Consider the following 121,896-nt stretch of genomic DNA (forward strand, 5'->3'; position numbering starts at 1 on the left):
CTTCTTCATGTCCTGGGCAGAAGAGCGGTGAATGTGTGTGGAGTTGTAGCCCTTCGTGTTCTGGCCGGGGTGGGATCAGTGGTGGTGCTGGGTTATTCCTGGGGCTGTGGGGGAAGCTGGGTGCTGCTCCTCACTGCCACAAGTGGAATGTGCCTCTGAGCTGACCAGTAGTTCTCTTATGGCAGCAAAGTCCTCCTGTTCTCTTCTGGATGCTCTCTGGAGCTCTCCCTTTGGATGTTTTCTGATCTTGGTGTCCTTGCAAGAGCTCCTAGAAAGACTCAGCTGCAGCAAAGCATTTATTAGCTAGAGAATATGGGGGAAACAGCCTTGGATGCCAGTTTTGATCTAAATGAGGTCTTTTTTGGACTATTCTTGTAAGCTTCTGTTAAAATATTTTTTTAAATCTGCACCTTTAATAATTTCTGTAATTTATAAAGCTTTGCCAGATGGGGGGATAGACTAAAGATAACACTTTAACAAAGCACTTCCAGCAGTTTCTGGGACAGCATCCAACTCACTGATGCTGCTCAGGTGTTTCTGTCAAACCTCGGCTCTGGAGAGGACAACACACCCACTGCAGGAGGGGCTAGCTTCTTGGAACCAAACCATTAACCAGTTCCAGAAGAGCAGCTGCTGACTTTTGGTGCTCTCTTAGTAGGATTCAGCCAATAGACCTGGGTCACCATCCCTTGATTCGTAAACTTCTCGAATCTCTTGCAGATGTTACCATACAGTTTCTTCTTGCTTCACGTCTGCTTGTGCCGCCAGGGTGTGAAGGAAAGGACGTGGGCTGGGCTGCACTTAGTAAATTGTTGGTGCTGGCTTTTACGTCAGAGCAACATCTTAAGTGTCTGTATTGGCTGGGGACAGAGGCGAGGGTTTGCTGCCTTTGGCTGAGCCTGCCTGGTGCGGATAGTATTGATGGGACCTCCAGGAAGACCTTCAGCTGAAGAATTGTGCCATAGTGTCTAGTAGACATGCATTTCAAGTATGTTTGTAAGATCTAGTCTGCCTTTGAGTGCCCGGGCTGCCATTACTGTGGAAAAAATGATTTTTTAAAAATCTATCTCCTGTAGCAGGGATAAGGTCTCTACTTTGCCTGTTCTATTGGACACCTTTTAACAACCATCAGCAAGGGTGTCGTGGGGCAGCCTGCTTTGAGCTGTGCCTTTTGATTTCTTGGGGAACAAAGTGAGTGTGATTACTTGATGTTGGATCAAACTCTTATTTTGGGAAGTAGGATAATGGTAGCATTTTGGAGTTGGCCCTGGATTTTCTGAGTCCCAGGCTGTGAGACAGAGGAGAGAGCAAGCTTTGAGTGGAAAGAGGCGATCTGGAGTTCTTCAGAAGTGAGGGATTAAGAGCTGGCAGGAAGATGTTTGGCGTGGGAGGGATCCCTGATTGCGAAATGTGCTTTTACACCTTTGTTAACCAGAGCCAAGACTGAAAAGCTGCTCAAACATGCTCTGAGATGTCGTCCTCTTGCTGGCTTAAATCAAGGTAGGGATAAAAACTATGCAAGCAAACACCCCTTTGATCAAGGGAGGCTCCTGCAGGGACCTGTGTTGTTGTTGTTCCTCGAGCCAGTGTGACATTTTCTCAACAAGCTGCGCAGACCCATGTGTCAGACATTTTATACATCGTATGCTGGTGGTCAGCTCATAGATAGGATTTGCTGAGCTCTCTGTCTCACCTCTACAGAAGCAACAACACTTCATATCTGTAAAACAGTAATTAGGAAAAGGCAGCTGAGAGTCAACAGTGTCTCTTTCCCACTTGTGGTGAAAAAAGCTTCCTTTAGAAAATATTTACATGAGTTATATAAGTGTCTTAATTATCTTCCAAAAAGGTTCTAGAGAAAGCAGTGTAAGTACAGAATTATATAGTTGTTGAGGTTTTTTGGTTTTTTTTTTTTTGTTTTTTTTTTGTTTTTTTTTTTTTTTCCCCCCAGGTATTTTAAATCTGAAGGTACTTTATTCCTGTTAGGCTTTACAAATTAATGAATTAACAACTTCTGAGTGAGCAAGCTTGTTGGCCTGGGGTGCTGACAGGTCTTGTCTGGTGAACTGTGCTGGAATGGCTTTTAACATCACTACGCCAGAAGTGTCTGCCCTTCCTCCCTGATGAGGACGGAGATTTGTGATGTCTCACCTGCTTTGCATCCCCATCCTGGCTATCAGTTCAAACAACCAGTGAAGATGAGGGGGCTGTTCTGTGATAGCTGAGGAATGGGTATTCTCCCCCAGGAGCCCTCTCCTGAGGTGTGGTTACCATGCCATAATAGCGATTGGCAGCATCTGTCTCTTAAGAGTTTACAAGCTTTGCAGATTTTTTCAGTGTCATTTTCTGGGTGATTCCCTGAAAGTAATCCTTTCACAAACTATGGACCTCATATCCCAGACAAGTGTGGGTGGACGACAGGTCCAAATACAAGGAGATAATCATGTAACGTATAGAGTAGTTAACATTTGAAAGAAGGGTTGGCTGTAGTTTGTGATGGTGCTTGTGATCTCTCTTTTGCTGCTCACAGCATTGTTCAGGAGGTGAGAAGAGTCCAAACAGTGTGTGGGTCCCTGAGTAACTTTGCCAAGGGCTTGAAGACTGTGAAGGCAGTCGCCTGGATTATATTGCAGGTGAGACTGGAGGAGTGGACGATGCTTGGGCAGCTGGGTGCTGCAGTTGAACTGGAGAGTTGGACTCAGATTGTCACAGATGTTAGTAAGTCAGGTGCAAAACACCTGAATTGGCAAAGCAGGGAGATGTTTACTCTTTCAAATATTCCTTGATGTGGTTTTGGCCTGTTTGAGTGAACTGTGCAGTGAATTGTGTTGGAGGTGATGCACCACCACACTGAGTTACGGTGCTATACCCCTTGCTTCCCATCCTCTTGCCATGACTCTTGCAGCAAGCAGATTATGTGTAGTGGAATAACCTCAGCAACCTCTGAGTGTGCCTGCACATCAGCATCCCTTCAAGGGCTTGGAAGAGGCAGTGAACCTGCAGGAGAGCCTGCCGAGCTCTAGAGGCAAACAGCGTCCCTGTGCTGGTGGCATGATACGCTGCAGGGAAGGAGCCTGTTCTCTGGAGAGGCGTGTTGGTTGTGTGGGTTCCGATCCCCCTGGGGCAGAACAGGGGTTTGGGTACAGGTATTTCATAATCAGAGCAAGTTGCTGCTACTGGTTGCGGCAGCCCGGCTCCTCCAGCTTGTGAATGGTGTCTGAGTCAGCCTCATCCAACTGGGTTTCAGTAAAAATGGCTGTCATGGAACAAGCCTGTGATTTAACTGGAATGAGCAGACCAACACTTTTTGTACATAATTCTGGGATAGATTAACCTCTGGTTAATTTCTGGTTTCATTGTAGGTTTTGTTTTCTTGGTCTGTCTGGGGCTTTTTTGATTGTTTTAATCTAGCCCATCCAGTCGTGTGGAACAATCCATAGATCCTAATGGGTAAATTACTGCAATAAAATGCAGCTGTCAAGCCAAAATTAGTTGGACTCTGTTCTAGCTCCTGCTTTGTGTAACAAGGCACTTTACATAGCCATAAAAACTGCTGTTCTGCCAAGTCCTTTGCCTGTGTATACGTACACACACTCCGTGTTAGTGCTACTGCCCTGACTATTTGCCAGCTGTCTTCTACATTGCACTCCCTCTTGTACAGGAAAAATGTCCTTTTGATATTTAGATGTGCATATTAAAATTAGTCTGAGATTGTCAGATGCAAACATAGTAAATAAATTTAGGCTCAACTCTCTGGAGTGATTGAACTTGTGTTTTACACTATGCAGTTTGCTTCTAACCCTAGTGGGAGAGCTCTGAGCACTAACATAAAAGTTTGGAAATACCATCTTGTTAAGAAAGAGCTGTGTTTTGTGCAGAGAGGGGCATTGCTCTAGTAATAGAGGAATGCTGTGATGAGACAACTCTCATGAAGGCACATTCTGAAATGAAGATGAGCAGTAGAAAAATCCAGTTGTGGAAGGGAGGGTATAGATTGAGATTAGGGCAGTTGATGAAATATCTGAGGGAGGCTGCAAAACTGTAATTGCTTAGAGGAAAAAAGAATAGGGCGAGATCAGCTATGAACCAGCTCAGGACTGGAGGCTTTTCCTCTAACATCTTCTAGCTAAATGATTTCATTGTTGTATAGACAGAGACAAGATCCAGCTTGGTAATGCTTCCTCACGTTGGTTTGGATATCCTGTGTGTCATCCCTGTGCAGCGGCAATAAGGCATGAAAATTGCTTCTTTTCAGGAAATGTGTCCAGTTACTGGTAACCCTAATAAAAAGGCATGCAGTGGGAGTCACAGACAAAGACAGATTAGTGTGAGTCACGAGGAGACTCACTTGTGTTTATAAAAAACTCTCAATAAAGGTGCTCTTTAAGTAGTCTCTCTATTGTGCTGCTCGTGTGTGGCTGTAGTTTGGGGAGTTTTAGCCATTCATTCATTTATTTTAATGACTTTGGGATCACTGCTTATACTTTCCACATGATTCTTTTATTCTACTTTTCCTATTAGAGTTGATAGTCTGATGCAGCATAGCACATCCCTAGCCGCTGGCTGCTGTTGGCATTACAGCTCCACACTTATTTCTTGGCCAAAATTATCATCTGTGGGTTTTCATCTGTGCAAGCTGTTTGTTTATGCTCTGAAGGTGTATGTTCTCATGTGGGCTTCTAGCAGGCATCTTTGCTGGCCTAATTTGGTGTAGATCTGCATCTTTCTTGCCCACTGCTGTGATGATATATTGATCACTGAAAACGTTGCTGTGATTTTGGGCACATCCTATTTAGGAAAGCTGAGGAATTGGATATACTGGAAAACGATATTGAGCTGACAAATATTTGATACTCTTGCAGAGAGATCAAATGAAGAATGATTATACGGTCATGAAGTCAGCAAGGGGGAGGGGGAAGGAGGGAAGAAAAGCCTAGGCAGCAGAATTTGGGTCTTTTGAGGGCTGGGGAAGATGATACTTTGTTTTGACCCATGTAGGAATGCTTTGCTTATTTCAAAATGTTGAAAATTTCTGTCCTTTGCTTTCAGCTCAGGATGTGTATTTGTTTTGATTTCAAACTAGTCACGTGCTTAAGGCTGTGCTTAAGTTTAATCCTCATGATTTAAAATTAGAGCCATGTGCCAGCGTGTGGTGGAGGAGTGCTGGCTGTTGGTGGTCCTCATCTCTGTCCTGCCAGGTTGGCTGTGCTGTCCCAGGTATGGGGAAAGGTGCAGTGATAACTGTTTGACCAGAAAGTTAGAATCAGACTTTTCAGTAATACTTATAAACTTGGGAGTATGGCAATTACCATGTGCAAGAAATAAATGTCTTTTGTCCGTAGTTGTTAATTATTTGGTTTAAGCTATTAACGCTTCATATCTGGATGACTTATAAACCTCAGAAAAATGATGACCAACATGGTCAAAGGTACTCTGTGCACTAAGTGTTGTAAATATAAACAGGAGAACCCCAAAAGAATCCAGAAGTATGGCAAATAGAACTCTGGGCTAGGTTGGAAGTAGTTGTTTCACTTTCTCTTCTGGACACTACTTCCTCCTGAAGAATGAGGAAGAGCAGCACTGGCTGCTTGCTTGGCCTTGCTCTCTTCCCCACCCCATGGACATTGCCCCTGCAATTGTCCCCTGTGTGCTTGGAAGGTCATTGTACAGGCAATCCCTGGGCTACACCACAGTCTTTTTTACTTCCTCGGGAAAATCCACCTTGAAAACCTCTGCAAAAGCATTTCTAAGGCAGAAACATGGACATAAGGTGTGCGAGCCATTGGAAGAGACAGCAGAATTCATTGTAGGCTCTCAGGTCAGAGAATTGTCCTGTCACTTAAAAGCTGTAGGAAAGTTACTCAGTGATCAGGTACTCACTGAGTAACATACTCAAATGGTATTTGAGGGTTGGTAAGCTTATGGTTAAAAGTATGTGCTGCAATTTGGCAAGCCTCATGGTGTTTGAGATTTTCATTTTAAACCTTAGATCCTGGAGGCAAATAGGTAAGGCAGTTTCAAGGACTTGCTAAGTCTTTTGACTCCAAGATTGTGTAGAAAAGCTAGAAGGGCTGAAAAAGGCTCAAGACCAATAAAATTTAGATAAACATATGATGGGGTATGTCTTTGAGTACTCTATTCTGCCCCGCACCCCCTTAGCAGTGGGATTTTTGATGCCTGGCGCTGGCAAACCTGGAGCCGCAATGTTTCCAGTTGCAGGGACCAACCAGTCTGACTGCTCGGTCCCAAGGGCTTTTGCAAAGCATTGCAGTGAAAGTCAGGCCCTGCAAACCGTGAGATTCCTGTAAAAATGAGGAGGTTTTTAAACCTCTCTTCAATAGAACAGATGGCTTCTGTGTGAAATCGAGTCACTAATGCAATAAGCTGCTTTCAGCAGCTGCCATGACTGAAGTTTTGAGCTGGGTGGGTATGGTTGTTGAGGGTCCCTGGTGTGCTTGTGTGCCATTAGAGGGCTCTGCTGATCAAGGGTTCCCATGGTGTGTTCTGTCCTGCTCCCCACAGCCCCACCAGGTCCCCTGCATGTCTGATAAGGATGTCCCACATTCTTATCATCCCTGCACGAGCAGCAGCTGGTATGAACCAGACTGGTGCTCGAGGGATGCTGAGCAGTTGGACAGAGCCTGAGGCATCCTGCAGATGTGTGTGAGCCAGCTGTTCTCCTACACCTTCCTGACATGCTGCCTGATAATTGGAATGGCTTCAGGGGCTCCCTCAGGGTGCTGCTCTGCTGGGTTCGCCAGTAAATCTTTTTTTCATTGAGGTTAATGAGCAGGAGGATTCCCAACCTAGCATATGGGCAGAGCTTTGTCATGCAGCCCTATGCGATGTCCCACTCAAGGCAGAGATGTCTTTGAACTGAACTTGGGGTACCTTTATTTCTAGATCTCTCACTGTTTATTATATGCATGATTTTTTTTTTCTCATGTACACTAAAAGCACAAGTGCTGTAGATGCTGTGATTCTGTCTTCCATACACTGAAATAAGGAATAGAGAACAATGAAAACAAGCAGCAGAAAACTTACTGTCTGTCCTGGCCTCAGATTTTCACCTGGGGCTGGGGTATGATTTGACTTCACTGAAAACCTGACTTATTTCAGCCAGGGCTGGCCTCAATATTTGCTAAGCATCCAACTGAAGTTAATAATAGTCTTCTTGAATGTCCAGTCAGTGCTCTCTGGTGTCTTATATTGTGTGTGTATTTTTAGAAGTCAGTCAGGTTTGAGTATTTTTTTTTTTATAAACTGCTACCTGTAAAATAAAAGATTATTCAACAAGCAGTTTATTCAGTGGCTCCAGTATTTCCTGTGAGAGCTGCTCCTGCATCTGGCAGTACTTGAGGATAGGCTGAAATCTGTGAAGTATTTCCCAAAAGCTGTGAATCAATGATGGTTGTGTCAGAGATGGAGAGGAGGTGTCCAAGCACACACAGTCTGTTTCAGGCCACAGATGCCTCCTGTGCTGGTGAGGGGCACTGCACAGACATCCTGTACCTTCAGGGAATGAGCTGTGGAGGCTGGGAGATGGCCATGACTGCACCTAAAAATACCTGTTGGTATGTGCTTTTGGGATTGCTGGAATACCTCATCTGGCCTGCAGTAATTGTTGAGCTATACCCAGAAATTCACCTGTTACCATTGTCTGTGAATAAAGTTGAAGCTTGTTTTTGTTTGGCTGCTGAATAAACTTCCTGAATTGAGTCGTGACTTGATGGGTGCCTGCAGAAATGAAGCAGGCTGTGTGATAACAAGCTGAAAACAAAAGTCAGGAGAACAAAAATTTGAAAGGAAGAGCTGAGCTACTTTTTAAATGTGAAATAAATGACACTGGTGAGGGTAAATTGGAGCAGAACTGATTCTGCACAAATTCCCTGTATACCTCTCCTGAGCACATGCAGCAAGCATATTTTTATGTTGCCTGTGCTGGAAGAGAGGAGGCATTTTCTATACACCAGAGGCTTCTGAGAAGTGGATGCTAACATTCCTTGGGAAACTGTGACATCTGTGGGGCTGTGTGGAGAGCCTGTTGTTACTCATACATGCTAATAACAAAACACCTGTATTCTATATATTTTTTTCTTTCTTAGCCTCCTTTACAATCTCTCTTCGTAAAGCAGACAACACCACAGTTACGATAAAACCGAGACCTGGTCTTTCACCAAACTGTCGAATCCGCGTGAAAACTGTCACCTGGTCTGAACTCAAGATAAAGCCTGGGCAGAATGTGACTTTTAGTTTTACCTGTAGTACTCCAGAGAAGTATTTCATCACAGAAATTCAGAAAAATATTGGTAAGATACAGATTTTTAATTTTTCCCAAGTGGTAATTTTTCCTCTGGTAAAACCACATGCTTTTTTTCCTGCTGCTGTGTTAGGCATAATGCATGCCATAATCTTAGGTAAGAAGAAATCTTTGAGCACTGATAAATAACCTTGAATGACTGCAACTGCTGTGCAAGCTGAGGAAGTCTGTATTGCAGCTGGCAGAATTAATGTTGACTTGGCTGTATTGGAAACAGCTAGAAGGCAGTTTGCTGCATCAATTCCTTGCTGCCTTTTCTTTTCCCACAATTTATAAACCCATCAAAGAATCTTCTTGTTCCTGTCAAAAACCTCTGAACACTTAAAATAATATATTATGTATTTGATGAACAGCTTGGTTGTGTCTATAAGGACAACAGAAACATTGAAGGCCTGCACATGTTTCTTTATATTTAATGAATGTTATTGAAGTGAAGAAACTGTAAATTCAGAAGTGTAACTAAAGCCTCTTCTGCTTTGAATGTTATCCCTGGTGTATGTACTCTTCAATGGCATGAACATGTGCTACTTCTCAGCTAGATCCCAAACTTCATTGGGTATTCAGTCTTTAGTAACGTCTTCATTATTTTTGGGGTGATGTTCAAGGATAATTCTCTTCATGTTTTGGAATTTTATTTGTATGAATCATGCAGATAGTAACGCTTGCTGTATCTCATATATTTGCAAGACACACTTGATATTTCTCTTTTTAAGTTGAAGCCTAGACAGACATGGATTAAAGTGTACTTATTTTGAGTGTCAATCAGTTGTTGGATTTTTCAGATAAAAGTATTCTGGGTTCCCCCCAGAATCCTGCAGTGGCAGTTGTTGCTGTTCATCTGGGCACCAAGGGAACAAAAATACAGTTCATGGCAAGCAATAAAAAGTTTGAAGATTAATGATTTGCCAGGAACTCTCTGGATGACATAGGATAAAATGCATTCTCTAGATCTGTGATTTCCAGGTCTCTTGACACTGCATTTCTCCCTTTTGCCCATTCAGACTCTGGCCTATTCACTAAATACCTTCTAAATTCTTCTGCAAACAAGGTGGAATACTAGGGACAATGAATCCCTCCTATTAGTCAGCCTGACTAAAGCAGGTTTATCCTGTCCATTCTGTGGGCTGGGAGTCCTGTTTGGAGACAACCTGTGACCGTGTTAGAGAAGTGTCTTTTAGTGCTGAAGAGAAAAAGATGAGTGCAACCTAAAAAATGTGATAATAGCAAGGAAGGGGAAGTATCAAACTCCCCATTTAATGGAATGCTTTCAGAGTGTATCACAGCTTTTTTCTCTCTGCTTTTAGACTGTGTGTCAGGCCCATGTCCCTTTGGAGATGTTCATCTTTACCCACCGGGGCTACCTCGCCTTAACAGGACTTACACCTGGGACGTGAAGGCAAGTACAAAGGCTGGACTTGAACTAAAATTTACTACCTCGTGGCTAAGACAGATTGAACCAGGAGAGACATGCCCAGACTCCATTAGCTACAACATCAACAGCTCTATTGATCAGGCCACTGTCAACATTGGCACCTTCTGCAGGAATGGCTCTGTGTCTCGTGTCAAGTTGCTGGGAGGAGTTGTCATGTCCCTGCACCTCCCGTGGCACTCGCCTCTCACCACCTCAGGCTTCAACATAGCCAACAGGGCTTCCATAAAACGTGAGTACAGAGTAGTGCAGCTGCCTCCTGCAGATTGCAGCAGGATCTGTTTCAACCTTTCTTCACAGCTAACCTTCCAGTTTTGGTGCTGCTATCCCTAACTCCCTTCCACTTCATCTTTTCTGGAAATTATTGTTGTATGATTTTTACTTTGGTTAGATGGTGCTCTTCTGGGGTCAAAGTATCCTACTTTAGGCCATTGTTAATTATGGAAACTGTTCTGTTGCTGGTTTTGGTGTACATTAATAATTTTAAATCTCTTTAAACTTCCTAAAACTTAAACATACCTGCTTTCTTGTTTTTGTGCACTCAGCTAGGTGAGACTAGGTAGTTTAATTAGAATGAGCCAGAGAGTTTTTTGCTGGGTGCAGTGTGTAGTTGGGCTTGTTTTGTTTTTAAAAAAGTCTCTTTAACTCTTGGAACCTCAAACCAATGCCTCTCTTCAGGAGAGGGATGTGGGAAAAGGTGAAGCAATGCCTGGAAGGCACAGGAGGCTGGATAGATACATTTATCTGTTTCAACTTGCACAGTAACATAAACTGTTGTGTAATAATCCTCCTAAAATACCTGGAATATTATACAGCAATCAGTGGGTTATTTTGTGATCTCATGACAAATCTTGCTCTGTACTTGAATTTAAGTGTTGTTGCTATCAGTTATAAAAGAAAGCTGGTCCAGGTTTGAGCTTCCAGAACACGAGTGTTTTGTAATACCTGGCACTCCTCACAGTTGCACATCATCACTGGAGTCCTAGAGTGGGACCATAATCTCTGTGTACCCAACTTCACACTGCCAAGAGTCATCCAAGGATAAAGCATCTTACACAGCCTGCACAGTTGACATTTGTGTTTTATTATACCTCTTTGAGGCTCTTTGCTGGTGTGGTTTTGTTAAATTTAGGAGGTTTTTGTGAAGGGATGCTGCTATAAAAGCTTGCATCTTTTGTTTCCCAAAACCCAGGGAAGCAGAAGCAGTTATCAGGTTGTGTGTTTGCTTATGCAAAGCCAAAGGTAGAAGTAGGAATTATGATCTTTCTTTTGCCAGTAATAAAGGCTTGTCTGTCCATGTGCTTGAAAGGTTAACCTGCTAAACTGAAAATGCAGTATTAATACATTCCTTATCTTTTCTGAAATTGAAGACGTAAGAATTAATTCAAGTATATTTTTTAGTCTGAGCGTTTTGTAATAACCTAACGTGAAGCTGGAGTGGGTGATCTCACTGTCAAAGACTGCTTCTGGGGTGCTAGATATGCCAGTGTGTCTTCAGTAACTGGAACTTGTTCTATATCTCATGATTCCCTCCCTGTTTTAGGGTTATGCATCATTGAATCCATTTTGAAGGGGGAGTCTTCAATCACCCTGATGTCCCCTAACTATCCGCTGGGCTTTCCAGAAGACGAGCTCATGACGTGGCAGTTTGTGATTCCTCCCAACATGAGAGCAAGCGTGTTCTTCCACAACTACAGCCTCTCCAACTGTGAAAGGAAGGAGGAGAGGGTGGAGTACTACATCCCTGGCTCCCCCAGCAACCCAGAGGTGTTCAAGCTGAGCGACAGCCAGCCTGCCAATATTGCTGGCTGTTTCAACATGTCCCTGCAGGGCTGTGATCAGGATGCCCAGAACCCAGGCGTTCTTCGCCTGCTCTTCCAAGTCGTCGTTCAGCACCCACAGGTTGATGAGAGTAAGTAGCTGCCTGCCCCTTCTGTGTTGGTTTTGCTTACAGGTGTCTGGACTGAGCACCACAAGGAAGAGAAATACTCTTTCTTGTTATTTTCCTCGAACTTTGGTCCCTCTATGAGTTTAAAGAGGTTGCCAAGCAATGCTGAGGCCTGTTTTATTGCCCAGGGTACCACCGGTGACCAGTACAGCAAGGCGAGCAGTGATGCTGAAATTTGCAATGGAGTATTTAGTGCTGCTGTATTTTTTACACTGTAACATATAAATGGAGGCTCCTTTCCCTTTCCAGCACCTGAATCATGTAATTGAAAAAATGGCTTTAGCAGTTTTGCTTTCAGACATGAGAGTCAATATTTTAAAGATCATTCTTAAAGTGTGAACCCAGTTTTTTGTTCCCTACATGAGCAGTTGCACTTAACAAGATGGAACCCGCTGTCATGGTAGGTGGCAAGATCTGTGGCATTAAGCGGTGAAATGAGAGATGTAAAATTGTCTCTGTATTGCTAATGGCATCAGTATGCATCTTCCCTTTCTTTCTTCCTTGGAGTTTTATTTTGCTTCCTAGAGGAGGTTAAACATCAACAAGTGTGAACAAGTCACATTAAACACAAAAGCTGTCAGTAAGATATTCCATTAATAATATCCTCTACATATTTGGATGTCCTTTACATTTTTTTTCTCTATACTGAGAGAATATTTTTTTGTTTTGTTTTCTGGCCCCAAATTCAGATTGATTTACACAATGACTTGTAATACCAGAGCATTTCTCTAAAAAAGAAATAAAAGGCCTGTCGAGGTATTGAGCCATGGAGTTAGTGATTTAGCCTCTGACTTCACAGCTCTGACCTCAGTTCAAGGTGGAGGTTTATAATCAAGGTGCACTCACTGCAGAAGAGCAGGTGGAGGAAAGTCTGCACTTGACTGCCATTGTGTCAGGAACTACTTAGAGGCTTTCTAAGTAATTTTAGAGAGAGTAAGGTTTGAATGGCTTGTGCCCTGAAGTCCCATATCCAGAAAGGATCTGTAGCATCTCACAGTTACAATTCTTTGTTCTTTGCCTGTCTAGCCTGGCTCCGTTTATGAACAGCAAATCCTCGCAGAATTGTTGTTAACAAAATCGTGTTTGCTAACATTTATTGTGTGTTGCATCTTGGCAGCTAGACAGAATGAAAACGTTATATTCAGTTAATCAGCTTTATCTCCCTTTTTCTCTGGAAAGCAGAAAGTATTTTAATATATATCTGGCCAGTAGACAAGACAATAATTATGTAAAAAAATTAAAAACAGGTTGTCATTCCGTGAATGAAATGCAAGTAATAAACCACTTGGATTTAAGAGACAACAGTGGTTTCTCTAGGGATTTTATAGGATTTCATGATTGATTTTGTAGTTATATAAGTTCCATCAAAGATTCAAATTCAGCCCTCAGGTTGCCATCTGCAACATTGCTCTTATTAAAAATGCATTCGTATCTGCATATTCTCAAAGCTTCCATTTGGGTATTCCACAGCTGTCTGTGGTGCTTGTCATTAAATAAGAAGAAAATATAGCTCTTTCCAGTCACAATAACTTCTTGATCTAACTCTTCCTGTGTTTAGCTGCTGCAGGAAAAAACATTCTGAAAAATGATAACCTTGTGATAGGAGTCCTAGGTTATGTGCTTGCTTGTGCCAATGACGTGGATAATTCCATTTGACCACCTTTTGCCTTTTTGTCTGTCTGATTTCCCACACAGAAGAAAGCTATTTTATTCACCTTTTGTGTATGACTTTGAGATCTGTAGCTAAAGCTAAAACCAGAAAATGAAGAGTAGTAATAGAGTATGTGTGTGTATATAAGTACACTATTTTTCCCCCCTGTCCTTGGTAGAATCATTTCATGGTTTGGGTTGGAAAGTGCCTTAAAGATCATTCAGTTCTAAACTGCCCTGCCATGGGCAGGGACACTTGCACTAGGCCAGCTTGCTTTCTTTGACATCAGAGAGAGGTGCCTTATTAACAGCACCAGGATGATGCGTGGATCCAAAATCTATCGTTCCACATGATAGTCAATCTTTATGAGCTACACTTGCATTTTTTTTTCCTCTTTCTTTCTGTTTTCTCCTTCCAGATGTTCCAAGTATTTGCTGTAACAGCTGCTCATATAATGGGCTGAGAAGAGGTGAAGGAAGTTCTGCTTCTCACTGTGCTTCTTGCCTGTAATTGCTCTGGGGTGTTTTTCGTTGCAGATGTCACCCATTTGGTCGACCTGAGCAAGGAGAAGAACATGACTGTGACAATACACTCGGAAGGGTGGCCCAACCACATCCCCCTCATGTCTGAACCCATATGCCTGATCTGCAAGGATCCTCGCACCTGTGACCGTGTCTTGACTTTAACTTCTGGTGCTGTCTACAGGATCTCCTTTCTGTGCAAGGACTTGTCCCGGCTGAGGATCACGGCTGAAAAAGGCATAGGTACCACAAAAGTGGCTTAATGCTGTTCCTTAGGGAATGCTTTTGCATGTTTTTCCCCAGGGATCAGCTAAACCTTGCTTTGGCTTTAAATGGATTGAGGTTGGAAACCAGCTGTTGGCCAGCTGGGAGATGGGTACAATGAATCTGGAGGTGACCTTGTTCAGTACATTGTTCTGCCTTCAAGAATAGAAACTGCATAGCTGTTCCTAGAGGGGAAGAGATAGAAGCCACCTAAGTCACTGCAGATTATGGAAACATAGCCAGAGAGCCATGAATCTGCTCATGAAAATGCAGGACCAAGGTTGCCATCAGAAGCGCGTCTTGTTCTGCATGCATGTCTCCCCTTGATGTATGATTTTCCCAAATGCTTTCAACTACAGGTAGAAAAGAGATTTAAAGTATCAGTACCTTGACTAGTCTACAGCAGTGTCCCAGTCAGCAGGTATATCTTGAGTAAGGGCTTTTGAATATGTTTCTGTTTGTTTCTTTGGTGTTCTGCACCTGTTAAGGAAAGCTCTTTAAATACAAACAATACACGTTTGGATAAAGGTTACTAAGAGATATTTTCTTAGGTAGATGCTTATCTGGCTCAGTAATGCCAACCTGAAAGTACTCTGCATGTGCCCGGGTATTTCCTCTGCAAGAAATACCCAACCCTTGGGATTTTGTTTTTGTTTTTGCAGGCTGTATGGATATTCGTTGGTGTCAGGGGAAGATCTATTCCCTTTCAGTGCCCAAGGCTATTACCCGATTGCCAATTCGACTGTATAAGTTTATTTGGAAGCTCTTGGCTACTGATCTGATCAACATAGAAATTACGTCTCCGTCCTTGAAACTTCAGCAACACGTCCCAGAGCAGAGGTGCAACACAAGCTACAGTTACAGCATTGTTAGTGCCACCCCAGAGACAGAGCTGAATGTTGGTGTATTCTGTCCTGGTGGATCTATTGAAAAGATTCAGATGAGGAATAATATCACCATATCCTTAAAAACATTTGGTAAAGGATTCATCAATGAGTCTATCTCTCAGGATCTCAAAATGTCTTTTGTGCCACATATTAAAGGTAAGGTGGTGGGTTTTGTACTACTTTGTTGTACAGTGATAGATCTCGCAATAGGCTTATTAAAGCACATGGATAAACAAAAATTAAGAGTTCAATCCTTTATGGATTAAAATGGCTCTAGGACTAGACTCTAGAATCAGTCTTTTTCTGAACCAGTGATGCAGTTTTTTTGGGAAGAGGGAAGTAGCTTTGTATTCCAGGTAGTTGATTGTGGCAAATTCTGCAGGTATGTCTGTCTTTACTGTGATAACACTGATGTGGGAAAGGACGATAATTATCAAAACGAAGTTTTCTTCTTTCCCTTTGCTACAGATGAGTGCATATTCACTGTGAGTCCAAATCCGAAAGCTAAAGTTTACCTGCAGACTCCCAACTGGCCTTACGGTTTGCCTCCTTACGTTTCTGTGTCCTGGTTCATCGTTGTTCCCAGCAGGCAGACTGCCCGCCTAGGGTTCTCCAAGGACCGCATGGGCATTGCCTGTGAGACGGGCCGTGCCTACGTCAACATAAAGGAGGAGATTCTGGGAGCAGAGGAGATCGTGCGCCGCGAGGACGAGCTCCTGCCCCAGCCCCGAAACATGCACCACAACTTCTGGGTGAACGTCTCCAACTGTAAACCTGTGGATAAGACACAGCTGACCTTGCAGTTCTGGGTGACTTTTGCTGACAAGCAGATAGGTGAGCCCTGGAAAGGTGTGGTGGCTTGTTTTCTGCTTGTTTCCTTGCTTTCCCTCGGGGTAACAGTACTGGGTGGTGGGAAGTTGGATGTGGGCAGTTTGTGAGATGCCTGCCTTTGAAAATGGCTGTCCCTCAAAAACTTCCAAGAGTTTCAGCTCTAGGTACTTCTAGGAGCTGGGGAGGGAAGGAGGGGTTTTAATGTGGTATGTTTTTTGGGGGGCAGGAGGTGTGTTTCTGGGTTTTCTTTTATTGACACAAGAAATGGCTAGGATCGAGGTAGTAAGGCTAGATTTCATTTAAAAAAAAAATTAACTTAGCTATTTAAATTGGAGGTAACAGACAGAATGTGTAATAAGATCAAGTGATGTTCTTCCCTTCCAGGGTCACAGACCTGGTGAACAGCTTGGGATTTGATTATGCAAACTTGTTCATCCAAGTAGTTCTCACTTCATGTTAGCAGTTCAATTAGTCTCAGTGTTCACATGAGCAAGAAATCCTCTGTAGGACAGGTCTGACCATTTAAGGGAGATTGGGCCCTGACTGCTAGCAGCAAATTCTGTGTTCTTGTTCTCTTTCATCTCCCTGAAACATAAACACTTTTTAAAAAAAAAGATGAGGGGGCATTTTTAGGGTAGGCTTTGCTTATGTAAATTTCCTTCATATTTGCAATTTCTAATTTTTTGATCTTTTTATTATTCTTTTTTAAAAAAATGTATACTTCTTTTAAAACATGCAGCATTTTTCTTTGCTCATGCATGGACTTTCCTAATCAATTTTATGACTCCTAGAAAACCCCAGGTCAACACAACCTGTGTATTTCAGAGGAAGGCATGGTTTTGAGGGGAAGCTGTGGAAATGTCACTATTTCTTCTTTTGAGTCCTTCTCTGTTTCTTTCTTTGCTTTCATCTCTTCCTTGCCTTGCCTATTCAGCCAGAGATGTGTGAGGTGCTGTGGGTAAGTTTAGCAGTGCATGAGTTGTATCAAAAACTCTTGGAGGTGGGTGGGTTGGTTGAGTTTTTTGGTTGTCTTCCACTGCCAGCAGGAAGAGTTTGTTGTTGCTTGGCCTCCAATGGCCTGTGGCCAGCATGGCTTAGGAGCTCCTGCTCTGCTGGCAGCTTCTATGCTTAGAAGCTTTTGAAGAGGTTCAAATCCAGACAGATTTTAGGAGAAAGCTGGGTGTTCCTTCTTTTGCTCAGCGTCCTTGTTCCGTGTCTGTTTGCAGACCTTGGAATCATACTTGCTGTGGTGGCCGGGGCTGGAGTTCTCACAGTGATTGGACTGACCGTGTTCTGTGTTAAGAAGAAGTAAGTTCGTAATTCAGCATGTGAAACTTAGCAGTTTAAGAAGGCATTTTGGGAGAGCTGCTGGGCCCTCTGTCTCATGTGCTGATATCCTTTGAACCAGGATCTAAAGCATGAGGAAGGCATGGTGGAAGTAGCATGACCCTGGGAATGCTTCTTTACTCTAAACTGACAAACTTCAAGAGCAGAGCAGCAGTCCTGGAGTCACATTACTTCAACCTGCAGAGCACTGCTTACCCTGGTGTTAAGTGCAGGCTCGTGGATGTACTGTAAATCGGGTGTTGGTTGGACCTCCTCAGCAGTCCCAGCAACATGAAATCCCAATGAATGTGGCTGTGGCATGCATGACTCCACTCACATCTTTGTTCAAACAAGCTGTGAACTGACGCAGATGTACTCAGAGCTTTCATTCATCCGCACAGCCTCCAGCAACTTCTGGAGCTTGCACATCAAGTGGGAGCAATTTTCTGTGAGATGAGCCCTTGGGGAGAGAAGTGGGTTGTGCAAAACTTACATGCATGGCGTTACTCATATGAGCAGAGTCTGAAGTCATTGATAGCCCGGGCTTTTTGATACATGTATGCTCAGTGCTGTCAAGGTGGTTGGGTCCCGAAGCTGTCGAGCTGGAATGAATTTATGCAATAGGATGACTAGTGCAGTTAGGAGCACATTTTCCTGCCACACAGGAAAGATTTTACAAATACAGGCTTAAAAGTCTTCAGTTCAGCTTTGGTTCTTTCCAATTTAAGGACAGTCACTCAGGAAAGCATAATTAAGAAAAATTCATTTGACTTTCATTTTGACCCACGACCTTGTCCTCAGTAACACAGCCTTGTTTTTGTGGGGATCTAATGGTCTCTGGGTCTTATTAATGCCAGTGGGTGTTGTGGGACTTGGTACAGTGCACGGCCAGGACCCCAGTGCTTGGGAGACCATTGGAGTTAATTCTTGCAAACTTCAGGGTCAGCAGAGCAGCAATGGCTAACCAAAGAGTGTGAAGTTGTTTTCTGCTCTGTTAAAAAAGAATGTCTAGTCTCAAAATTACAAGCAAAACCTTTAATCCAGTTAGGCTGCCTGACACTGTGGGGTTGGGATGAGTGAACAGAAGCTGTTATTGAATTCCAACACACCAGACATGGTTTTTTTTGACCTGTTAACAATTTCACCTCTGTAACAGGAAGAAGAAAACCCAGAATCCCATGGTGGGAGTGTACAATGCTAACGTGAATACCCAGATGCCTGGAAAAAAAGGCTTATTTGGAAAAGGGCGGCAGAACAATGAGTCTCATGTCTATGCAGTCATTGATGATGCTGTGGTCTATGGACACTTGCTGAAGGAGTCCAATGGCTCAGTTGCTCCAGAAGTCGATGTGTACCGGCCTTTTGATGGACCCATGGGTAGCTTGCCACCTTCTCCACCTCCATTCTCGTTCAGAAAAGACATTAAACGCTCTTCTAACACCGAGGAGGAACCTTTGCCCCTGACGGACACAGACCAAGACACTTACACATTTGCTCATCAGAAATCAGGGCAGTCAGAGGACAATGGAGATGCAAATATAAAGGATAAGGGAGATACAAGTGTGCCCTTGCTGGAAAATAAGGAACAGGATGGTTTAGTGGAGTAATTATATGCCAGGTATAGCAGTTCCCTGTGGAAACACAGGTGTAAGGACAGTGGCCTAGGAGAAAAACATACTGAAGAGGAGTGTTATTTTTAAATATGTTTTTATGTTGTTTTGTTTCCTGTGTGTGTTTTCAATTGTTTTTTGTCTTTTTTTTTTTAACTTCAGCTGTTGATAGCTTTCAGTTTTAAAGTGAACACCTAGCAAACTCAACACCAGTCAGGACTCTCCAGGACTGGCTGTGAAACAAGTGCCAAAGGTGTGTTTCTTCTTTTTACTATAAGAGCATCAGGAAAGTTAATTCCTAACCACCAGCTTTAAACTGGCCAAAGATACTGGGGAGAGTGTTCTGTCCAGTATTTCCTCCTCTCACAAGCCATTATTTGCCTCAGTGATGGTTGGTGACTCCTAGAAGATGCAGACTGCATCACTGTCTCAAGGCAGCTCCAGGTAGCACATGTCCAGGTGACCTGCTAATACCTGACCAAAGGTGGGGACAGCATCCTTTCCATCACTTGCAGCTTGAAAATCCATTAGATTTAACACGCCAATGGCTATGTCAGTGTAGTGAAAAACCTTATATGCTGCCTGGAAGAGCTCTGTGCCTGTAAATCAATGTCATCACTTGAGCTTGGGCTCTTCTCCTTCAGGAGATAAGTTACGGGTTTTCTCTGATTTTAGACTGATGTTGTTACACTTGGATTGCACCGTGTGAGCTTACAGCAAAGACTATTTTATTTTCTCTTTGACAAAAACAGTTTCAAAAGTCTAAACCAATTTGTGGTTCTGTTCTGGTGCCTGTGACATTCACTCTTTACTAATACCTTGCACTTTTGGTTCAAGTGAGAGTAAGGATTCAATAAAGAAATAATGATGTGGTCATTCAGCTGTTTACTAGTGCTTTTCAATTCACCTGTTACTAAGGTTTAAAATACAGGGTAAAGAAAATTGTTTACAGCAGCTGGTGTCTCTGAAATGCAAAAGAATAAATCCATAAGAAAAGCTTAGATGTTTTAATTTTTTTTTGTGTGTGTGTGTATCAGTATAAATTTAGCAACCATGTTATGATGGTGGGGACAGTTCTTGACTTCTGGCAGAACTTACACTTCAGTTGTCTAGCTGCCCCTGAAAGGTATCTGTTGAAATCAGGTCTCATTAAGTGCTGTAGTTAGCATGCCCCTCAGTTTCTATGCCTTTGACAGCACGAAGGTCAGATTCCTTGTGGGAGTGGAGTTGTCTTTTATATACAAACATCTGCCTTGTCCAGGTGTGCAGCCTACTGAGGGTGTTTGTAATTTTGTGTGCAACACTAGACTCAATGACTGGACAATTTCTCTCCAAATACCTTACCATGACTGTTTCTGGCTTAGTGATACACAGAGGTGACATGAAACTTTTAGACAAGTGTTGCATGCAATGATGCTAAACATATAATAGTATTTAAAGTTAAAATGCCTTTATTAGAAACCTTACTGTTTGCATTAAGTGAAAATGTGGATTTCTTCCTGTGTTAACTATGCTGGCATTGCTCATTGACTATTTGTTCAAGTGTGTGTATTTAACAGTGTGTTAATACTGCTTGGACCACTACACAATTCAGTATAAAGTCATACCTGACACAGTTTTCTGTAGCATATATCAAAACACATGCCAGCTAAAAGTGCCTTTAATTATTGCAGGTATCTTCCTGCTCATTTTTATCACTTTCAATACAGAAATGTGTATTCCTAGATGTCTGGCTGCTCACTGGGATTTCACAGTGTACTGGATCATTCTGATGTCATTTGACAACTTAAAAAGATTGCTGCAATACTGGTATCAGTTTTTCTCAGGTAACTGAATTGCCAAAAATGTTTTTTATCAGAGTAGTCCAGTTGTGCAGTTGTCTGGTCAACGTTCCTCACTTCTGTTTTATTGAAAAGTTTGTAAAAAATTCAAGGCTTTCTCATTCCTGTTGCTCAACTTCTGCAATTCCTTAGATGAAATTTTTACTTCATGTTCCTTGTAACCAACGTGAAGAAAACATAATGGAGGTTGGGCTCTTGTTCACAACCTCTTGATCCTTGAGAATATGATTCTTGTTGACTGATACGTTTATGTGTCCTATTTTAACTCAGCTTTTCATGTGGTAATATGAGCCTTAGTTTACTGATGTCCCCAGTCTAAGGTTGACTTTCAGTGTGCTTATTTGGTGTGTTTAAAGAAAGAGTTCAGGCACAGATTTCCGTTTGCTTTTCATTAAGAGAAAGTTGTGACTTAATTTTTTTTTTATTATTATTAAGTAAATAAATTATAATGCTACTGCCAACTAGAGTAACTAATGTATCTCTTTTTTATGTGTGTGTGTGTCTGTGTGTGAACTCAGGCTGAAGTATTTTGATTTGAGTGTTTTGTCTGCCTTTTGGTAGCTGTGCCATCACCCTGGACAATAGGAAGGGGCTTCTAGGGAACCTGGTTTCCTGGGATAATAAACTGCTCTCTGTGCATGTCCTTATTCTTAAATAGCTGGTGATATGCTGTTAATGACTGTTTTTAAAGGCATGTGTTCAGATCACTGAGGAGAAGGGCTATAAAATCTTTGTAGATTTCATATAAAAATAAACAGTTCAGCAGCTTCTCAATAGGGTCGAGATGTTTGTAATTTATTCATGCCCAACTGACACATACAATTGAATTCAAAATTCATTTCTTTTCAGGGATAATAGCACATTTTATGAACAGTCCTTCAGCCCAGCAGTGACCCTTATGGAAATGTGTGAAGCCTATATTGTTCTAAATATAAGCTCATGGAATCAGTGCATACTGATTGCTCTTTTGGGGTATTTATTTATTCTGGGGCAAGTTTAGCACACATAGGAAATGATATTTGAAATCCTTACTACTGAGGATCCCAGTAATTGCTGGAGATTGATCCTAGGCTTAATAAATGAGGTCTCCTCTTGGAAGGCTTGGGAAACGTGGCAAGGACCATCCAGTCCCTAGGCCTTCTCCAAAACTGCCACTTAATACAACTGTAGATGCAAGTGCTTACCATTTGTATTTTTTACTGCAATTGTGCCATCCTGGAGTAATTCCCTGGAAGTGGTATTTATCTAAAAATAAAAATTTCTAAGTCTACTTATGTGTTAATTGAAAGGTGGGTGTCCATAGGAGGACAGCAGCTGCAGAACTCCTGGCCCAAAAGTAGTTTGCTTGTGAAGAGCAAAGAGAAGCTCAGGGTTCTGTTGCCCAAACCAGCAAAGCTGAAAAGATACCTCTTGCTTCTTGGGTTTGAATTTGTAAGGTTTGGACAATCCTGAGCTCTCAAAATACTCAGTAATTGCTTTATTTTTATGCATCTTTCTGAACAGTCTAGTTAAATTTCCAGATAGATCAAAAGCCAAGTTACTATTTTGTTGCATTAGAGCAAAATTTGTAGAGCACCAGTAGGAAATGAGAAAGTAGTTTTTATTGTTGACACCAGACTAACAGAGAGACTTCAACTCTTTGACCCTTGGGGGGGAAAAATCACATAACTCTGAAGAAACCATGCTGGGATACTTCTGAGTGTTCAAAGAAAACATATCTTTGAATGTTTTGGGGGGAGGAAGGAGAAAGCAAAACACCGAATATCACTCATCCATGTGCATGCACATCTTCACCAGCCAGCATCTAACTGCAGACTGTGAAACACACAAAGGTGGGAGCCAATCTGCCTCCCCAAAAACGTTGAAGGTGGAAACAAAAACACAAACAAATAAACCCCCAAATGAAACAACAACAAAAAAAAAACCCCACAAAAAACCAACGAAACAACAACAAAAAAACCCGGAGGATCTATTCCTTAAGTATAAACAGCTTTCTACATCCAACTTAGTGATCTTCTTTAAAACTGAGGAATTGTGGCTTAGAGAACTAATTCAGCCTGGAGGAAGGAACAGTCCTTTTACAAGGACTTTGAAACAACATGCCAGAAGTTTCTTCGACATAAATGAAGCATGGCAAATTGTTTCAATTAGCAACACTTAACACATAAAGGTGGTTTTTGTGGTTTGGGCTGTATCCGTTTCTTGTCGTAAAGAATTGCTACACTTCCGCACAACAAACGGAGCTTTATGCTTCTGGGCAAGATGAATCTTCAAAGACCCAAGGAACTGCTTTGTTCTCTGCTCCATTTGTGAGTGCATTTTGTATACAGATATGTTCCTTTTTCCTGGTACAACTGCTGCAGTCACTCATAGCTGTAGAAAGACTGCTATGATGCATCCTGTCAAAGGTACTTCAACAGAGCAGCACTCAGCACGCAGCACTTTTTTTAGATGTGAGGTTAGAAAAAATGACCTCACTTTCAGAAAAGTGCTTTCTCAGAAGAAAATGAGAGAAAATGTTTTGGCAGTATCCTATCATCTTTGCAACAGAACTATTTTTATTTTTTTTAACTGGAGACTATTTCATTTGAGAAAGTATTATTTAGAACCAACTAATTGTTTCATGTGCTCCTCCTTTTATTTATTTATTAACTTTTAAATAAAATTTTGAAATTCAGATGTTTTTATTTCAAATTGCATGTATTTAATACTTAGTTCCCTTTAATATTTAATGTACTTAACTGATTTTGTTTATTTATTTATTTATTTAAATTTCAGTTGTTGATTGCTCTTGTTGGTTGCCATTTCTTTTGGAGGCTGCATCATTTGGTGGGTTGGTTTGGGTAAATATGGGCAGCACTTCCCTTTCACCTCCTTAAATTAAATGGAGACAGGCTTGTGTATTCCTCAGGAACCCTGGGAATGGTTTTGCCTGAAGGTGATATAACCTTTGCCACTTGCTATTTTGGGAAAAATATTCCATATTGGTCGTTACCTTAAGGGCCAAAAATGACAGACAGAGCCCATATGGACACCTCCCTTCATGCATGAGATTAATGGTGGCAAAGCAGCTGCTAATTTTGTGCATAAATCTAGTTTTCTGCACAGAAGAACCTGTCCTTAAATGAGATTTACCATTTGGTCTCAGGAGTATGAACTGCAGGCTCTTAATCCAGATTGTTTTAGCATCTGCTTCAAGTTCATCATCGCCAATGCTTTTTATTTAAAAGGTGGTGTGTGGTTTTTTAAAATAAAGGAGAAGCAAACTAGTGGTGTGTTTTTCCTCTCAGAATGCTGCTTTTATTTGATTGCTGGCTTCTGGAAAAAGTAACCCAGGAACAAATGCTTGTTTGTAATCTGTTGTTGTAATATGTGTTGCAAAGGTGTTGTTTTATGGTTTTAAAGGTGTTGTAATATGGGGTTAACTACAAAGGGAAAAAAACCCCAAACTATTGCTCTATAGCTTAAGCTGGTAAGTAGACTTTTGCTCACACTAAATTCTGTATGTGCACTGTGGGCCATGACAGTCTGAAGCTTTCAACTTTGAAGACCTGGACATCCACTGGCAGCTTCTCCTGAGGCAGAAACTATCAGTTAGGCTACTTGGAGAAATGTTCCTGCTCCGATATCCTCGGAAATGAGGGCTTTAAAGAAAAATGCAGTGACAAGTGTTTTTGTAGAAGAATTATCATTCTAGTAAGATGCTAGCTCAACAGCTTGAATCTTTTTAGATTCCACATTTGCATAGTAAATTAAGACTGTTCTACTTTCTGCCAAATCAAACCTGTTTAGATACTTGTTAATTCCTTTCACAGCTGAATGCTTTACCCATTCAAAAGCTTATAAAAAGTTAATAGGTTTTCCCATAGTTTCCTTAAGTTAATGAGAGTTTACTTAACAAGAGGCAAACCCTAAAAAGTTACCAAAGGCCTAATAAAATATTCTAGTATGATTGTTTGGTGAACATTTTATAGGTTAATCTTTCAGAGCAATTAAAAAAAAAACCAGCAAGCGATTAGATCTTCCTCTCCAATTTCTCTTCTCTGGGTTATTGACGATCAAACTTCTAAGTATCTTAAACCAGCCCAGCAAGGCATATGAGTTCAAGCATGTGTCTAATATCTCAGAAGAAAATATTTTTGCTTGCTAGTCAAATACCTTAGGAAAATGGGCAATTGACTATATACCTGTGTATTCTGACATTTTATACATTTGGCTGGTCAGTTCTGCAGGTCAAACTCTCTCATGTTCTCCTTCGGTTTTTTATGGTCACCTATCTGGGTTAAAGAAGATACAGCTTCAGCTGAAAGGAGTTGATGAATTTCTGTAAGAGTGCTTCCCAATACAGCCTGTGGGGAATCTGTGCCCAGGTTATGGCTGGGCAAGTAGCACTTCTGGGCCTAAGACAGCTCAGGCTCCGGGAGTTGAACCATGCATCAAGGAATCTGCTCCAAACACCTCTGAAAGATGGATTTTTGTAATCACCCTCCTTTATTTTCCTATTGTTGTATTTTTGTCTGCCTTTCTGCCCACACCCCCAATCAACAAAATTCAAGACGTATTTTTTTGGTGAATGTTCTCTCCATGTTGGTGTGAAATACTTATAAACCTCTGTCTACAATATATTTCTTAGTCTAGCCTCACCTGAACCTGCCTGGAGTACAGTAAAGCTGCTATGTGAAGTTTGCTACAGCAAGGTCCTCAGGTTTTGCCACAGAGCAGCCACAAAGCTGCTTCAGCACTGCAAGAAGTGGCAGTACTTGAAGTAGTTGACATCTCAAGTAGCTGGAGAGGTACTTGGGAAAGCATTAATATATGTAGGAAAAAACTCAAATTAGTCTGGAAAGCACTGCTTCTCTTGACATGAATGACCTCTTGTGTAAGTAACACCTAATTATACACCAAATTAGGTGGAAGGGTGCAGAACAATAACCCAGGTTCCATGAATGCTGCAATGAATCATATCTCTACCAGTGACCTTTTTCCAAGATGCTTTACAAAATCTGCTTCACTAAGACTGACTGTAGTAAAAACATCTCCACCAATTCACGCGGTCCTTTAGGTGATGCAATAGTCACGACTTGGTGGCTTTCTGTCACTGAGGAGCAAAACAAAGGAGAGACATTCCTCCCCTTCCTGCCATCTGGAAGGAGAAAGAGATGATGAGAACAACGCATCCCTTCACTCTTGAAGGCTCAGATATAAATTTTAATTTTAATCATTAAGCTGAAACTCAGTTCTTGTTCTAAGGTTAGAGATTTTTTCTTTATGTTTCCTTTTGGGGGTCATTCCACCTCATTCTGGTATCTTATTTTCCTGATTTTAAGGTCCAGAGCTTTACAGCCATAATGTCTCTTGCTTTTTTATTACACAAACTTAATGCAACTTCAAGTCCCTGTCTCTGGAACGATCAACATTGATTCCCAAGGAGTGTGTGTTCAGGGCATTGGGAAAGGAGAGAAAGAGAGCAGGAAAGGAGTGGTGTTGTTCGCCCTGCAGGAAGGTGAGAGGATGGTGACCACAAGGCAATATCTCACTACTGAGCTCTGCCTTACTTGATGCAGCCGTTTCCTGTGACTCAAGACCAAGGTTTTCTAGGGACCTCCAGGGTCATCCCAGCTCCCTCATTAGCACATGAATCAGAAGCTCAATATTTGCTTTTCTCGCTGCAGTCTGTGCTCCTTTTTAAATGGACGTTTATCACCTGACCAAAGTCATGAGGTGGTTTTATATCTGGCTGTGAACACTACCCACGTCTGTAGTTTCAGCAGGCTTAAAAATAGGTTACTCATATGGGCTAGCAAATAATTCCTGTGAAGGTTTAAAAGAAGGCAAAGTTAACCATGATTTCTGGCTGTTTTCAAGCTCTCCATATTTTATCTGTAAGGCGTGTTTTTCCCTAGTACTATGCTTTCAGGAGTGTTTACCTTTCTCCGGCAATACACTACAACTACTTGTTGGGTTTGCATTCTTTTAAATTTAGGAACAAACCCCACTAATTATTGTTCTTTTTTGAAAGCAAGTTCAGTTTCCAGGCTAGGTATAAAACTTGTCAGTCACTCACTGGAAGTACGCAGCACCCCACCCACACAGCTCCTTCCAAGTCCTCACTGTTCAATGGAACCAGTTGTTTAACCCTGTTTATAATCAGAGCAATTCCTGGAGTGTTTCCTAAAACTTGACTTGTTTAAGGTTGCTTGGGGGTTTGGCTTTCTGCTCTGATGTATTATAGAACAAAGTGTGAGACCCTGCCTGGATAAATGTGTGTGACAGCATCTCTGTGTTGGTGCTCAGGCAGGTGGGACCTGTGCCATTGCCCCTCTCCTGGGGTTTGGATCTCCCATGTCAGCATGGCTTGACACTCGGGCTTTGGATCAAAGCCTTCCCAGTGACAGAGCAATGTCCACACTGCACATGAATCCAGATGAAATTCTAGCTGCCCTTGGACTGTCCTGCTCTATCAGTAAAGCAAATCTTTCACTGTGGTTGATCTGATTCACATCTTCATCTATGCACACCTGAATTGTGTATTTGGATTGCACATTTAATATTAAAATAATATATATTTCCTTTGCTTTTTGGTGATTTAGTGGAATTTGTTTCCAGTTTCCTTCTGGTTGAATAACTAAATGAAGTTTCAGCTCTTGTCTGGTGATCACACTTGGCAGAGCAGCAAGACCTAGTTAGTATCTAGAGCTCTGGCAGCACTACACTGTCGAAATCACATCCCACAAGGGATTATTTTATTGGCTTTCTTGCTAATCTTTTTCTGTAGGAAGGCTTTTACATGACAGCTTGTCCATCAGGTGTCTGAGGTCAGCTGTCTGCTCCTGAAATGCCTGTTTTTCTCCTGTGACTGTAGAAGAGGAATAAGTTATGTCAGTAGGATCCCTTGCTCAGTGGCTGTGTTTGCACAGAAGTTCATAGGGACCTCTAGAGATCACCAGATCACACCTCCTGCTCAGAGCAAGGCCCCGCTGGCCAGGGCCACATGTCCAGTCAGGCTTTGAGTATCTCCAAGGGTAGAGGCTCCACAGCCTCTCTCAGCAACCTGTGCCTGGGTCCGACTACCCTCACAGAGAAAAAGGATTCTCTTCTCCTTGAGCAGAATTTTTTGTATTTCAGTTTATGCCCATGGCTCTGTCATCACTACCGTCCTCTATCAGGCATTTAAGATGAAATCCTCTGAGCCTTCTCTTCTGCCGGCTGGGCAGTCTCAGCTCTTGCTCTCTCCTCACACAACAGCTCCCCAAATCCCTTCTACTTCCCTGCACTCACTTCACTACATCCATGTCCCTCCTCTACTGGGGAGCCCAAAACTAGACATGGCACTCTAGATGTGACCTCATTGGTCCTGAGAAACACAGAAACAGAGCAAACTATTGAATGTCAGAGACCTCACTTTTGGGATCCTTGTTAATGGGCGTGATAGAAATAGAAGTTACTGACACTGCGGTGGGAAACCAAGCTGTCCATGGGGCATTTCTGCAAAGCAGTAGGGGTTGTAGGTTTTATTTCCCCTCCTGCATTTTCTTTTACAAGCTGCAGTGCTTCCCAAACAGTGTTTTCTAAACACAGCTTCTTGAGACATGTTCTCCGTTGCCAGGCTGGCAAGCAGCTCAGGTGTTGTGTTCTCTGCCTCAGGCTCAGGGCCAGCTTTCTAAAAGGGCTGAGGTGAGAGCAGCCATGTTCTCCGATCAGCAGCTGGCCTCACCTCTTGGCAGCACAGCTTCTTGTGTTTCTCTTTCCTTCCTGGCAGGATGCTGCAGACACTGGGGTGCCTTGTGGCTGCTGCCAGCTTGGATGGCCCCGGGCTCCAGCACAGCAGGACAGGGGAGTCACAAGGAGGCGATGCAGATACTGAGCTGTCTGCACAGCACAGGAGAGAGTGGAGAGGCTGCTGGGTTGTGATTCGTTTTCAGCTGTATTTGGAACAGTCTCCAACTGTTACCTTTGGACTCCCTCTGGGTGCTTCTACATATAAAAGCAATAAAATTTGTTTTGTTTTGTACACCATAGCCTAATATCCTACCATCTATCCCCAAGGAGTTTATTTTTATGCTCTCCATTAGTTTAGCCACCCCCCCCCCCCAAGCAGGTTTATATTTATGCTCCCAGGGGTGTTTTGGCTTAGCCTTGTTTGCTGTGTTTCACAGATCTGTGCTTCTTCTGTCTATAGGGGCTTCTGAGATGAAGAAATGTAACTTTAATTTAGCTTTTTATTTCATTTGTAAAAGGAGAGAATGACAGTGGGGTTCAGTGCTTACACAGGAGCAGGAGCAAACAGTAAAGCTGATAGGAATCACAAGACAGTGGTTCAGGGGCAGAGCAGGTCCTTCCCTTCTGAGGTTCATTCCATCAATGGTCTCATTCCGCAGCCACAGAGGAGGGAAGTGCGTTCCCTCTGTGTCAGGCAGGAGCAGAGGTGTTGAGGGACTGTTCCTTGGGAAGGATAACAGGGAGAGGGTGGATCTGATGTGGAGGGAACCTCTGGTCCGAACAGCACCCAGGCTGGTGGACATGCACAGGGAGCAGAGGTGTGGGGTTGGGTTTCTTGGTAGGACTACCCACTACCAAGTCCCACAGAAGTGTTCAAGGCCCAAAATAAGCTTTTCGCTCACAGCTCCCAAATTCTTACCTACCTTTGCATACCCAGCCCTTTCACTGACTGAAGCCAAAAGCATCCTGGCTGCTGATGTGTGTGAATACTCTGCTGTTCTGGCCCTTGTGCTGAGAGAGACTTCAAAAAGGCAATACCTATTTTATGGTTAACTATTTCACTCTGAACCATTTGTTCCTTTCCCGGACCTTCAGGCAAAGACCTGGACCAGGTCCTGAACTTCTGGACCAGGGTGAATCGGAGTGGGGCCCAGCAGTGGGGTGGGTTAGCGCAGCTCTGTTGAAGTCAGCTGTGGATGACATAGTGCTGAGGGAACTCCTTCTGTAGACTCACCCAGTAACTTTTATTCTTTTGTTTATATGAATATATGTACATTTCATGCTTCATCTTTCCTCTGCTGCGTCACAGAGCCACAAGCAGCTGAGCAGTGCCACCAGAGGCACAAGGCCTTATACAACATCCTCTATTTTTAATAACGTGAGGTTGGTTAGGGATTGCAGGCATCACAATGCATTGGTTCAGACATGATCACTTCCACATTTCCTTTTCCTCGGGGAAGAGCTGAGGTTTCTTTCCGTTAGTCTGCGTGCCTTTGGTTGAGACCACACTTTGTGAACAGCAGATGTTCCACTCTGCCTTGAGTGCCAAAGGATTTAATGGAAGATCAAAAAAGTGATGCTTGTTCTGGCCCCTAGCAGATGGACCACATGTGCTCAGGACAGTTTCTCTATGAAGGCAGCCAGTGGCTGTCCCCCGTTCAATCCCTCCATCCTGGCATTCCCTGTGACCACAAAACACAGGGTTGGACACAAAAAACAACATTGCTGTGGTAAGCAAGGATGAGGAGTCTTCTGGAAGTTCCCTCTCTTTGGCTTTTCAAAGAAAATTTGTAGTTCATAATGTACAGTAAGAAGATTGTAAGAATAATAGTAAAACTATTAGGATAACAGTAAACTAAATAAATAATAGTAAACTATTAGCATAACCATGTAGCACTGAAACTACAAGGTCAGTTTTGTCATCCTGGATCCAACAAGTACAGCAAAGGCAAAGCCACCCTTCCCCATTCTCTTCCCAGCTTCAGAAGAGCAAAACATCTATGAGGGAATGGTGCTGGTGGGAGTTTAACTTTGTGAAAATAGAGAGCAAGAGAGATACAAGCAAGAAGTCTGCTGAGAGTGACTTTTTAATTTTTAGATTTGACAGATTGACTCCTTCATGTCCTCTCTGGGAATATCCTTTGACATTGATCTCCGTGGCTGTTTTTCAGATTCACACTCCATACAAAGATGGTCCAGCTCCAGCACCCACAACTTCCCTGAAGCTCAGCATTGCCAGGGCCCATGGCTTTCCCACTGCATGTCTTTCGTTTCTGTTTGTTTCTCTGACCACACATTTGTGTTTTAAGAGCTTGTGGTTTATGACCAGTCAGGATTAAAGCCAGTAATGCTTCCAGCATTACTGCTTGTCTTCATGTGTATCTCAAAACATGGAGGGGGCATCTGCCAAAGGAACTAGAGGATTTATATTGAGACAAGCTGGCTTGTAGGGTTTAATCATGACTTACAGCAAAGAGTCTTGGAAAACGTCAGGAGCAGGGTCCAAATAAAGCTCAATGAAGAGCTGTGCAAATGAGACCTAATTTCACGTGCAGTCCTGCAGCAGTTGAAACTTCACAGACTGGTGTGAGGCACTCTCTTCTACATGGGTGGTCTTCTCTCCTGCATGGGATGCTGGAGAGAAGAAGGAGGGAGAAGTCATCCCCACCTCAGTGGGTGAAGGAGAGGGACTCTTGGTGCCACTGCAGATCTGCTCATCGCAGAGGAGGTGGGAGGCAGCCTGGGAAGGATTGGCTCCATGCTGGGACCTGAGGTGCCAGCTGCCCCAGCACCACTACTGCTGCCAAACAGGGCTGAGGGAGGGACCTTCCTTCGGGGTTAGCTGGTATTCCAGAATGAAATTTCCCAGCAGCAAGGGAGGGGAGGAAGGAAATCTTATTTTCCTATGAAAGGATTCCCTGCCAGTATCCTGTGTGACAGGGATGATAACGGGGCAGGAGGGGAAGAATCCTATAAAGCGTATTACAGGGTAGGAGGCACTCACTTTCTGCTTTTCCTTTGTTATCTCCAGCCTTCAGACATATCCCTGGAGCTGCTCTGAAGAGAAAGACAAGGAAAAGAAAGCACTCCAATCACATTGACACAACTCCAGTCCTTCAGCAAGCTATAGAGATATTTTTATTTTATAGTCATTTGAACAGCGGAGAGTTTGGCAATAGTGACAATCTCAGAAGCATGCATTCTGCATTTTTGTGTGTGTATGTGTGTGCGTTTCTAGCTTGGTTCAGACTTGATGTCTTGGAAGACCTCCCACCATGCTGCTGTTAAACAAAGCAGCAAATTGGAATACCTGCCCCATGGGCACGATCCTCTCTTGACACCTCCAACCTGGAAGTGCAGGGGGTGTGACCCAAACTAGAGGGGTTATTTCCAAGCACTGGACTGCAAAGAACCACTGGTACCTTTTAGCCAACAGCCAGCAAAGTTCTGTTAAGCTGCCAGGATGACCTGCACTTCTTTCCCACCATTGCTGTTTATTTATTTTTTTCTTTTCACTTTAAACCTTTTTTCTGTAAAAAATCACTGAGGCCAGACCTCCAGCTGGGCATGACTATATTGGCACAGACAGTGCTCAGCAGATTTATGTTTGCCAAGAACCAGCAAAGACTGGACGAGTTCATCTGGATTCCCATCATATAAACAGGTCAGGTCATCCCTAAAGCTGCTGGAGTGAGTTGTCCTGGGGCTTGTTTTCAATGTATAGTTATTTTTATATAGCAACATACTCCCTAAGAGTATTACATTTATGTTATTTATGTCATACACACATCTTCTATTTCTAGTAATATTGTTGACTAACGATGCTCCAAGTCTTCACTGCCTTCCCTTTGATACTGCAGGACAAATAAAGCTTCTGATGGGATTTTTTTTCAAAGGATCTGGCAGTGGGTCTTGCTCTCCCAGTGAAGTTAGTGAAACTGGCTTCTGGCTGGTGAGAAAAGGACCAAACATGCCTGTAATTTGCTAATTCATTCATACACGTAATTTGACTAGTTGGACAACTCCTTGAGCGGCTGGTACCCTGCTAAATAACCCCAATTACATCTCTCAATGCAAAGCAGGAGTAGCTCCATCTGCTTGTTGAGACAGGACCTTGATCCTCACAAGGCTGAATTGGGACACTGTGAGGAACATGGAACTCTGACAAATTGCTGCCAGGACCTACGGGGAAGCAAAACAAGAGAAGAAAGCAGAAATTGCCTATGCTGGTGTCCCAAGAAAGCTCAATAAAATGGGAAAGGACACTGCAGAGTGACAGCCCTGGGCAGCCGAGGCAGTTGTATGCCAGGCTGCACTGGCTCTTTGCTGGAACAACTGAGCTGTCCTAAAAAATTCCCTGTGTAAAAAAATATATATCTATAAACCGTGCCTTAGGAAGAGCAGTGCAGATGCAAACAGGGCTGGATGTGGCCAAAGGAAATGCTCTAGAGCTCTCTAACCCGACAGCGAGCTGCGGCGACTCTCTCTGCAAAGGGTGACCCTACTGAACTCGTGCGTGCGGGTGTGAAGATGTGCAGATGTACATGGAGCCGTACACACAACCACAGCCTCATCATGTACATGTACACACAACCACAGCCTCACCATCCTGCTGCCCAGGGTGGAGATCTGGGCTGGGGCAGGCAGCAGGGAGGCCCTGCTACACGATCATGAACTGGCAGACGTAGGGCAGCTGCTCTCGGCACCTCTTGTCGAACCACTTGCCAATGGCGGTCCCCGACAAAGCCGCACAGTTTTCCAGCTTGCCGCCGTCGGGCTGGGTGGTGATTTCAGTCTCCCAGTTCTTGTAGCGGATGGCGGTGCCCGTCATGTCGACCCACTTGCCCTCCGTGGCCATGTCATTGAGGCCCAGCCAGATCTCGGCCTCGGAGCCGATGCTCTTGCGCATGTAATCGTAGAGGGCATCGTTCTCCTCCCCGTTCTGGGGCGTGCTGAGTGTGCCGCCCTGGGAGATGCAGCTCTCACTGGCCTCGTGGTACGTCTTGGTCTCCGAAAATGCCAGAAAGCATTTGAGGTGAATTTTGGTGCCTTTCAGGCAAACTGAGAGGTTACCATGTGGACAGAATAAAAACACAGAAAGAGAATTTGGTTTTAAAATGGTGCCCAGGAAGAGGCAGCAGCAGCAAACCCAGCAGCCAAAGTATAAACTTAATTTCTTAGGCTGCACAGTGACCCTTGGCAGCACAGGATTCCAAGGGCCCCTCTCTCTCCTATGCAGGGTGGGACACAGTCATGGGGACGTGCCCTTCTCCTCTGCAAATCATTGGGTGAAATCGATTTTCGGGGTGGCCCTGCCATTCTTCTGGGCTCTGCTGCTGCTGGAGCGGAGGCACAGCATGGTCCTCCTGCCCCTTCCCTTGGCCTTGTTCTTCCCCAGCCAATGCTGCTCTTTCTCTGATGAATTTGTTGGAAATATGTTTTGTCATGAGCACTGCCGAGTGTTGGAGTGTTTTGGGAAAAAGCCTGCATGCCAATTAAATCATCTTAATTATGCAAGATTAAAAAAAAGTCCTTTTTAATAAGCTTTGATCAGAAGCATTGCGCTTGCATAGCTTGAGGTCTTCAGAGGAAATTTCTACTTGCCTCTGATTTTAGTGTTAAGGATATCAATTTATTTTGTTTTTCTTTAAGCTCTAAATCTTTGGAGTGTGGGGTACTGTAGCCAAACAATACCTAATCAGAGCCACACATTAATATCCAAACCAATTACTTCTCAATGAATGTGAGCTTGGAACTAAAGCCTTGATTTTTCTTGTGTTCCTTTTCTTTTAAGAAGAAAATTCTCCGTAATTTGCATTTTCATCTCATTTCTGTTTCATGTTTTGCAAATCCTACTCCTACTGATGTTGGTGGAGTTTGCACAGAATAACTGTGAAACATTTCTGGAAGATGGACATTTTGGGACTGTCCTCTGTGTATGTTTAATGAATCAGGACTGACCCACAGTGCTGGCCCCTGGGCAATACCATGGCGTGTATAAGAGACCAGGTTGCCATTTCACTGGGGTTCAGACAAAAGAGTAAGCTGCATTTGGTTAAAGCACAGACTAATCCAAATCTCATCCCTCCACCTCATAAAGGAAAAAGAACATCTGGCTTAGCACCACAGGAATATCCAAATGGGAAGCACATAAAAGGGGGGGGGGGGGGGGGCACACTGCACAGCTCCTGTCATTAACTGCCCAAGGAGGTTCACCTGCCCAGAGGAATTGCAGAGACCTACAATCTGCTTTGATCCCCCAGTCTCTCTCCCCATGGTGAGCTTGTTGCTGTGGGGTGCTTGGCCATCACTCATCAAGACATGTGGATCAATTCCAGCTGCTTTATGAGCAGCTCCTCTCTCAAAGTAAAAGACATGTGTTCTTCAGCAAGCCCTTTACCTGTCTGGAGTGCTTGCTTTTCCTTCAGTAGAGCAACCTCCTGAGAGATGTTGTCAATCATGGCCTTCAGGTCTTCAATCATTTTGAGGCTCACACCATCTGTTGGAGAAATCAAAGAAAGAGCACAAATATTGGTTGCATCCCAGGGGAGGCAACCAAATCTCTTCCTATCATCAAAACTCCATGTTTCTTTGCCCTCAGAGAAGAATAAACAAAAGGAATCCATAAAGTCAGCACCTGTGTCCCCTTGCACATCCGTCAGAGTGAGTGTTTGCTTGCCAGCCTGGTTCCACTGTCAATAACAACCTTGTTTTCCTGGTTCAGGTTTTGGGGCTGTGCACCCCATGCATCTTCCAGCTGCAGGGGGCATCCTCTGAATTGCCACAGCAGTTCTGGGGAGGAGGTCACATGCATGACCATTGCAAGGTGCAAGCTTGTCTCTGGCACTCCTGTGTAGAGCAGTCATCTGGGGTGGTGCTGCATTGGGGTAGAGCTCCCAAAATGCAGGAGGACACCATCTGATGCTGCTCTGCCTGAACAAAAGTCTTGACACACACAAATGTTTTCTGGGCAACTTGAAGCTAATGATGAACAGGATTTATGTTTTTCCAGTTCCTCAAAAACACACTCTCTCTACTCACAGCACACCCTCCTGGCTTCCCTTTAACACCCTAACACATGATGTTCTCTGTATGCACTCCTGGCTGCACCCACCTCTTGTCTCTTGTCATTGGTGAGCTGGTAGGAAAGCATTTTGATCACTAGGCTGATGCTCAGGAGGAAGGGGCTAGAGGGGCTGCAGATCCTACCTCCACTAGATCTGCCTCTGCACCACCAGCCACCAGCCTCTGCACCAACCACACCATCCTTTGGACCATTACAGCTGCCTCTGCCTCTGCCTACCTTTGTGTTGGTACCAAAACACTGCCCAGAGCCACTCTCCTGCTGTGAGAAAACACCTCTGGCTGGGGAGCTGGCTCTTAAAGCCTACATCTTGCTAGGTGTGCTGCTTCTGCAAAGCCCCAGCCAGTTGTAATCAGTACTTGGATTTCTCCTAGACAGGAGCAAAGGGACCTTGAAGGTGCTGGGAGATCGGTCACTGAGGCACCTGTATGCATCTAGCAGTTCTCATGTTGAAAGCATCTAGCAGTTCTCCCGCGGTGAAAGGAAAGGGGACAGTTTGCCAGTGAATGCAGTAGGAGGAGCTTCCTTGAGGGCCAAGGAGCCGAGGCACCAAGGCAGGCAAGTGGGGAAGCAGCTTGGATGTGGACCAAAACCACTGACCCAAGATTACATGGTGCCATGAATATGAAAAGCCAGACACATCAGGAGGAGGGCATTAAGCTGCTTTACTCATTGCTCAATTAACTTTAATGGAGTCACTTAACACTGAAGCACTGGATATTATTTTGCTGCCTTTGATGAAAACACTTTGTGGGAAATGGCTAATTAATCATGGGTTTTTTTCCATACAAGCCTGTCTTGCAGCAGAACAAATGTTCTAAGGTTTAAGTAACATCCAAAGGCCATGGCAGGACACTACCAATGTTTCTTGCTCCTTACAGAGTTCCAGCTGGGTTTATTGGCGGGTTCCCACCTTGAGGGTCCCTGCCATGAGAGGTGACATGTCTCCTTGATAATTACCTAAGAGCCCTGTCCCTTTTCAGCACCTCATTTCCAAATCCTGGGCCACAAGATGTTCCTACAGAACTGGTTGACTGACCCTTCAGCTATAAAGTGAGGACCATGGCTACATCAACAGACGTTGTGCAGTCTGTTTTATTGCCATGGATTTTGTCTCAGTGCTGTCATTTCCACAAGGCTCACCTCCTAAAGCCTGGGATCAAGCCTGTTTACAGTCTGGGTTTTCTGTGATGAAAGCTGGCATATGGGATGCTGACGATCCAGTGGGAGCTGGAGTGGGTCCTTGTGCAGGACTGTGAGCAACAGGATTAAGCCTGGACAGAGGCAAGATCAAAAGGAGACTCACAGAATTGTGTGCCACAAATGTCTGTTGGTTTGAAAGTCTGGCAGGAATGTATTTAAAGCTGCAAATGGGAACTCTCACCTGTTCTAATTATATGCTGAACAACAAACAAATCCCTCTGTACTGAATTTTAGTGTTTTAACTATTCCTGTATGAAATTTGTGTGTGTGTATATATATATATATATATAGGTTTATTAGCTTTGCCTGGAGAACCAAACAGCTTTCTCCACAATGTCTGTCATCAAAGCTCTGTGGCCACCAGTATTTCTTCTGACATCAGGCGTTTCCTCAAAGGTACCAAGTGGAACAGTCAGGTCCCATATTGCAGTCTGTCCCTGCATCAGGGGAGGAGACTGAACACACCCACACTGGATTTATAGCAGTGTAAATGAAATGTTCACAGGCATTTTCAGGGAAGAGCACCCAGACAAGAACACACTGAAATTTTGGGCAGCAGGCGCCATGAGGTGAGAAGCCCAAATTAGTCGCTATCCACTGAATTAAGCATCCAGACTGACTTCTGTCTCCAGTTACCTTAGAAATACATGTGAGAGCTATGCAAAGATGCTCCCTTCCATGATCCCAGCACCCCACCACAGCTGTGACCAAGGGGAGCCCTCCTGGGGCTGACACCTGCACCCCCAAGCCATGGGCTGTCAATGCTGCCCAGGCAGGGATGCCAGTGCCTGCCTCCCCTTGGAATTCCTTTGGATGAGACCTCCAGAGCAGCCAAACAAGGGCAAATCCCACCTGCACCCCAAGACATTGGGGCTCAGGGAGAGTTTGCTGAGCTATTGCATTTGGAACAATAACTGGGGAGTAATTTGAGGGGAAAAATACAACAGCAGGCAAAGTGAATGTGCTGTCTCAGCATTTTCTAAATACTGTGGTTTGGCTTTTTTATGTTGAAATAGCATCATTTTTCATTCTGAAGCAAATCCAAACGTAAGCAATAATTACAAAAAAAAAAAAAAAAAAAAAAGAAGAAGAAAAAAAGAAAAGTTAAAAAAACCCCAAAAGCAATGACATAAAAAGCTTGTCTTAAATCAGTCCTTTGTTTTCTAGCATTTGTGGTTTGGTTGCATAGATTTAAAAAAAATAAATCCAGCCAAACAGCCCAACCCTCCAGTGGCTTTGCCCTCCCTGACTCTCCCAGGCAAAGTGCAGGGGTAGAACCAGGACAGGGGTACTGAATGCCTGGATGAGGATGGAGTGGGGTCGTCCTGCCATTGTTCAGAGCAGAAGTGGTTGAACCCTGGCCCCTGCGGTGGCTGGGCAGGCAGGCTTGGATGTGGAAAGGGGCTGGAGGCGAAGAGGAGCTTCATAGGGGATTTTTAGTGCTTTTCTCCCTCTTTTCCTACCCCCTGGCATTGGTAAAAATCTGAAAAATATTAACCAAGAAATACTGGAAGTTTCCAGTAAAGGCAGGGCAGCTGATCCCCTATGGGGCCGGATGGGACTGATCAAAAAATCCCAAGTTGCTGGGTTTTTCCCTTTTCTTCACAGAAAATATGGCCTCTCCTTTGAAAAGAAATTCTGACTAAAACCTGCCACCAGCTGGTCCAGATGGCTTGATTTTCAGGACACCCCCGTCAAAAGTTTTTAAATCAGAGCCAAATTTTCCTGTCAAAAAGGTGATTTTTCTCCCATCTTGTCACTAATCGATTACAAACAGCAGTTGCAATGACACCTAGAGAAAAACAGGATTTCTCTAAGAAATGTCTCTCTCCTGGTACCTCCAGTGAATGCAATGCATGTACGTGCCCTAAATGAGCCCAAGGGGTGTTTTTTTGCTTTAGAAAACAGTCACAGACTGTTTTCTCTGTTATTCCATGTCCTGCAGAATAAGATGTGGAATAAGCAGCTAAGTTTGTGAATTCATAGAAAGATCTAATGGGAGAAAAGGCAAAAATTTCTCAAGGATGGAATCTGACAAAAATAGCCACTGGGTGAGCGTAGACAGCAGCCTGGCCAAGTGAATTCCAGGGATGCTTCTTCCTTGCTCCCCACTTGGTTCCAAGCAGGAAGGCGCCTGCCAGAAGCGGTCCAAGCCCACGCGGCTGCGGTCGGACACATCGGGCAGGCGGGCACGCACACATGCTGCTTCCTCACCTCACCTGCCTTCTCCTACACTTACTGTGCACTGAGTAAGAGGGACAAAGGATGGGACAGGAGGAAAGCAGAAGAAAAGGAGAAGCAAACACACTAGGGAATACAAAACCCAGGCCCCTTTGTGTGTGCACTGCCTGAGTAGTCAGAGCTTGTGTCCGGTGTGAAATACAATCGAGGCCAGTGGTTTTAAATGAAGAACCTTGCTGATGCTTAATGGCTTGGATGTTTTCTGCCTGTTCTTATCTCCAAAATTGTCTGTCATCTGTCACTTACTTCTGAAAAATGAATGAGAAGGGGTGAGGGGGATATAGAAAGGTAGAGTTTATTAAAGGAAAATCTTGGCATGAACCTTCGAGGGAACATGGAAAATGCATTCTCTCTGAAATTCAGGCCGAACTGAACAAATTTATTCAAGGTAGGAACCCACCAAAACCGTCTCAATACCCTCTCTATTTTACAGAAGAGTTGCACCATCATTCCCACAGAGGAGGGGAGGGGGGGAGAAGACGCTTTATTAGGTATTTAGATGCTTTTTATGAAGTTCCACTAAAGAGCTGTTAAATGCCCAAACGAGTGGGCTGATGGCAACCCCCCCAAGCCCCGCAAGTCTTCCCTGCAGGGAAGCTGCCGCTGCCCCTTACCTTTCTTGGAAGCCGCGGGTTTTTGCCGGGCTTTGCCGTTCTGCTGGTCGGAGACCTGGGCGAGGGAGAGGAGGCAGAGGAGGAGGCAGGCTGCCCGGAGAGCCATGCCGTGCTGTCCGGTCCGAGCGGAGCTGCAGTGGCTCTGCCCTCACACGGCCGCCTGGACACCGGCCGGAGCCAGGAATGGCTGTCCCAGAAAGTCTCCCGCTGAGCCCGGGCCAGCGGCAGCCTCCGGCCCCGGGGGGGCTCAGGCGGCTCCGGCCAAGGCTGAAAACCTCCCAGAGGGGTTGCAGCTCTTAGCACGCTGCTTGTTTTTGTTAAAAGACAAGAAAGAAAGAAAGCAAAAAAAAAAAAAAAAAAAAAAAAAACCAACACGAAAAAAAGGGGAATGAATGTACCGACAGTCTGCTAAGCTAAACATAAGGAAAGGCTGGGAGTGTAGCTGGAACGATTTCCTGTGGCTTTTAGCACAATGCCACGAGTTTGATCTCGCGTGCCAGCGGTGGCAACAGCAACGTGAGGTGTGAAACAGCGCCTGGGTGGCTGAGGGAGCAGAGAGGGACCACCTGTCCCCCGCCCCTCAGCAGGGACGCCCGTAAGGGATGTGCCGGCACCAACAGAGGCAGAGGGAGCAGGGCGGGGGACTGAGCACCCCGGTTCCTCGCTCAGAGTGCAGGGTGGCTCTTACCCCTCTAAAAAGCAGTTCCACTGTGGCTTTGGTAGGGTTGTCCTGCTGTCATTGCTTCTCCACGGAATCTCCAGTGGACTTGGGATCAGGGGCACATGTTCCACAAAGAGCCATTCTCCCCAAGACCACTTTGCAGGTTGCCAATCTGACTTCTCGAACCAGCTGGGCTGTGCTGAGCAGCTCTGCAGCCTAAACCAAGACTACTGCCTTGTTTTTTTGGGTGGTGTGGCTGTTCAACAGCTGCAGCACAAGCAGGTAAGTCCTTCCCATGGTTAAGTCCTTCCCGCAGGAGGAACAGCAGTTGGAACAAGTGGAAATTCATGGAGAAGGAGGAGAGGAGGGATGGACATTCTGGAGAGCAAAATTACAGACTTCAGCTATTAACCCTAAAACTTTTCTGGTAATTTAAGGCAAGATGCCACCCAGCACAATGTGAACCTCTGGAGCTGTGGGAGCATAAAAGGTCTGAGATAAACAAGGATGTGACCGGAAAAAGAGCTGCCATTGAGTGAGTTTGGCAACCACGGTGTTACCCTGCCTCACACTTCTGTTGAATAAGGAAAATCCTGCCCTGATGTCCTACCTGAACAGAGAGATTTCTTGCAGTCCAAGCTTTTGAAGCATGGGAGGAACAGTTTGATTTTTGCTGCCCTTTATCATGTGGACCCAACCCTCACTCAAATTTAAACTGGAAAATACATATTTTGGGGATTTACTGTTCTCCTGCCTGGACTACCCCAAAATGGGATGGATGGAGCCCAAGAGATGCCAGACACCTACATACACACATGTTTCCTTTCCTTGACACTCGAAAGCACTTTTGGTAGGTAACTCAGTACCTCCCAGTTTTCCTTGGCTCCAGATATGCTCGCCTGCCTTTGCTTTGATTCATGCATTGCCAAGCTGGAGAAAAAAACAAAATGCTCCCTTTATTGCCGGCCATGAAACAGACTGCTGTGGTGTGGAGTCTGACAGCAATCCCATGCCTCATATTTCCAATCTGGGACCAACCAGAGCGTTACCCAGCTGAAACAAGAAGGGCAGGGTGGCTTTCCATTAGTCCTTGAAGAAAAGGTCTGCACCAAGGGGACTCCACCCTGCACCCTCCAGTAGGTCCTGTGCTGGATGCCACCATAATTTTTCTTGAAAAATGAGAAAAATTAAAACAAGTAGACTCAAAACACTTGTCTCCAGCTGTAACACCTATCCACAGAGGGCTTTGCCCCAGTTCTGTCCAATGTAGACTGAAAATAAAAATCCTTTACATTACAGAAGCTCATAAACCCTCGCCCATCCAGCTGATGGGAGCAAGCTGAAGTGTTCAGTGTTGCTGCATTGGATCCAGCATGAGGATGCTCCAGAGAACAGCCTTCCTTTGCCCAAGCTCCTGCTGAAGCCAGAGGTTCCAGTTAAATAGTGGGGCTCTCAATGGTCCTTGGTTTTTGAGATGTTGATGATTCATACTTTTTATGTAAGAGAGGTGTGGGAAGTGAGTAGAGGTAATCCTTTTTATGAGATGAACTAATAGCACTGGAAGTCATCAGCAAAATACTAAAATTATGCCAAGAAACCAAGATTTTGTCCATGATTTTTAACATCTGTGCAATTATGGATTTTACTTCCCAGTAAAGGCACTTCACTCCCTGGTTTCAAGCCCAGTCTCCTGGTTAGAGAGAGAGCAGCTCCTGCTAATTGTGAGGTAACTGGTTTGAGATGAAAAAGGAGGGCAGAAGAACCTATGCTTATGGAAACCATTCCAGGGCCGCAGGGGAGCAGACAGAAAAGTTTACGTGGCTTTGGGGAACCCAGTAAGTAGGCTGGGATGTTGAATTTGGAAGGCTTTCAGTTAGCAAAACAGTAGTTGGAATAAGCCCGTGAAAGGAAGCTGGATGCTCCTGGCAGCAATGCAGACCTGTGATTTCGTGCCCAGCTAGGCAAGGAAATGGGCAGCAAGATCAGAGGCTATTTCGCTTTGGCTCCTAGGAAAAGAGCAGGTATGGCCAAGCCAAGAAATGAGGCAGCGCCGCCGCACAATGGCTGGAAAGTGCAAGGGTGGACTGGATAACAGTATTCGCACGGTTATTATCAAGATCAGCAATTACCCGACCTGGCCTTTCAGGGCTGAATGATGCCAGCTCTTTGCCTGAAGCTCCTCCTCCTCTCGGAAGGCTCCTGCCTCCCCCACCAGCACAGACAACAGGAGAGCAAAGGGGAGACCCAAAGACCCTCTAGGTGTGGGGCCCTGCAGCTCGGGGGCCTGATCCATGGCTGGGGCGGCACACTGGGATTCACATCTCTGCTCCCTTGAGATTAGCTCAGTCCATTAGAGCCTGGTGCTAAAAATGCCAGATTTGTGAGTTCAATCCCTGTACAGGCCATTCACTTAAGAGCTGGACTTGATGTTCCTTGTGGGTCCCCTCCAACTTGGAATATTCTGTGATTTGGTGACATCCACTCTGCAGCAGTAGGGTTCATGTGTCAGTGGCACCACAGTAACCTCAAAGAGGAACAGGAGAGAAACAGCAGTGGACAGTAACAAACACTCTGTGAGGAAGTGGGGCTAGCACAAGAACTCTCTGATATTCATTAGCCGCTGCCTGAACTCGTGCTGGCATAGTTCCTGATTTCCACCAGCACAAACATCGGAACAGGTCAAAATGGAGAGAGCCAAATCTATGGATCATTGTTTTGGAGACCAACTGAGAAGAAATGCAGTAACAGTTCAGGAAAGGGCGGTTTTCATAAGGACAATGATGGGGAAAACCAAGGATTTCGCCAAAATGTTATCCCCAGCATCAACTTTAGGAAACTGGCTCTGACTCTAAGGAGGGAACCTTCCCATCATATCCCATATCAAGCATGGCTCACATCCCTACCCCATGTACACACCAAGGGATACAGGACAGAAGGATCCATTCTACAACAGATTCTTGGGCTTAAACCAGATGCAAATGTGGAGAACTTGAGTTCAAGTAGTGTTAGCTGTTTAAAATCCTTCTGTTCGCAAACGAGCTGCACCAAAGGACTCACACTCCCTTTTGTTTGGAGACTGCAGCTCCTGTAGGCTAGAGGTAATCTGCTCGTCTTCACTGCTTTGTGTTTGCCCATCGCCCAGATCCCAAAGTCCAAACAGCCAAAGGAAAACTGCAGTGAAATGTCTAAATTTAACACCAAAACTCTGGAGGAATTCCTAACTGTCTGGGTCCACAGCCTGTCACAGCACCACTTCAAGCAAGGTCACCACTGAACTTGATGGTCAGTATTTTTGGACTGGCAAGTAGACAGCAGTTCGGTCATCTTAGGCTCTTACTTCATGTTGTTCTCACCTTCAAGCATTGGTTTGTTTTCATATTGCTGTGGATGCGGAATTATGGATTATAAGAGAATTTCTCATAATTCAGAATTAATTTTCTGAATTTAGAGAAAAGTTTGCATGATCAGACAGCAGAAAGAAAGCAACCTATGGCCTTGAAAAGCCTCATTACATTAAAGTTGGTCTTTCCCTGGAGAGAAGAAAGAGAAGTAGGACTTAAATCATGACTTTGCAACCCATAGGTTTCCAGCTGTGGAAATAGCTAAACTTGCCATTTGCCAAAACACAGCGAGAAGGGGCAGTGAGAGAGCTCCTCTGGAAGGGAGGGGCTGCAGGCTGGTGGATCCTAGTACCTCCAATGCCTGAGCACACTGGCTTGACTGTGGTCCCTGCCACAGTCAGCTGGGTGGAGGAAACCAGAACAGGCCTGAGAATCATTCTTAGGCCTCTGAAGGTACAAGCTAAGGGGCTGCAGCAACTATGATGATCTCTGTCTAAAAAAAGGAAAACAAATCTCATCAATAAATGGTGTGACATGAAAACTCAGCCATGCCTGTGCTGCTCATCCTACCCAAATCTTGAAATCAGGAGAGCAACAGAGATGTTCATAGAGCTTGAGAGATAACCACAGCTTTATTAAAAAGTGTTCCAGTCAATGAAATGGAGGTTTAAACCACCACCAGGGAGTCATTAGCAGCATGTTTGAGATTCTAATGATGTTTTGCAGCAACAGCAAAAACATCTTTGTTCCTAGATAGCTAGAAATGCAGCTCCAAGAAAATAGCTAGAAATGCAGATCCAAGGAAAACACAAGGCACTGCAGTTTCTCTGTGGGGAGATCCATACCAAAGTGCCCTGCTGTGGCTGAGCACTATCACTTCGAGTCTGGGACTTCGACACAGGAAAAGAAGCCTCTGAGGCACAGCTAACAGGAGCAGCCACATTTTGCCTTAGAAGGAAAAGCTGACTTGCATGGGGCAGGGAGTGCAATCAGGCAGGAGTGCACTAGCAGACAAGACGCTGGGGACCAGTAAGAAATCACACAGAGGCTGATGGCTGAAGAGATTCAGTACCAGTTGCAGACCTGCTCTTGTATTTTTCTCCAGTGTGTTTAAGGAATGGAGAGAACAAGGCTCTGGGGTAAGGACCAGAGTGCTCAGGCCTCACCAGTCACAGCCTTGCTTCTTCCACTCTCTGGGTGCCAGTGGCTACTTCCCACAGGCAATGTAAACCAGTGCCACAGGAGGGCTGGAGAACATCCCACTGATGAGGAGAGCAGTGGCATTTGCTGCAGTTCAAAAGAAAAGCTGGAGGCAGTCCTAGCAGAGGTGGGTAAACCTCAGGTAACTGCTGTTTACAAAGCAAATGCAGAAACACCCTATTATCTATGTCAAATAAAGGTAGCAAATCCCTTGAAGAGAGACTTGCACACTCCAGTCTCATCCAGTCTCACAGGAGCTGTGAGCAAGCTCTAGCTCACACCAATTTGTCTTTACAGCAGGTTGTGCTGAAGGAAGGTTTCGTTTAAAGCCTGACTGCAGGTGGCACAGCCACGCTCCTCCTCACGGCCTCCACAAGGCAGAATGATCTCCCCTCTTCTCCCCAAACTACACAATTACAGTGTTGAACTGTAGTTGCAAAACGTGGGCTTGATGGGATTCCTGAGCTTGGTGAATCTGCCAGGTCCACTGACCTACAGTCTAGCCCTCTTCTGCTTTGAGGGGAATGCTGCCCCTGTGAAACAGGTAAATTGCAGGTGCGTGCTTTTTTAAGCAACACGAGTAGAAACCTATCAGGAGTTGCTAGACTCCTCATCTCTAGTACACAGCTTTCAGCCTCTCGACACTCCCAGCAGAAGCAATTAATTTCTGGGACAAACAGAGAACTATCCCACTCCACAGATGTTTCCTCTTAGTTCTACTGGACTCGAGTCAATGAAAACGTGGCAGTATCTGCACAGCAACACATGGAACTTTCCACCAGCCCAGATGGGAACAGGGGCATTCTCAGCTGAAGTCTCTATTAAAATTCTGCTATTTTTGTTTGGAATAGAAGGGAGGGGTTAAAGGGAGAAAAGAAAACAAAAATTAGCCCTTAGCATGCCTGAGAACCACAGTCTCACAGATTTCTTGGCAGATACTGTATCAACTGGGAGAGCTGTAGGACCTTTTACCCCTGTCAGAGCTTTGTTTATCCATCTGGGACATGAGCTGGTAGCAGCAAACCTCCAGGGGCAGCTGAGACCAACTAGCAGCTCTGTAATACTTTTGGCTGGGCTCATTATTTACATCTCAGGAGTTGAAGCAGACCCCATCTGAACTGGGGTCACTCTCCACACCACTGCTTTTCCATGCCAACAGATAGGAACCAGTGACACAAGAAGGCACAGGACCCCTTGGGACCCCCAATTCACTCTGTGCCTGCATACCCAGCTACTGAAGACCTGGAGGAGGACACCCACACGTAGGGGAGGCACTGCAGACACTGGCACCATGTTAATTTACAGTGTTGCTCTGAGGAAGTGCTTGGCACCAAGTCTCTCTCTTGAGCACACAGCCTGGATCTCAGAGGGCTAAATATTTGCCATCCTTATTAAGAAATGGGGAAGGGAGTGCACGTGTACTCCCCTCTACAGAGGCGTCAGTTTGCACACTTGAAACACAGTGATGTTTCTTTTCCCACCACCACCTCCAGCTCTCATAAAAATATATTTAAAATTAAAAGGAGCTGGAGAGGGGAAAAAAAGCATCTTAAGTGATGCAACTTGCAAAACACTTGGAGATCCTTCAGCTGGAAGGCTGTGTAGAATTACACTGTTCATGTTACAAAATTCATCCCTAGTGTAACTTGGGGCAGCTTTTTGGTCTCCAACCACAAATCTGCAATAAAACATTCAGAGGATGGCTGAGGTTCAAGACTTGCAGTCCCATTTACATGAACCATTTTCTGAAACATTGAACAATACGTGATCAAAAAACCTGCCTGTGATAAGTCTCAGATACTTTAAAGGTTTTTTCTCCCTTCAGTTTTCTTTCTTTCTTTCTATGTTTTCACAAGCAGCTTTGTGTGGCAAAGAGTGGATCACAGCTACTGATGTCAGGTTAGAATTTGCCTCACACAGAATAACTCTGCTGAAGTAATAAAAGGCAGTATGTACTCTCATTGTCACTTCTTGGCTCTACTACTGTGTAGCACCATTACAACTTACCTAAACCATTACTTAAGGTACTGGAAAATATCCCAACCCTTCAAAATACAAACCTTGGGCAAATTTTGGCAGACAGCTTTTTTTTTTTTTAACAACCTGCCTGTTTGTTACACTGCTTGTTACAGCAGTGGCTACACATACCTGAAACACACAGTGCTGTTGCAGTCACCTTGAATAACTATGTATATGAGCCCTAGCAAAAGGACTGTAGAGATTTGGGGACCTTAAGTCCATATATTTTAATGTGATCATGATTATTAGTTTGAGCTGTAACATGTTCTGTCCTGTATCTACAGCTCTCCTTCAGCAAAAGCCTTCCCTCCCTTTTCCCCAGGTCAAGAGAATATTCTTAACCTGATATTATGAAATTGAAACATAAAATTCAGAACATGTTGCTTGAGTAAGAGCTAAATAACTCCTGGATTATTGCAGTAACTTCTGCCATAAATTTTGTTCAAAACAATCCTTAACATTTGCAGATGAAACATCACCTTCTTAAAAATCAACTTCTTCCTTTGACTTTTTCCATCTGTTGTCTCTTCCTATCATGCCAAATAAACACCTCTTACTCTTTGCTGGGCCATCCAGTTGATGTAAGGAGGGAATCCAGTGCTTTCAACACCTGGTGGTGCAACTTGTATCCATGCCTTATCTGTAATCCTGTGCTTTTCCCTGTGAAGGATCATTATTGACAGCCACTATGCTTTTCCAGCTGAATTATCAAACTCTTAAAGATCAACTTAATTTCCCATTTACCTTGGCCATGTCCCTTCTCCTTAGCCACAGTGAGATATTTTGGCTGGGTTATTATTGCATGTGTTGGCAACAGGGACAGGTAGAGCTCTGGGGAGCAAGGAAATCATAGCATATCCTGAGTTGGAAGGAACTCACTGGGATCATCAAAGCCCAACTCCTGGCCCTGTCCAGGACACCAAGAGTCACACCATGTGCCTGAGATTACTGTCCAAACACTTCTTGAATTCTGTCAGGCTTGGTGCTGTGACCACTTCCTGGAAGAGTCTGTTCCAGTGCCCAACCACCCTCTGGGTGAGGAATGTTTTCCTGATATCCCACCTAAACCTTCCCTGACACAGGGTGTTCAGGCTGTTCCCTCGAGTCCTGTCACTGGTAACCAAACCAGTTCAGTGCCTGTTGCCTGCTTCCCCTTGTGAGGTAGTTGTAGACAAATCTTGGTTTAAAATATGAATTGGGAACTTGGGACCATGTTGTATTTATAGTAAAATCTAACCACGTTTTATTCAAAGAATAGTAAGGTAATTTGAAAGAAGATTTCCACCTAGTGCTGCTCTCATTTGTGCTGCACTGAAGACAACCCCATATGCATTCTAGAACACAGCAGCTGGTTTACAAAAGCGAAACACATGCAAACAGAATTAAGTGGAAAGTACACCAGTCATGCTGGAAAACAGACACAAGCACTTCCTAGGCAAGTGCATCAACTGCTGCTGCACTTCCTAGGTGCCAGTAGTTACCAGTATGGAAAGCACCTCAAATTTGCTTACTTGCATTTAACTGTAGCTTTCTTTATGCTTAGTAACATTTTGAAAGCCTCTTAGCCAGGAGGATGACTCTACTGGAACAAAAAAACCCCAACCTTTTCTTTATATACAAACTGACAAGACTGTAAAACCAATTAAAAACAGTTTTGAACATTTAATAAAAACTCATCCTAGAAATCCAACTTTTGGTCGTGAAGTTCCCAAACTCTCTTCTTCATCCAAAATCTTCTGAAGGGCTATGTGAAGTGACTTGCCTACTCTCTGTCCTGTCTGCAAAGCAAAGAAAGCAAAACAAACCTGAGACATATGCTTATTTACAGGGAGACAACTCTTATGGAACACTTCCTTTTGACAAATAGTTTCCCTCTGATGATTCATATACACCAGCTGGTATCATAAAATATGCTTTTAATTTAGAAAAATAATGGTGGTGAAAGTTTCATTTTAACTTGATTAAGTTTTGGAAAAACGTACACACAAAGGCAGCGCTCTCATTCATCAGAGAAGCATTCCACAGCCATTAATACCAGATCTGCACATCGCTGGATCACCCAGGAATACAAATTAAATTCACATCAGGCACAAGCACACATTCAAAGTAGCCAGCACACAGAGCATGCAGCAAAATTCTAGCTGCCAGAGGACAAGAGACACCTGACCAGCAAAGCAGCCTACTAATAGAAAGCTCAGTAGACTCTTCTGAATGTGCTCAGAATCAGCAGAGTGATTTATGCCAGTTGAACACCCTGTCCTGTGGCCAGAGAAGCCCAAAATGCGCACTGGCTGCACCACCAAATCACTCTGTGGGCAGATCCTTCATAAGATGTGTAATTCTGTCCTGTCCAAGGAGTGAACAGAATGTTTTCTTTACGAAAATAAACTCCAGCAGTGAAAACTCAACAGGATTAGCTCCAGTGCTGACCTCTACTCGTCCCACATGCCCAAGTACACTGTGCAAGCTACAGGGCAGGGAAACATTGGGCAGTGGTGAAATACAGATCTTGGGTGAAGCCCATTGGAGCTTTCCCAGGTTCTCTCTAAATGACCTGAAATACTGACTGCAAACAGAAAGAAAGGGCCCACCCATCCCTAAAGTCAAAGGCAGATTATATTAAAATGAGTTTATTGGCTCCTGATCTATGCAGCAAAGCCTAGGCCTGCCATACAGCTGACACAAAACTCTGTTTCACCTCCTGGTGACAATTACTGAAACCATGCACAAACCTGAAAATAAGCCACATTTTTAATTGAAGAGCCAGGTGCCAGAATATGGACAGTGGTACCAAAGGAAATTTTGGGAAGAGCTTTAATGCAGCAAGGTAGCTGTCAATCCTAGACACCATGAGTCATGCTACATAAATAGGGGGGCACAAGAACAAGAATTGTTACAAATCTGCACTGGGACAAAGATCGGTCCAGAGGCAAGAGGACTGATACACTTTCTTCTCCTCAAATGTAGGACATCACCACTCACTCCAAGTCAAAGTGAGTGGGAACTGTGCAGAACTTTGGTATTGACCCAACACTGTTGCCATCTTATTCCTGCTTGCCTCTCTAGTGGATCAGATCATAAACTCATTAAAAAAAAAAAAAAAAAAAAGCCTAATGCTAGCAGCTTCCCAAAGGAAAAACTGAACATCCTCTGACCTGCAGCCCAATTATTTGGGAATAGAGGTGTCAGACATAGGTTACTCAGCTCCTCCACTGGGCATTCCCAGACCCTTTGGTTTTTCTTGATATCCTAATCAGGATGTTGAGTTTAAGGCAGGATAATCTCTGACCTTAGAGAAAACATTCTGGGTTTTTTGTGATCAGCTTTATCGCTCACTCCTGCAGAGGAATTAGAGATAACACCTCTCTCCCCAGGTAAGGGGGATAAATGGCATGTTTGAACACAAGTAAGAAGCCCACAGGTACCACTGGGACCAGCACTCTGGATTGACATCACGATGCTCTCAAGTGCCATATACTCAGTAATTCCCACTTGAGACCAACTGTTGTCAAACTTGGCTCCAACTTCAGCATTCCTCACTAGAGCCATGTAGAAATTAACCCTGTGTCTCTAGGAAACAGCCAGCTTGAAGTATCTAATTTTCATTTTGACTTTCAAGTACAAAATCCATTTTTGTCTCATGCTCAAGGCCAAACCCAGGCATGAGAATTTACACTGGAGAACAGACTAAAGAAGAGCCTGAAGAAGTGTTTAAAATGGATCTTATACGAATGTGGACAATATCCAGATACTAGTGTTTTTATGAAGTAGAGACAGATTGTAAACTCAATAAAGAAGCAGAGAAAAACAACGGTACCATACATTTCAGGCATCTAAAAGTTTTAGACAGTGTCCACTCACATTAGAATCTGTTTCAAAGAATCTGCCTGTGACCTTCACAAAGTCCCTCGTGCATCAAATCAAAGCACCAAGGTCTCTGCTCTAAAAGCCCTTACTGAAGCTTTCTGTACACCCAAGCTCCAGTTCATCCAGTATCACCCAAGACAGTCAAGTGCTCAACACTCCTTACCTCCATCATTTCAAAAATACTCTCAGGATCCAGGCTACCTTTCCCCACCTTCTTCATAGAAGTGATGGCACCTTTACTGGTCACCGAAATAAGCAGGCTTGCCAAAGAACAAGCTTCTTCCTGAAGGGTAGCATCCACCACGTGCCTATATCCAATCTGCAAGTTAATGACAAAACAATGCATCAGTTTGCAGTTCTCAAAGCTCCCCCACTGAGAAGTCAAACTGTGAATGGTGGCTTTGTTACTTATCTACAGCCTCCCATCCTAAAATGATGTGGCCTTTGGAAATTGTCAGAGACTGACTTGGTAGAAGAGGATTTAAACAGCCTCTGACCCCAAATTATGGGTACATAAACAAGGGAGGTGAGATAAGCATGTCACTGTTTCATACTGTTTTCCTTTCTACCATCCTTTCATATGTATGAAACTCCATATTCACCTTTCTCTGCAACACTAAGTATAGACTTTGCACCCCTCTACCTAAAAATTACGCATCCAAGAGTCAGGAGAACCCTCACTTCAGCAATGGCCCCTCTACTATTTATGCAATTTGCTTAAAAGAAATGCCAAGGAAAGTTTCAGGTACCTAAGCCAAACACTAACACTTGCAATGGAAAATACAGCACCCATAGAATCAGCTGTGTTAGCTGTGTGCTATACATGGAAGACAAAAACCTGTCTGAACGGAAAGGGATGGTATTGCACCCATGAAAATGGAGTTCTGTCCTCAGCAACAAATTCTCAGCATGTAACTCCAGGCAGATCACACGACCTCCACTCCTGAACACAGCGACCTCTTGCTTGAACATACTGAAATATCTGCTGCTCTGGATCTTTAGGAAGGAGCAGATAAAAAAATAATAACTCCTGTGCTTGCAAGAAAGTTTATTTTAAGAATGCATCAAGTAGAAGCCTACAAGTCAGAGGTGCAAAAAACCCTGTTATTCAGTAAGAGTTCTTAATTAGGAGGCCAAAGACAAACAAATATATACATAGTGGACACTGACCATTTCTGTCACTCTAATTTTATGTCTAGGGAAAAAATAATTGGCAGGTGAAATTAACAGAAACTGGAGTCTCTAGGCAGAAAGTTAGAAATTTGTCAGGCTTACTTTGCTTAGTGTGACAATACAGGGCACCTCATCTACGTTGAGTCGAATACAATCATAAGGGTCATCAGACAGCTCAATCTCTTTGGTGCCTTCTTCATCCTCCAGAACACGGACTTTGGGTATTCTGTGGAAAGAAAAGGTGCAGAGTCATTGCCAGAACACATAACAAATACAACTGTTATACAGTCACAACTCCAGGAAGTCCCTGTTTTTCTAAATGAGGCAAAATGTTTAGAAGAACGGTACAGAATGTGATCAAAGTATTAACAACTCACTCCCTGAGACTACACTGTAAAGAAAACACTGTAAGTGGGAAAATATTTAGGATAAGATACTCATATTTGCATCATTCAAACAGTTAAAATTTGAGCTGTTTTTTACACTATTGCACAAGGAGAAATTCATTTGGAACTTGCACAAATCAGTTCTGAACAATTCATTGTATGTACAGGAAGGCCACAGATGTGCAGGAGACAAATTACCAAGATTGAATCCTTTGTTCTGTGGTTCTCAACCTTGCAGACAACAGTAAAGGTGTCAGGATTACATCAGTTGCGTTGCTTGGCAAAGGTGTGACATCAGTAGCAAATACAAGCAGTAAAGCTGTTCAGGAAAGAATAGCACCAACTAAAGAGATTTGGAGTGAAGAGAAAAGGTGACATCAGTAAAATCCTTTCTCTAACAAGATGAGAAGATTGACAAGATACTCCACTGTTCTAAGGACAGATATACAAGCATATCATACAAGCATATCATATAATATATCAGGATGAAGCAGTGATGAAAACCCAGGCAGAAATCCAAGAAATCCTTTCTTCTCAGTTGTGAATGATGAGCTCTCTCACAAATGAGCTAGACAGGCTCCTTATCAGTCGTGCATACATTGTACTTGTGATAGCCATCTAATGGAAGCTTTATGGGAAGATTTAAGGCAGTTTCCTTAGCATAATGAATAAAGTGATTTAAAACAATTTAGTAGAAGATGGTATCTCAAGCTTCCAAGAATGTCAACATCTTATACCCCCTCATTTATCCAGGTGCCAGCTAGGATGGACTACTGACTGAGAGACTTGCCATTACTGGCCAGTAAAACACACACAGAGCTCACTCACACTACTCTCTCTTTCACACATTTGCACTTGAAAACAAAATATTTGAAAATGCCCCAAAACAGCTAACTTCAATAACCACAATCTGGTTTTATGTTAGGGCTTTTACAGTAGCATTGTGTTTTATAACTAGACTCTGGAGGTTACATTCTTTTAAGCCCTCTGTAACAAATCTCTTTTAAAAGAGGAGGAGATGGGGACTGATTTAATGAACATTTGCTCCCACCAACACAAAGTGATTTTGATTGATCCTTGAAAGAGTATTTTAGTTATTTGTTGCTAAAAGTTTTAGTGGCAAGTACTTCAAAACAGCTAACCCTGCTCCAGGGCCAACAAATCCCCTACAAGCACACTGGCCTGAGCCAACCCAAAACTTAAGACTTGAAGTAAGCAGAACAATTCTGATGTGCACTTTTTCCAGAAATGAAACTCCAAATGTTTTCCAACTCATTAGAAATGCATCAAAGCCTATTTTCAAGTTTAAAATACTCCATTAGAAGTTGATGGAATAAAGTCACAAGGTGACTAACCCTCAAGCTACACAGGACAATGGACAACAGTGGACAACAGCCGAGTCATGCAAGAGGTGTAAGCGCCAGAGTAGTGTTTGAAAACCAAAGCAAGATTTTTAGAAAATCTGTGAGATTAACCAATTTTTAACTCCATCCTAAAATAGCTTTGAAACCAGAGCAGTGTTTGGTCTGCAAGAAAAATTTGCCAGAATTAATATCTGAAAAATGCCTGCAAGGCATTTTTGGCCAAGAGCAGATGAGAGGTGTAAATCAGAAATATTGCAAAGGCAAAAAGATCAGACACAAGCATCACAGTTGCATAAAAAGGGGGTATATGGACACAAAAACTATGCAAAGTTAATGTAGCACAAAGCTTTTCCAGAACACTGTAGATTTCCTCTCCCAGCTTGCGAAGATTTATCTTAAGAAATAGCTGTACATGTTTACTTTGCAACTTTTCTTTTTCTATTTTGATTCCTGCAACTAATCAGGGCAGGGATCTGTACAAGACCCAGTCATGTAACAAACAGTGCTCTTTTCTGTGTGTGCATGTCCAGATTTCAAAAATGTAAAAGCAGTTCCACCCTTCCAAGCAGGCATCAGGTCTGCCTCAACTGTGCTGTGTAGCAAAAACCTCAGTATCTGCAAGGCTGTTGTGTTATAAACTTTGTCATTTTTGTAACTTGCCTATTTTCTGCAGCCTCAGTTGCAAGTAGATACATTGCATGGGACCAAGTTTAATGTCCTGACACAGTAGCTAACTGCACATTTTCCAGAATCTACTTCCATCATTAATAAATCCATCCTTAATCAACTGGGAGGCATGGGTAAGAAGAAAGTCTGGTATCTGCTATCTTGTGCACATGATCTTGATTATAGTTTTTAGAACTTGATGAACAATACAAAACTGCGAGGAGTAAATAAATACTCCCCCTAAACCAGTCCAATTGTCATGGTTCCATGCCTGAAGGGGAGAGAACAAGTCAGGTCAGGCATTCAAAGGATTTAAACCCCGTAAGTCTTGCACAAAATTCCTTAAGTGGTGATGTTAGATTTACTTAGCTTTAAAGCAAGATGTGTCCACAGATATTACAAAAACGCTTAGAGCAAGATTTTAAATTGAAGCTGAAGTTTTCAAATGCCTATCTGAATATCTAGAATTTTGTAGCTTCAAAGAAACAACAGCAGCTTTAGCTCCCTGCTCTTTGTTCCAATGCTTGAGTCAAGGCTGGCAAAGATCTGAATACACTTAGAACAAAGACCTGGTTGTAAACAAAGTAGGAAAAGCAAGTAAGAGTCAAAGAGGGACACATGTTGAACACACTTCAGAACACTTAATCTGAAGCAATCTTCAAACTGACATCTTGTCTTGTTTGGAGAGTAATATTTTTATGGAGAACAGGCAGCTACTCTTAAACAATCTTGTGTCAATCCAAAGAAAAGCCAGTAGCTACAAAGGGAAAGGGAGAGGAATTGTGAATGAGGACAATGGGTTTTCACTTTGAATTTCACCTCTTGACTTTCTTAGCTTGTATGAGATGAGCTGTACTAGCATTCCCTGCTCAAATCAATGAGACAGGGTTTGCAAAGGTAAAAAATGAACAGGCTTTGGCATACTGTACCACATTTTGAAATGATAGTCAACTTCAACAAGATGTTTGCCCACAGTTTAAAGATTATATAATGGACACAGTTGTCAGAGGAATAAAAATAAGTAAGAAACATTTAAATAATTACACCCTCCATCATGTTGTCCATGTTCCCAGAGCAACAGATTTTCTTTTATTCACTTATTTAATTCATTACTTTTTATATGATTGTCTCTCTTTATTCTGGTTCAAGTAAGAAAAAAGACCTAGTTATCTTATAAATAAAGTATGAGCAGTAGATCTGCAAAGCAACTCACACGGTAGTAACTGTTTTAACTCTATGACTTTTGCATCCTGGCAACTCACACACAGAAATACAGGCATTTCTTCTTTTTACTGTGCTGCCAACTCCTTTGTGAGCCATTACATTTCTAAAAGTATTTCTTAATGTCATAAAAACAATCTACTGTTAAAAGTTACTGCTGAGAACTTGATTAACATGAGAAATTTCTCAGCAACATATAAAACTTCTAGTCTCGGATTCTCCCCTTATCCCTTTTAAAGTGTTTATAACCTGATATACTGCCTGTCTTCAAAAGCATATTTTCCTCTTCTTTTTGCATGTACGTTTCCAGATCCAGTAGTGTGCCTTGATTCCCTGGTAAATAAGCCAGAACTACACTAATGACTTCAGCAGATCTCTAATTTAATGCTGAAGAACAACCTGAGATCCACTTTTAAAACATTTATGCTTGTAGGAGTCTAGGTTTCGCACCTCTACCAGCTATTTTTGCCAAGTAAGTTTTTTAGCAAAGCTATTCACTAGGTTGTTTTTCTCAAGGGTGATACAAAACTCCGTACTCCTTTTCACCTACAGATAAAGAAGATAAAAAAACAGTAGAAAAAATAGTAGTGAATCTTATTAAAAACACACACAGAAGACTTGCATCATTCATTCTACTAGATTTTACTTTTCCATTCTTTGAAATAAAGTGCATGGGGCAAAGTTCTTTTAAAGACACATAATTTCCCCCTCCCTTCAATCTCTCACTATCACATTTTTCCTCTTGGTTTTAAAAAGAACTGTAGGCTGACAGTTAATGAGAACAAAATCAAAAGTGGAAAAGCAAGGCTAGTTACAAATCAGTAGTCACACTGACAGAGGGCTTCTTACTCAGGAGCATCACATATCAGTAAATACTTATTTCAAACACACAAGGCATCAACACCAAGGCCTCCAAATACTTGCTACAAACCCACATGGTGAAGACTACTTTTTCTGGATCTGGTGACAACAGAAGTTATACTGTGAGCATGATTGTGCATAACAGGCAATATGTCACTTGATCATTAGAAACTGGATTAAAATAACATTAGTTCATGTTACTTGCATGCAAATGACTGCCTTGTATTTGAATGCAAGCTGTCTTGGGTACTTCTTATTTAAATAGTCAAGCATTAAAAATGCTTTGCTCACAGAGGGTACTTCTCTTCCACTTCCCATGCCACTTCCACCCACGTGAAATGAGATCTGTGCTTTACCTTGTGTTAAAGAGAGCTGCCTTCACTGCAATAGAGATAGCATCGAAGATGTTCCCACCACATTCCAATAACTGGGGAGGAAAAGAAGAATCTCTTTAAAAGAAAGTCAGGCTAGGGCCTTTAAATGAAGCCTTTATTTTATTTAAACCTACTTGAAAAGGCAGAAAATTAATTACCAGAACAGGTTTTTAAAAAACAAAGTTGTCTTTAAAGCCTATCTATGAAAAGAAACAGATAGGAAATTAAGATTTCAGCTAACTGTATTATACATGCAAAATAGAAGAGTTAATGCACTTCATAATAAAATTAATGATAAAATTTAATAATAGAAGCTGAAATGAAACCACCACTGTTCTTAATCTTCTTGTGCTAAAGTTCTGAACTAGATTATGACCAGAATACCCTTAATAAACTCATCACATTAATTCTTTAGTGTTACATTAAGCCAATCAATTTTCTGTATTTCATTTCAAAGAGGAGCCTTTTTTTAAATATCAGCTGGACAAAACCAACTGGGAGAATTGCTTACACAGAAGAAACACACACTGTCACTGAGAACACAGTATGGAAAGCTAGTTATATAAGGTGTAGTTATGAAGGCACATCATGATTTATTCTCTTTATGGGAAAGAGTTATCCTCAGGTTTGTCTCGTAGCCGAAAGTCATCTAAGGAGAGCCTGATGTCAAAGTCTACTTCAAATGAGTGTTATCAACAAGTGAAGGGTGTGGAGGGAGCCTAGCTCAGCTTCTTCCCTTGAAGATGGGGAGAACAAGAGTCACAGGGAAAAGCAGCACTGCATACAAGGTAAAAAGGGAGGGCTCTCAAAACCACTAATACCTTCTGCAGGCTGCCAGACAAGTCCGATTTGTGTCTGTCCATAGCCTATTGTCACTTCTCTGACAAGCTCAGCTCTCAGCTGCCAGTACTATTTCCTGAGAACACACACACACATACATAGAGCAGACATTTGGAACTACTTCAGCAAGGACATATGGATGCTTCTCCATGATATCAATCTACACTGTATGATGAGAGCAAAACACACTCTGCAATCCTGATTGCATTGATTGCTCTTCAAAATTAATTTAAAAATGAGATAAACTCCTGCACAGGGGAGCAAATCATAAATGAGATATTCTGTAACGACAGTTGCTTTTTATGAAGACAGACTGAATAGTGTAAGAACAATGACAAAAAGTTGGGATAGAAAGCTAAATACAAGGGTGATTGGATTATTTCTTTGCAAGCAGCTGCTGGATACAGAGAGGTTAACTTGTCCCTTTCAGTCATTATTGGATTTTACTCGATAACACAATAAGCCCACAATACCTTTGTTATTAAAACACAGTAATGGGATGTGCCTGCACTGTTGCTAGGTATGTGTTCAGGCTGCTGTTCTAAAGCCTCATCTGTACTACAGTGGCTCCTAGAGGCAAGGAACACCGTCTGCAGAGCATGGTGCAGCAATTCCTCCACAAAGAAATGAACACTTTTCTCAACTGAAGAACCTTTATCTGAAGTACTGATATCCCTCCATTTATTTAGTTATTTTTAGGAGTAAGAAAGTCTGCACAACTGTGAGCTATGGGAAGCAGAGAGGTCTTCTCTGCTTTTAATTTACTGATATGCAAGTGAAAAAGTTATGGGAAAGAAAAGATAACACACTGCAGCCCTCACCTTATTCAAAGCAGCTTTTCCTCCAAAAGTAGATTCCTAACTTCTTTTTGATCAGACTGGGGGAGTGGGAGGGCAGGAATAGAAAACATGAAGAAATCCTGGAAGGTGCTCTGTAGTGAACTCCTAAAATTTCAAGAGAACCTAATGCACCCTGTCCTCCTGACACACAGTCTATTGTGACTGGGTAGGGAATGATAAGAGATTGCACACTTTGATTCCCCTTGCTTAGCCCAGCAGGCTGGGGAAAATTACGGGGAGAAGACTATACATATATATCAAAACCCACTCAAAAATGCCTAAAAGCTTATTTCTGGTATCAGTGGCTTGCTTAGAAAAGGAAAGAAATTGAGGGAAACCCAGAGAGGGTGAGAACAGGCCTTTGTGGTACTCCATGTTGATAGCTACTACTTGGAAGTGGAATGCCTTCCATGATTAAGAAAGAATGCATATACTCTGAAAGGTCAGGGTATATATTCTTGACCTTTGACACATGTATCTCAATTTGTCTATAAGTCTGCATTTTTGTGGTGTGCATGGTTGCAGTCTGACTGTACAGAACTATAGCACGTCTCAAGTACACTGACCACTAGAAAATATTTGAGAGATGTTTTTAATTGATAAAGCTGCATGACTGCAAAACACACTATTTTTTCTTTTGAAGTTGCACGTGTCAAATTTTGTTTACACACAGGAGCTGAATAGAGATGTTTCAATCAAAGTGCACATGGCAAATGGAGTATTTCCAAGCCCATAGCATTCTTTCTGGATCTCTGTGTTTCAGAATGAGAGACTTCCAGACAAGTACCTTCACACCTGACCACAAGGTACCAGTATTTTCAGCCTAACAACAGATTTAAGGTTTATTTTCCCTCCAATGTGATTACGCAACACAAACACCAATGTAAACAATTTCCAGAAATTCTGAAGGAAAGTATCACCCAAAGGGCTCTCTATGAGTGTTGTTTTTATACTTAGAATCTGTCTCCCTCAAATGACAAATAATATGAGTTGCTCCTTACATTAGCCCAAGTGTCATCCTTACACTACACCCTATAAAAAGTAGAATTCTCTAGGAATGATTCAGAAACAGCAGCTTTGGGAAAATCTGTAGGTGTCAAGCACCTACATTAGGTACACAGTATCACAAGTAATATACATGTCTACTAAAAAAGGAAATATTACAAATATATCAAAAACGTGAAAATACAGAGGCCTGAGGTGGAAAAAAAAAGGTGGGGGTGGAACAGAGTAAGAGAGAAATGTTAACAGTGTCTTGTTCTAACTGTATGAACAGCTCTTCAATGGCTCACACACAAAATCTCTGCAGAATACAACATTAAAAAGACTCATCAAGTTTAGAGTTGTAATGATGAATCTGCAACAGATTCTTTACTGGCACTGTAAAAAGAGCTGAATGTAAAACTCCTCACGTAACATAAGCCTTGGTGTTAATAATTCTGATACAAGTAGTAGCATGAAAACATGGAGGCTGTTTTTCTCTGTAACTGTAGACAATCAACAAACCTGTCCAGGAGGAATCAGGTAATGACCAGCTACATCTCAAACAAAAGCAAAACAGAACTGTGTGTATACATACAGATATGTATATATATATACGCAGAAGCAGACAGCTTAATGGAAGTCCTTGTTTATGCACTGCCTATGCAATGTTAAGCAGCATGTTGCTTAAATAAGCACAGCACTTAATATTCTGTACCTCTGCTTGTAATTACCCAGTAACTGAAGGCCCCAGTGTGCTTTCTCAGAGCTAACACTTCATTCTCCATTAAGCCACGCAGAGCTGCAATAAGCCAGTGACTGGGGCTGTTAAAGCACTCAGCAGAGGTGCACACTCCATCATTCTGTGGCTGAACTGTCGTACCGTATCTACTATAATTAGGCTAATGCTACTGCTTTTTAAATGCCTAGTGAAATAATTTTCACATTTATTTAGGTCTTAGTCTAAATGCTCTTGCTTTGTTCAACAAAACCCTGCATTTAATTTTCTGGCCATACAGTTTAACATTTTGCACATTATTTCACAGACCTTAATGGATTGCTGTAAGATCCCTTAACGTATTTTCACTTCCAAATTTGACAAACAGAAACACCACTTTGGACCAATAAGAATTGGAAGGAACATTCAGGAGAGTCTGACTTGCAGACTTCTATCAAAATTCCCATGACAGAGTGCTTCAAACGCAGTGTACTTTGGAAATTGAGCTGCTGCATGCATCAGATTTGTATGCATAAAATTCAGTTTCCATTATTGTCGTGGGAACAAATATTCAGTTTATCTTCTACGTTTCATACATGTATACAACTCTCATCAAAAAAATTCCTAGGTTAAACTTAGCTTTTGCCAAAAAAAGTTTCTATTTTACTTTAGTGAATTTGTAGTGATAAGAGTACAAAGAACCAGAGAGATGGACAGTTCTGTTAGGGCTAACATCCACCCATGGTAACTTACATTCACTTGAACAACATATTTGCTGTTACCTCTAGCTTGGAAGAGAAATTTACCCTTCTTTAGTGGCAGTTTCCCAGTCAGTATTAGAGCACCTATTTTCACCTGAGACAGATTCAGAATATTCAATGTTTTATTAGTTCTGCAGGAACAGCAGCATCAAGAAGAGTAGAAAAAGAGCAAGCTGGAATTAGTGATTAACTACTATAAGCAGATTCACAAGAAAACTGCTATCCATTCTGTGATACATTATATCACATTATGAGAAGTTTTCTTTTTAAATAAGAAAATACAGAAGGTTATGCTAAGTCAGTGTCTGCCTTAGAAACATTTTGCTGAATCTTAGTTTTCAATTCTGTACTTACCAGTATGTCCACATAGAGAACCCAGCAGTGCTCTTTGGGATTAATACAAAGGGATTTCAAGTCTACACTGTTTTCACAGCTGAATACTCTGTACAGTGTATTTGCTATATCAGTGCCAAGCTCTTCTCCTCCCCGGCCTTCCAACTCAGGAGAATTTGAAGAACTAGATAAAGAAAGAAAAGAATACTTTCACTTCTGAAGCAGCAAATACCCAAAGAGTATTTCTTAAATATAAAGCATTAAAAGTATCTAAGGATTTATTTGTACAAGAATAAGCATCCTATCTGAAAAGGAATTATTTCCATTTTGCATGAGAAGGTTTTGATGCAGATAATACACTGACATTTTGTTACAAATACTAATACCAACTAAATCCCACTACTATCTTCAGTTCCCCAGTTATAATCAAAGTAAAATTTGGTAAATTCTCTCAGAGATTATTTCTTAAGCACTGTCACTTTCTATCACTTCAACTCTTTAAAAAAAAAAGTGGGACATCTGTACTAATTCACAACAGGTACCAAGACAGCCTAGTAAGAGTTGAATGTTAAATTATTAAGAGAGTGGCTAAGAAGAGGAAGATATGATCATATGACGATATGACAAGTAGAATACTACTTTCTTATAAATACACATGATTGACTGACCTTAATTGGTAATTTCTTTACTGAGTGTACTGTCTGCTAGCAAATTCCTTAAAGTAAGCATGTCATTACTCTCCACAGCTTATGGAGAACAGCAACTAAACATCATCTTTTCCTGAAGGGATCTGACAAAGGGTGTGGTCTTCACTTCCCTGATTCCAATGTAACAAAGTCTTTATAAGCAGTCCTGCAAGAAAGTCCTCAGGCGCTGGGCCTGATACACAGCTAAGAAACTTCTAACGCTAAAAGAAAACAGGCCTACCAAAAAAAACCCCAAACCAAACCAAATAAAACAAACAAATAAATAAATAGAAACCACCAAAAAATCCAACCACAACCAGGAAAAAAAAAAACAAAAACAAAAAAAAAAAAACTGAACAAACAAAAGCCAAACCAAACTAACCAAACAAAAACTACCCCAAACCAAACAAAAATGCCTTGCCTCCAAAGAACAATAAAATAGAGCAGAAATGTCCAGAGACGCATATACAGCAAAATAATGAGCAAAGATTGCAAACACAGCCTCTGGTTTATAAAGAGGGCAAGAATATTCTCAAGCAGTGGACCTGTAGCAGCATTGCAAATCTTGTTTTAAAATAAACCAGTCAGACCTCCACCAAATTAATTTCTCATTAGGGAACATATCAAAGGAAGTGGTTACACAGACGTAGTTTTGGTGTGTTCAAAATCTTTAAAGGCCATGCTTCCATATTCTCCTGATGGGGCAAACTGCTCATGAATGTTCTGTGTCTATATGATGATACAAAACCTTAGCACACCAGGAATACAAAAATACAGGAGAAAATTAGGTTTTTGAATATAATCCCTTCACCTTAAAAAAAAACCCCAAACAACTAAAGATTCACATTATCAATGCCTGACTTAAACCATCAAGTGAGCTATGCCAACAATACTGCCAACAAAACAGAATCTATAAGCTTACATATCATTATCTACTATTATCCTTACCATCACAGTAATTCTCCCAACTGGTTGTTTTGCAGAGTTGATGCATCAGAATGCTAGGCAGAACTACTGGATTTTATAGAAGTTATTTGCTGCTACTAGAAACAGACAGCACTATACTTGCTTAAAAATACAAAGAAGCATTACTGCAAATTAAGCACTGATCTGCGCTTCCAAACTGTATTTGCCACATGAATAAGCATTGCAAGTGTGACACACAATATTATTCAGGGTTATTAGACACCAATTGTATGAGATAGGATCTTGTCTAAGCATAACTCAGTGCTGAGTCAGGTCTTCAGGTTGTACTAAACAAGCACTTATCCATTAATGCAACTTAACAAGATCATTCTGTTTAAATCATTCTGTTTAAGCCATATTTATGCAAGCATTATGATCCCTATGGCAAGTTGCAAGAATTATGCAAACTTCAATCTATCCCTCATTATTATTTCTAAACACAAAATTTTTTCAAATGTTTTATTTTCTGATTACAAGTGGACACTTTCTTTGACAGTGAGTAGAAAGAACCTAAGACTCAACTGGAATATCACTGTACATTTCACTGCATCTTAATTCCATTATTATTTTAACACTTCATTTCTTTGCAATCAAAGTGAAATAAACAAGTAAGGTTAACAGGATGTTATTATAACTGTTTGGTAAACACTGCCACCTAATGCCTACAGACTATTGCAGTAACTTACCGGGCAAAATCTGGAAAGGGGGTGTCTCAACACACTAGAAAATGATAAAAGACTTGGCTTATGGAGCACAGAAAGAAGTCAGTAGTGGTACAGATTTCTACACTCAAGCAGCACTTAACTTTCAAGACTATCAAAATCATTTCAGTGTCACATTGCCTAACAATCTAAGACTCCTCCTAAAGCATAATGATGCTTCAACCACAGATCTCTACTGAATTTCAAAACTCAAAACCTGTTGCCAGTCAAAATTTTTCTGTTGCAACAGTTAAACATTTCTCAACTATTGCTCAGGCCATTAGTATACTGTAATCTACCGATGGTCAGATCTGGACAAATATATTCTTTGCTTTTCTACTTCCACAAACAAAATCTGATGCGTTCAAGGAATTCAGATATCTGCTTTACTTGCTGTTTCTATTTCTTACAGTTTGAAAGTGATAAATCAGATCAGCCACAAAACTCAAATGTGAGAAAAGCAGACATAGCAGTCTTTCAACATCAAGAGCCAGGATGAATGCCATCTCAAGTGATGACAGGCAGTTAGAATACCACAAAAGACATAGATGTGTTTTATGATAATTGATTTCTAGGATCACAAATCAGTGCCCCAAAAATCATCCCTTCCAGAGACTCACATTAAAGTCTGTCTCAAAATGGGACTAAGTGTGCTCCTCAGATTTCAGGTAAAGGACTCAGAGCAGAATAAAGAGAAATAGAAGTTTGGAGCAGAGAATTATACGCATGATCCAGCAAATTATTATTTTCATCAGTAAAAGAAACCATGAAAGTTTCAGGAAATAAGCCTTTTAAGGTAGCAATCACTGCAGTCTGAGTTTTTATTATTAGCTACAACAATATAAAAGCCAAATAGAACACACAGGAACTTCTCCAGAAGATTCAGGGTATCGAATTATGCTCAGTTACTACCACCCAGTGGCAGTCTGGAAAAGCATCTGGGTACTGACAGCAGCTCATTCCCCTTGGCAGAGAACAAGCTGCCTCCACTTCACTTTTTGTCTTTTGCATCTCTCTGGAAGCTAAAGGACACCTTTCCCCATGACACAAGCGTGTGACAAGTGACTACACTCCTCTAAAGTTCAGGCCTTTGGATCGTGTTGTCACAGAAATTAAAGATTACCTATTTCCTGAACTGACTAGATCCAACTCCCACAATATTGAGGCATATCTCCCTCCCATCCCATGAAGCAGAGATTAACAGAAAATACAACCTAACATCAATCTAATGGGTTGAAGTTTTTCTAATATCTATTTACAGACACAGAGGAAGTGTCACAGAATTGCCACATGTCCACAGACCAGTTTTTTTAGGAAGGAAATATCCCTTCTGTCAGTAGACTTTCTTCATATGAAGACAAACAGAAAAAAAAACCCAAAACAATAAACATGTATCATTTAAGACACTATATGAGTTCTAACAGCAGGACCACATTCAAGACCATCTTCCCATCTGATATTTTTTGAAGAGCAATTGTAAACAAACCATCAATTCACAGCTGAGTGCTTTCCTTTAAAGCTTAAGTTTCCACAGTTAACTAAAACATACTGATGTACAGAGACAGTCTTAGATAAAGCTGCATAAAAACACATCAATTTTAAGGCATAGACAATTAGGTCAGAAAGATTATCAGATATACACTTAGTAGTTCTCATACCTTAGCTTTAACAATGGTATATTGGTTTAATGTCAGTGTAGCAACATTTTTTTTTGTTTTTAATAAAAATGAAAAGATGTCACATGCAAAAGCAGCCGACTTGACAATGCAAAGGCTTTTATGAGAGGTCACCAAAGCACTTTAAATCATAAAGAACAGTTCTGGGTAAGTCTGCAAGACATGGATACTGTAGTCTCAGGCTGCAGACAGTCTAGACTAACACTGAGATGTCGCTGTGCCATCTCAGAGCAACCTGAAAACAAGAATTCTCAGTTTTCTTCTAGCTGCTTTTGTAGCAAAATACAGCTGTCCATTTATAGCAAAATGCACGAAATCTGATTTAAAACAAACATTCTTTTAGTTAATGAAAAACGGATTCACTGATAAATATGTAACTAAAATTTTTAATTAGTGTTTGCACCTGAAGTTTAAACTGATGGTATTTCTTTTTTTAAACAAAAAACTGTTTTGTACTAAACAGACTTCAAACTTTTTCCACTGCTTTCACAGACAAAGCAAGCAAACCTTTAAGTACAGTTAAAGTACAGTCTGTATTGGTCAATTCTTTTCTTCCAACTTACTTTTTTGAAAGAGATTTTCTCTATTTTATCATGGTAAAAACAACAGCTGACATTTTAGTCAAGAAGTCTGGTTCCAAGTGTGTGCACTTGAACCATTACACTTTTTCAGCTGCAGTGATGCTAGTCAGTTTGGGATTGTTTAATTTAACAGGTTTTTGTTCTTTAACTCCTGCTGATTTGCTTCTTTCGGGTTTGCAGGACCAGCAGAAAATTTCTCAACATTCACTGCTACTGAAACAGTAAAATAACTAGTCTCTATTACTCAAAACCCTAGAGGAAGTTAGTGGAATGAAGGCATACATTTCTCAACAATGGCAAGACCTGATTAGTCATTTATTCCAAATAAATAAATATTAGATCTATTTCATTCTTTTCTAGTATACTAACCAGTCAACAAAAAATTCCAGGTAACCTTCATCTGGTTTCTCCAACTTCGGTGTCCCCATTTCAGCTTTTATGCCTACCAAGATATCAGTTTCTCCCTATTAAAACAAAAGCACATCACACAACTGGAATTATAATTACAGAACTATTTGTTTTATTTAAATGTCTGTGGTAAACTGACATTTCTACCTCTCAGTTATCGAATTATTCTATCAGAGTGAACTTAAAATAACTTTTTTTTTTGTTTAAGAACAAAAGGCTTTAGAAGACTTTGAAGAATCTTCTTATGTGTAAGAAGATTCTTCAAATAATTACCATGCATATTACCTTTCTCTAGGTTAAAAAGACACCCCTAATATCCAAGATTACTTTTGTCATTTTGGTTCTGTAAACACCTCTTTCTGCAGCTCATTCTTCATAATGGTACACAGTACATTTATCTTCTTCACAGTCAACACGTCAGAACTAGTTTTGCTTCATTTTAAAGGAATAAAAATTTTTGCCCCTCTCCCAGGAGCTAGGCACAACAGCAACTTCAGTTTTCAAGATTTAATGTTAGATTAGTTCAGACTGAAGGCTGTCCAGGCACTTTACAGTAATCCAGATCAAGTCAGCCCGAACTACTTATATTTCCTGTCATTATATCCATATCCCATGGTTTCAGTAACTGCTATACACACACGTTATTAGACACACAAACCCATCTACAAACAGCATCAGCTTAACTAGTCACATGAACAAGCAATTTCATCAGCAAGGTACCCAACCGCTAAGAAATTTACCTACCAGCTTTACTCTTGCAGATCCACTGGTGTTTGATACAACATCTGTTTCTACTTCTGCACATCTGTAGTCTTCACAGCCTCGACCATCTACACGAAGGTCTTCCTAAGTATGACAACCAATAGATTGCACTTAAGGGAATCAGTAATGGAAAGTAAAAACAAAACTAAACAAACAAAAAAAAACCATCAAAAACTCTGTAACTTTAAACTTTCCTCCACCTATACCAAATGGAGCAGTAAAGAGGATATAAAAGCAATAGCCTGTAGTTTCACCATGGAATGCAAAAGAACCAACTATACTTTTTCATTTATATATCATTTATGTAGAGCTTGCAACAAGCAATCTGCAGGCAGACATGAGTTGCGCCAAGACCCCCTAATTCCCAAAAGAAAGCTTCAGCTTTCAGAACTGTAAAGGTCATGGCTTTAAATGGTACTTTACCTAACACAACCCAGCTCTTTCTGGGCTGGGCAAGTTCTGTTCTTTTACATCAGTAATTAGGCCCCCAGCAGACAAAAATAATACACCAGCCTTCCAAATGCTTTCATCCATTTGTATTCCACAAACGGGTATTACGCATCCTCTGATACTATACAGCTCATTCCTATTAAAATAGGTTGTTTTCCAGTAAATTTCAGTAAGAATACAGTTCTTTTCTCTTTGGGCCTTCTCCTCAGACACCCTTCACTCTTCCTTCTTCCACTCGCGTTCCTTCACTAAGTTACAGGCTAAAACTCTATCCAACGGCAATAACTTGAGGAAGAGCCAGGGAAGAGCAAGGAAAGAGGACCAAATGGGGACAGAAGAAGGATTTTAAGCTCTTCGAGAGCATCCAAAGGAGGGCAATGAAGATGGTGAAGGGCCTTGAGGGGAAGTCGTTTGAGGAGATGCTGAGGTCACTTGGTCTGTTCAGCCTGGAAGAGACTGAGGGGAGACCTCACCGCAGTTACAACTTCCTCATGAGAGGAAGAGGAGGGGCAGGCACTGATCTCTGTGGTGACCAGTGACAGGACCCTAGGGAATGGCCTGAAGTTGTGTCAGGGGAGGCTTAGGTTAGACATCGGGAAAAGGTTTCGACCCAGAGGGTGTTTGGGCACTGGAACAGGCTCCCCAGGGAACTGGTCACAGCACCAGCCTGACAGAGTTCAAGAGGCATTTGGGCAATGCTCTCAGGCACATGGTGTGATTCTTGGGGTGCCCTGTGCAGGGCCAGGAGTTGGACTTCGATGATCCTTGTGGGTTCCTTCCAACTCAGCATATTGTGTAATTCTGTGAAAACAAGTCCACGTCCCGCTCTCAGGCTGCTTCCCGTTCCCATGCTCGGTGTGCTCTGATGATCACTACTCCAGAGGTTCGCCACCAGACACAACGGTGGAGGGCTCCCTCCTTCCTTCCTCCCTCCACCCCAGCCTAACTCGCTCCCTGCCGCCCGGCGCCCGGCCCCGGTACCTGGACGCCGTGCACGATGTAGAGCTTCTCCGCCTCGCTCAGCACCACGGACGCCATTCCCGCCGCCTCCCGCCCGCACCTGCGCAGTGCCCCGCTTCCTCCCTGCCTTCCTGCCGGCCTGCCCGCCTTCCATCCGCCCGCCGCGGGAATGGTGCCGGCTCTCCAGAGCCGGCGTCCCGCCCGCCCAGCCGGCACCGACACCGCACAGCGGGGACTCCCCTTGCCTGATGGCAAAGCGGCGGGTGCAGCCGGAAAGCTGCAGAAGCCTTTCAGCTGGAGTAGGAGCAGCGCTCGGGACGCGGTACCCGCTGGGCACGCCGCATCCCGGAAAACGTCCCGTCCAAGAAGCTGATAAAACCAAAGCTCCCTTTGGAGCTCCCAGCTTTCTGCCGAAAGCTCCTGCAGGAGGCTGTGGAAACATCCCGGTCTCAGAAATGGGTCGCGTACTCATAGTCCTCTGCGTTTCTTCATTTTCCTTCTGGAGTTTTTAACCTCAGAAAGGTCCAGGCGAGGTGCGGTGGGCGGGGAAGGCAGGTGCGGCAGCAGGGAAGAAACCAAATGCTTTCCTTAGGAAATTCTATTGGTCCTGTGCCAAATGTCGCTGGGAAAGTGGCGTGGGAAATGTGATTAAAAACTCGCGCTAGATATTAAAACAATAATTAAGGGTTGGGTTTTTTTTTTACAGTCTTAATGGAAACTTTCATAACAGTCATTAATGTAAGTTTGCACTCCTTTTTGCACAGCTGTGTATAATTTTCAGCGTATTTTAAAAGATGCTATCTTGACTTCACTCCGATGCTTGCTTGGCTAAAAATGATCCATGGCTCCCAAGGATTACACAGCACACTGCCGGAGTTAATCCAGCTTTCCACAACTCCTTGTTCAATCAAATGGTCCTGGCTGTGCCTACTTGAGCAGGTGGCATGATGCAGTGAGAGCAAACTTCAAGAGGAATGGATGGCTTTGGAAGTTTTAGCTTGTTCTGGTCCCATTGTGGCAGGCTGCTTTATCAATTAGCAGTTGGGGCAGAGCCGGTGCAGTTCTGGGACTCTTCCCACGGCTTACCTGCATCTAAAAGGAGCCGCATTTCTGCACACTAAGGTTGTTGTATGGGGATTGCTTACTGCTTCTTGGTGGGGAGAGCCAGCAGTGGAGTGTGGCAGAGCTGAGAGTTCAGGTAGCTTGTCCTCCCCACTCGCCCTAGGGAGGTGAGCAGGGCCAGGTCTCCTTGCTGGCCCAGGGGAGTGCCAGACAGAGGCAGTGCCCATGCATGAAATGCCCCTGGTTTATATGTTCTCTGTAAAATAGCATCGGCCAGTGCTGCTGTCCAGCGCAGACTGACCCTTCATTTGACTTGCACTGCGGTACTTGTGTCCTCACATTGCACAGTGTGAACCAAACAAGAAGTAAGAAAAAAATCAGAAACTCCCTGAAAATGTGAGTGAGTTCTTAATCTGAAACAGTGTTAATGTAGATGCACCCTATGATTTCCACTGAGAGCACAGGGAGATGACATTCTGGCTCTCATCTTAGTTCCTGACTCTCATGGCTTAGCCCACAGTGGCTAACAGTTACAATTGCCAGGAAACAGTGATTTGTTAATTTTTTTCCCACTTCTGCTATCCCAGCTTGGAGTCTACCTAATGTTAGTCAAATTCTTGCACAGTCCAGAGGCTCAGCTAGCAAATCTTGTTCACGTGCAAACAGCAGTTTTTCATAGGTGGGAGGAGCCCAGGTTTGGCTCATTTTTCCTCAGGAAGGGCAGAAGGCAACCTCTTGCCCTAAAGAGCACTTCTGAGGACATTCAGATTCCAGCACAAGGAAGTAGTGAAGCTTATCATACAAAAAAGGATGCTGCTTGTTTCTTGGGTTTGTTGGGGTTTTCATGTTGTTTTTGTTTTCATTTTTGTTTTTAACAAAGGCAAAGCAATACCTTTAACTTCATTGTGGTAAACAAATTACATGTTTTGGCCCTTGTGGTAGTTTGACACTGGCCAAACACCAGGCATCCATGGGAGCCATTCGCTGACCTTCTCTTGCTCTCATTGGCAGAGGAGAGGAAAAAAAATTAACGAAGGGCTCATGAGTTGAGATGAGGACTGGGAGAAAATACTCTAAGGGCAAAACAGGTTCAAATTTAAAGGTATAAAGTAAATTTATTATTAACAGTCAGAGGAAGATAATGAGAAGCAAAATAAGCCTTTAAATCATCATTTTTCCCCCCCAGCCTCTCCCACTGACAGCACAGGGAGACAGGACATGGGGGTTTTAGTCAGATTGTCACTTGAGATTTTTCTTCTGTTTGTTCAGGGAGGGGAGTCTTTCCTCTGCTATGCCCTGGGGTCACTCCCATGGACAGTCTTTTCAAAACTGTTGTGGTGTGGGTCACTCCTCCACCTGGTGCAGTCCTCTAAGGATAGGCTATTCTAGCATGGAAGCAGGGACCCTCTCTCTCCATCTGGGTCTCCCACGAGATCACTGTTTTCTTCAGCATCCACCTGCTCCAGCATGAGTACTTCTCTCATGGGCTGTGGGTGGATCTCTGCACCCCCAGTGGACCTCATGAGCTGCAGGGGGACAGCTGCTTCACCATAGTCCTCACCACGGCCTGCAGAGGAATCTCAGCTCTGGCGCTTGGAGCACCTCCTCCCCTTCTTTTTCCATTGACCTGGGTGCTGCCATGTTGTTCTCCCTCACATATCCTCACCTCCTCCTCTTCTCTGACTAGAAGAAAAACTGCTGCTTGTAGGTACCATTGCAAACAAGCTGCACTAATTCAAAGATTCTTGCAGGATCCTACAGTGCTGAGAGGTTGATCTCATCTGGTTTCTGTGTCGGGGAGTTGCTCACCATGTTTTCGCCGACCACTGGCTAGGTGGCCGCAGAGCCACCAAGAGGGCAGTGGAGGCCACCATGGCACTGGTGCTATTTAATGCCTCTCCTCACGTGGGGCACCAGGAAGAAGAAGCCGCCACTGCTGCCCTTCTGCTCACTGCACAGCTGGCTAGGGGTGCCCAAGCGGGCAAGGCTTGCCGTGGGCCACACTGAGATGGTGGTGGCCGCAGTGCATCACCGTGTGCTGTGCTGGGATGGCCCTGGCGGCGCCGCCTTGCCACCCCTGGAAAAGACTGCCGGTGCACTGTTTTGATTTTCTTCTTAAATACATCATCACAGAGGTGTCACTAGCCTCTCTAATTGGGCCAGCAGCATGTTCATCTTTGGAGCCATCAGAGGTTGGCTCTGTCAGACATGGTGGAAACTTCCAGCAGCTTCTCACAAAAGCCACTTCTGGCCCTTCCCCACTACCAAAAAACAGGCTGTGACAAATCAACAGAGCCCAAATAAAGCCAGCCTGAGGCAACCCCCTGAAATATGAAGATTTGCACTGCATGATTAATACCTGGCCAAGGCTGCAAAGGCTGGACACAGTGGCTTGATGTGGAGAGTGTCAAGCAAATTCAGCCCTTGCTCTGGCTCTGAACATGAGACCTGCAGTGGAGCGCTCTGTCACAGAATCACGGAATGGGTCAGGTTGGAATGGACCACAGTGGGTCATCTGATCCAACCTCCTGCTCGAGCAGGGCTATCCTAGAGCATGTGGCACAGGATTGTGGAGACAGTTCTTGAGTACCTCCAGTGAGGCAGACTCTATAACCTCTCTGGACGACCTCTTCCAGTGCATGGTCACCCACACAGTAAAGTTCTTCGTATTCAGATGGAACTTCCTGTGCATCAGTTTCTGCCCACTGCCCTGCATCCTAGTGCTTGGCACCACTGAGAGGAGCCCTGCTCCATCTCTTTGGCATATCCACACTCCCCTCCTTTTAGACATTTATACACATTAATGATGTCCCCTCTCAGTAGTCTCTTCAAGAGACTGAACAGGCGCAGCTCCCTCAGCCTTTCCTCCTAACGATGACACTGCAGTCCCCCAAACATCCTCACTGCTCTGCGCTGCACAGCTATTCCTTGGGTGCCAACAGATTTTGGATACCTGCAAACCAAACCCACCCTGAACCTTCCTAGGGCTCAGAGGTACCCGCTGAGGCAGAACTATCTGTTCCCATGTCAAAACAAAAAAGTGCGGGGTTTTTCCTCACAAACCCCGCGTTCCCCCCCCAGGGCACCGGCACGCCCGGGCCGTTAACGCGCAGTCGGCACAGGCGGTCGGCAGCCGCCCGGGCCCCGGCGCCCGTCCATGGGCCGGGGAGCCCTTGGCGGGGCGGGGAAGGGCAGGGCCGGGGACGCGCTGCCTCCCGCCGCCGCCGTTCACTTCCTGGTTCCTCCCGGCGGCCGCTCCACCTCCGCGCAAGGGGCGGGCGGGCGGCGGAAGGGGGGGTGCGGTGCCGTGCCGTGCCGCGCCGCTGCCGGCGCGGGGGCGGCGGGGCGCGCCGGACCCGCGGCGGCGGCGGCGGCCACTGGGGTAGGTGGGTGCGACTGACAGCGCGGGGCGGGGGGTGCTGGGGGGCGGGCAGGTGTGTGCCGGGGCGGGAGCGGGAACTGGCAGCAGAGAGCTGGGAACGGGGAACGGGCCGCCGGTGGACGCCACCCCGCCGCCGCCTGCGCCGCTCCACCGGCTGCCCCCCGGCCCCGCCGCTGTCCCTGGTGTCCCCGGCCCACGCGGCTCCTCGGCCGTGCGGGAGCCCGGGGATGGCGCGGCCGCCCAAGGGCCCCGCGGTGCTCCGCATCCCTCGGCGGGGTCCCCGGGCCAGGGCCGGGCGGCGGGTCGTGTCCCAGGACCTGTGGGCATCGCTCGGGAAACGCGTGGAGGGCTCCCGCTCTCCCCTCGCCGCGTTCCAGCGCTGGGCTTTAAATGCTGGGAGGATGAACACGTTAAATGATACCGGGCTAAATACGTGGTTTAGGTCTGCTCCGCGGCCTTTCGGAGCAGCGTTGGGTCCCCTCGGCAGGAAATTCAAAGTCGGAGCCTCCAGCGGTTTCGTCGGGGTCCTGTGACCTGTCAGTGGATTGCAGTGGTCCTGTAATTTGCTAATGCGTTGCAGCGATGGGACGTGCCCGCCAGCGAGCAGCTGGACAGCGAGTGGAGCTGACCCTGTCGCTTCTGAGGTGGCCCTGGTCACCAGGCGTGTGGCTGAGGCTGGCCCGTGGCACCATCGGCCAGGTGCGCCCTCGGCATCGGGAGCACTCCGTGGCGAAACCACGGCGCTGTATTGTGGCGGGTTTAGTTGAAATGGATGGTGAGTTTTGCGTGGCTGTAGCAGGCGATCCGGACTGGTTTAGAACGGCAGCTTCTAAGTGTTACTGGAGTAGTTGTGGAAGGTAAATTTTTAAGAAGAAACAAGAGTTCATGATGGCTCATTAGAAGATAGTCTTCAAGAGAACAATCAAGGAAACAGGCCTTGGGGAGGAGGGGACAGCAGTCTGGTCCCTGATGGGCTCTCCAGTCGGTGGGTACCATTGAGGAATGTGGGATGAACGGCAAAGTTCGTTTAGATCTCTTTCCCTTGATCCTGATTCAGAAAAGATAAACTGTTTTTTTCAGCATGAGAGAGAACGACAGTGTGCCAGACGCCTGGCACAGCAGAGGTGTGTGTGCAGTGTCAGATCTGTAGGTAAAGAGCCCAAGTTTAGATGGTTGTTCTGATGTAGTGGAATCCCAGAGAAGGGAGGGACTGGTGAGTTACACTGAGTGACTGCGTTGGATGTCTCGTAGTGTACATAGAGAGGCATTAGTGAGGACCATGTTTTTCTTTGCTAAAATGAAAGCAACAAATAAGTCTTTTGTGTAGTGTTACAAACATTTCAGTGATAAGAGTCATCATAAAGCGAGCCACGCCATTCTTACGTCTTTTAAAAATGCAGCCCCATGTGCAATAAAGATCCGCTCCTTCAAAGCCTATGACTCTGTCAGCGTAGCTCTCTGGGTGCTGCCTCACTGATGCAATAGTGTTTGTGACACCAGTGGGACCTGCTGCTGGTAGTAAGTTGTGTCTGACTGAATGTTCATTGAGATTTCGAAGGTGTGACCCAGAGACTCTTTGTGTTTATAGGTTTATTAAAGGGCAAATATCATGTGTGCTCAAAACCCAAAGTATTTGTTGTGACATTTAGGACCTATAGCACTAACATCTACTAGGTATTCTCACGTATGTTTCTGCTTCCTTTTAATTTTCATTTTAAGTGATGTAGTTACAGACAAGGGTGTCTATTTCAGTTTGAAGTTGCTTGTTTGGTACTAGACAAAAGTACGCAAATGTAATTTAATCCAAATAATGGGAGCAGATTGCAAGAAGATGAATGCTTAATTCCTCTGCAGATGCAGGTCTGCTGTGCCCAAGTAGTTATGTGGTTTTTCTGGGCAGTTTCCTTTGTATCAGCAGAGGGGAACAGCTGACAGTCTTCAGCAGTATGTGTTTATCCTGGGCAGTGGTAGCTCAGCTTTGGTGAATCTCTTTTTCTTACCTAATATGAGTTTACTTTTCTCAATGGGGGGATTGCTGTGCACCTCCAACAGAACAGGAGCTAACAGTGTTGCATAGTCCATGCAGTTTAAACCTGTGTGTTGCATTATTTCAGGGAGACTTGCTCATGGAGCCAATTTTACTGTGCAGACATTTCCCAAACAGCTGTAACAAGGCATCTCTCCTGTAGAGGAGACTAGATGGGCACCCACAGTGGTACCAGTCTGAAAATGGACTGGCTGTAGCTCAGCCAGCCTCTGCAGATGTTAGTTGGCTGAGCTTAATGCTTTTCTCTGATCCCTCTGCAGTGTAGACACGACCTTTTTCTTAGGGCGATATTCAGGAATACAGTTTTTCTGCCTTTGTGACAGAAGACAGCAGATAATGTAAAATATGACACGACAGAATAGCTTGTTGTCAGTTTTTATTTCTCCCATCCTGTGCTTATCTGGTTGAAGCAAACTAAATGTGACCAATTGTACCTGGAACATCATATTTAACCTGTGCATGTAACTGATCTGAAGCTTCGGGTTGTGTTCAAGAAAACAAAAAGTTAAAGCTTTCCTAATCGAAACTGTGTGTTTCCTGGGTTGTGCAGCCAATAAGGAAAGAAGATAGCCCTTGCCTGGAGCTGCAGTGCAGCAAGTCTGCCAGTAACACTTCACACATTGTCCTTCTGAGAGAGAGTCCAAAAGAGCAAGCCAGCTTGTCTGTAGGGTGTGGGTGCCAAAGACCTCCCCATATGGCAGCTGTTCCCTCCTAGTGAGGTGCAAGGTGTTAGAGGCAAGGTGCAGCTAGGTGCTGGCTCACTGCTCAGGGGCACTGGCGTGTTAACTCCTGTCGTCTGCTTCTGGCTGTGACCCCAGCTTGAGGGCTGCTTGGGAATGCTTCTGGAGGCTGGAGATTTGTTTAGGCTTACAGCCACATATCTCTTTGCACCACCAGGTTACAGGGTGACCATATAGAACTGGTATGTTCAGGAGAAGAGGTAGGAGTGCAAGAGGAGGGGCAAAAAAGAAAGAGAGGATAGGCATGGGAAGATAAGGAAATGAGAGAGAAGGGTACAGCAGCAGAGTTCAGCTAGGAAAATGTTGGGAAACGCTATTCCAGGAGCAAGTAAAACAGCGAGTAAAGAAAGACACAGAAGACTCACTGTTAAGATCCTTTGACAACAGAGGAATGTTGAATGAGAGGAAATGCAAGGCCCTTGTTGATATTTCTGCTGGTGGGCTGCTGGTGGATGGTGTGTTTGTTGTGTACAGCTGTGAGTTTTGCAATAATGCAGAACTGACAGGGTGACGAATCTTAGATGTGATGGAGCATGCAGAAGTTAATGCAAGTGGGCTGAAGCTGAAACAGTGTGAGTGAGTAAAGATAAAGTACTATGCCATTGAAAAAAAAAAAGGTAAAAAAGACATATACAGGCTTAGTGGGAAGGCAGTAGTACCATACTATAGATACAGAGCAGGCTGTAGCAGGTGAAAAAGGTAGTAATGTGATATGCATCTTGGTTCTTTGCAGGGGCCACTTGAATTACTGATGTCCAGTATAGCACAGAATAGATAAGGAAGATATTATATACGGTAGCTGGTCTTGTCTTGAACTCTCCATATTTCAAAAGATAGGAAAATTAAAGTTTACACACAGAAACTGTATTTTTTATGGCAGCAAGGATCCCTTCTGCTTGCCAGTGCTAAAGTGAGCAAAACAAGAAATGCTTAGTTTGCCAACTCAGATGTTCTTTGCTTGTTTCAAAAACTTTAACCTACAGCAACTTTGAACCTGCAGGTTTTTCCAGTTCTCTGAAGTAGCAGCATATGTTTCTTCTAGTTGTGGTTTTAACTTTGCAGGAAAGAGGTGATAATTTTTTGGTCCCTGTGTTGTTAATGTGCTATTTTAATGTATGCCCTCCGTACTTTCTGTAGTTGGCTTAGGGATCCGCTTAGGTGTAGTATGTAGATTTAAAATCTGAATGCCTTACAGCCTTCATACCTACATCTTTACCTACTGCTATGTGGCAAGGCAGAATAATAAACTACAGGCAGGGGAATAAAATCAGAGAGTGAGTGACTTGTTCATGCTTGTGAAGAGGGGGCTGTAGCAAAGGCAGGTGAGAGCCAGATTCTGTGATAGACCATCTTGAGTGAAAATGTATGTCGGGTTGTTAAAGTGCTCTTTCTGCCTTGAAAGATACTATTTAGAATTTTTTTTTTTTTACTAGAGGGGTTCTGCCAGCTTCTTATTATGATTAAAACTTTAAAGCTACAGCTCTTTCCTGCTCTGCAAAACCTATTCCTTATGCCATGAAAGTTGTGTGGTTTTTTAAATTGAAACTAAAAATTATACCAATTTTATAGACAAAAATTAAAGGGGAAGGTTTTTCTTAAAAAAAACCAACGTTGATAAAGGACAAATTGAAAATTTGCATTCCCCAAATCCAGTGGCTTGCTGTTTTAAGTCTTGAGTCAGCATGTAAATTGCAAAGCTGTCTAGAAGACCAGGACAGCTTCTCCTGTTTTGTCTCTCATAAGGCTGTGCATTCAGGATAACTGCAGTGCTGTGGGAAAGCATGACATCCCCATCTGTTGTTTTCTGTTTCCTGGTGCAGTCTCTCCTGCACGATTGCTCTTTCCTTCCAATGCTTAACTTTAGGTAGGTGGCAATGCAACAAAGATGGTATGTTCAGGATTAATATTTCTCTTTTGACATAGGTTAAGTAGCTTGTGTGTATTTAGTCTATTGGGAAGCTGTGAGATTGAAGTCACAGAATTTCTCTATTCCCTTTGCAGCTCTGATAGTTAAAAACTTACCGGTTATTTTGTAATGATTCATTCCTTAATGACAGTTTTATAACGTAGCTGCTATCTCTGATGAAAGACTTACTAAGGTCACTAAGTCAGTGATCAGACCAAGTCAGATCCAAGTCTGACCTCAGTCCTGGTGCCCTTGTGATTTGTGCCCTGTTTCTACATGTCGCCCCCATTTTGTCACTCATCCATAGTGGTCCAGTGTTTTTGTACCTTGGACAGTAACTACATTGTCTTTGCTCTCCTTTGCTCAGGCTAGCAGCTGACAGGCCTTTTGGTGGGGGTGCAGTCACCAGATAACTCCAACTCTTAGGTCAGTCTTTATTGCATTATAATTTATTTATACAATACATGTCCATTAGTTAAGCAGAAATGATACAGACATTAACCAGGAAGCAGTTACCATCTGCCCTGAGAGACTACATACCATGAGCATCAGGATAGGGAAACCCCTGTATTTGTAATTCAGAAAACATGGCCTTATTTTCCTTTCAGTTGTACTAATGGAATTCCTCTGGTGCTGTTGAAGTTGCTTCTTGTCTACACTGATGTAAATTAGAGGAGGACCGAGGGGTTTGTGCCTTACATGGCTGCGTCTCTTTTGGGGCTGTCACTCTCAGCCTGATCCAAGCCCTCAGGATGGAGTTTCTAGATACGACAAACATCTTTGAGGTAATTTCCCCCTCCCCTGTCTCTCCTTAGGGAGAAGTTCCCTCTGTGTATTTGCACTCCTATTCAGATGTGTTCTTCAGGAAGGCATGACTTCAGTTAAATCTTCCCCTCTTATAAGGTGCTTCTAATAAAAACAATGGAAGTATTTTAGTGTGAGCCATTTTAACTGAGGTGTTGTTCATGTGTGACCTCTTTGAAGTAAGAAATAAATTAAAAGTAGAAAATAACATCAAATAGTTGATGTTATAAACAGTTTTGTAAGCAATTACTATAAAGCATTGTAATGCAGCCACTTACTCTCCTCATGTATAGAAAAATGTTAGAAATTGGTTACCCTTAGGTTTTACATGCTTTCTATTCCTCTTTTCAAGGGAGGTAATCCAAGCCTGTGCATTTACTCTTAGGAAAATAAATCCAAGCCTGTGCATTTACCCTCAGGAAACACAAATTTATTTTAAGCCTTGTAATTTTTTAAAGATTTCTTTATGCCATTTTTGTTCAGTATGGGAACTGAAAGTGTCTGACTTCAGGAGCCCGAGGATTCAGGAGAATCTTGAGATGTTTGTGAGCCTTTTGCTAAAAGTAGATGCATAGCTGATAATGTAGTGTTTAGGCTGTAACTATACTCCTTAACGTAGCCTGAATTTCCAGGAGAAAAATGAAGAAGCGTGTGTGGTAGGCACAGTCCTGCTCCCTGCTCCTGCCGTGGCCAGAGGAGGGCTGGCAGCGCCGACTTTGCCCTGTGATAATTTGATCCGAGTCATCGGGTGTCCCGTCAGCACAGCCTTAACTTCCGTGCCCGCTTCTTCCCCGTTGCCTTTGCCATCGTAACCCAAGATTAGGTTTTTACCCGTTTGGGTTTTTAGCCCGAGTTGGGGCGGGGTTTGCTTTGTTTGTCGTTCGTTTGGTTTTTCTAACCGTGTGTGGAGTCCCGAAAGTATTCCAATGGAAGTCCAGCTCTCTGTAGCAAATTTGAGCCGGCTAATAATAGGTTTGCTTTTTTTAGCTGCCTTTCACAGACCTGTTGGAAATGTCCCATTGACCCTCCAAGGTTTTGTAAACCAGGGGTTGGAAACTGCCGTGCCGGCGGATAGCTGGATGAATCTGCAGGAGACTGCCAAAAATTCTCAGCATAGCTGGCCTGTTTTGTTGCACTCCTGCAGATCAGATAAAGCTTTTTAGGCTTTGCAAGAGCCATTAGGAGAATAGATATAAATACTGGTATTTTTCTGTTACCTCTGCTGTGGCTAGTTTTCACAAGCTTGTTAGATTTTGGCTGCATGGAACGGTAGCAGGAGAGGTGTTAAGTAAAAATCCTTTTAGTTAGGAAACTCACCTTCTCTTACATCTCTTGCAAAGGCAGATTAAATATGCAGTGTTTTAATCTATGCAGTTTTATGTACAGAAAAATGAAATAAACTTAAAAATTAATTCTCCTGCAGTTCCCCTCTATCTCTCTGGAGCTGGTTGATTTTGTGTAAAAGGACATCTGTCCTGTGGATCTAGATTGCTTGCTTTAGCTGTTGTGAATATAGTATTTCTAGTTACATATGCTTGCTTCCTTTTGGTGATAAAAATTTAACTTTAGTGTTGTTTGTCATCTCTTTTATGTGTGTCATAAAAGCTGTTCAGAAGTATTTATTTAAAGGAAATAAATCACCAAACTGAAAACCTAAAAAAAAAGGTCCATCATCTGCCCTAATCTGTCTTCTTTTTATTCTTTTTTTTTTTCTCAGTATTGTTTTCATATGATTTGCAGAACTTGAAATTCACTTAGTTCATATGACAGAATGAAAATGTAACCTCTTCCCAAAGTTCAGTGTTAAAGGACTTGTAATAGAGGAGATGGTTGCAATGCACATAGTAATGCAGTAGCTCTGCAAGTCATACCCATGTGCTTGACTTCACTAACATGAATAATTACATGAAAATCAGCAGGTTCATGATGATGGTGGTTTTAAGCTTGCTGTAAGTTTTACATCAGCACCTCAGGTAGCTTTCAGGTACTTACTGGGTGAAGGCCCACATCATTTGTTTGTACATTCTTAGCACATTCTTTGGCTGTCACATGCCATTAAAAAAACAGATTTTTTTTGACATGGCTTATGGCAGATAAAAAGACAGTTTATATAGGGTGTAATAGCATATTTTAAGTGTTCATTGTAGCAGGAAGTGGATTTTCATTTGTTTTGTTTACATTTCTAACTTACATATTACATGTGTTTTGATTGTTCCCGTATTGCCAAATGCCTTCCGGATAAAAAAAAGAGAAAAGTTCTTTGCTCTGTCGTGTCATTAAGCTGAATTGATGTGTGTGTTGTCATTGTATCTCACACTTACCTAGTGGCCTCTCATGTAGCCTGACACCCAGATTAAGTCCTTAAGCCCTTTGCCTACATTGTTTACATATTGTTTGCTCTAGAGCAGGAGGAGCTGACATATTCCATCTGTATTTATAAGTGAAGTTCATATGCAGCATGATTGAAGGGCAAACCAGTTAGGGCAAGTTACTGCTTCCATCCTGCTACAACCTTTTTCTTTTGGGTTGTTTTATTATTTATCTGAAAATACCAAACTGGATAACATAAACCAAAACAGATGTTTGTGTATGTAAGAACAAGGAATTTAAAAACCCCCACTAAAAGGGTCATGTAGGAGAGAAGCTGAGACTCTAAGCTCCTCTAGCTTGACTCTTAAGATAATGAACGCTGAAACACATACGTATTTCTCAAACAATTTATGGTGTTTATGTACTGGTTTATTTTGTTGCCTCATAAGGCCTCCAAAGCAAGCATTAAATGGCAGAGTGCATTAAATAGCAAAACTGTCCTCCAGCCATAATCGGGGGCCTGTGTGCTGTTCTCTTAACTCACTGCAGAAATGAGTCTCCAGACTTTCAGGCTGAGGAGGCCTTAGGGCTTCTTCCAGTTTCTCCTTAGACAGTTACACAGCAATAGATTTTTTAATTTTTTTTTTTCCCCCCAGTTTGGCTCAATGATATTTCTGAGAGAGAGCTGTAGTACTTTTGTTGGGCTGAAACCACTTCCTGCACTTGCAAGAGAGATTAATTTTAATTTCACTGCTGAAGTGTGCTGTTCAGGACTAAACCCACAGCTTAATCACTGTGTATTTGTTCAGCTTTCAGTCAGTCTTTGCTAATACTGACCTTAAGGTGACTTGTCAAACTGATTCCTTTGTTAAATGGGAATTTGCTTTTCCTGGGAAACCTTAGGGGGGAAAAAAAATAAAGGCTCAGAGCCTAGGCAAAAAATCCTGAGAGTCTGTGCTCAAGACTGTCCCAGCTTGTTACTGCACCTGATGTGTAAAGTCTAAACTTTCAATTGAAAATTGAACACTTAAATTACAGTTTTCTTTCTTACTTTTTAATGTAATGTGTTGTTCTTGTCAACTAAACACTGTTGTCAGGTGTGAGTCTTTAATTATGTCAGTTTTATTTCAAGCTGGCAAACAAGCATAGCAATTTTAGTAAGATTATTAAACAACAGCGGTGAAGGTTAACCTGTTTCCTTGTGAGGGAGTGGAAGAACTAAGTCTTAGAAATACTCGTTAAGTCTGTGTGAGTGTATGAATACACAATTGTTCTTACAGAAATTGTGAAAAATGGGAGAAAAGGTATGCATGTACTAGTTGGTATAGATTTATCTGAACTTAGACTGCCAGATTGTTTGGGTAATCACTGTTTACGAAAATTACATAGCTTGTCTTCCTAAATATCAGGAATCATGAGGCTCAATTATAGCTGTGGTTAAAATACTGAGTAATTACAATGTGTTACGTGAATTTTGTGAATGAGGAGTGGGTTTTTTGCTGTGGGCTTTTTTCTTGCCAAGTAAATGACATCCTCACAAGGACATTTTCATCTTGATATTTCTGTTCTGTGTGATGTGTGTATAAACACAAGACCGATATGCTTTATCATTAATCCACGTGACTTTCTTCAGATTTAAAAATCATCCTAAACTAGCTTGGCAGCATACTAAATGTTCAAAGTGGAAAGATAAGAAAATACCTAATTCTCCTAGTTTATTTATATGAGGTGTGTTAGAAAACAAATATTGGAAATGGTCTAGTTGATGTGCTCCTGCGCACCTAGGAAGTTTGTGCTCCTGGCTTTTGCTTCTCACTGTGGCCACAGCAGTTCCAGTACCTCTCTTCGTGTCACTCGCACTCAGCTCAGGCGCACAAAGCTCGTCACTTCTGTGCTTGGATGCAGTTAATCATCCTGCTCATTAATAATCTTATTCTTTGGCCATGAAAGAATAATTGTCCTCTTACGAGTTTGGTCTTCTTAAAATAACAACTGAAAAGTAAACTATCATCTCCTTCCCTGTTGAGATGGGGCAGCTACATCTCCATTTAGGTTGGTGTCAGGCGGAGTAGAGCTTTCTTCTTGTACTTGGCAGAACTTAGCCATAAAATTTGGAGAAAAGTTTGAAGTCCTAGGGATTTTTGCAATTCTCCCACTATGTTTTCTGTAAAATATATCCATTTTTTATCAATTAATGAAAAAAATAGCGTTAGTGTGAACTTTTTTTGGCTGAAAACATAATTAGTGGTGAACTTTTTGTCTGAATTTAAATGGCATAATGAACGCTCTTTTTTGCAAAGCCATGAGAATAAGCCTTATATTTTGTAATAGCAGGAGGCTGATGCCTTCCATTCAGGGATATGCAATTCAGTGTATTTGGCAGTAGAATTATCATAGCCATTTTTGTAGAAGGTGTGTCATTAGAAGCTGTAGTGTTATGAAGTGTTTATAGCACAGAGCAAATACTCTGAGTACAAGGGTCGTTGGAAGAGGTTGCTGGGTGTGTAAAGAGCTGCTTTCAAAGCACAGCATTCCAGGTGTGCTCCAGCATTGAGTGGTGGATGGATTGAGTGCAGGTGGATTGATCCCTTGCCAAAGACTTAGCAGCACCTTCTCAGTTTTCTCAAATGCCTATATTTGGTGGGAGTTACATTGAAACTACACAAGCATGGCATATACCTGGAGCATTACTGTTCTGGTTCCAAGATGGATCTTACCCTCTGGGTAGACAAGGTGTCTACAGAGCTGGAGAGGACAGGGTCAGTGTTACTGCTCTTGCTACAGTGGAGTGGAATTGGCTGGAAATCATGTAGGGGAGGCAAAACAAATGCCTTTGAGGGATGGAGCAAAGGGGGCAGGAGAGGCATGGCAAAGCAGAAGACTTCCAAGGGATGTAAGGCCAGAGGAGGAGGTGAGAGTGGGAGACAGCTATTGCTGGGAAATTATGCCCTCCAACCAAGACCAGAAGTTGCTGTCAAGATCTTTTCTGGATTGCTTCTTAATCAGTTCTTGTAAATCTAACTGTACAGCTGTTTTTGCACTTTTACCCCAAAACTGGGAGTCAGTGGGTAAGGAGAAAGGAAACCTCTTCCACTTGCTAAGTTTCCCAGTATGTGTAGGAAAGACCCTTCCCCGAATCTGAAGCAGCAAAAAGGGACCCTGCCAGCTGTGCCAGAACTTTCTCTTCTCCCCTCACATGACAGTGCTGAGTTCTTGCTTCAGTTACTGTTGTGGCAGCTCCTGTTGGCTCCTACCTGATGACTTTTTCTTCATTAAAACGCTTGTTGCCTTTCCACTTAGGGAGGTGTAGGTGGCACACAGGTAGACCTAGTGTGTAATTAAGCACTTCTTAAAAGCACTTAGAGTCTTCTGAGTAAGGAGTGTTCCGATAAGCGCAAGAGTGTGGTTTCCCAATCCATTATTTTGTGTTTGATTTATTTATCTTTTTTGCTTTCTCATTTCGCTTTCTGTAACTTTCCCATGTGATGACCATGCCATTATGCGAACAGAGGTCTGCATGCCTGGCAGAGCAGTGAGCACTGTTTCTGACTCTCTTTCAGATGCAAGTATGGACATAATAGCCTATGATGATTACTCCAGTCCACCGCTTCAGAGATATTGAAAGGACACCTGAATACCTCCAGCCGGAAAAGTGTGTTCCACCTCCTAGCCGCGCTTCCCTGGGAACAATGTGGTTTATTCGAGATGGCTGTGGTATTGCATGTGCTGTCGTTACCTGGATGCTGGTGTTCTATGCAGACTTTGTAGTCCTTCTTGTCATGCTAGTTCCATCGAGAGATTATGTTTATAGTGTCATCAATGGCACACTGTTCAACACCTTGGCTTTCCTCGCTTTGGCTTCACATTTTCGTGCTATGCTGACAGATCCAGTAAGTATACACCTCTCTCTGTGTGTCTCGGGAAGAAACAGGCGGTGTTTTTCTTGTCTGCTAGATGTTGGGTAACTCAGTTGCTGAGTGAGTGGCAGATTTAAATAACTTTTTTGTGTCAGCCTGCTGAGTGAGGCTGCTGATGTGGTATGCTAATTTTTCATCCCACTCAAGTCGGATGCAAAGTCAAGGACCCAGTGTTAGATTCCTGGTGTGTGAGCTGCTCCTCTTTCTGCACTGGGAAGAAGAGTGTTTCTTTCTCTCTGATGCTGTTTTCTCCCCAGTGGCAGATCTCGTGTTTGTGGCTTGTTGTGTCTTGACAAACAGGCAAGCTGGAAAAGCTGGTTTTGGTTGTCTGCCTTGGCAAGTATTGCTTCAGCAGAACAGAGCAGAACATGTGTTGTTTTGAAAAGATGTGTTACCATCACTCATTCTGCTGATTTTGAGTGTATTAGACAATGCTGAAATAAATAACGGTCTGAGCATGCTACGAGTTGGCAGTTCTTAGGCAAGTTGGGAAGCATCAAAATTGTGAGATCCCATTGTACGTTTTGAGAGATCAGATCTGCTTCCAGTTTGTGACAAGATAAAGTTTAGCACCATGATGCTAATTCTGATTGGCTCGTGATGGTTTATTTTGCTTAATAACCTCTGGACAGAAGACTCAGTTCAAAACCCCATCTCCATTAGTCAGTGGAAGAAACGACAAGCTTAGACTTCTCTTGTCTCATTCCTCACAAGTGTTGTTGCTGTTGGAAGTGGTGGTGTGCTTCTGATACTCTGTCCCTTCCGAATGTTATTTCCCCCTTGAAACCTTGTTAGGTGCCATTAAGACTTCAGTATAGTCTTTGTTTCTTAGATTCCAGCTCTTTCAGAAGCCACAGAACTGCAGAAATGGCTTGGTTTGGGGTAATCTCACAGTTTATGGTAAAGAATTGCATGCTACTGCTGCTGGGCAGAAGTGTAAGCAGTAGTTTAGCCTCTGAAACTTCTGATCACTGGACACGGAAACAGAGGGTTGCAGCAGTTTGTTAGATAGTTTGTATCCTAAGGGTGGTTGTTAATTATTGTATATTGTGTGATTTTAATGCTTAGGGACCTTCAGGTCACTGGAATTTTTTTGCAGAGTTAGCAGCAGCTCTTGCAAAACAAAAGCTGTGTTTTGAAACAGTCTAGGCAAGCAGTGTCGGAGAAGCAGATACAATCTCTGTTGAGTGTAATTGGGAAAAGATATGTTAATTCCTAGTGTGAGGTGGGATTTATCTATGTGGATGGAGAGCCAGTGGGATTTTGTTTCATTTTTTTAATGAGGAATTCAGCTAAATAAAATGCAGGAAGGAAGATACAGGGAGGGGATGCACTAACATCTGGCAGACAGTGAGTCTGGGATTAAGGAAGCTTCCAGGACGTGGGGAACCAGTGGCATATGTAGGATCAGAGTGAAACAGAAAGCACTGCCGAGGCAAACAAGCAGAATTCTTATTATAAATAAATGAACAACTCAGTTCTTCAGAATTGATAGTGTGTGTCCTGCATTTCAGGAACTGTTTCCAATGGGTCCTTGCTAAAAACATTCCTAAAGTTTTGAGCTTTGCTGCATACTGAAGAAAGAGATCATGAGTTGTACCATTTTGTGGAAATTGGTTTTGGTAATTTTTAAATTAGTCAGGCCTGTTGGGAGTTTTTGTGGGAAAAACCCCCCAAAGACTGCTTGTAAAAGCCTTTTACTACTGGTTTAATGTGCAGTTCTCTCACTCGTGTATCATTCCTGTTTATTGCTGTTAGGAGGTTGTATAGATGTATTAAAAGAAAACTGTTCCATCAGAAATCTATTCAAATGTTGCATCTCTGGTTTTATTTCAATAAAATAAGCCTGAAATTCATAGAAGTAAATTGTGCCAATGTACCAGCAGTGATGTCATACACCATGTTTCATGGTATTTTTTTTTTTTTAGCAGAGGAAGTATATTTGGTTTGGGTTTTTTTGAGCAAATTTTTGTCCCTTTAAAGACTGAAAACTCGTGCAGTTGGGCTCCTGTAGTAGCAATGTTGACTATTTAAAGATGTACTTTAAAGTGGAAGTTGCACAGCTAAGAATGTTTTACCTGGTCTTATTCAGGTGTGACAATTCTTAGTGTTCACTGTTTGAATGTTAAACCCTAATTTAAATAACAAATACACAGTGGAAGAGTAACTATAAATACATGAGTTGTTTACCAGCAACTCTTAGTGTACACAATGATACTTCAGAAGAAGCTGCTTCTACTGGCATAAAACATCTGCAGTTGTCAGTTTGTGATAGGAAACATTGACATGATAAATTTGTTGATGTGAAAAGAGGGATGAGAATTCTTAAATATTTTAAGGTTACTGTAAGACTATAAAAGACTAATTGCTTAAGTGGAGGTTTATTGATGTTTAAAAAAAAACCCAACAAAAACCCCACCAAAATTATGTGTGAATATGTGGTTCCGTATTTTAAGACCACATTTAAATTTCTTTTCTGAATCTTCTTGCTCTTCTTGAAACTCTATCGATCTTAGGGAAGCTTTTATATCTTTTTCTTCCTTCCCCTCCCACAGTTTTAAGTCATCCTGTTGTTCTTAGCAGCCATAATGTCCACAAGTTAATCTCCTGGTTTGTTTATTTTTTCCTGCAGGGTGCTGTACCCAAAGGTAATGCCACAAAAGAGTTCATCGAGAGTTTACAGCTAAAGCCAGGACAGGTGGTTTACAAGTGCCCAAAGTGTTGTAGCATCAAACCCGACAGAGCACATCACTGCAGGTAAAGGCTTTTCTGAGGATGGCTTGTTTCATCAAGACCTCAAGAATAATTCACCAGTGTGCCTTGTTGTTGGAGTGTGAGGCTGGAGTGGGTCAGTTGAGGGATTGGTGTACAAATTCTATGTCCAATAGTACCAGACACATTTAAGCTTCTCAGAAGAAATCTCATACCTTTTCTGACAACTGTTCATATATAGGAGGCCAGGACTACTTTGTGCAAAGTGAGAAACACTAAATTTTTTGTGTGCTGCCTTGGTTCCAGACTTATAACTGACATTCTGTAAATTTTCATGTAAACATGACTTGAAAAGAGGCATTCTATACCAAAATGCATAAAAATCCGTAAAACCTCTCCCAAAGGGTCAATGTCTTTTCCATTTTTGTTTTTATTCACAAACCCATTTGTCTAACCATGTATTCTATTTAGAAGGCATGTTTAAGTTAAAACTGAAGTGAAGGTAACTATATATTTTTTTAAGAGTTCAGACTTCCACATTTTCATTGAGTGACTGTGACTTTGTTTTGTGCTGTGTGATAGATCAGTATGCCTACTGATCTGTCATGTCCTTTCTTTTTCTGGTAGGATAAACTTCCTGGAAGAGAGTAACTGGTAGTGAGCTTTTTAGTACTAAAGGCAGTGAGCAAAAAAAAATAACTACTTCCTAAAATTCTCTTCTGCTTTTAAAGCAAGTGAACCTGCTTTCCAGTAAGTAGTTAATAAGTTTGCATTAGTGTCACTTCCTTACCTACTCAAAAACCTATACATGCAGAGAGAGCTCATACCTGGGCTAGTGCTGATTCATGCAGTGGTCGTGTGAGGAGGGAAATACATGGTAATGAGCTGAGCAAACTTGTCCTGCTGTTTGCTTTTTTCATATTTGTTTTCAGAGCTTCAGTTTGCAAATGATTTCCTTTTTTGTTGTTTTTTTTTTGGTGTTTTTTTTTAATTTTAAGGAAAGTCAGGAGTTGGTTATTCAGCAGGAGCAATGTGATCATGTCTATCACTTATTAATGCTACTGTAAAATCCCCTCTGACAGCTTTTCAATTATGAATGAAACTTCAAATCTAAAATGCTGTCTTGATGATGACTCGCAGTGTAGGTAAATGAAAAGGACTCTAGCTAAACACAAAACCTTGTCAGCATGGTCCTTTTTTCTGTCCTTTAAGATAAATTTTCAGACATTAAGATTTGGGAAGGTGATCCACTGAGCACTGATGGTGTTGAGAATCTTCAGTCAAACATTTTTTTTTTGTGGCCTAGGGAGATTTATTAGACTTTGACACATCAAGGTTGGGCATATGCTTCAGCAGGAGATACTGCTAGCTGTATGCCAGAGGAGCCAGGGTGTTTTTGATGAATGTGCTATTTAGTGAGTCCCCTGTGCCCAGTAAACTATTCCTGCCATTATTTGGAAGCTAGGTGGTTGAGTGGGGGAAAGTGTCTGAGTATGGGAAATCCCTGCTCCCTGTACTATTGTGGTTTCTGTGTTTCCTTTTCCACCAGCTAGCTTCCTGTTCTGCCTGTCATCCAAATGTTTTGGAACGTGTACATGGAATAAAACTCTCCTCCCAGCCTCCTCTCCTGTCTCTTTCACATCTGTGGCTTGGCTGCTTCAGGTTGTCCCTCTGGGGAAGCAGGAGCAGTTGTAGGGTTGCTTGGGTACTCACTTCTCCCAGAGCCCAAGGGAAGTGTGTGCACACTTGCACACAGGGAGACATCCTCCTCCTTCACCACCTTCCTCACCTTACCCCTTCCTTTTTTTTTTAAGTCACAGTGAGGGATACTTGTCTTGCAAAGTACATTGCCTGGAAGAAAAATTGCTTTTACTGTACCTCCTGATTTTAGACCCCATGTAGCTCCAAATAATTTTAAGCTGCTTGTTCTGGCAGAAATGAGGCTTTTCTTGTTTCCCACTGCAAGTGGGGCTGACAGGTAGTAGGGCACCCAGGTTTGCCTGAGGAGAAGGAGCTCCTGATCTGGCCCTGTGCTGGGAGGCTGGAGCCTGCCTGCCTGGACGTTCATTTAGGATCAGGCCTATGGCAACTCATTTGTTTTTCCGGCATAGCACATACCCTTGGGGATGATCCCTTCCCACCAATTAAAGTGAGTGAAAGGCTGTTCTGACAGAGAGGTTTTCTATTATTTATCCATTCATGCTGATAAGAACATGTTTATGTTTTCGTTTGAGTTTCCCTTAAGTGTTTGAGTGTTGAAGTTTATTATTTATATTAAGGTCAAAATGCTTTTTGTTTTAAGAAGAAAAAATAAAATTAGCAGAGCGCTTAGTCCTTTCTGTTTCATTGCTGCCAGAATTGTTCTGGAATGACTATTTCCTTTCTGGGTCTGTTGTTTGTTTGCTTTGGGGTTTTGTGGTTTTTTTCATATTTGATTTCTGTGCTTGTTTGTACAATGTGGTATCAGGAGACTGGCTGCCTTTCCTCTCCTATCCTATGAGAAAGCAGCAGAGAAAAAGACTTCCTTTATTATGTGACTTGAAGCAGTTACTGACTAAGGAAGAGAATGATGTTCAGACAAAGTAATAATGTTTTAATTATTTGACTTCCAGCCACAATTTGCATGCTGGCAAGAATTTGAATTTTGATTTTATTAGTCTGGTTTTGTGAATTGCTTTAACATCTAATTTCACCTGGAATGTATATTGTGGTACCATCTTCCTGACTGACTGCCACAGCTATTTTCTGCTAGTATGTGGCTTACCTTGATGTCAAGAACCTTTTCTAATGCCTTATTTTATTTTCTTTTTTTGCAAGTTCCCATTCCCAGCAAATGTTGGCAAATAAACCTTAGTCTGTTGTTAGCAACTCTGCAAAGTATTTTTATTCATTACAACCTTTTATATCTTTGTGATTTCTGTTTTGTTTTAATCTGTGGGCATTTTTACAGGTCAAATAGATTAAAACTAAACAAAATCCCAGATTTTTGCCATCTGCCCAAATGTATTGTTCAAACCATATTTTGGAAAGAACCACTGATGTGTGGCATTAATTTTTTGCAGTGGTGGTTTGGCATTGTATGGTTCATTTTGAACAGGCTTCGTCGAGTAAGCAAACCACAAATATAAATATGGTGGCAAGTAAATTCTTTTATGTTTGGATTTCACCTCTGAGTCTCTTCCTGAGTTTGTTTGTCCCCTGAACCCCTGTAAAACCTTGTGTTCCTGGAATGAAAAGTGCTGTTAATAAAGGCCTGTGTTCTTTCAGTGTTTGCAAGAGGTGCATTCGGAAAATGGACCATCACTGCCCGTGGGTCAATAACTGTGTAGGAGAGAATAACCAGAAGTACTTTGTACTGTTTACAGTAAGTATTTTGCAGGTGATGCTTGAGGTTGTCCAGTGGGAAGTGCTGAAATGCAGTGCATAGTCTGCGAAGCAGCTCCCAGGGTTGGTGTTCTCTTCCTTCGTGTTTTGGGGACCTCCTGCAGGCTTGTTTCGCTAATTAGGGAACAGCCCCCCCACCCACCCGTCCATCCACAGCAGTGGGAAAAGGCATCACAGGAAGCATTTGTCAGGGGTTTTTGAGGTTTGTATTGATGGTTGTTCAACACCTATTTTGTAATGCGAGTAGTGTATTGTGGTGTTGAGATCTTTGAGGGAGGGGCCAACCTTTTACATCAAACAGTGGCTGGTAAGGTCCCAGGCCATATGCAGAGTTCCTAAACATTATAGTTGTACAAGTATCTTTGTGGGATCATGTAATAAGAGCTGTTTCCATATCTCAAAGGAGTGGGAAGTCTGCATCCCCTTGGATAAGAATTATCCACCTTTTAATTGTGAGTGGTTTATTTTTGTACTTGAAAACCAAGGAGGTGCTTGACTTTTTGTACTATATCTGTAGCATTATGAGTAAGAAAACAGGAGTACAAACTTGAACACTGGATATTTCTGGAAGGTTTGAAGTGTGTTTCATCGAAGTGAACTGCAAATATCCCGTGGGAGTAGAGTGAACATTACAAGGCTGAGTTTCAGTGATGCTCTGTTTTATTAATAAATCTTTTGAGACATCTGTAGGTTTGAGGAAGTATGTTGTCATATTACCAAGCAGAAATGAGGAGATTTTCAGTTAAATGACAGGCTTAGTTTTCTATGGTGTGGTTTCAAAGGATGTGGATTACAGAACAAAATTAATCCTATTTCTTTCCTATGAACAAGTAGGGGTTTTTTACCTTGAGAAGTGAGCTAGATGTTCTAGTCCTCTCAAAAGGATTTCCGTTTCTATTAAAACTTGATATCCACTTTCAAGCAGACTGTATTTAAGATCTAATTTGTTTGAGAGAAACAAAATAAGGGTAGCTGGTTTTGTTTTTGGATATTCTTTTTGACACGTGAGGAAGTGAAAGAAGAGCAAGCAGCATGCTCAGCTTGCAGGGAAAACCAGAATGCTCCCCTATTGCCTTTTACTGCTTCCAGTGGTGTTTCTTGTTACAAAGTCTCTGTCACTTCTACTGTCTGCCTATCTTTGTTAGAGTTTGTAGGTTCAGAAGAGTAATTTTTTAGCCCCATCTTAGTAAATTGTAATCTATGTGTAACATTGCACATAGCTTTTGTTCTAACTTTTTGTTACATACAGTTTTCATTACCAAGCTAAGATTTCGTTTAAATCAAAAATTATTGAGTACAAAGTATTAAAGCCTGAGAGAAAGTTTCCATGGCAGTGTCTGCCTCAGGAGAAAGTACTTCTTAAAAAAAATACATCATTTTTCTGAGCGTCATACTGGAAAACAGATCAGGTTAAAACAAATTAACTGTTATTTCTCTGGGAAACCATAGTGCTGTCAAGAGCAAGGATGTAAGCTTTGACAACAGGATAATTGTATCCTGTACAAGTAACGCTTGATCAGTGTTACTGTTCCCTGAAAGTCCTGCAGTACTCAGCTGAGGTAAGGACAGTAAGCTGTGTGGAAAGCCACTCTGGGACACAGGAGGCTGGGTTTTGGATCCAGCTGGTGTTGGATTCAGCAGTCTGCCTTGTGTTCGCTCAAAGCTGTTCGTAAGGAGAGAGTGAGTCTGTGTAGCCATGGCATTTGCCAGCTTCATGATGCTTTTTCAGGAGAGGTGGGAGAGCTTGGTGGTTTTTGGAGTTGTTTTGTGGTTTGGTTTTATTTTGAAATCTTAGCACTGTGCTTTTAAATAAAGTGTTGGGAAGATTTAGTATATTGGTCTTTGAACTCACTTGCTACCTGTATTACATCCTTTTTTTTTCAGATGTATATAGCACTGATTTCCCTGCATGCTCTAATCATGGTGGGATTTCACTTCTTGTACTGCTTTGAAGAAGACTGGACAAGTGAGTATAAACAAAATACCTTAATAAAATAACAGATTATCCTTTGAATAAGAATGTAAAATGCAGTTTCCTTGTTTCAGAAGAGTGCTATCAAGGTTCTGCTATGCTATCTCTATCTTTTTTTTTATGGTCTTTTTAATCATCAGTACTAGAACTTCATAATTCTTTTGGACCTGCTGGAATCTCTGTCCTGAAAGCTGTTCTAACTTACACCTGATAGTGCCTAGGAAAAAGCTGATCTGTGAAGACGCCTAAGGAGTATGTGTGCAGTAACCTGCTGTTGACATGAGCACAGCACTAATTTCCTGAATGCCAACAAAAGATAAGAAGAACGTCTATGCGTTTTTTAAAAGGGTACTGTGAATCATTCTTGCAAGACTGCCAGGAAAACATGCTAGCTCAGATCCAAAAATCCACCCTCAGAAGAACAAACAATTCCTTTCCTCAGAAAAAAATAAACCGAGCAAACCAAAAACAGAGCCCAGGCAGCTCAGAAAAGTGAAACAAAAAACCTCAGCACTCACTCAGTGAGTACATTTTTGCAGTCAGTCTATCAATGTTCCTAAAACCACAAATGGATATAGGAAATCCTCAGTGTAATGCTGAGTTGAACAGCAAGGTGGCAAAGAACGCGTGTGCACATGTATGTACTGCTTGTGAGTTTCTTTGGAAAAGGAGGAGGAGATTTTTCCTTGGAATTTCAGTAGTGTTACTCAATATAATGACTGGTTTTAGTTCACAGTACTGCAGAGGATACACATATGAATTGAATTTGACAGGGTTGTTCTGCACTTCAAAACTTTGTAAAACAGCTGTCACTGAGAACATCTGCATTTGACTGCAGTGGCCAGGGCCATAAGGGAAGGATATATCAAAAGGTAGTTTCCCTTATCTCCTTTCTCAGAGCCTGTTCCTGTGGGGAAAGCACTTTCCTACCTGTCCCAGGTTTAGGTGGCAGAACAGAGCTATTAGGAGAGATGGCTATTTTCCAGCTGCCTTGTGTTTGTGCAGATTGTGGTACTCTCTGATTATGGTGTATCTGTTTAAGCCTAAGATCTCATCAGAAATACACAGGCTTTTGGTGAAAGTCTTAGATTTTGGAAAAATCTGGAAATGTTCTGGCATTTACAACACTCAACTGTAACTTTACAGCACTCAACTATGAGTTTGGCTCTGTAACACTGCTTTCTTCTGCTCCTCCTTTCTAATTACCTTCTTGGGTTTTTGGTTTGTTTTTTTTTTCAGCTCTTGCTTGAATTTGCACTATTGAGTATGAGGAAGACCAGGAACTTTTAGGAACAGATAGGAAATCTGACCTTCTTTAAGTTGTGGCTTAGAGCAGTTATGAAAGGAAGCACACCCTGGTTTTATGTTGGTGCTACATATGGTCATGACTGCCAGCTTGAGATTTCTAATGGACTTACCACTGTGGAAAATCTGTTAAGTCTAAGATTTAAGAGAGAACCTGCAGGTGAAATGGAGGAGAATGGTGTCCTAGTCGGTGTGCTGGGGAAATACCAAAGTGGAAAAGAAAGTTACAGTCTTGAAGTGTTACAGGGGTTTTGGTGGGTTTTTTCACTTTCTTTGAAATTTGAGGGAGTGATCATTTTATGGTTGAATGTCAGAGCTTCCCTGTGTATCTTTCTAGGAATGTTGTTTATATGATTTATTTGATAGTTTGGATATGGGAAACTCGTGGCTTAGCAGGTGTTTTGCAGCTGGTGCATTACTTGATGTCTACCCTTCCAACTCCATTTTGTCTTCACAGAATGTAGTTCCTTCTCTCCACCAACTACAGTGATTCTACTCATCCTTTTGTGTTTTGAGGCTCTCCTGTTTCTCATCTTCACCTCAGTTATGTTTGGGACTCAAGTACACTCCATCTGCACTGATGAAACGGTGGGTGTCTCGCACTCTCTCCTTTACCCTATCTCTCATCATTTGTCGAAACAGTGATGGCCTATGGGGTTTTACCTCATGGCACAGGAAATCTCATGTACCCTTTGAGGAGAGATCCAGTGTAATAAAACTGAACACAGTTCTGGATGGTGCTCTCTGAAGGTTTCTGTGGGAAGTAGGGTACTCTGTGTATTGGCTGGGCTGCTATGTTGACAGGACCTCCCATAAGGCAGGCATAGGTAGCTGGGGTTACACTGTAGAGAGTATTTGTCCCTGTGGATTGGAGAACCTTTTTCCTTTAATGAAGTGCTTTTATATCGGTATTGTCTGCAATTCAACTGTATGTCCTGGTTGTCACTATTCACAGGTTTGTGTGCTGGAAAGCCAAGATGAGTACTTGAGGGAGGAATACACACACACACACACACACACACACACACCCCCAGAGACTTCTTTTAGCCTAGAAGATTTTCCAGCCTTAGCTACCTGTTCAACAGTTCAAAAACTCTTGCCAGAGGGAAAAAGAAAAGGGAGTGGAGTAGGCTCATGGAAGCCTGCTGGATACAGTCTGCTGCAAATCCACCAAGCCATCCTTAATTTGAAGGTGGCATAGTAGAGATTATATAGTAATATTACAGTCCTAAATCCTTGTATTTGCCCACTTCTGTAAACATAGAGCTGGTGACTCCTGGGGGTGTTCCCACACTTGTGAATACTTCCACTCTTCACCAAGCATGCTCAGGTAATTGAATTAATCAGAGTGGCTGGAGGGAAGTGATATCTTAAGTGTGACAACTCCTCTTTCCTCCCCTGTCTCCTTTGGGTTTCTTTCCCCTTGTTTGCCCATGGCCAGTTGAAGCTAGAGTAGGTGTTTTTGCTGCTGTCAGAGAGCTGTGACTGGCATTATATGCTGGATGAGCCCATTGCTCTGAGCCTTTTTTTGCAGTGCTTTCTTTAATGCTTGGCTTCTGCAAGAGGCTGATGTTCCACCTGTCTGTGTTCAGGGGAAGACTTCACTGTGCTTTCTGATGGGGAGAGCCCCAGGAGGAAGTACAGTGTGGTATGGATCCTGCTGAGCTTGTGTTCATCAGTAAGTGTGTAAATTAGCAATGCTGCCTGTGAAATCGTCATTTGAATTCCTCTATCTTTGGAACCTGTCAAGAATTTTTAGAAACTGCTTTCTACAGCTGGGCACCCAAATAAGTCCCCACATTTTCCCTTCCAGTCTAATTCTGGGGACTTTTAGATGTTAAAGGAACAATGCCACATTCTAAAATAAAGGAATGAAATATGGTCTTCCCCTGTTGGGTTGTGGGGTTTTACTTTTTTTTTAATTTTTTTTTTTTTAATATGTATCAGTAAGGCTTCTGCTCCATGGAATGTCTCATTGTTGGTTTGCTAGCATTGAGTTAGCTGTATACAAGCAATCTGTTTGAGCAGAGGAATATTTCCAGCTGAAGTGCTTCTTGGTGTCCTCTCTTGCAGTGTTCTAATTTGCATTTTAGAGACAGAGCTGTGTGTTGCCCTTTTTTCACCTTTCTATTCCAGTCACTGGGAGACTTCATTCCTCACCTTGAGTATGCTGTCCCACCAAGATGGTTCCTTTCTGCCTGAAGGGACCCAGAGCCCTGGTATTTTGCTGTTATCTCTGGAGGTGACGTTCTCCAGGGATCAGCACAGCTCCTGCAGCTGACCCATGCTGTGTTCATCAGAGCTCCCAGCATCAGTAATTTGAGGCGCACAGATGTATAGCAGTGCATTACTGCGTAGCGTGGGAGACACATGTAGGTCAGGAGAAACCTTACATTGCAAAAGATGCGGAGTCAAGGAACTGGGTGATCTGCCAGCTGCTGCTGCCCATGGGAGAGTGATGCTCTCCAGTGACTGTTCTTACTCATTGTGCTTCTGTGGCAGCCAGGCATAAATGGCCTTCCTGAAGGACCAATTTCACTTCCTGGGCTTCAGACACAATGTGGATTTTTATTTTCTTTTTAATGTTTAACTAGTGAATGTTTCAGCTGATTGCTTGATGGCTTATTTTTGTTCTGCCTCTAACCTTTACTAAACAATGCCAATGACTTCTTCAAATCAGTATCTTGTTTAACCCTCTCTCCCTGCTGTCAGCCCATGCATGTTTTAGCAGTGATTCTAATGACACATGAAGAGGCACCAGGTAGACTCAGCTACACTGAGCCACAAGCACTTCCTGAACTTGCTTGGTGAATCTGGGAGCATCACAGAGATTATCTTTGGGTTTGTGGGTTTTTTGGTTCCTTTTTTTTGTTTGTTTGTTTTGGTTTGGGTTTTTTTTTTTGTTTTGATCTGCAAGCTTGTAATGGTTTCTTTTAAAACTTTTCCATCTGATTAGCACATAATGCATTCAGCCATTAAAGCACATACTTTTTGTTTGGTTTTAAGTGGTGGGGTTTTTTTTATTGAGGTCAGAGACAATTGGATGGCAGTCTTAAAACGGTTCTGAAGTATGTAGGTCTGAAGAAAATGAAAACGATTTTATTTCCAAGGAACAGTTTCTAGCTTTAGTATTTTTAAATATAAAACACTGAGAAGAAAAGGAAAAGGAGTACAGATGCATTTGTGGTTTTTTCTCTGTCCTTTGGATAAGGGGTAACTGAGAGTAGGCCTTTCCCCGAATCCAGAACTACAAAACCTGAGTATTTGACTGAAAATCTGATATTTCTGTTTTCAGGGAATAGAACAGTTGAAAAAGGAAGAGAGAAGATGGGCTAAAAAAACAAAATGGATGAACATGAAAGCAGTATTTGGCCATCCGTTCTCTATAGCATGGCTTAGCCCATTCGCAACACCAGACCAAGGAAAAGCAGACCCGTACCAATATGTGGTCTGAGGAATTCCTGACCAGCATTTCCACTAAAATAGAAACATATTACAGCACTACTGTTACAAATTTTCCATGAATGTTTAAAACGAAAAGCAAAATGAACTTTTTTATGTCTATTAAATGGCTGATAATTGCAGAGGAAAAAAAAGCCCTGTATTCCACCATTTTAGATAATTCTGTCTCTCTGGCTGAAACTGCTGCTGCTTTTTTTTTTGGTTTGTTTTTTTTTTTTTTTTCCTTTTCTTTTCATTTTTTCCTTTCTTTTTTATCACATTAACTTTACTGGCATTTGTTCCTCTCTGCTTTCTGTATGGCATAACTAATGTGAAGGGGATCCTCTCTTCTCTGTTATGACCCATCTCTTCTGAGCAAATTCTCATGCTGTCTCCTGACTGTGATGAGCTCTGTGGATGATATGTGAGTGCCAACAGCCCTACACAGACACCTTTGGACTTCCTGAAGGAGCACATTGCTCTTTCTTAAGTGAACTTGGACGGGGAGGCAGATACTTCACGTACCAAAAGGTGCAAGACCAGAAGGCAACACAGCAAGTAAGCCAGTTGACCTGGTGATCACAAACAGTTAAAGTACTTAAACGTTGCCAACACCAATTCCCACTCCACCCTCTTTTTTCCTTCCAGCCACAGAACTGATTCCATCTTTCTGGCATTGTTTTATCTGTTCCCTCCCTTGCGTGCAGGAAATTGTTGCCCCTTTAGGATAACTGGCAGATTTAGAAGACTCTTTGGATTATTACATGCCTTACACTTCCAGGAAGGAAAGCAAGCTAATTTTCAAGTGTTTAGAATAGCAGAATCATGTTTTTTGGTGTGTGTTTGTCTTGGTAAATGACTTGTTAGAGCAATGCCTGCTAAACGGTGTTAACGTGAAAAAAAAAAAACAAACCTGACATGAATGCCCAGATTACTATAAAGACTAATATTGATGGGATGTGTAAGTGTTCCAGGGTGATTGATTCTATATTGTTAGCATTGCCCTGGTTTAGAGCTTTGTAAATCTTTTCTCCTGTTTATGCATACATGTGTGTGTGTGTAAACACACGCACATATATGTGTAAAGGCTTGAAATCGGGAAATATTTACGGTAAGGAGCATGCATGCTGTTATGAACTGTGTGGTGATGAAAAGTGGGAGGGACAGAAGGCATTCCAAAAACGGGTAGAGCTGAACCATTCATAATTCCAACTGTTAATGTTAATTACAACATCTTGTGTTGAGGCAGGAATTTTATTATATTTTTGATTCACAACTCCCATGGGCTCATCAAATGAATTGCAAACAAAGGAAATACACAAATCAGCTGTGTCTGTGACTTCCAAGGAACCTTTTCTTTCCTTGGTTTAAAATATTTTTTTGGAAACTGACCTGTTTAGACTGCTTCAAAGCCACGGGGGAAGGGAGGGAAATCAAGGAAGGAGAAATTTAATGGATGTCTCATTTTGGAAGTAATGTGAATGCTGCATCTTTTCAATCTGTCAATGCTTCCATATGGAAAACAAATGCAATAAAACTTTTCCAAAAACTTGTTTCCTGTTCTTTCTTGCTTTGCTCCAAATCTTGGGAAAAATCTGTAATGGTTTTCTGAACTTTCACTTCTGTATGCAAGCAGGCAAAAGCATATAAAAATTAATTAACTTGAGTGTTCAACTTCTAACTTGAAAAATGAGTTAATTGCTTGTATACTGATCTGTTAATCAGTGGTTTATTTCACCAGCTGGGAGAGGCTGTAACTGGTTTGAGTATGTGATGGTGTTTCTCAGAGAACACTCTCAGCTTAATATTTAAGCTGGATCTTGGGCCATGGTCGCTCCAGCCAGTGAGACGTGCAGGTGATGATTTGAACTGGCAGAGAGTCTGGGCCTAAAGCTGCCTTGATGCAAAATCAGATATATTGAGGAGAGAGGCTTTAGTCACCTAGGCAATTAACTAATGAATGCATCTCTCTATAGTTCACTGCTTCAAAAATTGTTTTGATTACAAATTCTACATTCCAGTTTGGGTTTATTTTAATTACCCTTATTAGCTCTGTGTTCTGGAGGAGGATTAATTACATTGTTCTGGCCTTTTGACCATTGTGGAAAAATGTGTAACTACTGAGTTTTTCTTGTTCCCAACCAAAATGCAAATTGTTAAACAGCATTATATAATACTGATCTTTTCAGTCAAACTGTGTTTTGTTTTTTAAAAGAGGCACCATCACAGAAATGCCAGCAGTACCTGTCATGTGTGCGGTGATAACCAGGGCCTTCAGATTTCCTTGCAGTGTACGACTTTGTTTGATGCAATTTGACTGGTACTAAAAGTAAGGCAGTATTAATATGAGAAAGGCAGACTTACTGGTTTGCTGGTGGAAAATATGTTCTTGGTCAGGACTGCCTGATTTCAGATGCTGGTTCTGTTTTAGTGTGGCCAAGAGAAATTGAAGGACAAACTCAGTCAGAGCACTTCTGTTTTAGAAAACTGAATGGTGCTCCATGCAGAAATGTGTGCAAGGAACGGCTGTAAAAGAAGTTCTGCCTTAATCATGACTTCCAATGGCAATGCTTCCTGTGTTTTCTCCTTAACCATCTCCTTAACCGTGAATTTGTCTCATTGCTTGTCTTTTGGTTTGCTCTTTCCTTTCATATCTTAAAAGTGGATTGAAAGAAACTAATGCATTTCTTCTAACGTTCAAGAGCTGTCCTGCAGATTGCCTCTGGGTCAGACCATGCAGCCCACCATCCTCCTCTGGCACTGGGCAGGAGCAGATACCAAGGGCAGTAGTTGAAGAAACAGGATATTATCCTACAGCATCACAGTGGTCACAGGTCAACCTTGTCTAACTGGTCCCCATGTTTGTAATGTTGTGCCTCTTACTTAAAGAGGAATGTGCAATATTTTATATTTCTCAGTGTATGTCTTTTCAGTATTGGTTCAAAATTGCATAATTTGAAATAGGGAAAGATGACGCTTTCTAAGCACTTCTTTTGTTTATTAAGTGGAATAACTGCATGATGGGAAAGAAAAACAGGCGTTAGTTTAATTCAGTACACAAAATTCTCACTTTCTAAAATGATGGTGAGAGATTTATGTAAGTATATTTATTTTAAAAAAGTTTCATTAAACAATAATGAAATGTCTTCAACAGCTGTGCATTCCTTCCTTCTCCCTTGGATTCTTTTTAAGGCATAACCTCATGCCCTACTGACCATGTGGCCAGCAGCCAAAATTAGATCAAGATACAATTATAAAACTTCTGTTTATTTTGAATACGTGCTGTGAAGGGATTAGTGAGGTCAGATTGGGAGAGAGAAAGTATGCCCCTGGCTGTTCCAATGAACAGCTCCCTAATTGGCATTAGCACAACCTCAGCCTGACCTTGCTTATTGCTTTGAATAGCAGATGCTGATAGGAGCAGGTGAGCAATGTTTTTTGGGGGGAGGCAATGGAGGGTTGCTGCCCAGAAGTGTTCAAAATTTGTATTCCCAGTCTAGATGGCAGCTGGGATTGAAACGGATTACACAAATCACTGAGGGCAGGGTTGAAGCTTGTGCTCTCAGGGAAGGGTTTAAATGCCTGATGTCTGTCTCTCCTCCTGCTCTGTGCTACTTGTTTTCCTTCTTTCTAGATGCTCACGTAGTAAGTGCTCCAGCTGTGCTCCAGCCAGTTTGTTACTAACACACAGGAAACCTCTGCAGTTCGCTAAAGAACAGCGCACTACCAAAGGTGGTCTCCTGTTTGAGGCTGCCAAAGCCTCTGCCTCCTGGCTGCACAGCCACCGGGTGCTGGAAATGCAGTATCCTGGAGGAAAAGCTCATGGTAGTCCTAGAACACTTTGCCACGGGTCTGCTGTGCACAAACTCTGCTCTGCTCCAGCTTGCCCAGCAGGGAGGTAAGGTCAGGCCCTGGCTGTGGCCCACTAAGTGAGGCTTCCCAGGGGACCAGAGGCTGCAAGGGATTTTCCCTGGAGCACTTGAAATGGTACGTTTGTAAGCTTGGGAGCAGGGTGAGGTGCCACAGGCGTGTGCTTAGCATTTGAAGTCCTTCCGGGCTTGAATTTTTCCCAAATCACAGCCCTGAGGAATCCCGATTTGGTACTGCGTCATTCCTTTCTGCACGTTTAGTGCCGTTAAGTCAGGATGAGAAACGGGGCATGAATGAAGGAATGAAATTCACAAAAGCTTTGCACGCAGTGCTTCTGTTTATGGCGTGTTTTCCCCTGGGTCTGCTCATGCTGACTCAGTGTTGTTGCAAACGGAGCTGCTGCTGTTGTTTTATTTGTGAGGCTGACAGTGAGTGCAGCTGTGGTGCCGCTGAGCTGCTGCATGTATTCCTTTCCCCTCGCTGCAAAGCTTTGAATGTTTTGTGTGTTGTCAAGAAAAGTCTGTAGAATTAGAACATGACAAGTGTACTGTTCACCTCTCTCTTCTAAAACTGTTATTTCTTAACAGTTTTAACCCAATTTGCACATTTTTTTCCTTTCCTTGAGTTTCTCAAAAATTGGATCCAGTATTCTTGCTTCTCTAAGAACAGACTTTCTGTGTGGTCACTTGTATATCATCACAAGTGAATCATACACAGCTGCAGATCTGACTCCTCTCTTACATGATACAGAAGATGGGCATAAAAAATTGTGCCCTATTTCACACACTGGTAGCCTTAAGAAAATCATTAAGAAAATAAATTTTAGTTCCCTACTTCTGCATGGAGAAAACTACCAGGAAAAAAATGTCACTGCCCAAATTTGATGGATCTGTTCTTTAAGTACAACCAAAATGTTTGCTTTACTAAAAGTGACGTTCTTGGAGAATGAATCAGAATATTGACTGACCAAGGCTCCTGTCCCATTTTGAAGCCTCTACTTTAACCTGTACAGATTTTCTCAACTCCCAGCAGGTTATCTGGCTTGCATTGTGATTTGTCTTCGACACTTTGGTAAATGGAAATTGTGTTCTTAAATATTTGCTCTTAATTGGCACAGAGTGAACTTCTAGTGACTAGTCTAGGTGTGGCTGTGGTAAATTCCTGAGCACTGGAAAAAGGTGCAGTATTTTGGCTGTGTATGAACTTTTGCAAAAAATGCCCAAACAAGGTGAAACTCTTAAGTTGTAACTGTATTTTGTCACTCCGTGGAAGGATTCAAAAAGCTATGTGAGAAGAGGTCCATGTTTCCCAAAAGGCTGGCTTTTAAGAAGCTATCTCTGTACCCTAGCAACTGATGCCAAAATACATCAGCAAGATTCAGACTGTTCATGAATTTGATCTTGTGTGAGGGTTTTGCTGTTAAATTTGGAGATGAAACTCGTGGTAATGCAGAGTGTCTGTCTTCATTGTTAACTCAAACTGGAATAGCATCAGCTTGGCTATAGGTAGGCAGTTCTGCATGTGCAACAGTGCTTGGTGCCCAAACACCTGCTGTAAGTGTGAGACAAGCATAAACTCTTCTCTTCTTGCAGGGTATTGAGCGACTTAAAAACCAGAAGCCAACCTGGGAGAAGATCAGTGGCTGGCAAGGAATGAAGCTGGCGTTTGGAGGTGCCTTCTCGCTGGGCTGGTTCAACCCTTTCTCAAACCTGAACTGCAAGAGCCCAGCACCAGCTGAAGCAGTGGCAGCAGCTCCTGCATCTGAAATAATGACCCAAGAAGAAATCGAGCAGTTTCTGGCTCGAGATGTTGCCATCCAAATGTTGCGTGAATAAGCAAAGCGTCCTTCTCCTGGAACACCTTTCAGGTGTTTTTTTTTAATATATATAATTACTTGTGCTGGAGATTTAAGGGTTGTTTTGTAACATACTTTCTGGTGCATTAAAAAATTCAGGAGTATTGGTCTGGAACAGACACTACAGCACTAGCAGAAGCAATGCAAATCTCCAGAGAGAGCTTCATATATATTGGGGTTCATAAGCTCCTTTTCACACTTGTGTCAACTGCTTTATCAATCTTTTCTTACATGGCCTTTAAGGACAGTTTATAATTGTCAGATGGATTGGCTCCAGTTCCCAGAAATGTGCCATCCTAGGGAGTCTGGTTAATCTTTTGTTTTTACAGCCCTTTGGAGGACTAAATATGTGATGGCAAGATTAGCCAGCTCTGAAGGTTTCTTGGAAAAATGCATCTTCTTTAGCCCATCCCATCCAATGGCTGCTGCTTCTGGGTTATGAACGTTGCTGGTGCACTAGTCTTAGCAGAGGTGGGATACAGGGCTATGGATGCAGCAGGTGGATGAGCTCACCCTGGGTGTGATTTCTTTGGATTCTGAAGTATCTTTGGGGGTTGATTTTTACCCTCTGTGCTTGTGAGACTGCTCAGGACTGGTGGTGCTTGTCGGAGGTGGTGGTGGGCTTGTGATGGTGCCGGGCTGGTGGGAGCATTCACCCCATGGCCAGTGCAGCCAAGAATGAGCAAATGTTGGCTGGGATGTTGAGGTGCTGGCGGAGGGAAGCTTTTCCCCGGGGGTGTGGTTCATTCACATGTAAGATGTGTGGAGTGGGAGCTGCCTGGCTGAGCTCTGCAGCCCAGGGAGCAGGGAAGTGGTCTAGGCCAGGTACCAGGGCTACTTTTGCAATCAGAGAGAGGGCAATGTGAACACCCTGTGATGGAGTTACTACCTCTCTCTGTTTGACTTGTCTAATTCAGATGTTTCTTTTCTTTTCTTGGTAGTTAGAGTTGGTAGAGAATGAATAGTGCCTCCTAATCTTACTGGGGTTTAACATTGTCCCACAAGTTTGTGCCATCACACTGGCTTTCTTTACACTAATTTTGCAGCCAGCCCCTGGAGAACACTGCTGAACCTGTAGAAGGAACACACTCAAAGAGGGCATCACTGCAGGAGGCAATAGTTGCAGCAAAGTCCTGCAGAGGTGTGGCCAGCTGCTGCATTCCGATGCATTTGCAAACACTTGGCATCCTCCAGATGTCAGGCTGCCTTTAATTATCCTGTTCTTCATTTGTGTTTGTTTTTTTTCTTCTTCTTCTGTCACATCCCTTAGATTAATTGTCATTAAATTCACAGACAACTATAAATATGTTACTGGTTTCCCCCCACAGAACATGCTTGCTTTTATCTCCCCCTCCCCTGTAACCTGAACCAAAGATAACTGCTCCCTCTCAAAAGGAAGAGAAAGGAGTTTTTGGGATGAAAGCTTGGTATTGTGAAAGACCTATATGAAGTTTTTATTATTTATAGGAGTAATATCAAATGGAATTTGTGCAAGATATTTTTTCTGTTTATTTTTAACCCCTTAGAAAACATCTTTATGTGCATTAATTGTGTGAGATTCAGGGCTACTGTGGAGGGATGAGATTCTCTCCTGGACTTGTCCTCTGCTACAGCAGTCCCTTTTTCTGGCAAAGGGAACAAATAGAGTGCCTTGACTGTTAGGAGCACAGCTTCACCAAAGTCCAGGGGGTATTTCTGAATAGTTGTCCAGTCCCCGGTTCCCTCTGGATGTCTCTTCTCTTTGTCAGCGAAAACTGGATCAAGAAAACATCATTAGGAATTGCGTGTTTATAACCTTTGGGATAAAGGGAAACACCCCACATTTGAGGGGAAGTGAGATATCCTCTATGTCATTGAGACATGAGGTCTTGAATGTCTTTGGCCTGTGCAGCAGGGTGTTGAGGGAAGAAGCTCTCCTCCTTCTGCACTAGCCTATGTTCATCTCTGTCAGCATCCCACAGGAAAGGGACATCAGGGACATACATAGGTCTGTAAGGGATTTCCTGTAGGGAGCAATGGGGATGTTGAAAGAGGAAGAGTGGCCTTTTTTTAGATCAAGAGTGCCCTTTTTTCTAATTTTGGCTTGCTGCTCCACCTCTGCATCCAGTCAACACCCCTGCCTCTGGTGCTGTGCCTGCAGTGGGAATGGTGCTACAAGGAGGAACTAGTCCATGGCTGAAAATCACCTTGAGGCAGGCATATAGGAATGTCAGCCTGGGAGACACCCCTGTGTGCTGCATTCCAGGGATGCTTCCTAGGACAGGGACCTTACTCTGGGACATGGCTTTATGCAGGCATGGATGGAGGCAGCCTAATTTCTGCTCCACTCTCAAACCTGGTTCACTTCTTCATGAGAACAGATGTCATTTGCTTCTGTTTCTCACCACTCCTGTTGCTCCTCAGGTGCTGGCATTTCTGGGTTGTTTTGTTTTTTGTTTGTTTTTTTTTTTTTTTTTTTTAATAGGGGAAATAGAAAAGTAGTGTGAATGGAGAGGCTAAGAGCCAGGACAGTCATCTCTCCTCCTCCAGTTACCCAGTTACAGTCTGAATGAGAAAGGGATGTGTGATGTGTCCCTGTGCCTTACACAGTGCATGGACAGCCAGCTCCAGCTGTGGTGCCCCCAAGACATGGCAGGGTGACTTCCTATGCCCTGCAAATCAGTTCTGGTGTTTCTTGGCTGTCAGTCTCCTTTGTCCCCTTCCAAAGTGCCAGTACCCCCTGGTGTATCTCCGTTCTGTCTCAATGCAGTGTGATAACTGTTAGAAATCACAAGTCTTCACAAGTTGTAAAAATCTGTTTTATCCACAGCTTTTGTATAAACCTTCTTTAGTGATTGACTGGTAGCTTGAGACCAAACACTGTTTTCATGGAATTGAAACTAAGCTCACTGTTTACCTTCCCTTCCTTCTACACACTTCTTGCCCTTTGCTAGAGCATGCCTTCATGTTCAGACCATGCTGCTATGGTCCTGGCTGGCTCACTAGGTCCCAGGAAAGACATCCTGACGAGCCTGCTTTTAGTGCCCTAAATTTATGGGGCTGTGGAGGATGCTCCTTCTGCACTGCTCAGTGGGACATGGTCTGCTGAAGATCCCATCACTACCCTGATGTGAGGTGTTAATATGTGATGGATGGAGTCATGGCATATGTGGAAAGTGTTCTCATACTTCTCACCTGGTGTCTTCTACAGCAGGTTTTCTATGCAAATAGGGAATTTACATCTCTTGAAAAAATGTATTTTTTTGCTGTTTGTAACTCTGTTTGTGCCTTTGGTTGCTGTTGTACTTTCTAAAGAACTAATACTTCATCTGCCAAGCACCACCTGCTCCTCCCTGCTCTGCGGACATGACACACATGGACCCTGCACCTGCTCTGCCTGTGGAGAGGAGCTCCCACTCTCTGCTCTGCCACCACAGGAGGTGGCCTTTCAGGGACCCTCTGCTGCTGTGGAGCAACACAACACTGTGGGCAGAGGGCCAGCAGGGGTCAGGGCAGCCTTGACCTCCTTCTACACCCTGGCAGCCACCTGCCTGCTCGTCTGGGAGTTCCCCAAATCTTTGAAACACAAGAGAGTGGTTAAAACCTTTTTGCTTTTTTATGTCCTTTTTTTTTTTTTCCCCTCTTCCCTTTTTATGGGCTGGCACATAACCAGATGTAGTCACCATTTTTTTTCCACTCTACTTCCTTAATGGTTGAGCATTTGCCTTTTAAATAAACAGATAAAATACCCCCTATCCTACTGTGTGACCTGATTTCCTCTTTACTTGTGGAAATGCTGGCAAACCCAATGTCACTCTGCTCCTGCCCACACTGTGGGACAGAGAAATCCCTTGCTAAAGGTGAGCTCAGGAGTGTGCAGTGTGGGGTGTGCAGTGCAGTGGTGGGCTCCAACTGTGCACAGCTGTTGCCTACTCCAGTGTGACTGTGGCTGGAAAAGCTCCTGACATAACTGCCATCGAGGTTCTTCCTGTAGTCCAGCAGTGTTCAGAGTGGAAAGGGAAGAATAGGGGTTGTACATTTCTAGGGAAGCATTAGTAATCATTGCTGCTGCAGATGGCATCTCTTCCAAAAATGTCTGAAAACCCCCAAAAGAAGTGAGATAGGAAGATGTATGAAAAGTGCTGTTTGGGGAGACTGTGCTGGGTTTGCTCTTTCTGAGCTCTAAAGACAAGGAAAGGCACGTGCTAGTACATTCCCGAGATGGTGAGCAGGGAGGAAGAGGGAATTGCCCAGGAGGGATTTGCTTGAAATGTTCCTTGAGCTGCACAACAGCCCTTGGTGCAGTGAGGTCCATGTGTGTCCTTCCATGTAGGACCACAGCACTGCTGCCCCTCCCACGCTCACACCCATCTCTGGCTGAAGCTGGTACCAACACGAGCTCCAATCCCTGGTTTGAGATGGGAACATCCCCTTGTGGATTCAGAGCCATCCCAGTGTGACAATATCACCAAACCAAATCACAGTCAATTTTCACAACCTTTATTGAATCACAATTAACTGTGATCAAGGCAACTGTGCCCTTAAGCCAGTCTAATTCCCTTAGCTTTATGGCATTTTTCTCTTTACTTTAAAAGTACTGTGCAGCAATTAAGAAGGCAGAAAGTGGCTAGTGGCGTGATACATTTAGCAAGGCCAACATCTGCACACTTGCAAGGCACCCATCCTACTCAGTGATGGTGATGGCCTTCTCTGTAGAGATCCCTTTGATCTGGTTTGAGATCAGCTTGGCTACGATTTTCCTCTCTCCTAGTCTTGTTGGAGTGCATATTATTTCAGACTTCATGATCCTGCCAGGCATTATATCCCTAAGGACAAAGGAAAAACCAAAAGAGTCTCAGCATGAATTAAGGTTATTTGCCACTTTTGAAGAATTTATCTTAAAGAAATAGTCACTGCATGTGTTTAGGGTGTGTGTTCTCCTCCCATGACCAATTTGCAGCAAAAGGGGCAGGGTGGTACTGCCTGGTGGTCCCAGTGATCCTGGGGACCTTCCCCAGAGTTCCCCATACTGCTGAAACACCAAAGATTCAGCTCAGAAGGAAGCAGCTGTGCTCACACTTGTCAGGCAGCACAGCAGGAGCATGGGGGGAGCCCCTGTCATGCCCCTCTGCCCTGAGCCTGTCAACGGCTGTGTGGGTCTTTCTGGCCAAATGTGGTGCAGTTTCAAACACAGCTGGCAAAGGTCCCTCTTACTCCAAATCCCCTAACTGCTTCTTCAAGGATATTTAAATAAATAAACAGAGCAGAGTCCTGCCATGGTCATTTCATTGGCTCATCTCCTTACCCCATATCAAATGTTGTCATCTTAAATATGCCCAAGCCCTCCACCAGCAGCTTGCAGTTTTCCAGGATCACATTCAGCTTATTCTTGAAGATGAATGCACAGCTGAAGTCATTGTACAGTTTGGCTGTTTCTGGCATCTGGTAGAGGAGGAAAGAAAGAAACAAACCCAAAGACTGGGGATTAGAGGGGGAATAAAGATGCCAGACCTGTTGCAGGTTTGCTCACCACCAGCATGGTGGGAGAAAACCCCTTCATATCTTTTCCACTCTCCCAAAGCACTGTGTTTTCCCAGCTGGTTTCTCAGCATGTCTTTCCTTCAGGAGGGAGAGCTGTAGGCTTGGAGGTGGGCCCTGTACAAACTGTCCTCTCCCATGCCCTTCCCTCCAGCAGCTCATGCCTTCCCCATTTAGATGGGGCAATAATAAAACTTTAATTTTATGGCTGCTTTCAAGCTTCAAATGAATGTTGAATTGCCAAATAAGATGCCAAGAACTGAGCATCTCAGGAGGCGGCTGTTTGGGAGATCCCCCTGGGAATGCTAACATCACCGTGGTGCTGCAGTGAGCAGAGCTTTAACCCTTGTACCCCAGGTGCCCAGCTGGCAGCTGCCTCACCTGGACATTGATGGGGGGATACTGGAATCTCATTGAGGTCTCCTTGGTGAGTTTGTCCTTTGTTTCCCTGACCTCGGCAATGGCAGTGACAAGGATGAGCACTTCATCTTCCACGGAGGACAGCGTCTTCATGTACATGTCAGGGGCTATTTTCAGGGGGATCTGCATCTCTGCAGGAAAGAAAACACAGCTCGATGTTTCATCACCAGCCCAGGAATTGGGTGGCAAAGTCAGCTCAGGTGGCTGGTGTCCCAGGGTATGGCATGAGCCATATTTGCTGACACCATCCTGCTTTCCCTTCTGGCCTAGTCCCTGTGGGGGGAAGCCCGGGTGGGTGGGTGGTACTTGCCTGTGCAGCCCATGGGAAGGGTGGCTGAGTCCACGATCTTCCTGCTCAGACAAAGCACTGGCTTGGGTTCACATCCAGCACCTCAGCAGCCCTCATCCCTGGCTGCCCAGGCACTCAGGAGGAGGCAGAGGAGCAGGAGGTTGGGTACATCTAAGCCTGCACCCCTGAGGGTTTCTCTGCCTGGTATAAAATTGCTGGCTTTCCTTTCACTTCAGATTTTATCTTTAATTGCCTGGACAAACTTCCAGTAGCTCAGAAAAGCAACAATGTCAGCAGTGCTGGCGCTTGAGCATCGTTTTAGCTGCAAAGCTTCCTGATTTCTGGGAATAAAACCAAAAATGCTTTTCCTTTTCCCTAAGTGTATATATGTATGTATATATGTATGCATGTACATATGGGGCTACCTTTGTGTCCTGCCCTGTTGCATTTTGACAGCAACAGTATATGAGTGAAAACACTCAGCACTCATCAACAGCCAAGTTTTTGTGTTTTTTTTTTTTTTTTGTGAGTGAGTCATGCTAGGAATCAGCAAGAGTTGTTTAATTATTTATCACTCGTTAGTCTCTTGTTTAGCAAATTTCAGTTACATTTCTTGGGATCAAAAACACAACCCAGGTTGCTCAAAGATGTGCAAAGCACAGCAGCAAACAGCTACAGGGATCAGCCAGGCAGGCAGTCGTGAAGTGAGGATTTGCTTGGGCAAAGAATTCAGAAAATAACACTCACCAGCATCGCCACCACCCAAATTAGAGTGGCAAACACAATAACAAGAAAAGGCTGAAATTTCCAGCCATCTGAATCCTGTGAGGGATCTGATCCACACGGATGCACACAAAGCCTCTACTGACATCTTTGATGTTTAGACAGTGAGGACAGGAGCGAGATACTTCAGCACATCTCGCTCACACCATGAAAACCTCTGTCTGCCCACACTCATGTATTTCTAACCAACTCTTTGAAGCTGCAGCAGGGCGTTCATATTTTGGTCTCTGCTACAGAGGGACCCCAGTCTGTAACTGAGTCTTCCAAATGCAATTAAGAGGGATGTAGATTCTAGCAGGCAATTTCTGCTCTTCACAAAGTACAGAGCCATACACTGGTCTACTAGTGGAGCCAGTACAAACCCCAGACTGCCACAGTAAATTAGTCTACAGAATACAGCAAGCTTTCTGTACTTACCAGATGGACCTTCAAGATTGATGGTCTCCTTGGTAGTTCCAAGATTGGCCTGAACTTTTCCAGTATAGTACTGCAGCTGGCAGGAGCCAGTAAGGTCAATGGTCCAGTTCCCAGGAGCAGAGACCTTCACTGTGATGGCCATTTCAAGGGGATTTCCAGGATGCAGAGGTTCTGTATTGTTTATCTCAATGTGGAGCCCAGTCTTGGTGGCTGGCTCATTCAGGACCAAAGGCTGGGTGCTCCCTCCTAGTCCCTGCAGAGTTGAAGCATAGCCTGAACGAGGCATCAATCCCGAAGGACGTATGAAGCTGTAAGCTCTTTGCATAGACATCCTTTCCTCTCTGGAGCCTGGATGAAGAAAAATATGGGTGACAGCTGTATCTCAGTCTCCTCACCCAGAGTTATCTTCCCTTTATTTATGCTTTTGCTGGTAAGCAGAGAGGATGTCAGAGCACCTCCAGCCTCTGCTCAGGACAGCTTCTTGGTTTATGCTACCACCAAATCTAACTGTAGCATTCTACTGGTAGAATTTCCTGGAAGAGACCATTTAGAGGATGCATACTCTTAAATATTTCAGCCTGGTATTTTTGCCCTCTTCACTGAGAAATGTTTAACAGTCTAGGACAACATGGCTGGATCTTGAGAACTGTGGGGAGGAAATGTGGGATTTTTTTTTTCCCCCCAATATGGTTTGGGGAATGGAAAGACAAAACGGAGAACAATGAAGAAAAAAAAGCAAAGGTCAGCCTGACGACTAGGTTCATCACTCAGCCCATTTCTTTCACTGCCTGCAAGCTTGCTCGTGTCCCTGAAGAGCAGCCTATAGGTGTCACTGCGGGCATGAGGATACCCGGGAGCAATGCTGCCCCCCGAGGATCTCCAGGCCTTACGCTGAGTTTGCCACTGCAGCTACTCCTGCAGTTTTCTCCTAAAAACAACACACGCTGTGCTTGGTCGGGGTCTCCTCTTTGGCACTACGTTAGAGGATGGGGGCTGTTACCTTCGGGGTACTTGTACTCCCGGGTGATGTCTTCCCGCCTGTTCTGCCCCACGGCTTTTGTGCTGATGTTCTTGCCGATATCCTGGGTCTCCGTGGCAAGTTTGAAGTACTTGTCCTTGCCGTTCACCTTCCTGACGAGCCAGTAGACTCTGTCAGCGTTCACCTCGGCGTACACAAACTTGCTGTCGTAGGGCAGGTACACATCTCCTTCCCGGACAGCCTTCACCGGGCACGGCCCACACTGGAAACGACCTGCAAAGGGCATTCAACACCAGCTGATTTTCCAAACACGAGCAGGTGACTCCAATTTTTGCTCCATACTCAGACACAGGCAGGAATCTGTGGCTATGGCAGTTGATGCTTAGCAGTAAACAGTCCTCCAACTCAGAAATGAACTCCAAAACCTCTCATTTATCCCATAGCTGCTTGGGAATTTTTTATCGACAACCAAGGTCTGGTAGGAGCTTTTGCAAGTTTCCCCTCACTTAGATAATTTTAAGGTTAGAAAGCCACAGCTTGGTTTGACAAAAGGAACGGAACTTAACGATGCCTTGTCCAAACAAGGGCAATGTGTTTTAACGAAGCAGACAAAAGAATGTAAAAGTAGCCACACAGGATGCTAAACGTAGCTGGAACCAGTAGATAAACAGATAGTGAGGAATAGAGTGGCTTTTGTGGCAGTGTTATGTGACAAGAAACAACAGCACGTGCCTAAAGGGAAGTTCAAGGCAAGGACGTCTGTAACGCTGGGGGTACTTGGTGAGTATGACCACTAGGGACCCCTTCAGACAACCCTCCAGGACTATAAAAGGCCTTCCAGTAAAGGGCAGATGCATGCAAATTACTTCTAGGAGAAGTAATATTTATGCATTAGCCAGGATGTACTCTAAGGAATGTGTATGACCATGATGGAATAAATACCTTGCTGTAAAGTTTCATGATACACCCAATTAGAGGAGATATCCTCCGGGTGTCCAGCGTGCTGCAATAATGTATACCTGCTTTCTAATGCTTAAAAATTATTTAAGAAAGTTTCTTCCTTCGCCAATTTCAGTATCAGGTTATGAAGTCAACTGCCTCCAGACATCTGTGTTTGATCTCTAGGCAATATTTCACCTTCTGCACTTCGATGAGGATTAACCTTTTGGGTTTTTTCTACCTTCAAATTCTCTGAACCTGTGCAGGGAGTGTAGTCACCAATTTTGGTGGTCACTCCTCTCATCTACCAATGAACAGGCTCATGACCCCAATGACTTAGATGTGCTCTAATCTCTGAAAGAACTTTCATGTTCCCACAAGGCCTGTTTTCCACCTGCCAAGAAATGCTGTTCCTTCCATCCTGGGCTGAGGTGGCAGGAGTGAGACCTGTTGCTTTAGATTGTCACTGCCCCAGTGCATGAAGTTGTACATGGGGAGTACCTGGTTTGCTGACTGAGAAGAATGTTTTTCACACAAAATGTCCCTGCCTCCCTCAGGAGTTGCAGAAGAGCCTTTCTAGGCAAATCCTACCTTGGCTTTGCTCCTGAGGGGTTGAATCAATTGCCTGCCAGCCATCAAATCCATTTGGCAGGTCTGTTCTCTTCATCCAGACATCATTCCACACGTGGAAGTTCCTGTGCGCATTTGGGTTGGAAAGAAAAGGAGTGAGTTGTTACAGCCTGAAGAGTCACAATCTCCTCCTTTAACCCTTTAGTAAGGGCAGATTTAATGGGTATTTGTCAGGTAACCCTGTGAACCCCCTGGCTTTCTCTCTCTCACTCTCTCCAGGGCAACAAACCCCAAGCAGTAGTGAAATTCTCAAAGGAATTGCTGGGGCTGGGAAATGGGGCACTGTAAGGCAGCACAGGGCGTAGGAAGCACTATTCCCATTTGGCAGTACCAGACAGAGTCGAAGGATATGTTCAGCTTTTCTCCTTTCTCGTTCAGGTAAATGTCAACTGTCAGGTTCTCCTCCGTATCGTGGGCCGAATCGAAGGTGCTCACACAGCGGGATGGCACCCCCAGGCATCGCATGACTGCAGCACAGACAGACAAAACACACGGTCACAAAATCCCTCACACTGGTGGGCATCCTCTCATCTCACCCCTCTGCCCACCCAGGGTCCTCTAGAGCAGGTGCTCAGGACGGTGTCCAGATGGCTTTTGAACATCTCCAAGGATATAGGCTCCAAAACCTCTCTGGGCACCCTGTGTCAGTGCTTGGCCACCTTCATAGTGAAAAAAGCTGCTTTCCCAGGTTCAGATAGGCTGTGCCTATCACCTCTGGTCTTGTCATTGAGCATCACTGAGAAGAGCCTGTCTGTGCCCCACTCCTTCCTGTCAGGTATTTGCACACAAGGATCAGACCCCAAAAGCCTTCTCTTTTTTTGGCTCAGCAGTCCTGGCTCCCTCAGCCTCCCCTTACAGACAGACCCTGCCACCTCTGTTGCTCAGAGGCACAGTAACTTGGCTTACTAGCATGATAATCAGGGTGTCAGAGATGGGAGGCAGGTCACTGCTTACCTGTGTTGAGGACTCCTGCGAAGACCCAGCACTGGCCATATTTGACTGGCTTCTTTGTTTTGTAGTACTTCTGCAGAATTGTGACACTCCCAATCCAATCCATAGGGGATGTTCCACCGATGTAATTCCCTGACCAGCTCCCCAGCACGACTCCATTGTCATCATTGGCATTAACCTGTGGCCACACACATGTGCAAAGGAGAAAAATAAAGGGATGAGGCAGATGAGGCTTAAACTCCAGGGTCTCTGCCTGCCCTGTGGCTTCCCAGGTGCTCCAGAGCCATGTGGGAACCATGAAGGCTGCTGGTGCTGGCTGGGGGCTCCTCTGGCTAGAAAGCCTCCACCTGGATATCTAGAGAGAGGTGGCATCTCTGTTCAGGGCAGTAAAGATTAACTCTGCATCTTGTATCTTAAACCACAGGGCTCCAAAAGGGTCCCACCATAGAGAGCAGTTACCTGCCGAAAACACAACCTTTGCGTTGGCCCCACCAATACAACTGATGAGGAAGGACAACTACTGGGGCAGCTGCAAGCTTTGGAGATGGGAACATGCTGTATTTTTGTTTGTCTCTTCCCTCCACCCAAAAATGCCTCTGTCTCTTTGCTTGCAGTTTCCCTAAGGAATCTGTTTCAGATGCCTCCTGAAATGGTGTTCATGGTCCCAGGGAAAGAAGAGCAAGTAAGGAGGAGAGAAGATATGGAGGGGCAAAGCACTTCACTGAGAGAGGCTTACCAAAGCAGACATGGCTCTGGACACATTTGCAGGATCCCTTCTTTCAGTCAGACTGAGCTTGCTTTTGTCCAGCAGATACATGCAGGCATCCAAGACAAATTCCTCAAACTGTTTTTGGGGGAAAATGGAGATATTTTTATATGCCGCTCTAAAACTTAATTTGCTTGTCACTGTGAAGCATGTACTTGGAGGAAAATGTATGACTAGCTCTAACTTCTAAACTTCCTTTATGATATTGATTTTCCAAGGCTGTGGGGCTTCCCAAAGCTGTTCTCTCCAAAGAAGGGCTAAAATGAAACCCAGCCTTGGAAGACAAAAGCCTGTCTCGTGTGTCTTGCAAACACAGTTGGAACCTGACCCAGCAATCTTTACTCCTGTGCACAAAAGTCACCAACGTCACATCCCCGCAGCTCTGCAAATTACTCACAAGAGTAATGAAAATTTAAGATCTCCACTGATATTAAGTCTATTGACACAGGTACAAAATAAACCTTGGAAGAAAGAAAGGTACGTAAATGCTAATTATTACAGCAAAGATTCCTAATTAGCAATTGCTGATAAAGCTCCCTGAGGTCCAGTTCAGAAAGATGTCAAACATCTGATCCAATGAAGCTTGTCAGAATATCAATATCAATTCTCATTCCTTAGCGGCAGAATAAATATTAGGATAGGAACAGCCCTACAGATGATGCCCTTTGGCTCCTTTTGTGTAGAGGCATCAGTGTGAGCACCTTTGTTGGGCTATATGTGTCCTGCAGATATATATTCTGCAGATATCCTGCAAAAATTGTAGACTTATAAAACAAAACAAAAACCAGAAAAAAACCCCCACATCTGAACATTTTTTGGTGGGGATTTCTGTCTGGATAGGGTGCTCTGCTTGGGTGCCTGTGTGCTTGTACAGGGTGCAAATAAATCTGCTCTGGCATCCACCTCTTATCTCTAGACCAAGCCAATTTGACATTCCGCTCTTCTGGAGTTATCTCAGAGGCAGTGTGCAGGAACACCCTTCCTGAGAGAGTGGCTGATTTTGTCCTGCACACAGTTGTCAGTGAAGGCACCACTTGAAAGGTGGTAGCCTCTCCCAGTAATTTTATCCTTTTTAATCCTGACTATGATGCAACAGGTAAATCAGATTTTTTTTCCCCATCAGCCCTCTCCATGTCTCATGAGCTGATTAACAACGCCTAGAGTTGCATGAGAGCAGGAATTCCCTTATGGGAATTTTTTCAAGCAGAAACACCCTGTCCCTAGTTTCCACATCCTTTACCAGGGCTCACATGATATGACTAGAAATGTGCCACTAAAGCCCGTTCTCCAGCTGTGGGTGGGGAGCACATGTAGGCACACAGATTACTCTAACAGGTGAGCCCTCCCTGGGAAGCTGGCAGGGTCATTCCAGCACTTTGAGCTATTCATGGGCTTCATGCCAAAGGGATGAAGAAGGGTCATAGAGCTGACAAGACAGCCATGTTTTACCTGCCCAAAATTCCAGGGCCTGTCGTAGATGCTGTATGCAGATCCAACATAGATGTAGCCGGTATCGTTGAGCACATATTCCTTCTTCTGTGCCTCATTGGCCATGTAGACAACATCATCTGGAGAAAAAAATCCCAAACCCTCAGACATCAGGTGGTTTGCACACCTTATATGAAATTTTCCATGGAAAGCTAAACTGGGGTAGCCAATGATCTGCAGTATTCACACCAACAGATGTAGCATGCAATATTCACACCAACATACAGCATTCTCTTTTTTTTTTTTTGCTCCTGTCATGAAAGAATTTCCTGTAAGACTAATCTTTAACTTCCCCCTGTAGGTCCATTGCTATCTGACCACTCTTTTATTATTGCAAAAATTTTATTTCTGAACACTGTAGACTACTAGGTAGACAGCAGAGAGAACTGGGAAACTGATGCCCACCAACCACACAATTTTTTATTCTGGTTATTTTTTTCTGGATCTTAAGCCAGTCCAATTCTCTCAGTTAATCTTTGGCTGTCTCAGGGAAACAGAGAGGGATGATACAGAGGTGCAGACAGATGTGACAGATAAATGTCCCTCTATGTTCTGGCACTGGAGAATATCCAATGAGGAGCAGGCTCATTGCTATTGCCCAGCTTCTCATTGGCTCCATGAGGATGCTGCTTACAGTGTTTTATGGAGAAAAACCAATGTATGTAAGAAAGAGAATAGGGAAAATATGAGGCAAAATTCCATCTGGGACAATCCCTGGTAGGAGTAATTATCGCTCCCAGTTGCAGGACCACTCACCTTCACACCAAGGATTGAACAAAAGGTAGATGACACCATTTTCAGGCTTGTAAATGTTAGTGCCAGTCTTCACGTGCAGGTTGTATTTGCCCACAGGGGCATTGGGTGAGCTGGTGACAGATAGCAGGCACTGAAGAGGGAACAAAGAGACATGGCATGAGGGACACCCCACCATCGCCACAGGCATGGCACAAACGTGGTGCCACAGAACTGGCATGAGTGGCAAAGCTGGGGGCCATGGAGGCCCCTGCAGGGAAAGAGGGGAAGGCAGTGGGATAGGGCGAAGCAGGACAATGAACCAAGCAGGACAAGGCTGTGGCCCATCTAAAATCATAGGCCTAAGGGAAAGCAGGACAGGGGTACGAGGATGCTTTGCTCTGTAGCTTCTGATGGGCTTGGTACTGGGCATTGAGCCCCTTGCCCACAGGCTCTACCTCTTTGCCATCCTTCTTGACAACGGAGATTTTCCACCCATTGAAATCCTCCTGCTCTGGTTTCAGCGACAGCAGGCTACCCCTGTTTTTCATTGGATTTTCACCTAGAAATAAATCCAAGACCATATGTGTGAGGGTTGTACAGGTCTGCAATGCCTGTCCCAGGAAGAGGCAGCTGGAATGCTCCCGGGGCTCTCTGACTTTGCCTGGTGACCACAGAGAGACTCCTGCTTACCGATGCCAAAGCGCAGGGACAGCTTGTCGGCAGGCCTCAGCTCCCTGTTGAGGCTGATCTGCACCTGGAAGGGATGCCCACGCCGCACCACCAGGTTCTTGATGTTGTACCCATCTGTGTGGTGCTGCTGGGTGTTCTGGCTCTTCAGAAAGTCAACCCCAATGACCTTCAGACTGGAGTCTGGAAAGAGAGAGAAAAAACAAGAGATTGATGGTAATTTTCTCAGTAAAGACAGTTTTCTTCTTCTTAATGCAGCCCTGTGAGTCATCAAAGTACCTAGAGTAACAAGTGATCTAGCATAAGACAATATAAAATAAAACAAAATTTAAAAAAATACCCGGAGGTGAACCTCAGACTCCCTAGGCAGACATGGAGGGAGGAGGAGGCAGAATCACACTGCAGCAGCTCAGGGCCGGATAGTCAGAGGGCAAGGCAGGAGATTGTCCCTGCTCTGCATGGATTGTTGGAGAACACTCAACACAAAGCATTGCCCCCTTCATGACAACTGCTGCTTTTCCCATTTGGCTTCAGCAAAGCTTCAGCTTTACTCCCCAGCAAGAATCCCTTGCAAGTGCCTTGCTCCCATTCATTCCCAACACAGCAGCTGATTTTTAAGACACAGTATTTAAAATGACTGTCTCCTCTCCCGCAACTCAGGATGCGAGTAGCACCAAGCAAAGCCTCAGCATCTCTGTGCCCAGTGGCTTGTGGTTCAGAGCTGTGGCATAATAGTGGAGCTTCAAGAGGCACAACCCAGTGATACAACTGAGCCAAAAGAAAGCCCTCAGCTTTGAACGATGATGGAGATTTGGGGGTCACTGCATCAGGCTTTGGCAGGCTGCCCAGTGGTGGCAGGAAAAGCCAGAGCATTCCGTGTGAACAGGTAGGGAGTAACAATACCTCATAAGCACTCTTCTCATGAGTGATTCAGATGAAGACGTGGGAGAGGCAAAAACGGGTTATGGTAACTTTGAAATTAGCAAGTCAAAAGCATAATGGTTGAAGAGATTAATTCACCAAATGTCTTGACAGATTTGCATGGTACCTGGCAACCACGCAAATTTCAGTATCAACAAGGGCCATCCCTAACACTGAAGAGGCTGGAATCTGCTAGTAGCTGGTGTGGCGTGAGAGATGCCACATGCAGGGCTGGTCCCATGGCAGGCTGAAATCAGTGGCACGCCTCCTCCTGTAACCTGTGCTGTGCAGTGACTGCAGCCTTGAGTAAACAGAACTGACCACCCATGGGGCCCCACCAGACCACTACCTCTGTGTATTTCTTCTTAGTAAATATATAAACCATATTTATCTTAATTACATAACAGATCTAAGTGGTACAACAAATAGACTTAAAATTGACCAGCATCTTTCGTTAACTAATGTGATCTTCGAGTGCTTTTTGTTTATTTGCTGCATGCCAGTTGCCAGCTTTGGGCTGATGTTTTGCGCAACGGGGTGTGTGTGCATTTCTGTCAAAAAACTTCAGCTGGAACTAGCTGCTTAACCCTCTTGAGGACAAAGAGGAAGTGCATCTTCCTCAGCATTAAGAAATCTCCAAACACTAAAGCTGCTCAACCTTGCTCTTTGTGGAAAACTCTGATGCTGGGCTGAGAAGATACTAGAAAGCTCTGGTCCTGGGAGAGGGCTGCAAGGGGATGTGATAGTTGAACACATAGGATAGCTGTGAGAAAGGGTCCTAAGAAATCCATCCTTCCAGCATTTCTTAACTTAGGGACTGCATATCCATCCCACTTCTGGACATCATCAATGCTGTCAACCTCTGTTGAGGATGCACAGGGAAGATTCACTAACAACAGCCACCCTGGAATATTGCCTGACCATGCTGAGCACTGTGCCAAAGACCTGTCTCCAGTCAGCACTGCCAGTCAGTTGTGCTGCACTTATTCCTGTGCAAACACACCTGTGATACCCTCTGATCTGACTGGCACGGTGTCCTGTGCCAAGGAATGCCTCAGAGCGAGCCAGTGGCGCACCCATCACCACATCCAAGGCGGCTTGGCTGCAGCTCATCCTGGGCAGCCCTCACCTGCTGCTTTTGTCTTCCTGTTCTGCTTCCTGCCCTGGGCACAGAGCTGGGCCCCCACACACCTTGTGTCCGGCTGCCTGCAGGCACCTTGCTTTGCCAACACGGAAATTAATGATTTATAGAAGAGCCAAGCATACCTAGAACGAGCCCGCCCACAGGACAGAGGCTCAGGCTGCGAGAGGGAGTCCTGTCTGTGCTCGCTCCTGGGCCAGGGCAGAAGCAATCCCAAACCCCAAATGCTGTCAGATTTCTTTTTCTTTTTTAATAGAAAAAAAATTCAAGGCAGTATTTTGTCTCCTCGTTCCATGATTTATCCTTTATAGAGCTCCTTCCTACACTAATCCACAAGCCCCACTGCATTGCTGCCTGCCTGGAGAGATGTTCAGACCTTTAGGAGAACAGTGATCAAAGATGGGCATATGAGACCTTGGCACTGGTAAGTATATGGGGCCTTTTTTCCCTTATGATGAGGAGATGATGGGTTTAAAAAACATATCAATATGGAGCAGGGTATTTATAGTATGCCTGGCTTCAGTGGGAACAAGGGCTGCTCAGAAGGACAGAAGGGGATTAGGATGAGAACTGTAGTTTTTCAAGAGAGAGCACAAGTTGGATACCTGCATTTACTCCTGATTTTTGCCAGCCTCCAGGAAAACACTCATGTACATCCCAGAGATGTGAGATCACATCCCAAAGATGCTGTTGTCCAAGATTTCCTGGAAAATTTCAGCTCATCCACACTCAGTACAAAGTACAGAGGTTTGAAATTGAGGGACTCAGAGCGGTGTCAAAACACGCCTCCCCTCCTGAAAGCCGTGGAGACCTGCTCCCAACTGTTGAAGGCTCCACCCAGCCCACATGTGCATCTGCTCAGCTATATCCCCAAACCCCAGGGGTTTTGGGCATTCTGGAGCTGAGCTGGCCAGAGGTGCTGGTTCAGTAGCTGCTGCAGGAGCGATCCAGGCACCTTTCTAGGTAGATGCAGGATCTCCTGACAACAGGGCAGGCAGGACAGCCATGGGACAGAGCTCAAGCCCAAAAAAATCCTCCCTTCGGTTATTTTGAAACTTCCACCAGATGCTATCAGCCATCACTAAAGAGCAACAATCTACATGATAAAGTAGCTTCAAAGAAAGAAATTCTTTTAACACTGATGTGGAGCAAGTTTAAAAGAGCTGCATTTCCTTCCCATTATCACTGACAGAACCAGATGTCTACAGGTTGAAGAACAGTGATGAAAAACGAGCTAAGTCTTGCAGTTAATTACCAATCTGTCAAAAGCAGAATTTGCACAGCCAGAGCAAACTGATCCCCTATGAGCAGCGCTGGCACCAAAACTTCTTTCCTCAAGGTGTCACCCATGGCAATCAAAGGGGTGAGAACCTTTGGAGCTGCTATCCTCCCTGCAGGAGACTTGCCAAACCTCACACCTAACATATCATATAAAGCATTAAAAACTCACCAGTGTTGCTGAACATGGTTCTTGTCAGAGTTTCTACCTGAGATGCTTGCGATGCCAGCAGCTTCCAAGCTCCTGAGTAGTCTCTGCCACTTGCTTCTGAGTGTGGAGAAGGAAGACAGGCTGCCCTTTTTATCTGTGTCTTGCTCTGAGGTGTCAGCAGGTCCACTGCCAAGGGGTGGTGTTTCAAGAAAGGAAGTTCCAGTGGAAAAAAAAAAAAAAAAAAAAAAAAGACTGCAATTCCCTCTGCACATAGTCAGACAAAAACAGCGAAACTTAAATCCCGGCTCACATGGAAGGTGAATTTGCACAATCAGATGACAAGTGGACAGACCCTTCACTGACAAACAGTAAAATCACGGGCTACATGAGTAAGAATTCACCTATGCCCTAATATCCAGGTCACCAGGACTGCAGTTCCAGGCTAACTTTACAAGGAAGCCCACAAATATTTAATTCTTAGGAGAACAGAACTCCCCATTAGGACCAGTTTAACATTCTTGTAATTAATGAGGTCTTTGTCATTACATTTGGGGCAGAAATACTTGGAGCTGTGGGCTAAAATCCAGTGTTAACATATGTGGGTTGAAAAGCAGAATGATCCTAGCACTGTCCCCCTCCCCATAGGATGAGGTGGATGTCAAGGGAGGTAGCCCAGTGGGAGCACTGAGTGGGAAAGAGGAGAATCAGGCTATGCCCAGGAAGAGAAAGAAATGTGATGGAAAAGGAGCTGTTTGCTGACAGCTCTGCCAGAGGTCTCTGCCTTGGTTGAACCTCACATGCCCCACTGCAACC

General features: G+C 43.4%; 5 protein-coding genes across 9 annotated transcripts in view; 2 read left to right on the plus strand and 3 right to left on the minus strand.

The window, feature by feature from the left end:
* Window positions 1-19,783, plus strand: part of CDCP1 (CUB domain containing protein 1) — a 24,292-nt gene extending 4,509 nt beyond the window's left edge. The window contains exons 2-9 of the mRNA XM_066192762.1: window positions 8,106-8,309; window positions 9,625-9,981; window positions 11,293-11,661; window positions 13,885-14,112; window positions 14,796-15,176; window positions 15,489-15,854; window positions 17,078-17,159; window positions 18,334-19,783. Of these exons, the coding sequence (XP_066048859.1) occupies window positions 8,106-8,309; window positions 9,625-9,981; window positions 11,293-11,661; window positions 13,885-14,112; window positions 14,796-15,176; window positions 15,489-15,854; window positions 17,078-17,159; window positions 18,334-18,784 (2,438 nt within the window). The 3' untranslated portion in view covers window positions 18,785-19,783. The remainder of the gene's footprint in view (window positions 1-8,105; window positions 8,310-9,624; window positions 9,982-11,292; window positions 11,662-13,884; window positions 14,113-14,795; window positions 15,177-15,488; window positions 15,855-17,077; window positions 17,160-18,333) is intronic.
* Window positions 19,784-31,462: 11,679 nt separating this feature from the next.
* CLEC3B (C-type lectin domain family 3 member B) lies at window positions 31,463-39,781 on the minus strand. Its single transcript, XM_066192773.1, has 3 exons — window positions 39,490-39,781; window positions 34,748-34,846; window positions 31,463-33,408 (listed from the first exon to the last, which is right to left on the minus strand). The coding sequence occupies exons 1-3, from the start codon at window positions 39,593-39,595 to the stop codon at window positions 33,008-33,010; spliced, it is 606 nt and encodes a 201-aa protein (XP_066048870.1). The 5' UTR covers window positions 39,596-39,781; the 3' UTR covers window positions 31,463-33,007.
* Window positions 39,782-48,352: 8,571 nt separating this feature from the next.
* EXOSC7 (exosome component 7) lies at window positions 48,353-68,398 on the minus strand. The gene is made up of 8 exons (XM_066177719.1): window positions 68,306-68,398; window positions 66,857-66,958; window positions 66,074-66,168; window positions 61,116-61,278; window positions 56,605-56,675; window positions 51,853-51,976; window positions 50,741-50,896; window positions 48,353-48,488 (listed from the first exon to the last, which is right to left on the minus strand). The coding sequence occupies exons 1-8, from the start codon at window positions 68,360-68,362 to the stop codon at window positions 48,384-48,386; spliced, it is 873 nt and encodes a 290-aa protein (XP_066033816.1). The 5' UTR covers window positions 68,363-68,398; the 3' UTR covers window positions 48,353-48,383.
* Window positions 68,399-72,635: 4,237 nt separating this feature from the next.
* Window positions 72,636-106,725, plus strand: ZDHHC3 (zinc finger DHHC-type palmitoyltransferase 3). 5 transcript variants are annotated; one of them, XM_066192797.1, is made up of 7 exons: window positions 72,636-72,732; window positions 84,096-84,425; window positions 87,085-87,209; window positions 90,432-90,528; window positions 92,433-92,514; window positions 94,283-94,413; window positions 102,729-106,725. In XM_066192797.1, exons 2-7 carry the CDS (start codon window positions 84,120-84,122, stop codon window positions 102,969-102,971), a joined length of 984 nt encoding a protein of 327 aa, XP_066048894.1. In that variant the 5' UTR covers window positions 72,636-72,732; window positions 84,096-84,119; the 3' UTR covers window positions 102,972-106,725. The 5 variants fall into 5 exon arrangements, with proteins under 5 accessions (XP_066048894.1, XP_066048883.1, XP_066048918.1 ...); XM_066192786.1 differs by having other exon boundaries at window positions 72,636-72,728; XM_066192821.1 differs by lacking the exon at window positions 102,729-106,725 and adding an exon at window positions 97,121-98,815 and having other exon boundaries at window positions 72,636-72,728.
* A 729-nt stretch (window positions 106,726-107,454) lies between these two features.
* On the minus strand, window positions 107,455-121,186 carry TGM4 (transglutaminase 4). Its single transcript, XM_066177828.1, has 14 exons — window positions 121,105-121,186; window positions 117,596-117,775; window positions 117,361-117,464; window positions 116,927-117,056; window positions 116,132-116,250; window positions 114,653-114,760; window positions 113,920-114,094; window positions 113,297-113,432; window positions 112,927-113,030; window positions 111,418-111,669; window positions 110,418-110,765; window positions 108,890-109,059; window positions 108,276-108,412; window positions 107,455-107,796 (listed from the first exon to the last, which is right to left on the minus strand). The coding sequence occupies exons 1-14, from the start codon at window positions 121,118-121,120 to the stop codon at window positions 107,655-107,657; spliced, it is 2,121 nt and encodes a 706-aa protein (XP_066033925.1). The 5' UTR covers window positions 121,121-121,186; the 3' UTR covers window positions 107,455-107,654.
* Window positions 121,187-121,896: the final 710 nt, after the last annotated feature.

This window comes from Chamaea fasciata, unplaced genomic scaffold, assembly GCF_029207755.1.
Source record: "Chamaea fasciata isolate MVZ Bird 193981 ecotype frontalis unplaced genomic scaffold, bChaFas1.0.hap1 SCAF_1, whole genome shotgun sequence".
NCBI lineage: Eukaryota > Metazoa > Chordata > Aves > Passeriformes > Sylviidae > Chamaea > Chamaea fasciata.

Coding starts and splice junctions, on each gene's coding strand:
- CLEC3B (XM_066192773.1), bottom strand. CDS start 39,595: ATGGCTCTCCGGGCAGCCTGCCTCCTCCTCTGCCTCCTCTCCCTCGCC. Junction 34,847..39,489: donor ACCCGCGGCTTCCAAGAAAG/GTAAGGGGCAGC, acceptor TTTCTCCAACAG/ATGGTGTGAGCCTCAAAATG. Junction 33,409..34,747: donor AAAGCAAGCACTCCAGACAG/GTAAAGGGCTTG, acceptor GTAACCTCTCAG/TTTGCCTGAAAGGCACCAAA.
- EXOSC7 (XM_066177719.1), bottom strand. CDS start 68,362: ATGGCGTCCGTGGTGCTGAGCGAGGCGGAGAAGCTCTACATCGTGCAC. Junction 66,959..68,305: donor ACATCGTGCACGGCGTCCAG/GTACCGGGGCCG, acceptor TGTCATACTTAG/GAAGACCTTCGTGTAGATGG. Junction 61,279..66,073: donor CTGGAATTTTTTGTTGACTG/GTTAGTATACTA, acceptor TTCTTTATCTAG/TTCTTCAAATTCTCCTGAGT.
- ZDHHC3 (XM_066192797.1), top strand. CDS start 84,120: ATGATGATTACTCCAGTCCACCGCTTCAGAGATATTGAAAGGACACCT. Junction 87,210..90,431: donor GACAGAGCACATCACTGCAG/GTAAAGGCTTTT, acceptor GTGTTCTTTCAG/TGTTTGCAAGAGGTGCATTC. Junction 92,515..94,282: donor CTTTGAAGAAGACTGGACAA/GTGAGTATAAAC, acceptor TTGTCTTCACAG/AATGTAGTTCCTTCTCTCCA.
- TGM4 (XM_066177828.1), bottom strand. Junction 110,766..111,417: donor GGAGTACAAGTACCCCGAAG/GTAACAGCCCCC, acceptor TTCTTCATCCAG/GCTCCAGAGAGGAAAGGATG. Junction 107,797..108,275: donor ATGACAACATTTGATATGGG/GTAAGGAGATGA, acceptor CTTTGTCCTTAG/GGATATAATGCCTGGCAGGA.